The sequence below is a fragment of the Heptranchias perlo genome, chromosome 27 (assembly GCF_035084215.1).
Source record: "Heptranchias perlo isolate sHepPer1 chromosome 27, sHepPer1.hap1, whole genome shotgun sequence".
NCBI lineage: Eukaryota > Metazoa > Chordata > Chondrichthyes > Hexanchiformes > Hexanchidae > Heptranchias > Heptranchias perlo.
Window position 1 is genome coordinate 37,234,108 of NC_090351.1, and position 144,179 is coordinate 37,378,286.

At 43.5% G+C, this 144,179-nt stretch overlaps 1 protein-coding gene across 2 annotated transcripts; it reads right to left on the reverse strand.

The window, feature by feature from the left end:
* Positions 1–11,220: 11,220 nt before the first annotated feature.
* On the reverse strand, positions 11,221–93,137 carry cttnbp2nlb (CTTNBP2 N-terminal like b). Of its 2 annotated transcripts, XR_010968404.1 has the most exons (7): positions 93,052–93,137; positions 80,097–80,202; positions 33,101–33,331; positions 27,547–27,654; positions 20,215–21,959; positions 17,644–18,080; positions 11,221–15,521 (listed from the first exon to the last, which is right to left on the reverse strand). XR_010968404.1 is itself a non-coding variant. In XM_068007676.1 (6 exons), the coding sequence occupies exons 2-5, from the start codon at positions 80,193–80,195 to the stop codon at positions 20,229–20,231; spliced, it is 2,169 nt and encodes a 722-aa protein (XP_067863777.1). In that variant the 5' UTR covers positions 80,196–80,202; positions 93,052–93,137; the 3' UTR covers positions 16,133–18,080; positions 20,215–20,228. The 2 variants fall into 2 exon arrangements, 1 of the variants encoding a protein (XP_067863777.1); XM_068007676.1 differs by lacking the exon at positions 11,221–15,521 and having other exon boundaries at positions 16,133–18,080.
* Between the last annotated feature and the right edge of the window lie 51,042 nt (positions 93,138–144,179).

Below are 144,179 nucleotides of genomic sequence, written 5' to 3' on the forward strand. Positions count from 1 at the left end.
TCTTACCTGTCGCTGTCAAAGTCACCACTGCCCTCAACAACTTCTCCTCTGCATCCTTCCAGGGTGCCACCGGGGACATCGCCGACGTCTCTCAGTCGTCTGCACAAAAGAGCCCTGCAAGGACACCTACTCCCACTCTGCAGTGACACAATGGGTTGCATCAGTTGTGGGTCTTCAATGTGATCCTCAAGAAAGGGCATTATTGCACAAACCAGACAAGATTCGCAAAGACGTGGCAGTAGTGGTGCCAATATAATATGTAATGTGAGTTGCTCAGAAATTAAATATAAGTAAAAACCATGACAATCCCTCAAACACCTTTGTGCATCCCCTTCATGCTCACGACACGTTTGCCTTACGCTGCCTACTGCACATATGTGAAGCATGCCCTGTGGCTGCAGAACAGGTAGTGGCAGGTTGAGTGAGGCTGACTGTGAAAGAGATGCATGAGAGGGTGAGTATGAGATAGAGCCATGAGATTGTATGAGGATTGGGTTGAGTGGTAGTGGCGGGATGAGTACTGGCGAGGTGAGTAAGTGCAGGTAAGATGAGGATGAGGTTTGAGTGGGTGAGAGGGGTGATGTGACAGAGTAGTGTTGGCAGTGCAGAAGGAGATGTGGGGTGGGGGTGGTGATGTGGCAGACGGAGTGTAGGGGAATGAGTAAGTATACTCACTTTGGCTGACCTACTGAGATCATTGGAGCGCCTCCTGCACTGTATGCAAGTGGGCGATATGTTGGTGGTGCTGGTGACCTCCTCTGCCACCTCAAGCCAGGCCTTCTTGGTGGCAGAGACAGGCCGCTTCCTCCCGTCCGCCGTGGGGAAGATCTCTGTCCTCCCCCTCCTCCTCACCCCATCCAATGATACCTGGAGTGAGGCATCATTAAACCTGGGGGCAGCCTTCCCCCGGGCTGCTCCATGCTGTAATTTTTCCTATTTCTAGCAGCATCAGTCAGTGGAGGACTGCCCCTTTAAATAGAGCTCCTCCAGCTGACAGACCTTACTGCGCATGCGCAGCCTGCCCGACGCGCAGCTCAGCAGTGGGGAACCCGGAACAAGAGGTAAGTGGATCCAATCAGCCTGCAATTGCACGCGGAGCAGACTGATTTCACCGGGCGCGTCACCCACGCACCCAATCGACCCCCCGCCGCCATGGTAATATCGGGCCCATAGACTCTGCAACACAAAAACAGGCCATTCGGCCGAACTTGCCTATGCCGGTATTTATGCTCCACACAAGCCTCCTCCCTCCCCTCTTCATCTCACCCTATCGGCATATCCTTCTATTCCTTTCTCCTTCATGTGTTTATCCAGCTTCCCCTTAAATGCATCTACTCTATTTGTCTCAACTACTCCTTGTGGTAGCGAGTTCCACGTTCTTGCTACTCTTTGGGTAAAGAAGTTCCTCCTGAATTCCCTATTGGGGTTCAGGGTTGATGTCAGGAAGCATTTCTTCATGCAAAGGGTAGTGGAAATCTGGAACTCTGTCCTCCAAAAAACTGTTGAGGCTGGGGGTCAATTGAAAATTTCAAAACTGAGATTGATAGATTTTTTTTTAGGCAAGGTTAGGGAACCAATGGAGTTATTATGCAGATCAGCCAGGATCTAATTGAATGGTGGAACAGGCTCGAGGGGCTGAATGGTGGAACAGGCTCGAGGGGCTGAATGGCCTACTCCTGTTCCTATGTATGCATTTCAGCTAAGCCTTTTCCTGTCCCCACTCGAATGTCCATAAATATATCGAGTTTCCACTGGGGTTACTTGGTTGCGACCAGGGGCGAGAACTAATGATTGAATTTTCTTTTCTTTTGGAATTTGGGAAGGATTTAAACTAGAAGGTGAGGGAGAACAATTAAGAGAATCAATGTTTTGAATTTTTTACATGCATATACAAAAATGCAAGGTGACTGAACAAGGTCATGGCAAATGGGAACTATGATGTAATGGTGATTCAGAAACATGGTTAAATCCCAATGAAGGAAGGGAGTTTAACATTCCATAGCTTAGAGAGTGTTCAGGAACAGCAGACTCGATGGGAAAGGAGGGGGAGTAGCTTTTCAGGGACACCATGGAGGTAAAGGAAGAAGACTCACTGGTAAAAAAGGGTGTAAAAGAAATGACAGCCATCCGTGGCTAAGTAAAGAAATTAAGGATAGTATCCGACTAAAAACAAGGACATATAAGGTAGCCAAACTTAGTGGGAGGATAGAAGATTGGGAAGTCTTCAAAAGACAGCAAAAAGTAACTAAAAGTTTGATTAAGAAAGGGAAGATAGATTATGAAAATAAATTAGCAAAAAATATAAAAACAGATAGCAAGAGTTTCTATAGTTATATAAAAAGAAAAGGGGTGGCTAAGGCAAACGTAGGATGAGACTGGGAAATTAATGGTGGGAAACATGGAGATGGCAAAAATGCTGAACAAATATTTTGTTTCAGTCTTTACGGTAGAGGACACTAAGAATATCCCAACACTGGACAAACAGGGGGATCTAGGCGGGGGAGGAGCTAAATACGATTAAAATCACGAAGGAATTGGTACTCAGTAAATTAATGGGACTCAAGGTGGATAAATCCCCTGGACCTGATGGCTTACATCCTAGGGTCTTGAGGGAAGTGGCAATAGGGATTGTGGATGCTTTGGTAATAATTTTCCAAAATTCTCTGGACTCGGCAAAGGTCCCGGCAGATTGGAAAACTGCTAATGTAACACCCTTATTTAAAAAGGGTAGTAGGCAGAAGGCTGGAAATTATAGACCAGTTAGCCAAACATCTGTGGTGGGTAAAATTTTGGAGTCTATTATTAAGGAGACAGTAGCGGAACATTTGGATAAACATAATTTAATAGGACAATGTCAGCATGGCTTTATGAAGGGGAAGTCATATCTGACAAATTTGCTTGAGTTCTTTGAGGACATAACGTACAGGGTGGATAAAGGGGAACCAGTGGACGTAGTGTATTTAGACTTCCAGAAGGCATTCGACAAGGTGCCACATAAAAGATTATTGCTCAAGATAAAGAATCACTGGATTGGAGGTAATGTTCTGGCATGGGTGGAGGATTGGTTATCTAACAGGAAGCAGAGAGTTGGGATAAATGGTTCATTCCCGGACTGGCAGCCAGTAGCCAGTGGTGTTCCGCAGGGGTCGGTGCTGGGTCCCCAACTCTTTACAATCTATATTAACGATTTGGAGGAGGGGACCGAGTGTAACATATCAAAGTTTGCAGATGATACAAAGATGGGAGGGAAAGTAGAGAGTGAGGAGGACATAAAGAACCTACAAGGGGATATAGACAGGCTGGGTGAGTGGGCGGAGATTTGGCAGATGCAATACAATATTGGAAAATGTGAGGTTATGCACTTTGGCAGGATAAATCAGAGAGCAAGTTATTATCTTAATGGCGAGAAACTGGAAAGTACTGCAGTACAAAGGGATCTGGGGTCCTAGTGCAAGAAAATCAAAAAGTTAGTGTGCAGGTGCAGCAGGTGATCAAGAACGCCAACGGAATGTTGGCTTTTATTGCTAGGGGGATAGAATATAAAAACAGGGAGGTATTGCTGCAGTTATATAAGGTATTGGTGAGACCGCACCTGGAATACTGCATACAGTTTTGGTGTCCATACTTAAGAAAAGACATACTTGCTCTCGAGGCGGTACAAAGAAGGTTCACTCGGCTAATCCCGGGGATGAGGGGGTGGACATATGAGGAGAGGTTGAGTAGATTGGGACTCTACTCATTGGAGTTCAGAAGAATGAGAGGTGATCTTATTGAAACATAAGATTGTGAAGGGGCTTGATCAGGTGGATGCGGTAAGGATGTTCCCAAGGATGGGTGAAACTAGAACTAGGGGGCATAATCTTAGAATAAGGGGATGCTCTTTGAAAATTGAGACGAGGAGAAACTTCTTCACTCAGAGGGTGGTAGGTCTGTGGAATTTGCTGCCCCAGGAAGCTGTGGAAGCTACATCATTAAATAAATTTAAAACAGAAATAGACAGTTTCCTAGAAGTAAAGGGAATTAGGGGTTACGGGGAGCGGGCAGGAAATTGGACATGAAGCTGAGTTCGGAGCGGGCCCAGGGGCTGAGTGGTCGGGTCCTGCTCCTACTTCTTGTGTTCTTTAGATTTGAGGTTAGGATCAGATCAGCCATGATCTTATTGAATGGCGGAGCAGGCTCCAGGGGCCGATTGGCCTACTCCTGCTCCTATTTCTTATGTTCTTACAGGATAAACATTCCAATGAGCTAGTTTGGATAGGTGGGTAAGGAATTAGCTGAGAGGAAGCAGCAGATATTAGTTTGGGGAGGAACAGTGATGTCGGGCTGGGGAGATTACCAAGTGAAGTACCACGGACTTGGTTGCTGGGTCTTACTATTTCTAAACCACATGAACAACCTTGATTCAGAATCACAATGCAAATTTGCAGCTGATATTAAACTAGGGGGGAACAGTTGAGCCTGACAAAGCGGTCAAGGAACTACAAAAGGGCCAAGACAAAATTTGAAAGTGGGCACAACTTTCCGATAAAATTCAATACAAATGAGTACAAGTTCTTGCACACTAGAAGAAAAAAATGGGAGACATACTCAATGAATTGTGTCAGGTTAGTTGGGGGAAAATGCTGAAACAGGTCTGGGAGTGCTCATTAGTCCAACACACAGCGCTGTCCAGTCATTTCCAATTGGAAAAAATGCGAACAAAATGCTGAGCTGCATTGCCAAGTAGAATTTAGGTCTGAGGCTATCATGTTCAAGCTGTGTTCGGGTAGGGACGGACCTAGTACACAGTCATCCAGGCACAAGGGAAAATTCCAAGCCCTGAGATGATCCATAATGTCACGAGGACTGAGTTACGAGGGAAGGTTAGAAAGACTCAAGTCTGTGAAACCTTGAAAGTAAAGGTGCATTTGGGGAGAGCAAACAAGGCAAGGGAATGCACAATAAATGGGAGGATACTGAGAGGTGTAGAGGGAGTGAGGGACCTTACAGTGCATGTCCACAGATCCCTGAAGGTAGCAGGACGGGTAGATAAGGTGGTTAAGAAGGCATATGCGATACTTTCCTTTATTAGCCGAGGCATAGAATATAAAAGCAGGGATGTTATGCTGGAACTGTATAAAACACTAGTTCGGCCACAGCTTGAGTACTGCGCACAGTTCTGGTCACCACATTATAGGAAGGATGTAATTGCACTAGAGAGGATGCAGAGGAGATTTACAAGGATGTTGCCAGGGCTGGAGAATTTTAGCTATGATGACAGATTGGATAGGCTGGGGTTGTTTTCCTTGGAACAGAGGAGGCTGAGGGGTGATTTGATTGAGGTGTACAGAATTATGGGGGGGGGCCTAGATAGAGTGCATAGGAAGGACTTATTTCCCTTCGCGGAGAGGTCAATAACCAGGGGGCATTGATTTAAATGTTTGATAGAAGGATTAGAGTAAAAATGAGGAAAAATATTTTCACTCAGAGAGTGGTGGGGGTCTGGAACTCGCTGCCTGAGAGGGTGGTAGAGGCAGAAACCCTCAACTCATTTAAAAAATACCCGGATGTGCACCTGAAGAGCCGTGACCTGCAGGGCTACGGACCAAATGCGGGAAAGTGGGGATTAGGCTGGGTGGCTCGTTTCTCAGTCGGTGCGGACACGATGGGCCGAATGGCCTCCTTCCGTGCTGTAAATTTTCTATGATTCTGTAAGGTGAATTGAGAACTATAGGACTTGTGCATTGGTGTAAACCCATAAATGCAAGATCAGGACTGATGTCAGGAGGCACATCTTCGTGCAAAATGTTATTAATGCCCGGAATGGTCTTGGTCTGGTTGGGTGGCAGAAATTTGAGAATCGTACAAGAATCAATTAGATGCTTTGATAGGCTCGTAGGTTTCTATGGAAGAATGTGGTCGATGGGCCAAATGGTTTCCCTCATCTGTAATCATCATATAATCATTAAGCTCAGAAGGAGGCCATTTGGCCCATCGTGCCTGTGTCGACTCTTTGAAAGAGCTATTTAATTAGTCCCACTCCCCAATTATCTTTGTGACTTGGCTTGCTTTCCCCCCCCCCCCCCCCAAGGGTAAATCCAATTGTAATTAATCATTTGGGGGAAGGGAGGGGCAATAATTACTATGGGTCTTGGGAATTTATCAAATCTGGTCTCCATATAAGTACTCACAAGTACATGCAAGGTACTGTGTGGTGTATGTTTCAAATTGGACTTCCCAGAGCAGAACAGTTCATTGGAAAGATCCAGGGGCTCCCAAGGTCATCAGATTTAGGCATTTGTTGATGTACTACCACAATACCTCTGTTTCTGTATAGTAATAAAAACATTTACTGCAGTGTTTTCTTAGGGTAGCTGACCCACCTTACAGGATCCCTGGAAGCGTATTCATAATTGCAGGAGGCCCCCCACAAAGAAAAGTTTGAAAGGCAATGATGTGCGGACACAATGGCACGTGTTCTACTGGATCTCTCTTTTCCTACTTGGACTCCAGTTTACTAAATCTCAAAAAGTCTGTAGTTTGTTTTATGGCCTTTGCTGCATTACCATTTGGAGTTCCTGTCTATTCAGCAGGGTAAGGGTCATACGCTGTGTATTTTTTTTGAATTGCGTAATGATTACTGTACGAGGTTCCTGTTTATTCAGCCCCCCTTCATAGCATGGGAATGCTCAATTGTGACAGTTGCCGGAAATGTTCCAATCCCATCACCGACATCCCATGAGTTGATGAGTATTACTAGGGGATTGGGGGAGGGTCGGGGGGTGAAATATATTTAAAACGTCCACAACTCCCAACCACATCTTCTCCATTCCATTATTAATGATTTGAGACACTTGTATTTGCCAAAATATACTTTCTTGCAGCCTCAGTTTTCTTGATGTATTTCAAAATGGGAAATGTAATGGGCAGATGTTGCAAGCTGCAAGGCCAGCTCACTGCATCACGGGGTGGGAAGTGAGTAGGAGTGTACAACACCTCCAATCTGGGCTGGCCAGACAACAAATACATTAACCAGAAAAAAATAAAGAATAAATATTGCTTATTCTTGACACCGGGGAGAACTCCCCTGCTCTTCTTCGAAATAGCGGCCATGGGATCTTTTATGTTCACCTGAGAGGGCAGATGCGGCCCGTGGTTTAACGTCTCATCCGAAAGAAGGCACTTGCAACAGCGCAGCGCTCCCTCAGTACTGCACTGGAGTGTCAACCTAGAATTTGTCCTCAAATCTCTGGAGTGGGGCTATAAACCCACAACCTTCTGACTCAGAGGCAAGAGTGCTACCAACTAAGCCATGGCTAACAGCGGAGCAGGCTCGAAGGGCCGATTGGCCTATTCCTGCTCCTATTTCTTACGTTCTAATAACAGGAGGCTAGAAGAATGTCACCTGTCTCTTTGGTTGGGGAGATTTAGTAAAGAGAACATAACAAGCATAAAAGGAGTTGAAAATAATTGTTTATTTTGGGTCGCAACCGCAAAATTTTCGGACTTCGCATTCCCAGTGGGAAACCTGTACTTTTACGCACCAAAGTTAAACCCGGAAATAAAGCCGGGTTGCGGTCGTGACCCAAAAAACAGCTATTTTTAACTCCTCCCCTCCCCCAACCCATCTGTTCTTGGGGTTTAAAATCATCCCCAAAAACTTGCACATTGTTTTAAAAAAAAAACAAGCAATATTTAAAGAGGAAGCATTTTAGTGTTTACTTATAAGCACAGACCTCGCCTTAGGGATCTGAAGTGAGAGTTGCTGATGGCCATTGTTGAAAAACAAGGACAAACATTCTTAAAAGCGTTTTATAAATAGTCAGGAGGAAAAAAATTACAGAAAACGTTTGCAGATAACAGGAGGGAAAATGTAAAATTACTAACACACAGCAAATTCGGAAATTGAATGAATTAAATCTGGTAATTTGTAGGCTGGCACCAGATAAAATAACCATGAAAGCTGCTGGATTGTTGTAAAAACCCAACTAGTTCATTAATGTCTTTCAGGGAAGGGAACCTGCCATCCTTACCCGACCTGGGCCTACACGTGACTCCAGGCCCGTACTACATGGTTGACTCAGGGCATTAAGTAAATGTGCTGTAAAATGTAGCCTTGCCAGCGGCACCCATATTCAGAGAACAAATACTTTTTAAAAATAGGGCACATCAACAAAAACTTGCATTGAAACCTGCAGTCAGAAGCAATAGATCCACAAGCAAAATACTGCAAATCTGAAATAAAAACAGAAAATGCTGGGAATATTCTAACACAAGGTCGTCGACCTGAAACGTTAACTCTGTTTCTCTCTCTCCACAGATGCTGCCTGACCTGCTGAGTGTTTTCCAGCATTTTCTGTTTTTATTGCAATAGATCCACAGATCAGATCTGCAAAAGCAATTTTCGTGGTACTCTATTACCTGAACAAGGGAAATGTTTACTAAAGGCTTCCAGAAACAAGAGATTACAGTTTATGGGTAAAAGTTAATTCAGATTAAATCCCACAGAATTCCAAAGTTAGAAATGTCACCTTCACTTGGAACCAGTTTATACAGGCACCAGTCTTTCTTAATCTCATTTCAAGTAGATTCACTGCTTATACATCTCAATGTCAATTCTTGCACATACAAACCCAGTAAAAGCTGTTAAATCACCCAGCTGGTACCTACAGTAAGCTTGCGTGTGTGCTTCTGTCAAGAGTACGTCACAAAAAATAGCTTTTCATGTTCCTGAAGGTGACAAGAGGTTAGCCTTAGGAACTATTTCTGGCACCCAGTGTGAGCATGAAGCATCCCAGGTCAGATTTAGCATGGTTGGAAGAAGAATAAAGCTCCCTCTACTCTGCACTAAGCCTCCATCTTCAAAGAAGCACCCCTATTACACCGGTGTGGATTTTCCCCAAACCAGCCACCCCATAGTCTTAGTGCTGAATTAGGTTAGTTTTGTGCTTTGTGCTCACACCTACTAGGAAATAGATTGAAGTTGCCCAGACTATTTTCATGCAAGACTCTTCCCAGCAGAAGAGACTTTGATCCTTTTAATCTATTTAAATCCAGGATCCCAAAGGTGAGAGGCTAGTGCCTAAACCACTGCACCACTCGAAAAGTTAGCATTTCTCCCATCTACTATTTTTTTGTGTTACAAATGTCAACCGAATTTAATCTTACCTGTTCAGGTTGCCCATCGCTTCATTATTAAGGAAGTGGTAACAGGGCACTTAGAAAATCATAACATGATTAGGCAGAGTCAGGATGGTTTTATGAAAGGGAAATTGTGCTTGACAAATCTATTAGAGTTTTTTGAGATTGTAACTAGCAGGGTAGATAAAGGGGAACCAGTGGATGTAGTATATTTGGATTTTCAAAAGGCATTCGATAAGATGCCACATAAAAGGTTGTTACAGAAGATAAGGGCTCATGGGGTTGAGGGTAATATATTAGAATGGATAGAGGATTGGTTAACGGACAGAAAACAGGGTAGGGATAAACGGTCATTTTCAGGTTGGCAGGCTGTAACTAGTGGGGTGCCACAAGGATCGGTGCTTGGGCCAAAGCTATTTACAATCTACATTAATGACTTAGATGAAGGGACCGAGTGTAATGTATCCAGGTTTACTGATGATACAAAGCTAAGTGGGAAATTAAGCTGTGAGGAGGACACAGAGTCTGCAAGGGGATATAGACAGATTAAATGAGTGGGCAAGAAGGTGGCAGATGGTGTATAACACGGGGAAATGTGAAGTTGTTCACTGTGGTAGGAAAAATAGAAAAACATTTTTAAAATGGTTCGAAACTATTAAATGTTGGTGTCGAGAGAGATTTGGGTGTCCTCGTATACAAAACATAGGAGCTTTGGCAAGCAATTAGGAGGGCAAATGGTATGTTGGCTTTTATTGCAAGGGGGTTGGAATACAAGTGTAAGGAAGTCTTACTACAATTGTATAGGGTCTTAGTGAGACCACACCTGGAGTACGGTGTAAAGTTTTGGCCTCCTTATCTAAGGAAGGATATACTTGCCTTAGAGGCAGTGCAACAAAGGTTCACTAGATTGATTCCTGGGATGAGAAGGTTGTCCTATGAGGAGAGGTTGAGTAGAATGGGTCTATACTCTCTGGAGTTTAGAAGAATGAGAGGTGATCTCATTGAAACATAAAAGATTCTGAGAGGGCTTGACAGGGTAGATGCTGAGAAGATACTTCCCCTGGCTGGAGAGTCTAGAATTAGGGGGCATTGTCTCAGGGTACGGGGTCGGCCATTTAGGACTGAGAGGAACAGGAATTTCTTCACTCAGGGTTGTGAATCTTTGGAATTCTCTACCCCAGAGGACTGTGGATGCTGAGTCGTTGAGTATATTCAAGGCTGAGATCAATAGATTTTTGGAATCTAAGGAAATAAAGGGATATGGGGATCAGGCAGGAAAGTGGAGTTGAGGACAAAGATCAGCCATGATCTGATTGAATCTGAAGATGTAGGAGGTCGGGTGAAGAGTTGGGGCTGGGGGAGGGCAGGATCGGCTGATCGCGGGGGCCCTGTGGGCTAGGTGAGCTTGTTAGGCCTGGATGAAGCACTCCTGCTCTTCCTGGCCCATGTGCAGTGCAATAAAGACGCTCACCTCATGGATCATGCCCTTTTGGCCTGCTTTCACCTGCTGTGAATCAGAACATAAGAAATGGGAGCAGGGGTAGGCCATATGGCCCCTCGAGTCAGCATGGTTTTATGAAAGGGAAATCATGTTTGACAAATTTATTACAGCTTTAGCTGTGTTGCCCCTGCAGTTGAACAGCCTGCCAACACTCACACTTAGAACACTGGAAGGTGCCCAACATCTGTGGAACTGTACTCCAGCAAAAAGCCAATGCCTCGAGCAGGAGGGGCAAAGGAGAATATTGTCGATAACACGGGGAAGAACACATTTTAACAAAGTATCTGAATTCAAACCATGACCACACTTTCCGCTCCAATCCTATCCTAACTCTTGTCAAAGTGTAGCACACCAGTATTCGCATGCTGGTCCTAGCCAGTTCAGCAACAGCCTTTGTATGTGCTAACTTGAAAGTGTATCAACTGTACTCTGAACGCAGCAGAGAAACAGATACTCGAGCATGAGGTGGTCTGCACTGGTGATGGGAGAGCTGATATGCGTTTGCCAATTATCCCCAGTATGTTCATGAATAACATTCACTTCCCTACTTCTAAACGTCTTATTTATTGACTTGATATTAAAAAAATAAAAACACAAGATTTCTTGATAAGAATTTTGTTTTTTTTTATTGATTAATGGCAATTACCATCATATGCGAATATATGCACTTCCTACAATTTTAAAAATTTACAACATGCAGATTCAAAAGGCACTTAAAAGTTGCATTTTGAATTAGTTGAAGTTTCCCAGCAGTACAAATAAAATCCTATTAGGGACAGCAGCTTTGGATTTAGAAGTTTGTTAATGAAGTACAAAAAGGAATCACTTATTTACATGCATTTTTAGTTGTACATAGAATGTCTGAAAAAATACTGATTCTACTGTATCAAACTAAAACAGTTTTATAGATTATAAATTATTAAAAAATATATTGTCATGTGCGATTTTTTTTTGTTTACAAGAGTATGAATTGGTCCAATCAATTATGCTGCAAAATGGAGGCACTACACAAGACAATGTTGCATTGTGAATTAGTAACACAATAAAATTGGAACTCATGTTAAAACTCACGTTACTTCAAAATGACAATGAGGAAGCACTGATGATTTGTATTAAGTGCAGCCTAATAGACAGACAAGTTTCTCACTTCCATTTTTTCCCCTTCTTCATGCTTTTCTCCCCTCCCTTGCCCTCTTGAAAGTATCAACTTTTAGTTGGTTTATGGTTTTGTGTGCACCCTTTTACAGCTATTTTTCATGCGTGGACTTAGACGTGTTGTTAGACTATTTGACTGTAGGGCCATCACTTTAAGACCCAATCCTGTCTTCACCAGATGCTAGTGCACACATATATATCTATCTCTCAGGGACTGATCAGGAGTGAGAGCCCTGGCTGGTATCCCCTCCCTAAGTGAGGGAAGCTGAGGCGACTGTCGTACCCTGGCTTCAATCAGCTAACTTAGTACACACCAGGGATCAGACCTGGGACCTTCCTGGTCTTTATGCTCAGTCACTCTAGACCAACTGTGCCATCACATGGGGACGTGGTTTCTGAATGATACTTATAGATTATCAGTCCCAGCAATACACCTTTTAAGGTTTTTTGTCCTCAACATAAGGTAGGCCAAAAAGCTTCCTATTTTAGTAATCATTCACTAACAATCATGGAATCAGGAAAGCTGCAGAGTTTTAGAATATCGCTTCCCAAATACAAGAATCACTAAATATCCAGGTCCAAACTGTGGTAGGACAAAGAAACCTTGGTATCAGCACTTTTTGTAAATGGAAAGATCACGGTCAGAATAATCACATGACTCAAAAAACAACAGCCTCAAGATTTATTTTCTAAAAGGGAAAAACAATGCTACTAACGTCTAATTTATTTAGTAAATTAAGACCAGCAAGTAGAATGCACACCCCTCAAAGCACAGGGACAGTTCTGATTTACACTGGCGAAACTTTTCAATCTAGCTTTCCCTAAAACAAATGCTCCAGCAGTTATAGTAGACATCAGACATAAAGCAACTAATAATAAATAAATGCATCTGGTAATCTTTAGATGAGTATCTGGGTTATTGTATTTCTTAGTGCTAATGCCTGTATGTGCTGCATATATCTGTCAGCTGAGTTAGTTGTATTTGAGAGTAGGACGATTTGGGTTGGTGATAGATTGATCTGGTACAGTGGATGGAAAAGCCACAATATAAAACCAGTCTTGGCATCCCAAGAGGATATGGCTGCAGTACAAATGACACAGGACCAGTAAAGTGGCATATACGTTTACTACAAGTGGCACCCACCTGTACATATATCCCAGAGAAGCAATGGGATGGGGAGTGGGGGAATGTAGAGATTAAAAAGTTCCAAAAGCTCATCTGGAACTATTTATTATCCCTTAAGATAGTGTACATCAAACATGCATCTTGTTTATATCAAACAAGCACCTTGTTTGTCAGCCCTTTGTATGTTTATATAAATCTTTCTTCATCTACTGCACAATATCTGCTTATATATATGTAATGTATTTAAAATATATATACTAGTTGTAGGAAAATCCATAATTACAGCTGCACAGTGTGGTTTATCACATTCTGGTATATTAAATTAGCAAATGTCAAGCATTTAATTTTAGTCTGTGTGCACAGCCCACATGTAAAACAAGGAAACATTCTGTTTAAACATTTTAAAAGAGGACTTCTATCGGCTTTCTTTTTAAAAAAAAATCTATTGGGAGAGGCGAAAGAGAGGAGTTTTCTCGGCAAATCTCAGTAACCTTCATCTAAGGAACAACCTCAAACCTTAAAGCTGCTGATTGCCAAGGCAGGGGGAGTAAATTTGAAGCTTTATTTGCTTCAATTTATTTTCTCCAAATCTACACAGACTTTCTTGTAAGACAGTGTTTTTCAGTGGGACACAGTAGATAACATTGGCTACAAAACCTGCAAATAATAGCCCAGGTTTAATCTGCTCTCAGTAGTCTGCCACAACAGATTTCTAATGTAGTGAAATTAACATTAATTTTTAATTCATCAGTCGAGTACAGTCAGTGCACTTCCCAGTCATCAAAAACCAAGAGCTGTAGTTCATGTTTCATATTAAAGTCATGCCTATAAATTAACTTGAAGCAATCTGTAATTGTAAGGTAATGAAAGAATGTAATTAGGTTTACAAGAATCACAAGATCACTGGCTCCACAGATAGCAAAAGCAATTCTAGTTCTGTCTACATTGTTTGGCACTCATTGTTAGATTTAATTAATTGGATGATTGGATTCAATTCAACAGGTTTCCATCAACAATTTACAGTAATTTTGGGAGAGACTGATTGGATCAAATTCATGGGGTCACCTTAACCGTTGCAAAATTTCACAGGCTCTGCAGACCATGAGAAACTTATAGCCTATCCACAGAGCAATCTTTAATTTAAAAATAAGTTTTAGACTGATGCAGTACTTGAGGTCCTTCACTGGATGTCACTAGTACATTCAATAAGCTCTAACATGTATAATACTTGCCATCCACATTAAATATGATGAAGAGCAGCACGTAATGACTGTACCAACTTTGAACACCTGAAAAATGGACACGCGAGTCTCCTAATTTCAGATCCAAACAGCATCGACCAACACTTGTATTGAAACAGATTTCTTTCAATTGAAAAAATTACATTGCATTGTTTGGGTTGCTTCTCAAATTTTATACATTAATTGGTGTGTGCACTGCAAAACTAGCATTTGTGGAATCCCTGGAATTGTTACATTAAAAAAATCTATCAACCACTATAAAGAACTAGATTATTTAGTATAGTATATCTCCTGGTCAAATCTATTGCAGAAAACAAAGAAAACTCCTGTATTATTATAACACGTCACATGATGCCCTATTTCTTCCGATCCTATTTCACATCATTCTTTCACCCACCTCACACCATCTTAATGCACTGCCACAGAATGGTGGCAAAACTGAAAACTTTTTCTTAAAGAAATAAACTATAGATTATATATATGTATATATATCTCTCAAAACGTGAAACATTTGGTGGGATATTTAAGGCAGCAATTAAAACTCACTTCTACCAACCTCCTTAAACTGCTCTGCTTTCACTCCAGCAGCTTGCAACACAGAAGTGTTCAACTGATTTGCTATGCTGTAACTCATTGCCAGCCCATTATAAATATTAACAGACTTAACTGTATTATACTAACCATATTCTCCATATAATCAGCTATTAATATTCCCATAAACTTGAACCTACATCAGAATTGTCAATCCTTCAGTGTGGACATCAGTATCTACAAGTGCAAGTACACTTGCCTCTAGTTCCTCACTCAGAAGCTCAATCCACATGATCATCACTCTGTATGAAGGACTTCCTGAGATTAGTCCTAAATTTGCCCTCCAACCTGAACCTGTGTTCCCTTGTCCAACTGTCACAGTTTAAATTGTAGTGTTCCAGATTTACTGTCGCTATAATATTTACTATCTTATATACTTCAATGAGGCCATGTCTTAGTCACATTCTTTTAAGGCTTCCCTAACTATATCAAATAAATGTTTTTTGGGGCCACTGAGTAACATCCAGCTGGAACAACAGCTCGCTGCATTAAGTGGGACCTAGTGACACTGCACAGCAAATGTGTCTCTCTGATTTCACCCCCTGCTAGTATTAGGTAGCCCCTCTGCTTTGAGGAAATAAGTACCTAATAAAAATCATTAAAAAAAAGTAAGTGCCCTTATTTTCTTTAAATTAACAAAAAATAGATAGCATAAAGCAGAACATGCATCAAGCAATGAACAACACCACAATCTAAATTATCACTCACATTATGGCCATAATGGACCATTTCCCACGTCCCACTGTGAACGATATATGTGTAATTTCAGTGTACATGGTTGAATGACCTGGAATACAGCAATCACAGCAAGTGAAGGCAATATAAAGTCACAAACTTTCTGTGGATTGACCTTGACAGTTTCGTAACGAGTAGTTCACAGGATACAGAGGTACAATGGCAAAGGATGTTTCCTCTCGTTTTAAGTTGGTAATATCTGAATTTGTCAACACATCCCAGAAACTAGCAGCTTAACTGAGAATTCGTATGGCCCAAAATTCCTGGATCTGAGATGGTGCTCTAAAGACAGAAGCTGAGCGGGGGCAGGGAGGGGGTGTGGAATTTGGATTGGGACACGGAGGCAGAGATCTAGCAGAACCGATCATCGCTGAGAAATTCAGACATCAGAAGGAGGCGGGACCATACGAAGCGGCAGAAATCCCACCAGTTCTGCCTCACTTGCACCCCATTCAACTCGTGTGCCAGGATGATCCTGGCGGAAGTGGGGTCCACAATGCTAGTTTCCTGAAGGAAACTGATCACACTGAAGCTGCTGCAGAAGAGATCATTTCAAAAAAATCATTAAAAGCCCAAAAACCTTTTCAGAACAGCCCACTACCCTGGGAAAGGTGCTGCTTTGATATTCCTGCACCCTCTTCACCGCCCCGCCCCCCACCCCGCAAACCAACCGTACACCCAAGCAGTGCCTGAAACAGCACAAGCTCCTGCCCTACTTTATAGAAACGACCCATCCTTGAGATTTGGGATCGGGTCTGGGGGCAGAATGGCAGCTGGACGTCCCGTCTCACCACACCAAGTGGGTGAGTTGAGCCTCCAGGAATGTCAAACCCATGTAATGGCCTTCACTGTGTTGAGCATTAAAAGAAATCTGAAGAAAACGAACAAAAGAAAAATGCTGGACATGCACGGAAGGCTGCTCAGTGATGAAGAGTTTCCACATCAAGTATGAATCTATCATTCCCTTTTAGATGTTGACTGACATGTTGTGCACTTGCATCATTATCTGTTGTTTTATTGGTTGTTATACTTTTCTGTCATAAAATATTCACCAGGAGTAAAGATATTCTGGAATTCATCAATGTTCCATTTTTTTTTTAAAAAAGGAAATATTTTAAATGGACAAAATAAATTCATACACCACCCCCCCCCCCAAATTAAAAAAACTATAGGTACACAAGACAGAACATCAATACTTCATGATTTACTGACTGGATCAGACGAAACTGGTGAAGAAAACAGTATCTTCATTTAAATACAGCCAGACATACAATTTCTAAACAATCAAGGCTTACTGTGGCAACTCTCACCACAAAAAAAATCTGTAAATCTTTGAATATAATACATGCCCATGAATTTTTTGGGGGAGGAAAAGTGCATATTATGCTTGAAAATTTACTTTATTCCTGAAGCATTTTTAAAATCTATTGCAGTTATAAAAAAGGACATTCATTAATTAATAAACAAACTAAATATAGTGACTTGAGGTGCTCACTTGTATGGAATCAATTGCATAAATGAAGTTTACTGCACTGCATGCTGGTAACTGTTGCAAACCACACTTTGCATTACATCTGGTCCAGCAGTTGTGGCTATTTACATGCATCATGACTGGAACTATGTTCTGGGTGGCAGCTAATTGCATGACAGGGAAGGTTGTTGTTCATGCAACATATTAAAGTAATGGGGACACAGAATTATTATGAACATTAAACGTGCGTTTGCGTCACAGTGAGCTGCAAAACAGGATTTAGATTACAATTCACTCGTATTCCACGGCTAATGAATTATCTGGGCCTGCTTCACCTTTGGAAATATATGGTAGCAAAGGGCTGGAAAGATCCATATACAAACTATCTTAGTGGTGACTTACTCTCCAGCTGAAAAAGAATAAATTTGTGACTAACATCAGTATTTATCTCTATCTTTAAACCATTTTCATGCTTTCGCTGTTAGTACATCTGATGGATTTGTAGTCTGTTGCACCTCTTTTGATCCACTGACCAGCTCCTTGTTGATAGAAACTCATTCCTCTTTAGGACCCATTTCCATTGGTTAACAGTCTTTGGTCAGTGAAAGTTTTTTTTAAAACCTGTTTCTAAAAGTTTATTTATGAAGTGACTTTTAAAAGTATTTTTCTAGTCTGATTTGGCCATGTTTTCTTTCTCACTTACCAAACATCACACCTCCAAAAAGGATCCCTTTTAGAGTTTGTATGTGTCAGCTTGATTCAGTTAGTAGCGTTCTTGCCAATAGGTTGCGGGTTTGAGACCCACACCAGGAGTTCAAGCTTCTAATCTGAAATTCCGTGCAGTGCTGAGGGAGTGCTGCATTGTCAGAGGTGCAATCCATCGCGAGGCAGTAAACCAAGGTCCCCAGCTGCCATTTCAGGTGAGTGCTAAAAACCCCGTAGCACTTTTTAAAGAACAGGAAGTTCTCCCAGTGTCCTAGCGAATATTCCTCCCTTACCAAAACAAAATTAACAGAACATTCATCTCATCGCTGTTTGTGGATTCTTGCTGTATACAAAATGGCTGCCATGTTTGCCTTAATAACAAAGTCACTGCACTTCAAGGTAATTCAATTCATCTGAAGACCTTCTGAGACGCATCTGTAAGGCATAATAAGATGCTATATAATTTACAGATCTTTCCATTTTAATAGCTGTACCAGACATTTCGTCCTGAATTGCATAGTGTCCTTCACATGGCTTCCCTGCTCTGAGATTGGCAGGAACTAGGAGCAAAGACTGTGACTCAGATCTAGTACAAAAAACAACTTTTCACTGGAATAACATCTACTGCAATAAGCTTGCTGTAATTTTCTAATTTGTGTTAAAAATGAACGACATCACAGAGGTTTAAACATTTAGATTATGGAAATGAATACCCTCCTTGAAGTGCAGTATTTGTTAAGATGAGATGGTGCAATCTTAAACTCTGAAATTATTTAAATTATTTCTAGTTTACCCATGCCCATCTCAACTGTGGTTGCAAGATTAATCACTTTCCTGCATGGAGGGAAGAAAACAATTTCTCCAACCTTGCAGTTATACAGAAATAATGGTAGATATCTAGGAATAAGTTCTCTGAGCATTTTGACCAGTGGAAAGGTGCATGGCATAGGAAGACCTTAAGAGAACAGGTACGCATGTTTTTGGTGGTGGGCTATTGGAAGGAATTTAAAAAAAAATAGGTGTAGAGAAATACATTTTTATAAATACGATTAAAAAAGACACACATTGCATCTTTTTACCTTGTGTATAATATGCCTTGTGTATACTACTGATTTCAGCACCATTAAGTACTGGCCTTGCTTAGTTTAGTTGGGAGCAGACTATTTTAAACAAGTCATTGGTAGTTTCTATAGAATCAAAGAAATTTACTGCACAGAATCAGTTATTGCTATATACTCTTGCTCAAAGACCTGCCACTGGACATATTCAAATTCAGTTATACTTCTGGCTAACATTTAATGATGCCTTGTCTAGGCGGTGTAAAATAGAACAATGTTATTTTGATCATTGTGTAACCAGCACAACTGTGTTACTAGCAAATCAAAGAGCCATTTGGATCTGCTGCTGTGCCTGAAATATTAACCACACCTTGTATCACAATGCAGCCAGTTGGCAATTAAGAAATCAAATCAGAGGAATACAGCATCTAAAGTCTAACCATAGAGCACAAGATCCTCTAATAGCCTAAGTCCCAGATGTAAAATAAACACTTCACCACTGACCGTTTTCAAGCACTCCCTGGGGTACTTTAGGTAACTACATAGATGATGCAGTTTTTAAAAATATATTTGAATTGAAGCCTCCACTGAACACATTATACTGCACTTAAAGGCCTGGAATGCAGTCAGAAGTCAGGAGTAAAAAAATACATCCCTTAACCACTACCAGGATAATTATTTTGCAAAATCATTACTGCAATGCAATTTTGAGTGGGTGAGCTAACTTACAATCATGTGACAGGGAAAAAAAAAATCCTGTGCTCATTAACCCTTTACATCGGAGAAAAGATATTCCTCAGATCTACCGTTACACCTCCCTTCCCCCCAATTTACCGTTACAACAACCAAAGTGATCTTCAGAAGATTGTCACACAAGCCAATGGTGAACACCACTTTGCGATGGACTTCCCAGCACAGTAAATATCCATTACAGACAAGTTGTAATATGAGTTTTGGGCCATAGAATAAGTCTAGTGGGGTTGCAAATTACATTCTTTCCCCTTCCCAATTTGTGTCAGTTTTACAAAGTATATCAACACAATTGTAACTTTACATGTTATAGGAAGTGAAAACAAACAGAATAGTCATGGTCACTGGTTTATGGTGAATGGACAAATCAAACTTCATTTTTAATACAGGTTTCGGGATTTCTGACTCAGTTTTGGGGAATGAATTTTGTAATTCTGTCCATTTATAATTATGACCGCCAATGGTGACTGAATAAGAAAGTCTCCTTTTATTATTATTATGGGATTCCTGGATTTTTACTAATGTTTTAGGCATCACGTGATTCTGTTCCTCTTTCTCACATAACCCATATTTAACGCACTCATTAGCATGAGCAGAAACACAAGTAGGAATCTAAAATAATTGCAAAAGTTGAGAAAATAATGTACAGCAAGATAGATATTGTACAAATACAAAATGCATTATAAATAAATAATAAACTGTGATGCATTTAAGAAACTCTTCCTATATCTGGAATCAGGAGAAAGAAAAGCATAACTCACATGTGATTTCTACATTAACTACTGGTTGGTAGAAGTATATCAACCTCTTTGCTGGATGGCGTGATCAAACTGCTATTCATGCCACAGGTGTTTGGAAGGTCCACTGCGGTGTTACAAACATCCTTGGAAACTGACGAAAGCTTGGTGGAGGCTGTAGGATTTGGTTCATTAGAGAGTGTCCCCACATGATCTGCACCATCAGTCCCATCCTCCGAGCCCATCATTGCACCATGATCTAAAGAGGATTTCGATGAAACTTCCTCGTGAATTCCTGTGTCACGCGAGTTAAAAAAACGCTGAGCTTGAACAGAGTTAGAAGCACTTGATTCGTTTTTAGCAGTGAGCCCAATTTGGGAAAGTCCACCGTCTGCGGCCGCTCGCCCCAGCGGATATGGCGACGCAGGTGACTGTGCAAGGCCAGGCTTTTTAGGAGGAATCGGTGGAGGATTTCCTCGGTCCACTCTTGATATTGTTGGTGATTTTATACCAGGTGCCAATGGACTTTGTGGACTAGAGACTTTGCTGGAGGTTGGTGAATGATTGGCATCACTGGTTGGCGTTTTTGGTGAACTGCCCAACTGTCGATAGTCAGTACCAAAAGGGGAATTATTTGTAGTTTTGAGAGTGCCTGGCTGGTTTGTGAACCTAGAAAGGACTTGGGTTACAGTGTTACGAGCCAACTGTTTTGCAGTTGAACTGTCAGAAGTAGTGGGTGACAAATCCCTTGGGGGAGGACTCTGCAAGACACCAGTCTGCTGATCTTGCTCTGCCTGAGCTTGGAATTTAAACCGAGCAGCATGAAACCTTTGATTCAGCCCAGCTTGGTAGGATGACTGGAAACCGGTGGTGGGGGATGCTGAACTAGTTAGTCGTTTAGTCAACACAGGGGATGAGCATGGTGAAGACGATACTGAGGAGGCAGCTGAAGAATTTACTGTGTTGCTTGGAGAAAGTGAGGTTCCACCTGTGAAAGGTGGTGCTGCACCAGAGGTCACAGCAGCATTTCCATTTTCAACAATGTTCTCCGGAGATGGAGAAGCTGGTATATTTTCAGCCGAGAAAAGACTATCTGCTCCATTGTCAACAGTTGATTTATCATCGCCATAATTAACCATAAATGCACTGCAATGCCCGTTTAGTTTTGCATGTTGAGGATTAAGTGCAGATGGTTGTGATGATGTGCAGTGTCCCTCCTTTACATCACTTCCATTTGACACTTCCACATGAGAGAAATCTGTTTGGCATGAAGGCGACACCGATTTAATTTTATTAGCCCCAGCCTCTACTGACAGGATCACTGGTGCTTTTGGCTCATTCTCTATTAGTTTAATGGAATTTCCCTTTCCATTTTTAAGCTCTTCAATAACTTGTTTTAAGTGTTCCACTTCCTCATTCAGGGCTCGTGTTCGGGTTTCTTCCCGGTTTAGCTTTGCCCGCAGCTGCTCCTTTACAGTGTCAAACTCCGAGAGCTGCTTCTCCATTTGGGCCTCCCTTTGCAAGGCTCGCCTCCTCTCGGTGGCCAACTCCTCCTCCAGTTTACTGCTTCTGGCTGTCTCCTTCTCCAGCTTTAATTTCAGCTCCGCAGCTTTCTGCACTTCCTCTGCTGCCTTAGTGGTTGCTTTTTTGCATTCTTTCACTAGCACTGTGGTTAACTGTTTGTGTCGTGATCGTTCCTCCTCCAACTGTGCAGACAGCTTCTTCTGTTCCTTGTCCACCTTCTTCACCTGTGTCTTCTCAAATTCCAGCTGAAGGGGTGAATTTTGGGGCAGAAGCAGGAAAAGATAAAATTATTATACTTCAATAATTTATATTCCCGATGAAAAGTAATGCAGCTTTCATATTTAAATTGGCATTGTTAGCAGAAGATCTGCATCACTGCCAAGAATGAAGTTCAAGCAGAGTAGCCTTTCTGCTACTTATCATATGGCTGCTGTTTAAGATTTAGGCAGACTAGCAGACCACAGCTGTATCTTTCTGCTCATCTGCAGCTGACCCCATTTCACAGGCAGCTTGAGACACTGACATAAACACAACTGGAGAAGGGTAGGAACAGCTGGATTAGAGGTTTGGTAGAACAACTCTAATTAAAATGCAGTATACTCTTTAAAATGAAGAAACGTATAGCGTTTTTTAAAAAGTCTCTCTCAAGATGTTTCATATTTTGGTTTTTCATGTTCCTTGCACCATTCATGGCTAAGGCCACTCGACTACCCAAAGACTACAGCCATTGGATCCAGATCACATAAGAATTGTTCTGCTCAACTCAGAGTGAAGCAGTTCAATTCCATTTGCCAATGCTTGTCTTCAGAATCAACTTGCTGCAATGCAGGCGGCCCTGTTGAATAGTCAGGGAAGTACTGAGGCAGGGTAGGACACTGTGGCCTGCTTTGACAATGGACACAACATGCACAAAGATTGATCATCCATGGCTGCAAAAGCTTGTTGGCACTTGAAACCAGAGCTGGACATCTTGATCGTAAATTCAATGTTTACAAGAAAAAAAAAACGAAATGAGATGATGAGAAGTCCTTAACCAAGCTATAAAAAATGAGTAATCAAAGCTGGACGCGGAAATACACCATGCAGACGAGGCATCTTTTACATACAACATGGAAAGAGTCAGGCTCATAGCACACTGGTGGAGCGATGGAAATCGGGGATCCGCAAGAGGCCAGAAACTAAGAACCATTAGGCTAGGTGTCAATCTGGTTGCTCTCCTCTGCACATTCTTCAGAGCTTCAACATCCTTTACCAATACAAGGATTGAAGCTGGGCACAATACTTTGTGCAGATGCACCAATACTCTGTGTAGATGTACAAAAGCCATATGTTGCCTAAATATAGTGCTCCTTATTTTATACTTGATGGTCTTAGCAATTCAACCTAAAACTCTATTTGCTAGCTTGTGCTGCATGTGCACCTTTAAATGAATGATCAAGCTTAGTTTTGGGTTGCAAGAAGAATGTGAGAAGTAAAATGGACAGATTCCAGATTCATAGGAACATAGGAACAGGAGTAGGCCATTCAGCCCCTCGTGCCTGCTCCGCCATTTGATAAGATCATGGCTGATCTGTGATCTAACTCCATATACCTGCCTTTGGCCCATATCCCTTAATACCTTTGGTTGCCAAAAAGCTATCTATCTCAGATTTAAATTTAACAATTGAGCTAGTATCAATTGCCGTTTGCGGAAGAGAGTTCCAAACTTCTACCACCCTTTGTGTGTAGAAATGTTTTCTAATCTCGCTCCTGAAAGGTCTGGCTCTAATTTTTAGACTGTGCCCCCTACTCCTAAAATCCCCAACCAGCGGAAATAGTTTCTCTCTATCCACCCTATCTGTTCCCCTTAATTTCTTATAAACTTCGATCAGATCATCCCTTAACCTTCGAAACTCCAGAGAATACAACCCCAATTTGTGTAATCGCTCCTCGTAACTTAACCCTTGAAGTCCGGGTATCATTCTAGTATGATGAAGTAGAAAGATATGGTTTGATGCCAAGGATATAGAAGGTTAAAAAAAAACATAATACTAGCAGGTCTTTGACTTGAAATTAGATAACAGGATGAGTTAGAAGGGATGAATAGCCTTTTCTTGTTCACACCTCCTTGTATTAACAGATTTGAAGGTATTCTAGAATTTAAACATGGCTAGATCATGTAACCATAAGAAAAATGAAAAAGCTTGAAAAGAAAAATCAAAGATGCAAGACAGCAAGACAAGGAAAAGGATTTATATGCACAAAGGATTCTCCTATGATCATTAACAAGGAAGCACAATGCCCATTCCTCCACTCCTGACTACAGAACTTTAACAGCCTAAACAGGTTCCTCCCATAACCTTTTGTGTCTCCCTGAAACTACGTATGCTTCTGACAAACTGTTACAGTGGCGAAATTCACTCATGCTTAGTAGAGTTAAGATTATGGAATTGTTCTCAAATCTGACCCACGCTGTAAATGGGCTGATTCAGCACTAATGGGAACTGGCAAAATGACTTCATCACTTCCACTGGAAGAGTAAGAGTAAAGGAGCATTGCGCAGATCTTATCCTGATCACACCAGCAGGTGGCTCCATGTCCACCCAACTCACAAAAGGCTCAATGAGGGGGCGTTTCTCTCCTTACTCATGAATAATCAGTTGTCACTGCAGATTGCCAGACTCCTGGAACTGCTGGTTGCATAGCAACTAGCTTGAGATCCAAAACAATTACATCACATAGCTTCGTGGCACAGCAATAAAACATACATCCAGCACATTTAGGCAAAGGATAATTTTGCGGGGGAAAGCTTTTCTTCAGGGATAGATTTCTGGGGAACATTATTGTTAAGCACAAACACCATTAATTCTGGACAATGATGTCTACTCCAAAGTAGCTCCTTTTTAAAAAAAAGTGTTCGGCTTTTTAAAAGATCTCTGGCCTCCCTCTGCTTTTTGCATTAAGCATCATTTCCATATTGGTAAGACAAACAAGCAGGCAAGAAATTTGCTGCTGGGCCCCTGCACACCTACATAACCATCTGCTGAGAGATGAGAGTGTGTGGCCCTGGGGGACTTGCCCATCAATTTTTCTTACTCTCACTTCTCCCTGCAGGGAATGCCTCACTTCCACAAAGCCTGGGATTAATTGTTGATCGTTCATTTAAAGGTGCACATGCAGCACAAGCTAGCTATAGGGAAAGCAAATAGAGTTTTAGGTTAAATTGCTAAGACCATCAAGTATAAAATAAGGGGCACTATATTTAGGCAACATATGGCTTTTGTACATCTACACAGAGTATTGGTGCATCTGCACAAAGTATTGTGCTCAGCTTCAATCCTTGTATTGGTAAAGGATGTTGAGGCTCTGAAGAATATGCAGAGGAGAGCAACCAGATTGACACCTAGCCTAATGGTTCTTAGTTTCTGGCCTCTTGCGGATCCCCGATTTCCTTCGCTCCACCACTGACGGCCATGCCTTCAACTGCCTAGGCCCTAAGCTCAGCAATTCCCTCCATAAACCTCTCCGCCTCTCTATCCTCCTTTAAATTGCTCCTTAAAACCCATCTCTCTGACCAAGTTTTTGGTCACCTGTCCTAATGTCTCATGTGGCTCGGTGTCAAATTTTGTTTGATAACGCTCCTGTGAAGGGCCTCGGTAGGTTTTACTACATTAAAAGGTGCTATAAAAATGCAAACTGTCGTTATGAGGACAGGCTTTAAGAGTTAGGGCTATCTACTTTAGAGAAACACAGGCTTGGGGAGCATTTGACTGAGGTTAAAACAAGATTTAACTCAGACTGACTGGATAGGCTATTTGCGATGGATAGGGATGCAAAAACTAGACAGCAAGACAGCAAAATCAGTGTACAAAAGGTTAAGTTAGATACCAAGAAGTATTTTATCCCCACAGTCATTGCTCTCTAACAGTCTAGTCTAACACGTGGTGGGTATTGATTCACTTTAGTCCTTTAAAGAGAAATTTAATAAGTTTCCAGTTATACAGCGCAAGTTGCTACTTAGCTACAATTATGAGGAATTACGGGCAACTGTGGTCTCATGGAGCTTTGCCTGACTGCCCTAAGAGTCAGAGAAATTTCCCAAACTTCTTCCTGAATTGGCCACAGGTTCTTTTTTTCCCTCTCTGTGCCTCTCCCAGGAAACTGTGGTTAGAGAGTTGTTCAATGGTGTATACGGTTGCATCATGATAAAACGTGGTGGGTGTGATGGGTTTGGTAGCCTTTTTATATGTTTATACGTAATGGGCTAGTCCAGATCATAAGCTTGCCTTATAAGGGAATTTGGTTTCTAAACTTGCAGTAAAGTCAATGTGAAGGTAAGAGCACACGGTGATTATGAAAGCCAAAAATCAAAGCAATTCTAAATGCAGAAGCAAAATTTATGGAACCAAGACATGTCCTTTCATTTGTACCACCACACTGTTCGAAACCACGGCAGCGTATTGAATCCCGAGCTGAGCTTCTGACCCATGCCCTCTCCATCACAAAGACCGCCTGCTTCCACCTATGTAACATTGCCCGCCTCCACCCATCTGCTCTGAAACTCTCATTCATGCCTTTGTAACCTCCAGACCAGACAATTCTAATGCTCTCCTCTGCGGCCTCCCATTCTCCACGCTCTGTAAACTTCATTTCATCCAAAACTCTGCTGTCCGTATCCTATCCGCACCAAGTGCCGCTCACCCATCACTTCTGCCCTGCTGACCAATTCGATCCCGGTCCTCCAAGCCTCCAATGTAAAATGATCATCTTCATGTTTAAATCCCCTCATGACCTCAGCCCTCCCTATAATTTCCTCCAGCTATATACCCTTCCTCCCAGAAGTCTGTTCCTCCGACTCTGGCCTCAGGCATCCCTCTCACTCTTTGCCTCACAACCGCCAGCCGTGCCTTCAGCCACCTGGGACCCATGCTCTGGAATTCTCTCCCTAAATCCCTCTTCACTTCCCTCTCCTCCAATAGGACTCTCCTAAAAATCCCCCACTTTGACCAAACTCCTAACATCTGCTTTGTCTGATTGCCTTTGTGAAGCACGTGGGACACTTTTCTACATTTAAAGCACTGTATAAATGCAAGTTGTGGCATTGCTGTAGTAATGCTACTTGACCCATTTTTGATATTTGTTGAATGGATCAGCAAAATGCCATGCCTAAAGTACCTCTAATTTTCCAGCTATCTTGTGCCATAATCTTGCTCCAGCGCATCAAATCCACAAGGGTAGATTGAATGGAGCTGCCCAGTTATATCCTCAGGCGGATAGTCACAGTTGAAATTTTATTCTTGTGGACCAGAAAGCTGGCAATATGAAGGTTGGACTATGCAAGACCTTTCCTTTAACATAGAATGTACAGCACAGAAACAGGCCATTTGGCCCAACCGGTCCATGCTGGTGTTTATGCTCCACACGAACCTCCTCCCACCCCTCTACATCCAACCCTATCAGCATAACCTTCTATTTCTTTTTCCCTCATATGTTTTATCTAGCTTCCCCTTAAATGCATCTATGCTATTCACCTCAACTACTCCTTGTGATACCGAGGTCCACATTCTAACCATACTCTGGGTAAAGAAGTGTCTCCTGAATTCCTGATTGGATTTATTGGTGACTATCTTTGGTGATGTTGGGTTCCTGATGCTGTTTTTCCCTCTCCATCTTGCTTTAAACCAGTGAGTCCCAACAAACAGGAGCCAACAAATTTGAATGCTTCTTATGTCACTGGGTCACCATAATAAATAATGCGAGAATCTGTTCATTTTCAGAAATACAAGTGGATCAGATAGGTTTGTTTAAATACGATTAACGCAAAGGAGACACATAAGCTAAGATTCTTTATACCTGTTGTGTGAGTCGCTCACGTTCCTTCTCCAGCATGTAGGTCACATCATCCCCTTCAGCTGTGTCCTGGGCATGTCTTCGTCTCTCCTCTTCCAGGTCCAGAATAACCTACAAAAAATATCAACCTCAGGCACCGAAACAACCAAGCTCATGAAAACTTTAAAAACGTATTGTTTTAGCTGTTTGCATTTTCTCAAATATCTCTGTTAACTGTATATCGACAGAACATTTTTGTCTACAATTTTGCATGAACATCTCAAACCCTGTTCCACAATTTGCTCTCTACCATGTTTCATAAAGCTAGCACAAGTGCACACACCCCAAATGCAGAGGGAGAGGGGGAAGGAGAGAAGTACTTTGTATTCATGTAAAAGAAAGACTTGCATTGATGTAGTGCCTTTCACAACCTCAGGATGTCCCAAAGTGCCTTACGGTCAATATTTTTTTTTACTTGTTCATGTGATGTGGGCGTCGTTGGCGAGGCCAGCATTTATTGTCTATCCCTAATTGCCCTTGAGAAGATGGTGGTGAGCCGCCTTCTTGAACCGCTGCAGTCAGTGTGGTGAAGGTTCTCCCACAGTGCTGTTAGGATGGGAGTTCCAGGATTTTGACTCAGCAACGACGAAGGAACGGAGATATATTTCCAAGTTGGGATGGTGTGTGACTTAGAGAGGAACGTGCAGGTGGTGTTGTTCCCATGTGCCTGCTGCCCTTGTCCTTCTAGTTGGTAGAGGTCACGGGTTTGGGAGGTGCTGTCGAAGAAGCCTTGGCGAGTTGCTGCAGTGCATCCTGTGGATGGTACACGCTGCAGCCACTGTGCGCCGGTGGTGAAGGGAGTGAATGTTTAGGGTGGTGGATGGGGTGCCAATCAAGCGGGCTGCTTTGTCCTGGATGGTGTCGAGCTTCTTGAGTGTTGTTGGAGCTGCACTCATCCAGGCAAGTGGAGAGTATTCCATCACACTTCTGACTTGTGCCTTGTAGATGATGGAAAGGCTTTGGGGAGTCAGGAGGTGAGTCACTTGCTGCAGAATATCCAGCCTCTGACCTGCTCTTGTAGCCACAGTATTTATATGGCTGGTCCAGTTAAGTTTCTGGTCAATGGTGACCCCCAGGATGTTGATGGTGGAGGATTCGGCGATGGTAATGCCGTTGAATGTCAAGGGGAGGTGGTCATTGCCTGGCACTTGTCTGGTGCGAATGTTACTTGCCACTTATGAGCCCAAGCCTGGATGTTGTCCAGGTCTTGCTGCATGCGGGCTCGGACTGCTTCATTACTTGAGGGGTTGCGAATGGAACTGAACACTGTGCAATCATCAGCGAACATCCCCATTTCTGACCTTATGATGGAGGGAAGGTCATTGATGAAGTAGCTGAAGATGGTTGGGCCTAGGACACTGCCCTGAGGAACTCCTGCAGCAATGTCCTGGGGCTGAGATGATTGGCCTCCAACAACCACTACCATCTTCCTTTGTGCTAGGTATGACTCCAGCCACTGGAGACTTTTCCCCCTGATTCCCATTGACTTCAATTTTACTAGGGCTCCTTGGTGCCACTCTCGGTCAAATGCTGTCAATGGTCAATGGTGACCCCCATTGATGTCAAGGGCAGTCACTGTCACCTCTTACTTTTGAAGTGTAGTCAATGTTGTAATATAGGACACGTGGCAGCCAATTTGCACACTGCAAGGTCCCACAAACAGCAATGTTTTTGAAACACCTTCCAACCTATCTTATTCTTTATAGTATATAAATGGAGTTCACAGGCCCTGCTTTCATTCCATGTTTAAGGAGTTTGGTTTTGCTGATGGGCAGTGTCATGATGGACAGCAGGCTCCTGCAATCAAATCAGATGATTTGAACAGAAATAGTACACCTGGTGTATATTACAGGGGAATATATATATATATATATACTCTATACATATTAGGGGTATTTTAAACATTGGAGGAAATAACTGCCAGTGGAGAACCTAATCCGCTACCAGCACGTATTCCAAATAGACTGCAGAAATTTACCCCCATAATTCCTTTTAGGTAAGAAAGAAATTGCATTTATGTAGCACCTTTCATAACCTCAGGACGTCCCAAAGCGCTTTACAGCCAATGAAGTACTTTTGAAGCATAGTCACTGTTGTAATGTAGGAATCGCAGCAGCCAATTTGCGCACAGTAAGGACCCACAAACAGCAATGTGATAATGACCAGATAATCTGTTTTAGTGATGTTGGTTGATAATGATTATTAAATAGTAATATTTTTAAAGATGGATAGTTTGGGCTTGAATTAGACATCTACAGGGCCCTTTGATTTTAAGTTTATATGTAAATTTAAAAGACCCACTCAGATCAGTAGGCATGTGTAATTTACCTGTGCTGGTATCAGATCCAGTCACATGCTCAATGTTCAGCAAACAGTTAACATTCCAATAACCAAGTTTTCCTTCTCAACTCCATCCCAGTGCTGAGAAATGGTCAGCATCAAGCACTACAGGTCAGTTTTCCAAGGTTAGATGCAGGGCAAAGCTCACTTTACTCTATCAACCTTTTCTTTTGTTTTTCCTCCTTTGCCTGAAGTATCCCTCAAAAGGATTTGAGTACTGCAACTACTCTTGTTGGTCGCTGCTTGTATTACAATTTTGCAACCAACAAACCATCTAAACATGAAAGTTAAAAAAGACTAACTTCCACTCAACTAGTACTCGTGGTGCCTTATTAGGGCTGCTGTTTTCAGTGCTGGTGGGGCTAGGCAGACTGCAGATGGGTGTTTTTGACCACAAGCTGTTCCACAGCTTTAGGATAGTGATAAATGCAACAGACTTGCTGTTGCTTTTTTCACTCCAGCTGGGTTAGAGATGCACAGAGTAGTCATCACCTCCCCCACCCCCATAAAAATAGGTTTAAAAAAATTACAATCAAAATTTAAGCAAAATACTCCATAACCCAAAATGGCAAATGGTTAAAGGTGTTATAGAATGCATATATGAACTGAACTAATGTTTAAGTATTCGACAGCTATTTGTGCTCAATGTTTATTCTATTGTAAATTCTGACATCACATGAACATTTAAGGCAAATATATAGTTAGATATTCTGCCATATCATTAGTGCCATATTATATCCTTAGACCACACCCAATCAGATGACAATTTATGTCAGATTATGAGGTTGAATTTAAAACAAATACAGTAATTAAGCTTTCTAAAATGCTTCCATAATCCTACTGTAGCAGCTCAACAGCATTGGTCATTAACAATTCTAATATTGTACCATGAAGGGGCAGAATGCAAGGTTCTGCCAAAGATTTGTCACAGTGAGATCACAACCTAAAATACATCAATGGAAGGTCTGAGCAGAAGCTGGAAACTTCACCACAAAGAGAGGAGGAAACCAAGAGTGCAAGAGTCATACCAACCAGCCTCTCTTGTGAACCTACTCAAAGATGACTCAATGGAATGGGCACCAGTCTGGGAGCAGGTTGCCTGCTTTTTGTCTTGGCTGCAGGATAGTTTGTACTTGGGTAGAATCAAGAAGATTGTGAAAATTAATTGGCGCAGGGAAAAATAAGTTGATACCCAGCCATTGTGGAGTTTCTGAGCAAACATTTTTTGCAGGGTGGTGGGATCTTATGCAATAGTAGGTGGATAGACTGCAGAGGATTTGATTTCTTTAGCCCAAGGCTAAACAAATGTCTTGGAAACCCTGACTATGGCCTGCAAATCTTTACAATTATGTTATTTAAAAGAAAATAAAATGTATCTACCATTCTCCCATCATGATGCAAGTCTGCATCACTTCGAATCACAATGGCTGCAGGTATTTAAACTTCAGTGGGAAGTCTGTCTGGAGATATACTCCACCTCATTAGCATTGGTAATAGCTTGATTCACAGATAACAAAATGCCTGATTAAATATGTATGAGTATATATTTAGTTCAGTCCTTTGGGATTAATCCACATCCCACAGTTGAGAGATCTCCACTAAGTCAGCATTTTGCAGTAAATTGTGTGACCTTTTCGGTTATACTATTTATGGTGAATATATGATCCATATCATTTGTGGGAGAACAGCCACAAAAGCTGCAATATATTATTAAAGCAATCAAAGCAGAATTTTCTATTATAACCATTCTACATCATTTCTCCTTCATTTCCCTTGAACTTACAACTACTGTAAATTCATGAACTGTAACTGCAAAGAAGCAATCTACAAAAATCAGTGCAGCACACATCATAGTAGGAGATTGTATAAGTTATATTGATTTAATTAAGTTTGTATAGCCGGGGCAATCAAGATACAGAAAGGTCTCACAGGGTTCATGGATACACATGAAGAGGTATATTAGATAACTCGAACTACACAGCAGATAGGGAAGTTCTCCAGCCAATATTTATCCCTTAATCAACATTATTAGAACTAAAACTAAAATCTCGTTGCTGTTTGCAGAACCTTGCTGTTGGCAAATTGGCTGCTTCCTTTCTCTACATTACAACAATGACTACACTTCAAAAGTACTTCATTGCTGTGAATTGCTTTGGGATGTTCAGAGGTCATGGAAGACACGACATAAACACCAGTTAATTCTTTCTTTTATACAATGGAGAATTCAAACATTAGCTGTATGCTGTGTCCAACATTCCAATGTGGTACCCACCAACCAGATTCTTTAATGAGTCTTTGGGGCAGGGCGGTGGGGCGGGGGGAAGGCACTTTCAAAGGAAGAAGTGGAAAAAATATTCCAACAGACTAATCTTTAGAATTGTCACACTGGCATTCATTCAGTTTGGATCACAAGACAGGAGTGTCCATGTGCCAGCTCTGTGTTTACATTGCTAAAATCAACTCCCTTACCCTTAGAAAAATCGTAGGCCGACAATGCCATGGGTCTACTTTCTGCAGTAGGGATAAGGGAGCCAATTGTAGCAAACATTTGCAGGTTCACAGAGCTAGTAATCGGAATTAAATAAGTGCCAATGTATGTGTCTTGGGGACACTTTTGGAAAAAATGAGCGACCTGTGAAGTCCTTCAGTAGTACTCAAACTAGGCCACTGAATTAAAATCAAACGTACTGAAGGTTGCACAGTGTGAGTGCAGTACCTCAGAAAGCAGTGGATGGCTTTCCACCTCCTTAGTTATCCAAACAATGACATCCTGACAATGAGTGGGTCATCACTCAAAAAGGGAAAAACAGCATGGGGAAATCTCAAAGATGACACATCTGCAGGTAGGTTCCTTCCCATCCCCATATTATTGCTTTCTGGCAAGCCTGTATAGAGTGACACAGGCAGAAGGCTGGGAATTAGTTACCTGCTTGCCTGTCCTTTTGGTTAATGCCAGGAAAATATAAGGAAATAATAGGGCAGGAAGAATTTCAATTCTAAAGCAAAATACTTGAATACTGTTCTGAGTAAATGTCTTTTGTTAACTTGCACCTGCATTTGATCTAATATCAGATTTAATATTTGATTAAATATCAGAAGCAGAATGACAAGATGAGGAGATATAAAATGAGCATAATGTATAATGTGAGGTAGCATGCAATATTACATTTTACAATACCTTTCGGTGTCTGCTCTCTGCAGCAGCCAACTGAGATACCATTCGCTCCTGCATCTTCTTGCACTGTGTCATTACTACTTTGAGCACCGATAGTGGGTTGGTGCACACAGGCTGCTTACCGCCTCGATTCCCATCCCTAATCGACTCACAATCTCTCTGTAGAGCAAGGAATGGGTCACTGATGTCATATTTTCCATAGCGTTCTTGAATGAAACGATCTCTGTGCTGTGCCTGAAACCAAACCCAGAGAAGATTTAGAACTTTTTTTTTTGTAAAATGGTAGTTTGATCCCTACCCTAATGCTATTTCAAATGAACATTTGTTGTCAGGATATTAATTACAAAATTTTTTTTAAAATAACAAATCTACATAGGAAAACATAGGACCAGAAGTGACACTGTAGTCCATCTGGCCGGTGCAAAAAAGAAACCTCTCAATTTCCCATTTCCATCTAACCAGGTCTCCTTAAACTTTTCACACTGCCTCCACTGGTTCCCTGGAAAGTCCATCCTATACATTTACCACCCTCTGCATATATTAGTTAAATCTAAACTGTCTGTACACTTTTCCTCTAAGCTTGAGCATGTGTCTCCTGGTACCAGGGTTTGTGGCAATCTCAAACTTATTATCGGAATTCAATTTATCTAGACCCTTAAAAATCTTGAATAATAGCTTCCCTAAGCTGCTCTTCTCTAGAGTAAACAATCCGTTTCTTCAACTTCTCCTCATAGCCTCAGATGCCTTACGTTATCAGTTTGGTTGCTGTTTTTGTGCTGCATTCAATGCCTAGATATCCTTGCTACAGCATTAAAAAGAACTACAAAGAATGTACAGCACAGAAACAGGCCATTTGGCAGAACAGGTCCATGCCAGTGTTTATGTTCCATGTGCGCCTCCTCCCACCTTCTTCATCTAACCCTATCAACTTATCCTTCTATTCCACTCTCCCTCATGTGTTTATCTTAGCTTCCTCTTAAATGCATCTATGCTAGTCACCTCAACCACTCCTTGTGGTAGCGAGTTCCACATTCTAACCGCTCTCTGGGTGAAGAAGTTTCTCCTGAATTCCCTATTAGATTTATTAGTGGCTATCTTATAGTTATGGCCCCTAGTTCTGGTCTCCCCCACAAATGGAAACATCTTCTCTAGTCCACCCTATCAAACCCTTTCATAATCTTAAAGACCTCAATCAGATCACCCCATGTCTTCTCTTTTCTGTAGAAAAGAGCCCCAAAACTGCCCTTATTCAATCTTTCCTGATGGGTACAATCTCTCATTTATGGAAATGTTAAATTGGTACTCAAGCTTCAGTTGATCCAAGATGTGGCAGCCCGTGTCCTTACCTGCATTAAATCTGGACGTCTCGGCACTATACACCAGTATCCCCCACGATGACGGCATCGCTGCGACAGCATCAATACTCAACACCAACAACAGCCAATCTCCGGAAGCCATCCTACAACTCATCCGCTTCATCCTGGATCACAATGTCTTCACCTTCGATAACCAGTTCTTTACCCAAACACACGGAACAGCCATGGGGACCAAATTCGCACCCCAATACGCCAACATTTTCATGCACAAGTTCGAGCAGGACTTCTTCACTGCACAAGACCTCCAACCAACACTATACACCAGATACATCGACGACATTTTCTTTCTATGGACCCACGGCAAGGAATCACTAAAGAGACTACACGATAACATCAACAAGTTCCATCCCACCATCAAGCTCACCATGGACTACTCCTCAGAATCAGTTTCTTTCTTGGACACACGAATCTCCATCAAAGACGGGCACCTCAGCACCTCACTCTACCGCAAGCCCACGGACAACCTCACGATGCTCCACTTTTCCAGCTTCCACCCTAACCACGTCAAAGAGGCCATCCCCTATGGACAGGCCCTGCGAATACACAGGGTCTGCTCAGACGAGGAGGAACGCGATGGACACCTACAGACGCTGAAAGACGCCCTAGTAAGAACGGGATATGACGCTCGACTCATCGATCGACAGTTCCGACGGGCCACAGCAAAAAATCGCATAGACCTCCTCAGGAGACTAACACGGGACGCAACCAACAGAGTACCCTTTGTCGTCCAGTACTTCCCCGGAGCGGAGAAACTACGCCATGTTCTCCGCAGCCTTCAACATGTCATCAATGAGGACAAACACCTCGCTATGGCCATCCCCACACCTCCACTACTCGCCTTTAAACAGCCACCCAACCTCAAACAGACCATCGTTCGCAGCAAACTACCCAGCTTTCAAGAGAACAGCGTCCACGACGCCACACAACCCTGCCACGGTAACCTCTGCAAGACATGCCAGATCATCGACACAGATACCACCATCACACGAGATGACATCACCCACCAGGTGCATGGTTCATACTCCTGTGACTCGGCCAACGTTGTCTACCTCATACGTTGCAGGAAAGGATGCCCCAGAGCATGGTACATTGGCGAGACCATGCAGACGCTGCGACAACGGATGAACGGACACCGCGCAACAATCGCCAAACAGGAGGGTTCCCTCCCAGTCGGGGAACACTTCAGCAGTCATGGACATTCATCCACCGACCTTCGGGTAAGCGTACTCCAAGGCGGCCTTCGAGACACACGACAACGCAAAATCGTCGAGCAGAAATTGATAGCCAAGTTCCGCACCCATGAGGACGGCCTCAACCGGGATCTTGGGTTCATGTCACGCTACACGTTACCCCACCAGCGAACAAATGTTATCTGTTTTTAATATAATGGGTCATTTGCTGGCTCTCTCTGCCTTCCGGATGTTTCTGCCTCTCTCTGTGTTTTTTTTTTCTCTGTTTTTTTTCCCTGTTTGTTTTTTTGTTGAATGTGTATTCGGGGGTTCTGCAGATGACACCTCTCTGTCTGAACACGGTGATTGCCTTGGCAACGGGCAGTTGCAGGGGCAGTCTGTAAACACCATGTATTATTCAATATGTATAAATGCGTAGGCTTCAAGGAGATCTTGAAACATTTACCTGAGGAAGGAGAAAATCTCCGAAAGCTTGTGAATTTAAAATAAAATTGCTGGACTATAACTTGGTGTTGTAAAATTGTTTACAATCATGCATTAAATCTCACATTCCTTTAATCCTATCCTCCTGGAACTCTACTGGCCCCAGTGTGCGATTTCAAAATTCTTGTCCTTGCTTTCAAATGTTGGCCGCTATCTTAATGAGAGGCAATATAAACTAAATGGTACAATTCTAAAGGGGGTGCAGGAACAGAGAGACCTGGGGGTATATGTGCACAAATCTTTGAAGGTGGCAGGACAGGTTGAGAAAGTGGCTAAAAAAGCATATGGGATCCTGGGCTTTATAAATTCAGGCATAGAGTACAAAAGCAAAAGCTATGTTGAACCTTTATAAAAACACTGGTTCGACCACAACCAGAATATTGTGTCCAATTCTGGGCACTGCACTTTAATAAGGACGTGAAGGCCTTAGAGAGGGTGCAGAAAAGATTTACTAGAATGGTTCCAGGGATGAGGGACTTCAGTATGTAGAAGGATAGACTGGAGAGGCTGAGGTTGTTCTCCTTAGAGCAGAGAATGTTAAAAGGAGATTTAATAGAAGTGTTCAAAATCATGAAGGGTTTAGATAAAGTAGATAAAGGAAAACTGTTCCCATTGGTGGAAAGGTCGAGAACCAGAGGACACAGATTTAAAGGTGATTGGTTCTTTTGCCAAAGGTGACTTGAGGAAATTTTTTTTTTAAACGCAGCGAGTAGTTATGATCTGGAATGCGCTGCCTGAAAGGGTGATGGAAGCAGATTCAATCCTGGCTTTCAAAAAGGAGTTGGATAAATACTAGAAGGGCTATGGGGAAAGAGCAGGGGAATGGGACTAACTGGATTGCTCTTACAAAGAGCCGGCACAGGCTTGATGGGCCGAATGACCACCTTCTGTGAACCATTCTATGATATACTTCTGCCTTATATTGCTGCATGTACCCTCTGCTCTTCTAATCTTGTACTTTCCATTGCCACTTGCTCCCTCTGCTCATCATTGGTGATTGCTTGTTCAGGCACTACACTTTTGCCCTGTGGAATTCTCTACCTAGTTGCCATCTGCCTTGCAACTTCTCGCCCTACTTACAAAAGCATCCTTAAAATCTTCCTCTTTGACCACGTCTTCAATTTCCCATCATAGCCTTTCGATTTGCTTCCTCTTTCCCCACGCTCAGGGTCTACTATATCTTTTCCCACATATTGTAAAGTATTCTCAGCATTTTCCTGCATGAGGAGCAGTATGTGAATGCAAATGGTTGTTGTGCTGTAGAATTTCCTATGAGGATCTGTTGGCATTTTAACTTCATAACATAATGACAGCAGCAATGAGATACAAACTGTCCTGATTATGCCTGCCATTTAAATGGCAATGCTGCATTAAATGAAATACAGACCTGTTGGCACACCACCACTCTGTGTTAAGTGTACTAGCAAGAGCAAAAACTATCGAAGTTGGTGACTTTGTGGTGAATTTGGAAGAAGAATGTGACACAATGCATTGTTAGTCATATTATGCTTGAGTGCACCATTTATACTTGCTATCTACAAGGTATGGAAGATAGAAAGTGTGTGTTTTTTTTTGAAGGGAGCATTCAAGCCTTTCCTGCTTTAGGTAGATTTGACCATTATATAACCAGCTTGTTGGGGTTTTCAATAGAGCACCATTAAATAGCAATATTTCCTAGCATCCTTTTACAATTTCCTATCACTATCTAGATTTCCAATAGATAATTTAACTGGGTCAGTTAGAAATACCAACAGGTAGGAACATTTCCAAGTAAAATGCATCCCATTACCATCAAAGTAAACCTTCATGCTTTACCTCAGTTTATTTACAATGATCAGTGCAGGCAGTAGGTTGAAATGAGAAAGAACATTGTAGCTGAAGATGGGAAGTCAAAGTTTCAGTCAGAGGAACATAGCATTAGATTATAGTGAAGTGGAGCTAATACTTTTACTGTGATGAACTCTTACAGTACATCAAGACTTGCTCAGCACATGTTCCTTCCAAGGATAAGCTGATAAAAAGAGCTAACAGAAGCAAACAAATCAATGTGGATAAAATGACAATCCTTTAAACAGCACTGACTTTATTTTTGTTAGATAACTTCAAGATATCTCTGCAGTACAGAAAGCAAAACATGTTGGAGACAGCTCTACAGTATAAACGACCCAATGCCAGTGTGTTAGAGGTAGTGAAATTGTCATACGAGCAAAGGACTTCATTCCCTGCCTTTGACTGAAGGTGCTGCTGGTGGCAAAACTATACAGCTTCCGACTGTGGCATTTGCTATCAGGTCTGCCAATTTGTGCCTGGCCACTTTTAGCATAGGAACAGCAATATTACTACCACTATTCCAACTAGCATTTCATACAAGGCCTCTAAACGTAGAAAATGTTCCCAAGGTGCTACACAGAGGCATATGAAAAAAATGAATGGCAAGCCAAAAAAGGAGATATCAGGAGGGGTGACCAAAAGCCTTGTCATAGAGATGGGTTTTAAGCAGGGTTTTTAAAAGGAGGATAGGCAGAGGGGTTTAGTGAGGGGAATTGCAGAGTGCGATGCCTAGGTGGCTGAAGGCATGGTTACCAACAGTGGGAATGGGGAGGGGGGTGGATGGTGATGCATAAGTATCTGAAGTCAGATCAGAGAGTTTGGGTGGGGGGGGGGGGGGGGGGGAGGAGGAGTATAGGGCTGGAGGAGGTATGGAGGGGTGAGTCCATAGAGGGATTTAAACACAAGGAGCAGAATTATAAATTTGAGACGTTGGGGACCGGGAGCCAACGTAGGTCAACAAGGATAGGATGATGGGCGAGCGAGACTTGGAGTGGAATACTATATGGGCAGCAGAGTTTTGGATGAACTGAAGTTTATGGAGGGTGGAGGAATGGGAGGCTGGCCAGGAGAGTACTTATATAGATGACTCTGAGATGACAGTCAAGGATGAAGATTTTGGCTTCAAATGGAATGAGGTAGAGTGGAGACAGGCAATGTTGTGGAGGAGGAAGTAGGTCATCTTGGTGATGGAGAGGATTTGGGGTTGGAAGTTGAGCTTAGGGTTGGATAAGACACTGAGGTGGCGAACAGCTGGTTCAGCCTGAGACAGTGGTTGGGGAAGGTGATGTTCATAACATCTAAGGATTGTGGGAGAGGAGGAGAATTCTGGGAAGTTTGAAAACTAATAGTTCTTATAAGGTAAATTACAGCCAACAGTATCCAGAAGAGGTGGCACAATATAACACAAACCATAAAAGTGCTACCGAAACCCTTAAAGGGTTTTTCATTGCACTGCCAGCTTGGTAGGTTGGGCATGAAGTGAATAGCTTCAAATGCAATATTTTAGGCAATAAATTCTCATTTTAAAAAGACGTAGGAGTCATTCATAATTGCCATTATTTTGACAAGAGTGCCCTAGGGGCTGTGTATAAAATAACTTTCAACAATTTTGCAGGGCATTTTGAAAGAGGGAAAGAAAGGAGAGTATTGTGTGTCCTGTTAGAAAAAGAATGACAATTGTGCACACATTCTCTCACCTCCTATTATTCTCAATGGAGTTGAATCAGAGCTGAATGGGTCCAGACTTGTACCAAGCTCCAGTTTCATTTTGCTGCTATGTTTGCTTCTTCCCAATTACTTCCCCCCACCCCCCAAAAATCACGTACAGTTTGAATTTCTGAATGAGCATGTATTCTCATTATCTGAAATTTTCTCAGCTGCGCCTCCTCACTGATCCCTCCCCATTACTTGCTGGGATTAGAATCACTATTGGAACATTGAAAGCACCTGTACCATTTATTCCAACCCTCCCTTCCAAAAAAAAATGAAAATACTGTTCAATAGCATGCTAATAGTAGCAGTTTCTATCTTCGCAGGTTTCTGCCATAACCATTTATATGTTTATATTACACAACTGGTATTCTGCATTGCCAGCTGAAGTTCCAGGTGCCACGGAGTTTGCACCCTTTACATTATAGAGTGGATTCCATATCAGCACAACACAGGAACAAATGTACACAGACAAGTTTGTTTTCTAGTCACTATTTATGACTGTATCTGGTCGCTGTACCTTCTCCCAATGGCTGCAAATTTTGAGGTTGATAATCCACTGCTTTGCTACCGATAGCAGCTCCACTATCAGTGGCAAATTTAACAAGTTTTCCCATTGGCGGCAGCCTTGAAAAGAAGTGGTTTTAGTTCATAAACAAAAAGCAAAACACTAGATGCTAGAAATCCGAAACAAAATAGAGAATGCTGGAAACACTCAGCAGGTCAAGCAGCACCTGTGGAAGAGGAGAAGTTTTGGGTGGAAACCTTTGTCGAAACTGGTTTTGGATCATTCCCTCTGACAACCGTGTCACTCCACAGGGCAATGTGAATGCTTACCATTAGAAGCAGCCAACTTATTTGGCCAAGGTGGGCTGAGTGCTCAAGCGCTCACACTTACTCCATACAGGGGAAACAAATGCACAGGCACAGTTGCTTAAGTTCCTGGTGCTATAGCAACTGCCCTACAATATAAATGGAGCAATTTTCAAAGCACTGAGAGCTGCAACTCTACAGTTTAAATTCACTATTAGACGTTAAACTGATAAAGTAATGAACGGCAGTTTAGTCGCTACACAATGCCTTTATGCAAATAGCTCCAAAATGCCCAGATTTATACACAAGTAGTAAAGGTTTGTGCTATTGATTCAGCACGATGCATTCCTGCTAAGTAATTGGTAGATGAAAACAAAGTGGAAAAATTCCTAAAACTTTAGGCAATGGTTTTTAAAATAAAATAGCAGGGAACTGGATTTGATGATGGAAAATAATTCAGGGCCTTGGCTATATTTATCAGATTATGGCTTTTTAAAAAGGTATTCTTGCATTAGGCAAAAACTAAAAGCATAGCAATACTCCAGGAAAAATAAAATCCATATAAATTCCAATGGGCACAATTATAGGACTGTAAATTACGAAGGAAAGTTAGTGAGCCAGAAACTTGCACTTCACAGTGAATTTCAGGCAGCGACAAACACTTTTACTCTAGCTCATAACCACCTGGAATACTGATCCCTGTGGGGCAATAAATCTTGGGATTACAATCACTGTGGTCATCTACAAGCCAATTTAGTGTTCCTGCTGCATGCATCACCTTTGAGGCAATTTGCAACTTTTCCAAAACCCTTATTCCAAATGATGGCTTTTAACGATAAAAGCAATATACTCTTTTCAAGAGCAAGTTAGAAATACACTATAAAAATATGGTCGTTTCCTTTATCAGATAATGAAAGCAGTTCAGATTTCACTTCAGAGCTAATGAACACAGTCATGAGCTCAATGTGGGTGGCCTCTACAACATCTTTGATGGCAAAAAAGTAAACTAAATATGGAGAAAGGTAAAATTTCTTAGCATTCACAAGACAGCAGCACAAGCCTGTAACCTCTTCTAGCCCTACAACCCTCTGAAATCTCAGCGCTGCTCCAATTCTGGCCTCTTGCTCATCCCTGATTTTAATCGCTCCATCATTGGCGGCAATGCCTTCAGCTGACTAGGCCCTAAGCTCTGGAATTCACCCCCTAAACCTCTTCGTCTCTCTACCTCTCGCTCCTCTTTTAAGACGCTCCTTAAAACCTACCTCTGTCACTGGTCCTAATATCTTCTTTTGTGGCTCGGTGTCAAATGTTGTTTGATAACGCTCCTGTGAAGCACCTAGGGATATTTTACTACATTAATGACACTATATAAATACAAGTTGTTGATGTAACATGCCACAGAATTATGATTTCGGTAAGTTACTGAAGCTTTGCTTTCATATGTCACTACCACCTCAAACTCTCAATAGGTTACTACCGTCTATTCAGATCTCTCACGTTTCTGGACCAGTTACTTCTAGCCTTTAAAATCTTTCCATCGCAACCCCTCATGTCTCTCTAGTTTAATTCTGACTCTGACCTTTCCTCTCATTTCTCTTCAGCTCCAAACACTGCATCCTTTCCCCTGTATCTTTACTGTATTGAAACCAAAATACAGCAAATGGTCACCTAATTCAGGATCTCAAGGCAATGAAACATAACATAAGAAATAGGAGCATGAGTAGGCAAAACGGCCCCTCGAGCCTGCTCCGCCATCCATTTAGATCATGGCTGATCTTCGACCTCAACTCCACTTTCCTGACGGATCCCCATATCCCTTGATTCCTTAGAGTCCAGAAATCTGCCTATCTCAGCCTTGAATATATTCAAAGACTCAGCATCCACAGCCCTCTGGGGTAGAGAATTCCAAAGATTCACAACCCTCTGAGTGAAGAAATTCCTCATCTCGACCCCCTATCCTGCTATACCCCTAGTTCTAGACTCTCTAGCCATGGGAAACAACCTCTCAGTATCTAACCTGTCAAGCTCCCTCAATGTTTCAATTAGATCAACTCTCATTCTTCTGAACTCAAGTATAGGCCCATTCTACTCAACCTCTCCTCATAGGACAACCCTCCCATCCCAGGAATTAATCTAGTGAATCTTCGCTGCACCGCCTCTAAAGCAAGTATATCCTTCCTTAGATAAGGAGATTAAAACTGTACACAGTACTCCAGATGAGGTCTCTCCAAAGCCCTGTACAATTGTAGTAAGACATCCTTACTTTTTTACTCCAACCCCTTTGCAGTAAAGGCCAACATTCCATTTGCTTTCCTAATTGCTTGCTGTACTTGCATGCTAACTTTTTGTGTTTCTTGTACGAGGACACCCAAGTCTCTCTGAACACCAACATTTAATAGTTTCTCACCATTTAAAAAATATTCTGTTTTTCTATTCTTTCTACTAAAGTGAATAAGCTCACATTTCCCCACATTATATTTCATCTGCCACCTTCTTGTCCACTCACTTAACCTATCTATATTCCTTTGCAGACTGTGTCCTCCTCATAGCTTACTTTCCCATCTAGTTTTGTATTGTCAGCAAACTTGGATACATTGCACTGGGTCCCTTCATCTAAGTCATTAATGTAGATTATAAATAGCTGGGACCCAAGCACCGATCTTTGCGGCACCCCACTAGTTATAGCCTGCCAGTCTGAAAATGACCCGTTTATCCCCACTCTCTGTTTTCTGTCCGTTAATCAATCCTCTATCCATGTTAATATGTTACCCCCAACCCCATGAGCTCTTACCTTGAATAACAACCTTTTATGTGGTACCTTATCGAATGCCTTTTGAAAATCCAAATAAACTACATCCACTGGTTCCCCTTTATCTACCCTGCTAGTTATATCCTCAAAAAACTCTAATAAATTTGTCAAACACTATTTCCCTTTCATAAAACCATGTTGACTCTTCCTAATCATATTATGATTTCCTAAGTGCCCTGTTACCACTTCCTTAATAATGGATTCCAGCATTTTCCCGATGACTGATGTCAGGATAACTGGCCTATAGTTCCCTGTTTTCTCTCTCCCTCCTTTCTTGAATAGCGGGGTTACATTTACTATCTTCCAATCCGCTGGGACGGTTCTAGAATCTAGGGAATTTTGGAAGATCACAACCAATGCATCCACTATCTCTGCAGCCACCTCTTTAGAACACTCGGATGTAGGCAATCAGGTCCAGGGGGTTTATCAGCTTTTAGTCCCATTAGTTTCTCAAGTACTTTTTCTCTACTGATAATAATTACTTTAAATTCCTCACTCTCATTAGACCCTTGGTTCCCTACTATTTCTGGTATGTTTTTTGTGTCTTCTACTGTGAAGAGAAATACAAACTATTTGTTTAATGCATCTGCCATTTCCTGATTCCCTATTATAATTTCTCCTGTTTCATCCTCTAAGGGACCAATGTTTACTTTTGCTGCTACTCTTCCTTTTTGCATACTTGTAGAAGCTCTTACAATCCGTTTTTATATTTCTTGCAAGTTTACTCTCATATTCTATTTTCCCTCATCATCAATTTTTTGGACATCCTTTGCTGCTTTCTAAAACTCTGCCAATCCTCAGGCTTACTACTCTTCTTGGCAACATTATAGGACTCTTCTTTTAATCTAATGCTATCCTTAACTTCTTTAGTTAGCCACGGATAGATCACTTTTCCTGTGGAGTTTTTATTTCTCAATGGAATGTATATTTGTCGAGAATATTGAAATATTTATTTTAATGTTTGTCATTGCTTTTCAACTGTCATACCCTTCAATTTGGTTTTCCAATCGACCTTAGCCAACTCGCACCTCATACCTATGTAATTGGCTTTATTTAAGTTTAAGACTCTAGTTTCTGACTTAAGTACATCACTCTCAAACTCAATGTGAAATTCTATCATATTATGATCACTCTTCCTCAGAGGATCTCTTACTGTGAGATTACTAATTAACCCAATCTCATTACATAATACAAAATCTAAAATAGCCTGTTCCCTGGTTGGTTCCATGACTTATTACTCCAGGAAACCATCTCGAAAGCATTCCATGAACTCATCCTCCAAACTAACTTCTCCGATTTGATTTGCCCTGTCTATATGCAGATTAAAGTCCCCCATGATTACTGCACTACCTTTGTTACAAGCTCCTATCATTTTATGATTAATACTCTGTCCAATGGTATTGCTACTATTAGGGGCCTATAAACTACTCCCACCAGTGTTTTCTTATTTCCACCCATACTGATTCTACTTCCTGATCTTGTGAGCTGAGATCCTTTCTCTCCACTGTCCTATGTCATCCTTTCTTATTAGGGCTGCACCCCCTCCCTTTCCATTTTACCTGTCTTTTCTAAACATCATGTACCCTGGAATATTTAGTTCCCAACCTTGATCACTCTGCAACCATGTCTCTGTAATGGCTATTCGATCAGACCCATTTATCTCTACTTGTGTAACTTGGGATGAAACTCCTCATCTGTATCAGTCATTCCTTTCTCTGACAAGTCACATGCTTTTAAAATGCAGGCTTGGGATCACCTATCATTACTTTATTTACCTTCACCATATTATTTAACAGGAATCAGCTACAGCTTATTATTTGATAAACTTGCAATTACAGCTCACATCACAAATCCTCCAGTACATATGTATTATGTATCAAATGACACCAAACAAGATTCTGGATTCAGGGTTGGGAGGAAAACACAACATGCACACAAAAATCAAACCACTCCACAGATATAAATATACATATATTTATGTTCATCAGCATTCTTGACTCACTTTGGTCGGGCTGCAGAGCTTTGATCTGTTGTAATGGGACCATTTAGCTATGTCTAGAGCCTGCTGCTTTTGGTGTTTAATGTGTAGGTAGCCATGTGTTGGAGTCTCCTTCTAAGGTATGCCCGGTGTTGCTCCTAGAATGCACTTCTACACACAATCAGAGTTGGTTTCCCAACTTGATAGTGACAGAGGAGCAAGAGGTGTGACAGAGCATGACGTTAACTTGTAGTGACATACAATTCTGCTGTTGCTTATGATATTCTTCCCTCCTTCCTCCAAGTGGTGTTCGACATCGAGGAGTACCAATTTGTTAATTGAGGGGGAAGTGGTAGGTGGTAATCAGTGGGAGGTTTCTTTGGCCTGAAGCCATGAGACTTTGTGGGATCCAGAGTCCATGTTGAGAATTCCCAAGCCCAAGCTTACCCCAGTGTATACGACCGTGCCCCCACTTCTGGTAGGTCTATCCTGCCAGTAGGATAGGATACACCCGAAATGGTGATGGAGGAGTCTCGGATGTTAGCTGACAGATATGATTCGGAGTACAGCTGCGTCAGGCTGTTACCTGACTAGCCTGTGGAACAGGTCTCCCAACTTGCACACCAGTCCCCAGATGTTAGTGAGGACGACGCTGCAGAGTCAACTAGGCTGGAAGTACCTGAGTTTTGATCTGATCCAATCATATTTTTCTTATGATTCTGATCTGTAGCAACTGTCTTACAGCTCAGTGGCCTGCCTGAGGGCATTAAGACTAAATCACATTGTGGCACTAGTCACATGCAGACCAGACTGCTGAGTAGGAAGGGCTGAGTCCTCTTCCTGAAGGACATTAGTGAACCCAGTATTTACAACATTCTGGCAGCTTTTATGGCAATTTTTCCTGGTGGTGGCCCATGAATTCAATTTCACAACTTGCCATGGTGGGATTTGAACTCATGATCACTGGGTTGCTAGTCTAGTACCATAACAACTATGCTACAGTAACCACTTTTCAATGAGATTCTGCTGCTGTTTTGGTCTTCTGTCTCCTTTATCTGGTCTTTTACAGCTTTGTAAAAAAAAGGATCATTGTTCTTGTCTTCTGGGCTTACAATGTGGTAGATAACCTGCTGACATACTGAAGGCTGGACAAACAAAATCATGTTGGTTACCATATCTCATGACAGTATCTTGAACTAGGTCAGATTGTCGAGTTTGTCTGAATACTGATACAACACAATATACTCGCAAACAAATATTTTGAAACAATTCACCGAATCCAGGTTGGATTAAATATTTTGAATCTAATGTCATGGTTATGTGAAATGTCTGCGTTATAATCCAGGCTCAAATATGCAGGCAGATTAAGAGGAGTTATCCCAATTATACAACTAGCTTCACAGTTGTAATTTATTTTTTGGTGCACATGGGCAATCTTTTCCCAAACTATAATAGGGTGAGATGAAGTAAGGTGGGAGGAGACTCATGTGGAGCATAAACACCAGCATAGACCTGTTGGGCCAAATGGCCTGTTTCTGTGCAGTAAATACTATGTAATAGTATGACATATTTGTTAACCACAATTAACAGAAGGAGTAGGTGGTAATATAGAGGAGTGTGTACAGAATATCAAGATTTGATTAAGTTGATGGTGATACTTTTGTGCATTTGAATCAACATTGGGCATAAATCAATTGTTAAGAGTGCCAATTCGGCAAGGATAAAATAGCCACGATATAATGTCTTCCAGGAGACAGATTTTGGGCCTGATCTTTGTGATGCAGTGCAGCCATGCTGTAAAAGAGGCTGGCTCTCAGTAGTCTGGGTTAAGGTATAGACAATGCCACTTTTGAGTTTTTCTAGGAGCCATACAGAAACCCCTGTTGTAGCTGTTTGTAAGCAAAAGGTACCTAATGCTCTGGAAATTTTCTACTGACAAAGTTTGTTTTTTAAAAAAAAGTTTGTAGGGCTATCAGCATTTGTTCTCAAGTATTTTCCTGATGTTTGAGATTTTTTTTACTGCTATTTCAGAGACATACACCCATTGTTTACTAGTACTCAAGCCTTCTGTATATTGTTTTATATTTACAAAGAAGATTCATGCAAATATGAACTCGACTGTTGCTGATCTCATCCTGTCCAATTAACAGCACTTCAAGGGACATGAGAAGATAATAAAATGGGAAAGACTGTAAACCACTAATTCCATTTGATAATTTTTGATGTTCTGCAGTCAGCAATCTTGCACAGGCAACTGGAAGATTTCTGGGTTAGATGAGGAATGAGTTCTCCACAATAGATTTTCAGGTCATTCCAACTGTTTGGAATTCCAAAGCATTAAATCCCTTCTCATTCTCTTCAACTACATTCAGTTTTTCATCAAAGTGATGCACTTATATACAAACTGCTAATCTGAGCATAAAATATTTCTCAGTTATCTGGCTTTTAATACTAAGCGCAAAGAATGCAGCCTATCTGATGCCAAATATCTTCTAGAGACAGCACTGCATTTTCACTTTGATGTACAATATAGGTTTTTGTTTAGATTGCATTACTGAATAAATGATTCAATAGGCTGTGGTACAAAGATCAACAAATTGGTACCATTTATCTGTACTTTATAGAAACTCAGATCCACGCAAAGTATTTCTTGTCAAACAAGCTTTGTATTTATGATGACTTATGTGCAGCAGCCACTGTGCAAAAGCACAGGTATGAATCATTCCTTGCTGAGAACATTTGTATGGTGTTGAACTAAAGTCAGTTTGTCACTTCCTTCTCAGTGGTGTCTGTGCGGAAACGCTTCAATGACAACAAAAATGTGGCCTATTCACAAATCTATCCTGTTTGCATTGAAATTAATCATTTCCTATTTACATTGATGCTTCTGGAGTTGCTACACCCATCATAGACCATTTTTTTTGTTTCTTTCAGTTTAAAAAATATATAAACTATCGAATCTCCCTATGCACTGCTCACAGCAAGTTGGAGAATGCATTATTTTATAAGGCCAGGAATATTACATCGTGTAAAACACAATGTATTATTTTTCTGCTAAAGTGCAGTTCTATGTCCCTTTAAGGATAGAAAATCTAATTGATGTTACGTAAACACTGGGTTAGTTCACACATAAGCCAATTAATAAGCTTCAGACATTGTTACTGGAGTCTTTTCCATTGCTGGTAAACATAGGAAGATAGGAATAGGAGTAGGCCATTCAGCCCTTCGAGCCTGTTCCGGCATTCAATTAGATCATGGCTGTTCACTACCTCAACTCCATTTTCCTGCATTTGATCCATAACCCTTAATACCCTTGCCTAACAGAAATCTATCAGTCTTGCAAACAGAAACAGAGAAAATTTACAGCACAGCAGGAGGCCATTTGGCCCATTATGTCTGTGCCGGTCGAAATAGAGCTACTCAGCCAATCCCACTTTCCGGCGCTTGGTCCGTAGCCTTGTAGGTTATGGCACTTCAAGTGCACATCCAAGTACCTTTTAAATGCGATGAGGGTTTCTGCCTCTACCACCCTTTCAGGCAGTGAGTTCCAGACCCCCACCACCCTTTGGGTGAAAATATTTTTCCTCAGCTCCCCTCTAATCCTCTTGCCAATCACTAAGTCTATGCCCCCTGGTTATTGACCTCTCTGCTAAGGAAAATAGGTCCTTCCTATCCACTCTTTCGAGGCCCCTCATAATTTTGTACACCTCAATTAAACCACCCCTCAGCCTCCTCTGTTCCAAAGAGAACAACCCCAGCCTATCCAATCTTTCCTCATAGCTAAAATTCTCCAGTCCTGGCAACATTCTCGTAAATCTCCTCTGTACCTTCCATAGTGCAATTACATCCTTCCTGTAATGTGGTGACCAGAATTGCACGCAGTACTCTAGTTGTGGCCTAACTAGTGTTTTATACAGTTCTAGCATAACCGCCCTGATTTTATATTCTATGCCTCGACTAATAAAAGAAAGTATCCCATATGCCTTCTTAACCACCTTACCTACCTGTCCTGCTACCTTCAGGGATCTGTGGACATGCACTCCAAGGTCCCTCTCTTCCTCTACAACTCCCCAAATGCATTACCTCACACTTCTGCGGATTGAATTCCATTTGCCATTTTTCTGCCCACCTGACCAGTCCATTGATATCTTACTGCAATCTACAGCTTTCCTCCTCACTATTAACCACACAACCAATTTTTGTATCATCTGCAAACTTCTTAATCATGCCCCCTACATTTAAATCTAAATCACTGATATGTAAGTAAGACAATTATTTATAAATTGGGCAATGACACCAGGTCAATAAAGTAGCTGATATTTTTGCTGGTCTACCAGTAGACCTGAATTGTAGCACAACATCTACAATGGTTAGCCTTATACTTTAATGACATTCACACTGTTGGAACAGCTGATTAGTTCCAAAAACAGCCATTGCACAGAATCACTCAACCATCCACTAAACAGCACTCAATAATAATTTGGGTCTCACATACATACATCATAGGTTTTTTATTTTGACAGGAAGGTGATTTATTTTGACAGGAATATTAGAACAAAATAGAGCTGGGCATGTAATGCCACTTTCCAATTTACTGATCAACACAATTCAATGTCAATGATTTATGTGCCATCTATATCACGCCTTCCTTCCCCCCCCCCCCCCCCGCCAACAATTAAAAATCAAATTATCATAAAGTAGCCTCTGTTGTCTTTAAACTGAAACTGACTTTCCTAAAAAAAGTATTTGGCAAACTTTTGCCTTCGTTGAGAGAAAAGCTCTTTATGACTCAATGCATAAATAACGTAAGGTACTTTAACATTATTTATGTCATTGGGTTCTATATGTTTTTGTCTAAAAAGAGTTTGTCAAACTCCTCTTCGTGCCGCTGATGTGTGATTTCATGCACCTGTACACCCCATTAGTGCAGCAGCTACATCATGAGAATGGATGGCGCCAGAACTTTTGAAGAGCAGCATTTCAGAATAAGGACAAGTTTTTAACATATAAAATACTATCAAAGAAATGTCATGTATTCTGTATAATTCTGAAATTCTTTAGGAATATTCAGCTGCAGAGAACTATAGGATTAATTCAGCAATTGTTGAAAAATCTTTCGATTAAATTGCAATCTGGTGCCTGCTCTTTAAAAAGCTATCAATGACAATGCATCCAATAACTATACACACACACACACACACACACACACACACACACACCCCTCCCCACCAACCCCAAAATTCAAAACAAGCTCTCTATAAGCAGTAGCAAATTTATCAGCGATTCTCTAATGCTCATCAAGTGAGGTGGAGCGACTCTGCTGGTAAGCTATGACTGCCCAATAGCGACCCTCACACTTAAGCGCAAGACCCCTTATCTTAAGCAAAGTTCTGTTCAGTGAGTCCCTGCCTGGAACCTGGCTTGCAGCACAGGTCCTGGGTCACTCTTCTGTATGCACGCAAGAGACCTGGCAGTGACAGCAAGCGATCGCTTCATTGACTCACAATCGCCACGTCCCCCGGCCCCAGGGCCTTCTCGTTCTCACATCGTGTTCATACAATTTGGAGAGGTGCACTTGCTGAGTTTGTTAAATATCATAATGTCTTTAATCACAGTGACTCAACGGGTCTGATTCTGAAACACCGACTGACAGCAAAATCTTTCTATGTTAAAGGCACTACATAAATTAAGTTGTTGTTGATGAATAGTAAAGAAAATTGTGTTCCCAAAGCAGTGAGCCACAGGGAACCCTGCCTGGAATGTTCCTGGGGCGGGAGTGAGGTGTAGAGGTTGAACTAGGAGTAGGGAACACCGATCAGAGGCAAGACATCTTCTCGAGGGAAAGAGAGAAGATAAATAGCTGAGGGCGAGTCACTGTGTCACTATTGCATGCCGCTTTATGCCTAATTGTAGTTCAGGGAATAGATTGCATGTCCAGTTAAGGAATTAAATTGGTGATGAGAATCTAAAATGAGAAAGAAAAGACTGTATGGAGAGCAACAATTCACTTTGAAAGTATCGATCAACAAATCTGTCCAGGGAGTTATCCAGGGTGTTCATGGAGCGTCTCAGTTTTACCTTCGTGCTTCCATTCTCACCAAGATAATGTTGATTTAGGTCTGGTGGGGATTGAAACTTAAGTACCAAACTTGGTGCTATAAACCAACTCAAGCTGTGCCCAAACTTAGCCTGCATTCCAGTCTTAAACCACACTCTTTAAAGGGAGATTTCATACTTTCTTGGTATGTATTCTCTGGTGCTGCAGTATAAATCCATCAGGATCCCAAGCTGGTTTACACACAATTTCAGCCCCATCCTTATTGGGGACAGGAAAACTTGAGTTTTTTTTTTAAAGTTTCCAAACTTCGTAGAACCAGACCTTTGGATGTGTTTGATCCAGTGGCCCAACTTACAGCTGATGTTTTCAGAAATAGGGACAGGAAGTGTGGAATTTTTTACTGATTGGTAATGTGCTATGACCTCTGACCCTTTTAAAGTATCCAAACCCATACATGTTCAAAACCTTTTCTAGATCTGATCCAGATGCACATGTACTCTCATTCCCACTAAGTTTCTCCTGGCTCCTTTCATCTTGAACTTTCACTTTCTGACTACTTAATTCCCAATCTACACAAATACTAGTTTTTTAAAAAAAACTTAAAACATTACTAACTTCAGAAAACTGCTGTAAATTGAAATGGCCTGTAGGTCTCAGACTGGGGAGAACTTCATCTAAACATGATGAAAAGAAGATGAAAGGATTTGGGTGAGAACAAGACCAGGCTCAGTTGTGAGGCTGACTAGGGAAGGTTGTAGAGGGATACTGCGCTCTTCTACAAAAGGGATAAAAAACAAAGAACTTTTTGGGAGAGGAGTGGGTGAAAGATTCCTCTGTAAATCTAGTGCATCAATCTTCTATTTGTACCCAGTCTGCTACTCTCCTTGGAAAATTAAACGCACCAAATTCAGATTAATGATTTCTTTTTTTAACATGCTATTACAGCTTAACATTGTTGTTTGGCACTTCCTGAAAAATTGTTCACATGTGCAGGTAAACAAAACAAAGACAGCTCAGTCCAGGGTTTCCTCCTATTCATTATGCAGTCTACACAACAGCAAGATATTCAGCTTCTCCCATTTTTGTGGCTCCATTGTCACTGACCTTTGTAAGTGTAACTGAACTACTGAAGAGATTTTCCTATTGATTAGGTGTGTTCATGGGAAGGGGAAGGGACAGGAACAGTAACAGTAAGAGGAGAGAGAAACAAATATTCCTACCCAGTAACATTTCCAAGAGTATTATTATTCACGCAGATCCTGACTCTTCCAAACAAGTTCTCTGCTATATACTATCTTTAATATCAGGTAATCCCATGGGAGGACATCAATAGGGATGTACACACAAAGAGAGGACAAATATGTGCTAAACCTTATAAGGCACATTTGTTCTGTAATGTTTCTCTGTATAGAATCATAGAAAGGTTACAGCACAGGAGGCCGCCGTTCGGCCCATCGAGTCTGTTACGGCTGTATGCAAGAGCAATCCAGCTAGTCCAACTCTCTGCCCTTTCACCGTAACCCTGCAAACTTTTTCCTTTCAATTACTTATCCAGATCCCTTTTGAAAGCCACGACTGAATCTGCCTTCATCATTCCCGCCAGCAGCGCATTCCAGATCCTAACCACTTGCTGCGTAAAAAAGTTGTTCCTCATGTCACCTTTGGTTCTTTTGCCAATCACCTTAAATCTACGTCCTCTGGTTCTTGACCCTTCCGCCAAAGGGAACAGTTTCTCTCTATCTATTCAGTCTAGACCCCTCATGATATTAAATACCTCCATCAAATCTCCTCTCAACCTCCTCTGTTTCAAGGAGAACAATCCCAGCTTCTCCAGTCTATCCACGTAATTAAAGTTCCTCATCAATGTAAATCTGTTCTGCACCCTCTCTAAGGCTTTCACATCTTTCCTAAAGTATGGTGCCCAGAACTGGACACAATACTACAGCTGAGGTCGAACCAGTGTTTTATAAAGGTTCATCATGACTTCCTTGCTTTTGTACTCTATGGGCTCGAATTTAGCAGGCCTGCGGGTGGTCCTCCGGGAGCGTGGTAAATACGCTCGGCGAAATTAGTGGGTTGCCCACGCGATCGTAGCAGGCAACCCACTAATAGGAATCAATTACCTGCTCCTCCGGGGTCCACGGCGCTGGCCTGCGCGTCGGTCGGGCTGCGCATGCGCAGTACGATCTGTCAGCTGGAGGCTCTCTAGTTAAAGGGGCAGTCCTCCACTGACAGATGCTGCAACCAATGGGACAAATTGCAGCATGGAGCAGCCCAGGGGGAAGGCTGCTCCCAGTTTAATGATGCCTCACCCCAGGTATCATCAGATGGGGTGAGGAGGAGGGGGAGGACACAGATCTTCCCCCCGGCGGGCGGGAGGAAGCGGTCTGCCTCTGCCACCAAGAAGGCCTGGCTCGAGGTGGCAGAGGGTGTCACCTGCGCCACCAACATATCGCCAACCTGCATACAGTGCAGGAGGCGCTGCAATGACCGCAGTAGGTCAGCCGCAGTGAGAACACGAAGTCTTTCCCCTACACTCCGTCTGCCACAACACTGCCCCCACCCCACATCTCCTTCGGCACCGCCAACACTATTCTGTCACATCACCCTTCATACCCACTCACACCCCATCCTCATCTTACCTCCACCTACTCACCTCGCCAGTACTCACCCTGCCACTAACACGCAACCCAATCCTCATTCAATCTCATTGCTCCATCCCATACTCACCCTCTCGTGCATCTCCCTCACGGCCAGCCTCACTCAACCTGCCACCACCTGTGCTGCAGCCACAGGGCATGCATCACATATGTGCAGTAGGCAGCGTAAGGCAAACGTCTCGTCAGCATGAAGGGGGTGCACAAGGGTGTCTGAGGGTTTGTCATGGGTGTTACCCATATTGAATTTCAGAGCAACAAACAGCACACATTATATTGACACCACCACTGCCATGTCTCCGCGAATCCTGTCCGTTGTGTCCAATAATGCCCGCTCCTGGGTATCACTGTGAGGACCCACCACTGATGCCACCCATCGTGTTACTGCAGAGTAGGTGCAGGTGTATTTGCAGGGCTCTTCCGCGCAGACGACTGAGAGACATCGGCGGTGTAGCCAGCTGCACTCTGGAAGGATGTGGAGGAGAAGGTGTGGAGGGCAGTGGTGACTTTGCCAGCGACAGGTAAGCAGTTGGTGCTGGGGCCAGCCAGGAGCAGCTCGGCATGAAAGAGGCTGCAGATCTCCACGACTACATGTCGAGCGAATCTGCGCCTCCCTGTGCACTGCTGCTTGGAGAGGTCCGCGGAGCTGCGCCTCGGTCTGTGGACCCTGTGGCGAGGGTAGTGCCCTCTGCGACGCGTCTCTCTCTGCGGTAGCCCTCCCTCCTGCTGTGCAGGTGGGCGTGCAACAACACCGTGTTGGGGGGATCCACGTCTCTGCGGCGAACGGCGTGGACTGCGAGGCTGCTGGGGCTGGTCATGCTCTTCGTCCTCCGAGGGTCTCCACACACCACCCAACTGGCAGGTGTTGGTCTGAGGGGTTGTGCAGGGTAGGTGTGTGGTTCCTCGGACTGGGGCTGCGGTTTTGTGTCGGTCTGTCCTCTGGCTTGGCGGGGGGTGGTGGAGGGCAGTGGTTGCCCTATGTGACGCGGTGGCCTCCTGCGTGGGTGAGGGCTCTCCCCCGTGGAGCGCACCTTGGAACCTGCCACAGGCTGCTGGCTGCAACATGCCTGGTTGGAGGGAGACTGTTTCCCCCAGTGTGGGAAACTCACTGCCTTGAACCTAAAATCCCACACTTCCTCTTTTGACAGCTGCTTCAGCTCATTAACTGACCACAACGAGCAAGGTAAGTACTCTCAAGTGGAACCCCGCTGGCTTTAATTGCCTGCGGGATTCCCACCAGCGGGGCTTGCGCGCGCAGCCCCGCACGTCAGCGTGGTACCCGGAAGTGGCCGGGATTTCGTCGCGATCCGGTCACGGGACCGGATATCGGGATTTTCGGGGCCACCCCGCTGGGAACCCGCCGGAAACACGATCCTAAAATCGAGCCCTATGCCTCTATTTATAAAGCCCGGGATCCCATATGCTTTTTTAACTGCTTTCTCAACCTGCCCTGCCACTTTCAATGATTTGTGCACATATATCCCCAGATCTCTCTGTTCCTGTACCACTTTTAGAATTGTGCCCTCGTTTATATTGTTTCTCCTTGATCTTCCTACCAATTTCATTGGTAGGAAGATCATTAAATTTCATCTTCCACGTGTCCGCCCATCTCACCAGCCTGTCTATATCCTCTTGAAGTCTATCACTATCCTACTCACTGTTCACTACACTTCTAAGTTTTGTGTCATCTGCAAATTTGGAAATTGTGCCAAGTCCAAGTCATTAATATATATCAAGAAAAGCAATGGTCCTCGCACTGATCCATGGGAAACACCACTGTACACCTACTTCCAGTCCGAAAAACAACCATTCACCACTACTCTCTGCTTCCTGTCACTTAGCCAATTTTGTATCCATGCTGTAACTGCCCTCTCTATTTCATGGGCTACAATCTTGATGACAAGCCTATTATGCGGCACTTTATCAAACGCCTTTGGAAAGTTCATATATACCACATCAACCGCATTGTCCTCATCGACCCTCTCTGTTACCTCATCAAAAAACTCAATCAAGTTAGTTAAACACGATTTGCCTTTAACAAATCTGTGCTGGATTTCCCTAATCAATCGACACTTGTCCAAGTGACTGCTAATTCTGTCCCGGGTTATCGTTTCTAAAAGCTTCCCCACCACCAAGGTTAAACTGACTGGCCCGTAGTTGCTCGGTTTATCCTTACACCCTTTTTTGAACAAGGGTGTAACATTTGCAATTCTCCAGTCCTCTGGCACCACCCCCGTATCGAAGGATGATTGGAAGGTTATAGCCAGCACTGCCGCAATTTCCACCCTTACTTCCCTCAGCAACCTAGGATGCATCCCATTCGGACCAGGTGATTTATCTACTTTACGTACCTCCTCTTTTTCAATTTTTAGCTCATCCAGTATCTCAACTACATCTTTTACTGAGACTCTGGCAGCATCTTCTTCCTTGGTAAAAGCAGATGCAAAGTACTTATTTAGTACCTGGGCCATGCCCTCTGCCTCCATGAGTAGATCTCCTTTTTGGTGCCTGATCACCCCACCCCTCCTCTTACTACCAGTTTACTGTTTACATGCCTAAAGACGACTTTTGGATTCCCTTTTATGTTAGTTGCCTGTCTATTCTCATACTCTCTCTTTGCCCCTCTTATTTCCTTTTTCACTTCCCCTCCAAACTTTCTGTACTCAGCCTGGTTCTCACTTGTGTTATCAACCTGACATCTGTCATATGCCCTTTTTTTCCTGCTTCATCTTACTCTCTATCTCTTTCATCATCCAGGGAGCTCTGGCTTTAATTGCCCTACTTTTCTCCCTCGTGGGAATATACCTAAACTGTACTTGAAACATCTCTTCCTTAAAGGCCGCCCATTGTTCAATTACAGTTTTGCCTGCCAATCTTTGATTCCAATTTACCCAGGCCAGATCTGTTCTCATCCCACTGAAATTGGCCCTCCTCCAATTGAGTCTGTCCTTGACCCCTCCAGGACATCCTCTCTCTCCAGCACAGCAACATTCTCCTTAATCAATACTGCCCCCCCTTCCATTCCTGAATACCTTGTATCCAGGAATATTTAGTACCCAATCCTGCCCTTTTTTAAGCTAGGTCTCTTATCGCCACAACATCATATTCCCATGTGGCTAATTGTGCCTGCAGCTCTCCAGCCTTGTTTAATACGCTTCGTGCATTTACACACATGCACTGTAAACCTATCTTAGACTTTTTTGTACTCTCTGTCTGGTCCCAACTACTACCGTATTATTTCTTGGTCTAGTGCTACCTTTCGCTCCCAATCTTTTGTGCACCTTGTTTCTCCTGTCCAATGCTACATCCTGGTACCCATCCTCCTGCCAAATTAGTTTAATTCCCCTCGCGCCCCCCCCACCCCAGTCCCACAGCACCAGCGAACCTCCCCACGAGAACACTGGTCTCAGCTAGGTTGAGTTGCAACCCACCCGGCCTGTACAGGTCCCACCTCCCCCAGAACTGGTCCCAATGCCCTAGGAATCTAAAGCCCTCCCTCCTGCACCATTTCTCCAGCCACATATTCATTTGCTCTATCCTCCTATTTCTATGCTCGCTAGCATGTGGCACCGGGAGTAATCCAGAGATTACTACCTTTGAGGTACTGCTTCTTAATCTCTTTCCTAACTCCTTAAAATCTGCGTGCAGGACCTCTTCCCTCTTTCTACCTATGTCATTGGTACCAATATGGATCATGACCTCTGGCTGTTCACCCTCCCCCTCCAGAGTGTCCTGCAAACCGCTCAGTGACATCCTTGACCCAGGCACCAGCAGGCAACATACGATCCTGGAATCATGTCTGCGGTCGCAGAAACGCCTGTCTGCTCCCCTAACTATAGAATCCCCCATCACTATCGCTCTCTTGGCCTTTCTCCTCCCCCCCGTACAGCTGAGTCACCCATGGTGCTATGGTTTTGGCTCTGGCTGCACTCCCCAGGGGAACCCTTTCCCTCACCAATATTCAGAACTGAATACCGGTTAGAGAGCAAGATGCCCTCAGGGAACTCCAGCACTGCCTGCACGGTCCTCTTTGTCCATCTGGTGGTTACCCAGTCCCTCTTTGCCTGCACATTCTTAAATTGTGGGGTGACCACCTCCTGAAACGTGTTAGCCACGCATGGCCGTATTTTTTTTAAAATCTCAGTATCAGTGTCGTATATAAAAAGTTGGTCTGTAACAAGTGTACATAATAACAGAAAAAAGCCACATATATAATTTTCACTAGACCAATCCTCAAATGAGAGAGTAGAGAAAATAATGGAATCTGGAGGATAACTTTGAAGAATGTACAATACTTCTTTTCATCTTCCCTTTCCTTCTCTGTACAACACCGATTACTGTCCCATACTAGTACTTGTTTGTGAGGAGTGGGGTAAAGAGGAGGACCGGCTCTAAATCAGAGACCAACATAATCCAGCAAAAACAGTGTACAGCCATACCCAAACACTAATGCGGAAAATGAGTTGATGTGGTCGTTAACCAAAACTCATTGAATGGAACTGGAGTGTGAGAAACTAGGTCCTGTAGTGAATACCATTCTTCTAGGGAGGCCATTAACATTTAGTGGGGGATGGACAGAAACAGAAAATCTCTCCTTACCTCCCATTGATGGTAGCAAAGAAGCAGCTTCCAAATCAATGAATTGCCTGTCTGTTGGCTATGGCACTGTCTACTTCCCCAACCATCAGATATATGTACAACGGAAATTCAACGACACAAGAAGTTTATGACAATCATCATTTGATCACATCAGCCCTACACATGCCCTCAACGCTAATTAGTTACACTGCGCCTATTGCAGGTTACTTAAACTGGACCCTTTAAAAAGATTTAGGGAACGCATGCCTTCCCTAAGTTTTTGAAGTAGACTAAAGCAGTCACCAGGCTACCTTGATTTACTACAGTTTAAATAAGGTTGTCTGCCAAACTTAAGATGTCATTTTCAATCTTTAGCTGAATGCCTAAGGGTTTTGCAAGGATAGGCAGCAGGTATTTCAAATTTTTAAAGCCTCTGTCATCAGACTGTATTACACATTTAATTTATTATCTACTAATGTTCCTGGAACCCATCTTTAGAAATGTATCAACTGAGATTTAGTGTAATCAATGTCCTGAATCTATTTTACTACACAATAGACTTGGGCAAAAATATATACAGGTGCTGGTGTTTGGCACCAATCCAAAAGTGAGCCAACAGTGCGAGACATTTTTGTGGACAATGGGATTTCTGAAGTTATAGCTGGTTATGCTACAATTATAGTAAAAATGCTTTATAAAAAGTAATACAAGGTGGTCCCTTTACAGTACATAGATTAGATTCTGCATTCCACACTCCTTCATTCTAACCTAGTCTTCAGGAATCAAGCTTCTTGCACATGATAAGCAGGTGTGCACCTTTATACAGTCCTACAACAGTAAGTATCATGCAAACATGAAAATGATGGCCAAGAAAAGGCCTGCTGGTCTATCAAGCCTAACCAACACTATGATGTAATTTATGCACACCATGACCACCAACTGCACCCCACCACCTCCCACCCCCCAAAAAAAAACAGCCAGCCATGCAATCCCCTGGGAGAGGCAGAAAGAGAAAAAACCCTAGGCCAATTTAGGGGGGGGAAAAAATTTTGGGGAAATTCTTCTCCAACCCTGATCAATCAAGTTGCAGCAAACCACCTACCATTTATTAGCAGTGGTGTCAGCCAAAATTAGGAACTCATCCTTTTAAACGTGTGCAGTGAATCCATGCTCACTGAATGAGCTGCCAACCTGGTCCATGAGTCAATAAGTCTGTGAAAAGAAATACTTGCAGACATCTAACCTCGTCCTATGCTTGCCTACCTCACACTCATGTTTCTGGTCTTCCCTAACCTATCTAATTCTAATAGCCTATACATATGGACAAAATCTAATCCTTTCTTTGTGTCATCGTGTGGGATTGGTGGGCAGATTTTAAGCTCAATAGCAAAATGGTTCCATTCTCAAACGCATAGGGGAGTAATTCGTAGAAGGAGCTTTGCATGGGGTTCATTCACTAGTGGTTACCTGCAGGGATCCATGTTGGGACAGTTGTTCTTTATCATCTTTATCAACAATTTGGATGAAGGCATTAAGGCAACAATTCTCATTTGCTGATGACACAAGAGTTAGGATTGTAGATGAAATAAGTATTGTTCTGAAGCTGGTAGGTACAGGAGCTTTGAAACTGCAGCAGAGGGGAACTTTCCTTCCCTTTTGCAGGGGGGGGGGGGGTGGTGGTTATCAGTGGCTTCTGCTTGGTATCACCTCACAAATGAGGCTACAGAGTAGTAGCAGGCAGATCTTGGGCAAAGCCAGTGGTGGGGTGAGAGTGAGAGAAAAAATGGGAGAGAGGAAAAAACTAGTTGAACCACAAACAAGGATTACAATGCAGCTGTCTTTATTATACCGTGATGTACTTCAAAAACAGTCTAGAAAATTCAACACGCAAGTGATCTTTGTGCTGTAGTCACTAGTGTAATCTCTTTTGTGCAATCTGTCTAGACAGCTCAATAGACGTGTGGGTATTATCACATCATGATCATTCACTAAATACAGACTAAAAGGCATGACATATAATGGCAAGTGGGTGGTGAGACACAGAAGAGGCGGATCTGACCATATAGCTACAGCACGTCAATACACTCATTCCTGATTATAACACTGTTTTGCATTGTGCAATAAATGGGAAGATAAGGTTTCTACATGTTTAAAGGCACTTGATTCAATGGAGAACAGGTACTGAGCATTTACAAAATTCCACTAAATTTCAGTTATTAAGAATGCCCAGAGGCTTGTTAGAAAGAAGGCTTTAGCCTAATTTTCACAGACAGAACCCTGAATATTATAACTAGTTTGCAAGGGCATTTTTACGTTTTGATCAGATATTTGTAAATACAAATGATTCTCCCATGGTGCTGCTCACAGGAGGTTGGAGGAAACATTGTTTTATAAGGACAGAAGCATTATACCATGTAATGCACAATGTATTATTCTGCTGCCAGTGTGAAAGAAGCCACCATTTACAGACTGAGCATTAGTCTGGTTGTTATGGATTTCAAATACAATGGTAAAAAACGGAGGAGATAATGGAATTTTCGTGACGTTACATTTTAAATATCAAATGAAGAAAGCACAGAGTTTGGCTACATTTTAAACTGGAGATGTCTGGGAGCCTCTGCATGAGAATGTAACTAATAAAGTCTAGTCTGTGAGTTTTAAAAACATTACTAAGATTGGCTGATAATGAAATTAAACACGATCACAAAATCAAAAGGATCTGCAGCAGCAGCCACCACAGGCCAGTGTTTCAAACCACACCCTAACTGGTAGGAATTGCACTCACCTTTGACTAATGGAATTGTACAGATAAACACAACTGGGATCATGTGAGGGAACATCTTGTGCATGGTGACACTGGGAAGAGTATGACATGGCACAGCTTATGGTATATTGGTCAGAATGCTGCATTGCATCACTGACACCCTAAGTAAGGCCACTGGGTGAACATTCAGCAACCAAAGCCTGATGGAAGGATGTTAGGTTTTAAAAATATTAAATATTTGTGTTTTGTATAAAATAAAATAAGAAGCTACTATCATGGCATTTCTCAGTGCTGATGATTAACCTTCTATATCAAAAGGGATATAGAATGCAGGGATCAGCCAATGTAGCTGCCCTGGAAATACTCAGAAAAGAATGAACTAACTTATATAATGTCCATTATGTTCTCGGAACATCCCAAACTGCTTCAAAGACATTTTAATCACTTTTTAAAAATAAAAGTGCAGTCACTGTTATGTAGGCAAACAGCAGCTAATTTGTGCACAGTACAAAGTGATGACCAGTCAATCTCTTAGTGGTGTTAGTTGAAGGAGGACTGTTGGCCAGGACACAGAGAACACCCTGCTCTTCTTTGAAAAGTACCATGGAATCTTTTGCATTCACCTGGGCAGGGACATTGGTTAAATGTCTTATCCAAAATATAGTACTTCCTACAATGCAGCACTCCTCAGCACTGCACTGAAATGTCAGCCTAGATTACATGCTCAAGTCCTGAAGAGGGGCCTCAACCCAAAACCTTCTGACTCAAAAGTGAATGTGCTATCAGTGAACCAAACTAACAAAAACAAAATTACTGAAAGAAAAATAAGGAACTTTTCAGATATGTATTTCTAGACACTGCAAGATAGTTTATGTGCAATTAAGCATTAATGAGCTGCTGAATTTGTCTCCTTTTCACTTCTACTTTACACTTCAGAAAATATTGTGGGATTCATCATTTAGAATTCCAACAAACCATACCACTTTCTGTTTGCTCCAAAAACAGAATTCCTCATCCAAAGATAATTAGGTTCCAAAGTTTTTTCTTGTATATAAACACTTAGACTATAAAAGGACAGCCAATGTTACCAAACAGCACCATCTTTTAGAAGCCAAGTCTAGTTTATGTGAAATGTAGATTTTCAATTGAATGGTTTCATGTTTTTTTCAAGTTGCTGATTGAATAATTCAACAGGGTCAATGTATCACCAACAGGATACTTATAGCTGAAGTTCATGCAAATTTTCATCCCAAATATATTGGTAAACTAGTTACAGGCTTATGAGGACTCTAAATATGTGAACTGTATAGCACAAAAGCAACAACTTCATTCAGATCTTTAAAAAAAAACTGGATTGGAAAGGAGAAATAGATAGACATATCTGGGGTTCAGTGTCACAGAACAGCTTTGCAGTGTCCCCCCTGTATGATTGCATTAACACACATTAAGGACATTTTAATAGACAGTCTGATGTTATTTAAAAAGAGAGAGAGAGAGAGGTTTCTTTTTCCCCATTATATCATGATATGCTCGCTTGTTAGAACTGTTGGCTTAGAATGAAGAATGTGGAGGAGTCCTTTTTGATGGCTTGCAATCATTCAGGAGAACTTCGGTGAAATTGCAATTAATAATTATTCCATAGCTTTCTTTCACAGCATACAGCAACGATTAAATATTTGGGTGATATTACAGCAGGTGAAAGGCAGAAAGCTTCATTATTAACAGCAGATATAATAGGTATCCTGGTCAGTGTGGAAGAGAGGAATAAAAATACCAATGAAATCAAACTGTAATATCCCTGAAAAAAAACTAAAAAGGAACCCTTGTCCTACAAAAATGCTGCTTAAACAAAAGCCTTTGTAATGAAGAATCTTAACTTTGGTATTTTACTGATATGGCAAAAAGATAACTAAGCACAGCCACCTCCACTCACGCCATTTTCCTATATTGGTAGTACAATAATTTTGCAACCATTTCCTGGGCTTTGCGGCTCTTCTTGTCAACAACTGAAATCTTGGGGGAAAAGGCAGAAAATTAAGTTTCAAAAACTTTGCAAAATACTAACTGATGTGCAAAATGTTGCATGGTAGTTTTAAAACCAGCTCTCATTTGCCAACAATGGGTACACCACCACATATTCTATTTATGCAACATTAATGCCAAAGTAAAGCTACTATGGACTCAAATCTGCACCAAACACCAAAACATTCAATTGGTTTAGCAAGGTGGTTCATTATTGGATTAGAATTATGCTTCAATCTGGATTGAGATACTTTTACAGTGTGTTTTGAGTAAGTGATCAGAAAACACTTAACAAAAAGTAAATATTACACAAAATGTAACAAGACTTAAACTAAAGCAAGCTACTGTTTCAAGTTGAATTTTGGCAGTGGATTGTCTATATTTAATGTGTTTAGCATTAAGAAACAGATGGGAAACATTTTATGCTGGGATCAGGAATTCCACACAACAAGAATTAATATGAAAGGCTTTGGTGCATCAATATTGTTTAAAAGGGTCAGCTGTTTTAGAATTCTGTACTTTAGCTAAATGTATCCTTGGATCATGTATCTTGTTTACCTGGAGATAATTCTATTGTAAACTACTGAAAGCAGAACAAACACAGTCAACTCAGGGCTCGGTGTTAACAGAGACATATGGCAAGTAGTTGGGCTTGCCAAATCCCACCTTCCTTGGATGGATATTGAGAGCCAATGAATAAATTGCTGTCTTTATTAATATTCAGCATTAAAACCAGATTTCAACCATTAATGGAAGTTAAAATCTAAAATATTAAATTAATGTGCATGGTGTCGGATTTTTTTTTAAAAAGAAACTACTGTTAAGCTTGCATTCTATACTAAATGAAAGCAAAAAATAGGTGCAGTATTACAAAGTGATCCATAGTATTTTTAGGCAAGGCAGTCACAGCTTTAATCAGCATTTTACTCCTGGCCTGTCAGATCTCCTTTAATATGTGCATAACTTACAACCCCAACTCTCTCCTAATTCATAGAATCATACAGTCGGAGGCCATTCAGCCCATTGAGCCTGTGCCGGCTTTTTGAAAGAGCTATCCAATTAGTCCCACTCCCCTGCTCCTTCCCCATAGCCCTACAAATGTTTCCTTTTCAAGTATATATCCAACTCTCTTTTGAAAGTTACTATTGAATCTGCTTTCACCACCGTTTCAGGCAGTGCATTCCAATCATAAAAACTCTCTGCGTAAAGAAAATTCTTCTCATCTGCCCTCTGGCTCTTTTGCCAATAAACATTCTGGTAAATTTCCTCTGCAATCTCTCCAAGGCCTTGACATCCTTCCTAAAGTGTGGTGCCCAGAATTGGACACAATATACCAGCTGATCAGTGATTTATAAAGGTTTAGCAATTCTCAATGATACCAAAGCTTCTCAAAGGGTTCAAGAATTCTTTTCATGTGATTTAACAAAAGGTGCGAACTTTCAGTATGTACGGGATGCATTTAGATGGGGTCTGGTCTCCCTGTTAAATGACTGTAGTTCTTATCCATGCTCCTTAGCATTACAAAGCAGTTTCACCTATTTGGACCTGTGTACCAATATAGATTTTATCAAAATCTTATCTTTAATAACTCAGATACTGACAGACCTGAAGATGGATGCTATTTTAATTGGACTGTTTGCTCAGCACTGGCAAATTACATACTTGAAAAGCTACCCAGGTCATATAGAAATATAGTGAGCTCACGGCAGAACCGATGTAAGCAAGCTTGATTCTTTCACTTGACTAACAGGGAACAGAGTATGCTCCTTATCAGAAGGCACGGTAAGGCACCACACCCCTGTGTTACTAAATACATTTGAAAAACATCAGGTTGTAGGGGCTATGAATCAGTTTCTCAGAATACTTCACAGTACAGTAGTTAACAAATCAAAATGCCATATGAAAATAATTTGGTATGTTAGAAAAGACAATAGTAGGATCTCAACTGTAAGAGATAAGTTTTTTAATCTCGATTAAGCAAGATCCTAACACCAGTCAACTTCTCAAACTTATACTTCTCTCTTTTTAGATTTAACTTGAACAGTCTGTGAAACAGGCCAGTTCTCTAATTATAATCCCCATGTTTTATCTCCTTTTGTATCACCAAGTATGCCCCAACTAAGTGGTCAGGCAAAGGACCAGATAGCAAGTCCTGGCCAGCAACACTCACAAACCAGCCTTGGGGAAGTGTGCAAGCACAGCTCAGCATGACTCTCCGAATTTCCCTCGCTATAGGGAAGTGCCCGGTTCTGCTGCACTTCTACTTCCACCAATGACATCAGGTGTACAATTGTCGCAATTCAAGCAGTACACTGCCATTTCTGGGAGATAGTACAGTCTACTCCTGTTAATTCAAAGATGCTTAATTTAAATTACCTGATAATTAGAATTTTTAAAAAACTGAGCACTAAATTCCCATGTTGCTGTGTTATTTATATTGCTTTGTTCAAAATATTGGATAATTTGATATTTTTGGTGCAAAAAATGACTTTTAAATTATCAGGTTTGAAATGTATTGCTCACATCTGAACAGTGCACTTTTGAAGAAACCAGAATGTGCACATAGTGCTATTTGAAATCAACATACTGAGAGCACTACGCAGATGGATACAGGTCACAAACCAGTTACCATTTTGCTTTAGTTTTGTTTGAAGTCTGCCCATACTATGCACTATAGCCATCTGAAGAGTAAGCAGGCAGCCAAAACTGCTCCCAGGCTTTTTGGAATGGCACTCAACATGGCCATGAGTATGTACATTTCTGCTATGGAAAGAACTGTCCTCTTGTCTGGAATGGATCACATCTAGAGGCTGAGATAGGAGAAATTATAATGGGGAAGTCAGGAAATGGCAGATGTGTTAAACAAATATTTTGTATCTGTCTTCACAGTAGAAGACACAAAAAGCATACAAGAAATAGTGGGGAACCAAGAGGAACTTAAAGTAATTATCAGGAGAGAAAGAGTACTTGAGAAACTAATGGGACTAAAAGCTGATAAATCCCCTGGGCCTGATGGCCTACATGCGAGGGTTCTAAAAGAGGTGGCTGCAGAGATTGGGGAGGGGGGGGGGGGGGGAGGGGGGGGACATTGGAGTAGGGTGGAAATGTAGGTTTATTTTGTTTTCCCCTCTCCGCGCCCCCCTCCGATCGTCCCCTCTCCGCGCCCCCCCGATCGTCCACTCTCCGCGCCCCCCTCGATCGTCCCCTCTCCGCGCCCCCCCCTCGATCGTCCCCTCTCCGCACGCCCCCCCCCGATCGTCCCCTCTCCGCACGCCCCCGCCGATCGTCCCCTCTCCGCACGCCCCCGCCGATCGTCCCCTCTCCGCACGCCCCCCCCCCGCGATCGTCCCCTCTCCGCGCACGCCCCCCCCCCCCCCCGATCGTCCCCTATCCGCCCCCCGCCCCCACCGATCTGTCTGACTAACTTGATTGAATTTTTTGAGGACCTAACAAAGAGGGTCAATGAGGGAAGTGCATATGATGTAGTCTACATGGATTTTAGCAAGGCTCTTGACAAGGTCCCACATGGCAGACTGGTCAAAAAAGTACAAGCCCATGGGATCCAAGGGAAAGTGGCAAATTGGATCCAAAATTGGCTCAGTGGTAGGAAGCAAAGGGTAATGGTTGACAGGTGTTTTTATGACTGGAAGGCTGTTTCCAGGGGGGTTCCGCAGGGCTCAGTACTAGGTCCCTTGCTTTTTGCAATATATATTAATAATTTGGACTTAAATGTAGGGGGCATAATTAAGAAGTTTGCAGATGATACAAAAATTGGCCGTATGGTTGATAGTGACGGGGAAAGCTGTAGACTGCAGGAAGATATCAATGGACTGGTCAGGTGGGCAGAAAGGTGGCAAATGGAATTCAATCCAGAGAAGCGTGAGGAAATGCCTTTGCGGAGGGCAAACAAGGTAAGGGAATACACAATAAATGGGAGGATACTGAAAAGTGTAGAGGAAGTGAGGACTTGAGTACATGTCCACAGATCCCTGAAGGTAGCAGGATAGCTAGATAAGGTGGTTAAGAAGGTATATGCAATACCCTCCTTTATTAGCTGAAGCATAGCATATAAGAGCAGGGAGGTTATGCTGGAACTGTATAAAACACTGGTTAGGCCATAGCTTGAGTACTGCGTGCAATTCTGGTCACCACATTACAAGAAGGATATAATTGCGCTGGAGAGGGTACAGAAGAGATTTACCAGGATGTTGCCAGGACTGGAGAATTTTAGCTATGAGGGAAGATTGGATAGGCTGGGGTTGTTCTCTTTGGAACAGAGGAGGCTGATGGGTGATTTAATTGAGGTGTACAAAATTGTGAGGGGCCTAGATAGAGTGGATAGGAAGGCCTTATTTTCCTTAGCAGAGAGGTCAATAGCCAGGGGACATAGACTTAAAGTGATTGGTGGGAGGATTAGAGGGGAGCTGAGGAAAATATTTTTCACCCAGAGGGTGGTGGGGGTCTGGAACTCACTGCCTGAAAGGGTGGTAGAGGGAGAAACCCTCAACTCATTTAAAAAGTACCTGGATGTGCACCTGAAGTGCCGTGACTTACAAGGCTACGGACCAAGTGCTGGAAATTGGGATTAGGCTAGCTGGCTCATTTTTGGCCAGCGCGGACACAATGGGCCGAATGGTCTCCTGTGCTGTAAATTTTCTATGATTCTATGAAAGGGGTTAAGAAAGCAAACGGGATCCTGGGCTTGCCTTGGCAACGGTGATTGCCTTGGCAACGGGCAGTTGCAGGGGCAGTCTGTAAACACCATGTATTGTTCTATATGTATAAATGCGTAGGCTTCGAGGAGCTCCTGAACATTTACCTGACGAAGGAGGAAGCCTCCGAAAGCTTGTAGATTTCAAATAAAAATTGTTGGACTATAACTTGGTGTTGTAAAATTGTTTATAATTGTCAACCCCAGTCCATCACCGGCATCTCCACATCATGACTACCATCGACACCACAAACTGCCGGCTCACAGTGGAAAGGATATCCAAGAAGATCGCGCATATAGACACAGACATCAAGTTTTTACAGAGCTGCAAGAAAGCAGACAAGATCCCGAAAGGACTCCAGATCACGAACCCACTCAGGTCCACATACAACTCGGATTACGCTGAGAGACTCTGCCGTCGTACCTCTCGCACACTCCGCAACCATCTCGTACACCAACTCTACAGCAGACGCCGCAACCTCGAAACTAAGATAGAGTCCATACTCTCAACCTGTACTCAGGACACAGCAGACCAGCTACGAGATACCGCCAAACAGACGAGGCAACGGAACTACGCTGCCTGCATGAAAACCAAGAGCAGGAAGCTTGAAAAACTCGGCATCACCACCAACATCGACGAAGCTTCCCCTGGTACCACGGTTGCAACCACAGGGAAGTCTATCGTCAATTTGTCCGACCACACCCTTCAACCAGACGAAATCGAAGTTCTCAGCCGAGGGCTCAATTTCTGCCCCACTACCAGAATGGACCCCATTAGTCTTGCGGCGGACACAGAGGAATTAATCAGGAGAATGAGGCTCCGGGAATTCTACCACAAACCCCAAGATTTCAACAGCGAACCCAATGAGACAATCAATGATCCGGAACAGCAGACAGAGGGGTCCGCGGTACAGCAACCGAAGAGGAAAGAGTCAAACTGGACTCCTCCGGAGGGTCGCTGCCCTCAGCTTGACATGTATGCCCAAGCTGTCAGGAAATGCGTCAATGCCAGATTCATCAGGCGCACTCAGAAGACAGTCCAGAATGTCACCCGAGCACAACGCAACGCCATCAACGCTCTCAAGACCAACCGCAACATCATCATCAAACCAGCAGACAAAGGAGGAGCCATCGTCATACAGAACAGAACGGACTATTGCAAAGAAGCATACCGACAACTGGACAACCAGGAACACTACAGACGGTTACCCGCAGATCCGACCAAAGAACACACCCACCAGCTCAACAAACTGATCAAGACCTTCGATCCAGACCTTCAAAGCATCCTACGCACTCTCATCCCACGTACTCCCCGCGTGGGAGACTTCTACTGCCTCCCAAAGATACACAAAGCCAACACACCCGGACGTCCTATCGTATCAGGCAATGGAACCCTGTGTGAGAACCTCTCTGGATACATCGAGGGCATCCTGAAACCCATCGTACAGGGAACCCCCAGCTTCTGTCGCGACACTACAGACTTCCTACAAAAACTCAGTACCCACGGACCAGTTGAACCAGGAACACTTCTCACCACGATGGACGTCTCGGCACTCTACACCAGTATACCCCACGATGACGGCATCGCTGCGACAGCATCAATACTCAACACCAACAACAGCCAATCTCCAGACGCCATCCTACAACTCATCCGCTTCATCCTGGATCACAATGTCTTCACCTTCGATAACCAGTTCTTTACCCAAACACACGGAACAGCCATGGGGACCAAATTTGCACCCCAATACGCCAACATTTTCATGCACAAGTTCGAGCAGGACTTCTTCACTGCACAGGACCTCCAACCAACACTATACACCAGATACATCGACAACATTTTCTTTCTATGGACCCACGGCGAAGAATCACTAAAGAGACTACACGATAACATCAACAAGTTCCATCCCACCATCAAGCTCACCATGGACTACTCCTCAGAATCAGTTTCTTTCTTGGACACACGAATCTCCATCAAAGACGGGCACCTCAGCACCTCACTCTACCGCAAGCCCACAGACAATCTCACCATGCTCCACTTTTCCAGCTTCCACCCTAACCACGTCAAAGAGGCCATCCCCTATGGACAGGCCCTGCGAATACACAGGGTCTGCTCAGACGAGGAGGAACGCGATGGACACCTACAGACTCTGAAAGACGCCCTGGTAAGAACGGGATATGACGCTCGACTCATCGATCAACAGTTCCGACGGGCCACAACGAAAAATCGCATAGACCTCCTCAGAAGACTAACACGGGACGCAACCAACAGAGTACCCTTCGTCGTCCAGTACTTCCCCGGAGCGGAGAAACTACGCCATGTTCTCCGCAGCCTTCAACATGTCATCAATGACGACGAACACCTCGCTATGGCCTTCCCCACACCTCCACTACTCGCCTTTAAACAGCCACCCAACCTCAAACAGACTATCGTTCGCAGCAAATTACCCAGCTTTCAGGAGAACAGCGTCCACGACACCACACAACCCTGCCACGGTAACCGCTGCAAGACATGCCAGATCATTGACACAGATACCACCATCACACGAGAGGACACCATCCACCAGGTGCATGGTTCATACTCCTGTGACTCGGCCAACGTTGTCTACCTCATACGTTGCAGGAAAGGATGCCCCGGAGCATGGTACATTGGCGAGACCATGCAGACACTGCGACAACGGATGAACGGACACCGCGCAACAATCGCCAGACAGGAGGGTTCCCTCCCAGTCGGGGAACACTTCAGCAGTCAGGGACATTCAGTCATCGATCTTCGGGTAAGCGTTCTCCAAGGCGGCCTTCGAGACACACGACAACGCAAAATCGTCGAGCAGAAATTGATAGCCAAGTTCCGCACCCATGAAGACGGCCTCAACCGGGATCTTGGGTTCATGTCACGCTACACGTTACCCCACCAGCGAACAAAAGCTATCTGTTTTTAATATAATGGATCATTTGCTGGCTTTCTCTGCCTTCCGGATGTTTCTGCCTCTCTCTGTTTTTTTTTCCTGTTTGTTTTTTTCTTGAATGTGTATTCGGGGGTTCTGTAGGTGACACCTCTCTGTCTGAACACGGTGATTGCCTTGGCAACGGGCAGTTGCAGGGGCAGTCTGTAAACACCATGTATTGTTCTATATGTATAAATGCGCAGGCTTCGAGGAGCTCCTGAACATTTACCTGACGAAGGAGGAAGCCTCCGAAAGCTTGTAGATTTCAAATAAAAATTGTTGGACTATAACTTGGTGTTGTAAAATTGTTTACAATTTATAAATAGAGGCATAGAGTACAAAAGCAAGGAAGTCATGATGAACCATTATAAAACACTGGTTCGACCACAACTGGAATATTGTGTCTAGTTCTGGGCACTGCACTTTAGGAAAGATGTGAAGGCCTTAGAGAGGGAGCAGAAAAGATTTACTGAATGATTCCAGGGATGGGGGACTTTAGTTACGTGGATAGACTGGAGAAGCTGAGGTTGTTCTCCTTGGAACAGAGAAGATTGAGAGGAGATTTGATAGAGATATTTAAAATTATGAAGGGTCTAGACAGAATAAGGAGAGAGAAATTGTTCCCATTAGCGGAAGGGTCAAGAACCAGAGGACATAAATGTAAGGCGATTGGCAAAAGAACCAAAGGTGACACGAGGAAAGACTTTTTTGTTTAAACACAGCGAGTGGTCAGGATCTGGAATGCACTGTCTGAGGGGGTGGTGGAGGCAGATTCAATCATGGCTTTCAAAATGGAACTGGATGAGTACTTGAAAGGAAATAATTTGCAGGGCTACGGGGAAAAGGCGGGTGAGTGGGACTAGCTGGATTGCTCTTGAACAGAGCCTGCACGGACTCAATGGGCCGAATGGCCTCCTTCCATGCTGTAACCTTTCTATGATTCTAATGGTGAGAAACTATTAAATGTTGGTGACCAGAGACTTGGGTGTCCTGGTACAAGAAACACAAAAGTTAGCATGCAGGTACAGCAAGCAATTAGGAAGGCAAATAGCATGTTGACCTTTACTGCAAGGGGCTTATGGGGTTGGAGTACAAGAGTAAGGAAGTCTTACTACAATTGTACAGGGCTTTGGTGAGACCTCACCTGGAGTACTGTGTACGGTTTTGGTCTACTTACCTAAGCAAGGATATACTTGCCTTAGAGGCCGTGCAACGAAGGCTCACTAGATTAATTCCTGGGATGCGAGGGTTATCCTATAAGGAGAGGTTGAACAGAATGGGCCTATACTCTTTGGAGTTCAGAAGAATGAGAGGGGATCTCATTGAAACATAAGATTCTGAGGGGGCTTGACAGAGTAGAGGCTGAGAGGTTGTTTCCCATCACTGGAGAGTCTAGAACTAGAGGGCATAGTCGCAGGATAAGGGGTCAGCCATTTAAGACTGAGATGAGGAGGCATTTCTTCACTCAGGGGGTTGAGAATCTTTGGAATTGTCTACCCCAGAGAGCTGTGGATGCTGAGTCGTCGAGTATGTTCAAGGCTGAGATAGATAAATTTTTGGACTCTAGGGGAACCAATGGATATGGGGATTGAGCAGGAAAGTGGAGTTGAGGTTGAAAATCAGCCATGATCTGATTGAACGGCGGAGCAGGCTCGAGGGGCCGTATAGCCTACTCCTGCTCCTATTTCTTATGTTTTTATGTCGTCAACACCAGAAATTCGCTATAGAATAATCTTAAATCCAAACCCGTAACAGCGCATTGTGTCACCTTTAGTGTTTTCACCCCACAAAGTGTAAAGGTCATCAAGAAACCAATACTGGAGAACTGCAGACCCAGGCCCCTCTTGCACACCTTCTAGGAGCTAATTGGAAACATAGCATTAATGCCTGTTTGAGAATAGGTCAGCTACCTGCCCTATGGTTCACTACAGCAGAGTGGATAGTGCAGGAGGAGAGCGAAGCAATAGAAGACTGTAAGAACTCTAATATTTCAGCAACAATAAAATGAATGAGCAATGTTGGTAATAGGTTAAAACTGAAGGTTGCATTTTTCCTACACCTGTATGTTAATTAGCCTACATCCAGAAAAGAAGCATTTGCATGATTCATTAAACTTAGCTTTAGCAAGAAACCTGCTCTTCTGAAGCAGAAAATTGGACGCTGCCTAAAGGTTAGTTTCTAATGCTACATATAATCTGAGTGGAACCGAGGATAAATGAATTTAAAATGAATAGCTTGGTACTTTCCTCAAATGCTAGTAAGTAAAATTGGACGCTGCAAAAAGGTTAACTTCTAATGCTTCATAAACTCTGTAGACCACTGAGGGTAAATGAATTTAAAATGAATAGCTTAGTATTTACCTCAAATGCCAGTAAGTCTGTAAGCATTTGCTGTTAAAGGAATACAAGTTATTTTATCACAGCTGTTGCAAGATGATGCGTTAACATAAACAGTTATATTATTTGCAAGTGGAGGACATCAGCATATCAAGAAGCATTTACATAACACCTGTAAAAAAAATTACCTTAGGTGTTTCACAGAAGTGTAATTAGAAATAAATGGACAATAAATGAAATAAATAAAGGAGGGCTGACCAAAAACTTGGTCAGCGAGGTAGATTTTAAAAGGAGGACCTTACAAAAGAAGAGGGAGACAAAGAGGTGGAGGAGCTTAGGCAGGGAATTTCAGAGAGTGGTGCCTAGGCAGTTAAAGGTACAGCCACCCATGGTGGGATATGGGGTGGTAATGCACAAAAGACCAGAAACAGAGGAACGGAGAGCTGCAGGGCTGGAAGAGGTTATAGAGATAGGGATGGGTGAGGCCATAAAGGGGAATTACACACGTTGAGACTTTTTAAATTGGAGGTGCTGGGGAATCAGTAGCCAACGTAGGTCAGCCAGGACAGGGGCGATGGGTAAGCAGGACTTGATGTCAAAAAGGATACGGGCAGCAGAGTTTTGGATGAATTGAAGTTTATGGAGGGTGGATGAAAGGTCAGCCAAAAGAGCACCTGGAATAGTTCTATCTGGAGAGAACAAGGGCATGGATGAAGGTTTCATCAGCAGATGGACTAATATAGGGGCAGAGGCAAGTGATGTTATGGAGGTGGACAGAGAGGATACTGGGTCAGGAGCTCAGCTCGGAATAGGACACCAAAGATACGGATAGCCTGGTTCAGCCTGAGGCAATGGCCAGGAAGGAAGATGGAAACGATGGCTAGGGTATAGAGTTTGTGGCAGGGGCTGAAGATGATGGCGGCTTTGATCTTCTCAAAGGAAATTGCGGATCATCCAAGATCCGATGTGGACCTCAGAGAATGCATGCTCACACCCCTAACGCCTTTTCCTCAGAGATGTGGAGTTTAAGAGGAATGCATATCTTGTCCTAACTCATATGGGAGCAAACATAAGACACAAAGCGGAAACAGAAATTCAGTTGGCTATAAGAGATAGAGAGTGGTGGTTGCCAGACTTCCTGCACAGGAAACCTCTCCCAGGGACCAATCTATATTTGCTGGTGGTATTATTTAATGCGTGCTCTCGGGACATTTCTGAACTTACATGTCAGGAAAGGTCAGTGAATTTTGTATATTGATTTCTCACCTCATTCTCTTTGAAAGGGGGATTATCTTCATTTTGGGGAGAGTGAGAACTTGAAGAGCCTCATGTCCTATGTAAATGATGCAATCTTTCATCACATTTTAGTAAACAAAGGGAAAAAGCTTTAAAGCTTTGATAACTTTGAAGCAGACCCTATCATCAAATCAGAAAAGTCTACTTTGAAATGTTATATTTGCAATAAAAATGCAGTTTATTAAAAAAGCTTTATATTTTAGTTAATTTTAATAAAACAGGTATTAATCTGTCAGAGAAAATGTTATAATAATTAGAGACCAGTTAAAAAAATTAAAGTACTTTTAGTAAACATTACGAGCTGGTCTCATCTGTCTTATAGATATACTGCCAGTTTACATTTGAACAGGCCAAACTATTTGGGGTGTTACTACAGGTGGTCCAGACACTACCCTCTCCCATAATAGCTCATGTTTAAAGAGAATTATAATAACCTACACCAGGAATCTCACTTTGACCCAACTCTACAAACAATGGTGAGTTAACCATCACTTTTAATTAAACATATGTACAGTCATGAATGTTTGGAACAACACACAAAAAGTGGACCCATTTTGGCTCTTAACAGAGACTACTATGTACCAAAAACCATGAAACATACAATATGACTGCACAGCAAGATGAATTACAGCAAATTTAAAAAGCAAAGATCTATGCTTATTTCACTTTGGACCTACATGCAGGAACATCCTGTGCCACCCTTTGCCTTAAGTCTACACCACTGCATATGCAATATATTAAGTTAAGAAAAAAGTAGTTTTCATTAAAGACAATTAACTTCTGTTAGCTACTGTCTGCCATCCATTCGCAGTTTTAAAACCATCACCATGGAGATGACTGTGCGGTGGTCACTCCTACCAATACTGTCATGGACAGATGCATTTGCGACAGGTAGATTGGTGAGGACGAGGTCAAGTAAGTTTTTCCCTCGTGTTGGTTCGCTCACCACCTCCTGACTCCCCAAAGCCTTTCCACCATCTACAAGGCACAAGTCAGGAGTGTGATGGAATACTCTCCACTTGCCTGGATGAGTGCAGCTCCAACAACACTCAAGAAGCTCGACACCATCCAAGAAAAAGCAGCCCGCTTGATTGGCACCCCATCCACCACCCTGAACATTCACTCCCTTCACCACCGGCGCACCATGGCTGCAGTGTGTACCATCCACAGGATGCACTGCAGCAACTCGCCAAGGCTTCTTCGACAGCACCTCCCAAACCCGCGACCTCTACCACCTAGAAGGACAAGAGCAGCAGGCACATGGGAACAACACCACCTGCACGTTCCCCTCCAAGTCACACACCATCCTGACTCGGAAATATATCGCCGTTCCTTCACTGTCGCTGGGTCAAAATCCTGGAACTCCCTTCCTAACAGCACTGTGGGAGAACCGTCACCACACGGACTGCAGCGGTTCAAGAAGGCGGCTCACCACCACCTTCTCAAGGGCAATTAGAGATGGGCAATAAATGCCGGCCTCGCCAGCGACGCCCACATCCCATGAACGAATAAAAAAAAAGAATAGGCATTTTAATGTGTGTACAGGGAAGACAGCCACAGTACAGATTACAGAAAATTCAGCACAGGAGTAGTCAATTTGGCCCACTGTGCCTCTTGTTGTACTTGGACCAAGCAGGAGCTTTCTATACACATTCCATTTTCTGGAGTCAAGTTGCAGCAATGAACAAATGGCAGTATAACTACACTCTAAATGTTTTGACAATTTCTACAGTCCAACTGGTTAGGTTCTAAACTGGGCAATGTGTTATAACTTGATCTAATAAATATTACATGTGGATCTGTATTGCTATGAACTGTACAGTAAATTAGCCAATTAAAACATATTCTGGACCACAGGTCCAAGCAATTGAGTAACCACCTTCAAAAGAAGAAATGTGGGGATTTAAAAAGTAATTTAATGGTGCTCTGGATTTCTACATCTTTGTTAGTGAGTCCCTGACCCAAGAAAGGTTGACTCAAAACTGTGCCAATTTCTTACAGGAATAGTATTTGAAGTCAACAATCTCTACTAGATCGACACCAGCATGAGTGAAAGCAAGACTGCAACTGATTCGGATAGGTGAAAACATTTCAATACACGCTCGCTGCACCCTGCTGCCTCACATAGGAAGCTTCTCACACTGGCTTTTCAAAAACTGCCTTCAATAAAATCCTGACTGCATATAGAATACAGTCACTAAGTTTCTGTTTCTTTAGCAGAGCAACGTCTTTTCCCAGGTCCTAGTCCTGCAGTCCAGTGGTTTTCAGCTTTAGTTTGGAAGAGAATATACAGTGCAAAAGATGGAACCCAGGTGTGAACAATAAACCAATGTTTTAATTATCCATACGGCCTACTTTACCTCCTTTGTCACCTTGAGCATCTACATAACCACAATCCCGGTACAATGTACAAGAAAAGAAACTGTAAAAACATCACACAAAAGCAGGCCTCAAAATTAGCACTCATCTTCCAGGTCAGCAGAATTTAGCAAAAAAATGTCAGGACAGGAGTGTAACTAGTCGGAAGAACCAATAGGTATGAAATTCCAATGCATGCTCATTGCACTGTGCTCCATACATAGGAAGAATATTTAATTGTTGTCAGCTGCTGGTCTTGCTCCCTGAGGTAGTTCTGCAACCTTAACTCCAAGTCTTAACTGGACAATTCTCCTGAGAGTATATCAGGTCACCTGTAATTAGTTCAGACACCCAGTAATGAAGCAGTACAGTCAGGAAGTTTACCTGCAACACTTGCGATCAAGCAGCCACAGATTGGAAGGTTTGTAAGGTATACATGTCCTGCGGAAGGCATCTACTTTATAACACAGCAGCTTTTGGTGCCAGCAATCATCAAAACCCTGAAGGTTTCTTTCCAATGACAACTGGCTGGGTTAGTTACAAAACATTCTGCATAACTAAATTGCTATAAAACAAATAGTATGCCACACCTAGCTAGTAGATCTCTGTATCACTGGAAATATAAGGATTTTCAGCAACAACTTAGCCTCTGTAGCAGCAAGTCTCATTACAGAAATATGTATATAATTTAATGAGGCCAAAATTCCTCTGGATTGCCACATAATAAATATTATGAATGGAATTTCCTATTTGCCTACTTATGTACCTCAGTACTTATTTCTGCATTAAACAAAGAAAACTGCTGGGAACAGAATTTTTGTAGATAATGTATTTATAAATACATAAGAGCGAGAGGATAACTAAAGAAAGAGTAGGGCCTATTAAAGACCAAAAAGGTAACCTATGTGTGGAGTAGAAGATGTTGGTATGGTTCTTAATGAATACTTTGCACTTGTCTTCACAAAAGAGAGGGACAATGCAGGCATTATGGTTAAGGAGGAGTGTGAAATATTGGATGGGATAAACTTAATGAGAGAGGAAGTATTAAGAGGATTAGCATCTTTGAAAGTAGATAAATCACCAGGGCCGGATGAAATGTATCTCAGGCTGTTAAAAGAAGGAAGGGAGGAAATAGCGGAGACTGTGACCATCATTTTCCAATCCTCACTGGATACAGGCATGGTGCCGGAGGATTGGAGGACTGCTAACGTTGTACCATTGTTTAAAAAAGGAGTAAGGGATAGACCGAGTAATTACAGGCCAGTCTAACGTTGGTGGTGGGCAAATTATTGGAATCAATTCTGAGGGACAGGATAAACCGTCATTTAGAAAGGCACAGAGTAATCAAGGACAGTCAGCATGGATTTGTTAAGGGAAGGTCAAGCCTGACTAACTTGATTGAATTTTTTAAGGAGGTAACAAGGAGGGTCAAAGAGGGTAGTGCATTTGATGTAGTCTACATGGATTTTATCAAGGCTTTTGACAAAGTCCCACATTGCAGACTGGTCAAAAAAGTACAAGCCCATGGGGTTCAAGGGAGAGTGGCAAATTGGATCCAAAATTGGCTCAGTGGCAGGAAGCAAAGGGTGATGGTCAACAGGTGTTTTTATGATTTGAAGGCTGTTTCCAGTGGGGTTCCATAGGGCTCTGTACTGGGTCCCTTGCTTTTTGTGATATATATTAATGATTTGGACTTAAATGTAGGGGGCATAATTAAGAAGTTTGCAGATGATACAAAAATTGGCTGTATGGTTGATAGTGAGGAGGAAGTTATAGACTGCAGGAAGATATCAATGGACTGGTCAGGTGGGCAGAAAAGTGGCAAATGGAATTCAATCCAGAGAAGTTTGAGGTAATGCATTTGGGGAGGGCAAACAAGGCAAGGGAATACACAATAAATGGAAGGATACTGAAAAGTTTAGAGAAAGTGACGGACCTTGGAGTGCATTTCCACAGAGCCCTGAAGGTAGCAGGACAGGTAGATAAGGTGGTTGAGAAGGCATATGCGATACTTTCCTTTATTAGCCGAGGCATAGAATATAACAGCAGGGAGGTTATGCTGGAACTGTATAAAACACTGGTTAGGCCACAGCTTGAGTACTGTGTACAATTCTGGTCATCACATTACAGGAAGGATGTAATTGCACTAGAGTGGGTACAGAGGAGATTTATGAGGATGTTGCCAGGATTGGAGAATTTTAGCTATGAGGAAAGATTGAATAGGTTGGGGTTGTTCTCCTTGGAACAGAGGACGCTGAGGGGTGATTTAAATCGAGGTGTACAAAATTATGAGGGGCCTAGATAGAGTGGATAGGAAGGACCTATTTCACATGGCGGAGAACTCAATAAATCAGGGGACATAGATTTAAAGTGATTGGTAGAAGGATTAGAGGGGAACTGAGGAAAAATGTTTTCACCCATACCCAGAGGGTGGTCGGGGTCTGGAACTCACTGCCTGAAGGGGTGGTAGAGGCAGAAACCATCAACTCATTTAAAAAGTACCTGGATGTGCACCTGAAGTGCCGTGACCTACAAGGTTGTGGACCAAGTCCTCGAAAGTGAGATTAGGCTGGGTCACTCATTTTCAGCACAAGCGGACACGATGGGCCGAATGGCCTCCTTCTATGCCATAAATTTTCTATGATTCTAACACTTCCTTGCCAAGTCAGCCTGAAAGAGGATAACGGGAAACAGAGTCTTTTCATGGCCTCGTATTAGATACTTGTGGATAATCAACTCCTCACCTGTAGTTCAGAGCAGACTTGAGCTCCATCTAGGCTGTCAGCTATGGGATATTGGGATAGGGAAATAACAAATGCAGAATTTTTTTTAAAATTAAGGTGCTTTATGGTAGGTTTGTGGCCCTTGACAAAAAGTTAAATGATTAACACCTCACAGAATCACCCCAAGCACAGCTCTACATAACAATTTCTCACATTTAGGATTTAATGGCAATTAGGATGAATATATTTGCCTTCCAACAAACTGCAAATCTCTTAACATTATGGTTTTGAGAGAAGTAAAACAAAATCTGTGACACCTACTTATGTGGGAAAATGTAAAAAGTAAAATTTGTTACACTTACTTGCAATGCTTCAATCACTACATCTCTTGCTTCAAGTTCTCCCTCAAGCACACTGAAGAACATCAACAATTCCGGCTTGCTGAGATTTTCCAGATTCATGTTGGCTCTGAAAAACAGAAATTTCAGCAACTGGTTATGGTTATTAGTCTAATATTCTCCCCCCTTCAATTTCACCTGATGCATGGTTTAACAAACATACTGTACTACGCATAATATCCCAGGTAGGATGACCCAGTGAAGATGGCTCCAATATTTTGATGGATCCTTCACGTTCAAAACACTGTCTTCCTCAATCTCTGAAACTATATCCACATCTTTAATCACCTCATGGATTTTTCCAACACTCTCCATTGTCGTCTCCCCAGTTACATCCTACATAGAAATTACAAGTCATCCAGATGCCATGATTTTTGTTCCCATCCCACTTCTCCACCTGTTCTGTTGTCGCCATGCTGCACTGGCTCCTGTGCCTCAGAAATCTACACTAAGACACTAGTCTTCAACTTCAAATCTCTCCACAGACTCAACATTCCCTACTTCTGCAATCTCCTCCAGCAATTATGTCCCTGTACGCATCCTCTGCTCCTATGACATCAGCCTAGTTTTCATTCCTTGCTCAACCACGATGGCAGGTCCTTTAGCCACCATGCTCCCTCCATCTGCATTTCGTTTGTCACAGCCCTTCCTACTTATAAAAGTCTGCTGAAGACCCTGTTCATTGACTATGGTGTCATCATCCCAACCATTCTTTTCTCCCTGCTACTCGGTAACCATTTATTGTCCTCCACCCTGCAGTGCGCCAAGATGTCTCTGTACATGAGGAGCTCTATAGAAATGCAAGTTGTTTCCAGTTGGGGTCACTGGATAGTAATCAAGAGCAGAAATCCTAGCTGATTGCTCCTCTGAAAATGCTGGCAAAGAAATTTACATTCTAGCCACCTTCTGTGTAAAGCATTTTTTCTCCCCTTTTATTATTTTAAATTTGTACCTTCTTGTTATAGGCTCACTGACCAGCAGAAACCCATCACTATTTAGCTTACTATAACCATTCACATCTTGAAGACCTCCATCAGATCATCCCTTAACCCGTTCTAGCGAAAATAGCCCAAACTTCTCAAGTCTCTCCATGACCCATCCCTGATAACATCCTAGTGAATCTATGCTACACCCTTTCCCTTGTTTTTATATCCGTCTTATAATAGAGTACCCAAATCTAGACACAATGTTCCACTGCAGCCTAACTAAGGTCTTGTACAAGTTCAATATTGTCATCTTGTTTTTTTAATTCCATGCCTCTGGAAACAAAACTGGATTGTTACAGTTTGCTTTTTTTGTGCCTTTAACGATCTGTGGCCTGCTCCTTAACTCCATTTTAAAATCATACCACTTAAGGTGCATTTACTTTCCTTATTCTTAGTTCCAAAATGTATCAGGATACATTTTTCTATATTGAACTATACCTGCCCCCAAGGCTATTTCCTAGTCTTTCACAACTCATCACAATTTACCACAACCCTAATTTGGAGTCACCAGCAAATTTTGATATTGTTCCTTCAATTCTTAAATCCAGGTCATTTGTTTGAAGGAATGCCCTGTGACAAAATTGGAATATTCTGTCCATGGTTTATTTTTCCTTTCTTCTCTTCACAATATTTGAGGTTAACATTGTTTTTTTTTAAAAAAGAACCCCAGTCTGGAAGCTGCACATTCTTTAAACCAGCATATTTATTCCTAGAATCAAACTGACTACAGTCAGATCCATGAACATAAGTTCATAAAGACTTTAATTTGAGCCGTGATAATTCTATTTTTTACTTCTGAAATTTACCAGTTCCGAAATGTTTGTCTTGTAATAGATTCAATTAAGTAACGCTCTGTAATCGAGTGAAATCGGTTGTGTTCACCTTTTGGTATCATTTAGTTTATTACTAAATAATCAATTCACAGGCTATAGTTCAAGGCACATAATCTGAGACTGATTTTTCTTCCACTGTCCAAAGAACAGAAGAACACGATAGCACTTATGACATTTCCAGTAAGCAAATTACAGTAACAAGGGTGCTCTGTTCAACTCTGTGCAATGCTACATTGCCAAATACTGCATGTATAAGGTTACATTTGGCCCATAGAGAATGAGGGCTCACTTACAGGACTGGTCCTTTGTGTTGAGCAGAAGAGTAAGATCTGATGCAGCCCAAAAATTGTAACAATCCAGTTTTAATATCTATAGAACAGCCTCTAGAAAACCACTCAGTCATGCTTCCTGGAAGACAGCCACTGATGTAAGCAGTGGACCTTGCAGGCACTCAATGCCAATTCTGTCTCTCCAACAACCTTCAAAAGCTCAGTAGCAGTCAGGGTGTGATTTCTGTGATAAATTTGGATAACCTAATTTTGTTCTGAAGGCAAAAATTTAATTGCTTAAAAAGGAGCACATCCAGCATTATACCTTGTTTGCTACAAGATGCTTGAGGGTAACACCCCACCATCTCAGTGTTTGATTTTACTACCATTCTAAATGTGACACTACCTTTTTTTTCCCCACAATCATTAGCCTATAGTTTTAAGACCGGTTAACTAATATTTTTATTAATGTAAAATAACCAATGTAATCTAGTCTAAAAATCTGGTAGTTAAGCCGTTTGTGTTTTTAAAAAAAACTTTATCTCTCCTAAAAGTGTCAACTCATGCAGACACCGCTCTGTGGACGCCAGAATCTTTGGGCACTTTGCTCAAGCGATTATCCTTTTTGTACAAGCTTAGGCAGTGAGTGTTGGGAGACTATTTGACCCTTGGGTCACCCGATCTTTTTTTCACCCAATGTCTAAACCCAAGCACTTTCCAACAGAAGCAGTGGATGATGATCAGAAGGAATCTTTGATAATACTTCTGTATGTTTGGCTGAAAAGTATAGCTGCTGATAAATCAGATTTCCTTTAAAACCAGCTACCTTATTGCCATCGAAAATATCTTTGTCCAGGAGGTGAAAAGTATGAAGTCCATTTATCACCAGACTTTATAATAAGAAAATCACATCCAAACCCAATTCACTATCAAGCAGACAACGTCCCTTCTCTACATATTTAGCTCAATTAAAAACTTGAAAAAACAAGTTTATCCTTGTGCATGATCGTTGAATCTTTAGAGAACTCTTTAGCAAAGAGTGTGGAATTGAATCAAGATGGGGCATTTGTGGCTAAATGTACTCCTATGGTAGCTGTAGTTTTCTAAATTATATATTCACCCCACTTGTGCCTGTTTACTGAACATTTTTTTTAAAAAACAGATTGGGTACTTTCCTCAATTCACTGTTTGAAGAACGCTGCTCAAATTCGTAAATCAAACAAAACCAGTAGGGTATCATAAAGTCGACAGAACATACATAAGCTTTCCTGGACTGCCTTTGTGCAGTCCATCATTCTAAAAATTTGATTCACAGAAGGGTGTCTGTTAACCTTCTCCCCACTTTTAGTTAAAACATCAAAAATCCCAAGAGCTTCTGCCCAGCATAGTCTGCCATGTACGAATACCACTTATTAAAATGTTAGCCTTGCACCACTACATCCTTTCATTCATTGGAAAGTTATTCAAGCTCAGCAGCAGAGTTAAATTTCAAGAACATGTACCTGCATTGCTGATTTCCACTTTTAGTCCTAGAGTTTCGGTTCTGCGATTAGCAGGAATCCTGCTGGTGAAGTGCAGAACTCAGTAGTGCAAACAAAGTGTGGTGAAATTGGCCTTTGCAGAAACTTATTTTTATCTTTTCTATTATTATAACTAAAATGCACTAACTGCTAGGCTTCTAAGGTAATGCGGTGGCATAGTGCCCTAAAATAATAGAACATGGGTTTACAACCTTGATCCTCCACAATGATGTTCCAAATCTTAGCCATGAGACAACAAAGGAACAGGAATAGGCCATTCAGCATCTTGAGACTATTTGGCCATTCAATTTGATTGTGGGGGGGGGGAAAGAGGAGAAGAGTTCCTGATTTCCACTACCCTTTGTGCAAAGAAGTGCTTCCTGACATCATCCCTGAACAGCCTAGCTCCTAATTTTAAGGTTATGCCCCCTTGTTCTAGACTCTCCCACCAAAGGAAATAGTTTCTCTCTATCTACCTTATCAATTTCTTTAATCATCTTAAAGAGCTCAATTGGATGGTGCATGAGACTCCTTTTCAAAAAAGCAAGTGGGAGAAACATAAAGCACTTTTACACTTAAAAAATTGCTCCCATCTTTGGAGAACAACTTCAATTGCATTGCTCTCTGTTCTAAATATTTTCATCAGGTGCCAGTCACTGTGGTGCTGCTGGGCTACAGTATATAATGTGGAGATATAATTGTTTAATAAACCACAAATACAAGGGACCAGCTGTCCATGTTTATTTTGCAAAAAGAAAAGCTGCCTTAACAGCAGATTCATTGACTCCTATTTTTCAGGCCTTTGACATTATCAGTTTCCTGAACATCAGGCTGTTTACACTAAGGTGTCCAGTTGGCAGGAGGGAAATTGCACATCTGCACTCCTGTAATGGAAAGTGCATTTAGTGTGTTCATTATTGATAAGTTTTCAAATTATAGCGAAAGCGATCGTTAAGAATGCTTCCCAGACAAACTGTAAGTAAGTTCAATGCACAAGGAATGTATAGTCCCCCTTAAGATGTTTATTACCTTATTACTCCAAATAATGTTGCCCATGTGGGCTGAATTAGAATTAGAAGTATATTAAAAAAGGGTGGAAAATGCAACTCATTAACTAGCCAGCACACAAATTACTCTCCAGCGTTGGTGAGCTGAAAACAGCTCAGCTTGCAAACAACAACATGCTTAATCCCTTCATTTCAGATCATTGTTCCTTTCTCTGCTTTCCTGCCACATCTGATCTTTTGTGACCCTGATGCAGCTGTTCCCTACTGAACAGACCAGTTCGTTGTCTAGTATATAGTAGTTTATCTCTTTCCAGATTTAACTTCTTCTGCTTCAAGTAAATTTTCATGAAAGTGACAAGTTAATTAAGGCATATTCAATCAAAATCCTAATTGCCTAATATTGCAAAATTTGTTTAAAATAAGAACTTTTCTGCACAAGATTTGAATTTAAACAAGTTTTTTCATATCAGTACTTAGATTGTTATAACACCATATAAAACTAATCATTCTGGTAGTTCTAGTACCTAGAAGAATTCAGACTTGTAATTTTGAAACAAGATCACTAAAATGTATAAATGAACTGTTAAACAGCCACTCACCAATCGCTGGCTCTTAAATTTATATTAAGAAAAATAATCTACCGGGTTGTAAAGTCACATAGCAATACTCCCCTTTAAATAGCACTAACCAGTAAACTTCAGATACACTAATATAAATTTCCTCACTAGCTAATTTCAAGACTTGCAATGAAGAGGGTGTTTTAAAAACCAGTTTTGTTCCCAGTGAAAAGATTTTTTAGCAAATGAAGGAATGAGGAAATCGAACTGTGGAAAATCTCCAAACCCTTAGGCATGACAATGTGCTTGCATTTCTAAATGCTGGAATGTATGAGACTATGTATCGTAGAGTAATGGACAGAGAAATATGTGTTGTACATTACGTACAAGCACACTCAGAGAGAAGCTACTGAACACACAATTTGTCCCTTGACTGAGAGGGACTAAGTAACTCACAAAACTGAGTGAGTTACATGGATTTCATACATTCATAAATTCTGTACTCAGTAACCTGTTAGTGAGTGTTAAGCTTAAATCTAGTTTTAAAATACATTAGTTTGAACCATCAAACTGGGGAGTGCCTTAATATTTCTTGTGTCTTTATGCAAAGTGGAATTCCTCTCCACAGATTTTAACTTTCATCTTGAAAAGTCAGTCAGCAGGAACTAAATTTAGAAATCATGAAATAAATCATGGGTAGATGGAGCCTCAATCATTGTGCTTTAATAATTTGCCATAGATCTGCATTATATTTTTAGCTACCTAACTTTTTGGTACTACAAACTTACTGCTGATCAATAATAGGGACCCACACTCCCTTTCAGTAGATTTAATTTCTTTTTCCATTCATTTTTAGGATTGATGCTGAAAATGTAAATAGGAGTTAGACTGTGACATTGTTAAATATACTATTTTTAAGAATTAATTGAGTCAGTTCAAGAGTCCAACAGGTAGGGTGAACTTAGCTCAACAAGCAGCTGATAAGCTGCACAGGTAACTGGTTCAAATCCAGCAATACTTCCATGAGCATTGGGAGGCCAACATGCACCTTAGGGAAGTCCCTAGAGAGAGAAAGTGTCACTCCATATCAGGAAAACAAAGGCTCTATCCATTTACATTTTTTGAGCAGCTTGGTTTGGATACTCAAGTAAAGTGACTGGTAGATTTCCCAGCTAACCAAATAAAAACCATACACGAGATATATATATATATATATCATTGCTGTGCCCCACCAGATTTGGATGTTGAAAAATCATTTATTACTGGGCAATAATGAACAGGGTTTTTAAAAATCAGGCCAGTGATCATTTTGGCTTTCAGCTTGGTAGCATGGTAAAACAAATCACTGATATAATAGCCCAGAATGTGCTGGTGTGGGGCACCTCGCAGGTTTTTTATGCATTAATATGGGGTGGCGCCACAAACTTGCTGTTATTTTACCTGCAAATTATGGGACAATAAATCCATGATATACCCACAATCTTTCATTCATTATTGTTTATTCTTGAGTAACCCATGAAGAGGAAAACAATGGGCAAATCAGGAAATGGCAGATGCATTAAACAAATATTTTGTATCTGTTTTCACAGTAGAAGGCACAAAAAGCATACCAGAAATAGTGGGGAACCAAGGGGCTGATGAGAGTGAGGAACTTAAAGTAAATATCAATAGAGAAAAAGTATTTGAGAAACTAATGGGGCTAAAAGCCGATAAATCCCCTGGACCTTATGACCTACATCTGAGGGTTCCAAAAGAGGTGGCTACAGAAATAGTGGATGCATTGGTTATGATCTTCCAAAATTCCCTAGATTCTAGAACCGTCCCAGCGGATTGGAAGATGGCAAATGTAACCCCACTATTCAAGAAAGGAAGGAAAGAGAAAACAGGGAACTACAGGCCGGTTAGCCTGACATCAGTCATCGGGAAAATGCTGCAATCCATTATTAAGGAAGTGAAAGAACATTATAATATGATCAGGCAGAGTCAACATGGTTTTATGAAAGGGAAATAATGTTTGACAAATCTATTAGAGTTTTTTGAGGATGTAACTAGCAGGGTAGAAAAAGGGGAACCAGTGGATGTAGTATATTTGGATTTTCAAAAGGCATTCGATAAGATGCCACTTAAAAGGTTGTTATGCAAGATAAGAGCTCATGGGGTTGGAGGTAACATATTAGCATGGATAGAGGATTGGTTAAAGGACAGAAAACAGAGGGATAAACGGATCATTTTGAGGTCGGCAGACTGTAACTAGTGGGGTACCGCAAGGGTCGGTGCTTGGGCCTCAGCTACTTATAATCTATATTAATGACTTGGATGAAGGGACCGAGCGTAACGAATCCAAGTTTGCTGACGATACAAAGCTAGGTGGGAAAGTAAGCAGTAAGGAGGACACAGAGTCTGCAAAGGGATATAGACAGGTTAAGTGAGTGGGCAAGAAGGTGACAGATGGAGTATAATGTACGGAATTGTGAAGTTATTCACTTTGGTAGGAAGAATAGAAAAACAGATTATTTTTTAAATGGCGAGAAACTATTAATTGTTGGTGTCCAGAGAGACTTGAGTGTCCTGGTACAAGAAACACACAAAGTTAGCATGCAGATACAGCAAGCAATTAGGAAAGCAAATGGCATGTTGGCCTTTATTATAAGGGGGTTGGAGTACAAGAGTAAAGAAGTCTTATTACAATTGTACAGGGCTTTGGTGAGACCTCACCTGGAGTACTGCGTACAGTTTTGGTCTCTTTATTTAAAGGAAGGATAGACTTGCCTTAGAGATGGTGCAACGGAGGTTTACTAGATTAATTCCTGGGATGAGAGGGTTGTCTGTCCTATGAGGAGTGGTTGAGTAGAATGGGCCTATACTTTCTCAAGTTTAGAAGAATGAGAGGTGATCTCATTGAAACACAAGATCCTGAGGGGGCTTGACAGGGTAGATGCTGAGAGGTTGTTTCCCCCGGCTGGAGAGTCTAGAACTAGAGGGCATAGTCGCAGGATAAGGGGTCAGCCATTTAAGACTGAGATGAGGAGGAATTTCTTCACTCAGAGGGTTGTGAATCTTTGGAATTCTCTACCCCAGAGGGCTGTGGATGCTGAATTGTTGAGTATATTCAAGGCAGAGATGGATAGATTTTTGGACAATAAGGGAATCAAGGGGTATGGGGGTCGGGCAGAAACGTGGAGTTGAGGTTGAAAATCAGCCATGATCTATGTGAATAGCAGAGCAGACTCGAGGGGCCGTATGGCCTACTCCTTCTCCTTTTTCTTATGACTTTTTTTGGGTTTAATTATACCACTATACAAAATTTAATGATTTGGAAATGGTAGCACCCACAATCTTTAAATGTGCCAAGGTAAAATTCTAAATTCAAGGTTTTGCAACGTTATGTGAACAATTCACAGCACCAATATTAGATTACGTGGTGATCAAAGAAAAACACATCAAGGACATTGGCAGTGAAAATGTATGTTACAGGCTAAATGAAATGTCAACTTCTACAAACAGACATACCCCTTTCAAAAAAAAATGAAAGGCAAGTCTCAGCTTCACAACAACTTGCCATTTATAGAATGCCTTTAACCTAGTAAAACGTCCCAAGCACTTCGAAGGAGCGTTATCAAACAAAATTTGACACCGAGCCACGTAAGGAAGTATTAGGACAGGTGACCAAAAGCTTGGTCAAAAAGGTAGGTTTTAAGAAGCTTCTTAAAAGGAGGAGAGAGGGGGAAGGGGGGTGGAGTGGTTTAGGGAAGGAAGTCCAGAGCTCAGGGCCTAGGCAGCTGAAGGCTTCAATGGCGGGGTGATCTAAATCAGGGATGCGCAAGAGGCCAGAACTGGAGGAGCACAGAGATCTTGGAGGGTTGTAGGACTGGAGGAGGTTACAGGGATAGGGAGGGGCGAGGCCATGAAGAGATTTGAAAACAAGGATGAACATTTTTAAAATCGAGGCATTGCCGGATCGGGAGCCAATGTAGGTCAGCGACCATAGGGTGATGGGAGATCCGGATTTGGCGTGAGTTAGGATCCGGGGAGCATTTTAAAATAAAGATCAAACAACAGCAAAGAATTACAATCAACTGTTTTGTTTTGTTCCATCGAAGAGGTTCGATAGGGTAGATGTAGAGAAGATGTTTCCACTTGTGGATGAGACCAAAACTAGGGGCCATAAATATACGATACTCACTAATAAATCCAATAAGGAATTCCATAGAAACTTCTTTACTCAGGGAGCTCCCACAGCTACCTTGATTACACTTCCTCCCACCCCGCTTCCTGTAAGGACTCTATTCCCTTCTCCCAGTTTCTTTGTCTCATCTGTTTTGACGATGCCACCTTCCACACCAGTGCTTCCAATATGTCTTCCTTTTTCCTCAACTGAGGATTCCACTCCACTGTAGTTGACAGGGTCCTCGACCGTGTCTGTCCCATTTCCCATATATCTGCCCTCGTCTCTTCCCCTCCCTCCCAGAACCATGATAGGGTCCCCTTGTCCTCACCGTCCATCCTACCAGCCTCCACATTCAACGTATCATCCTCCGCCATTTCAGCCACCTCCAGCGCAAACCCACCACCAAACACATCTTCCCCTCCCTTCCTCTTTCAATTTAGTATACCGTATTCGTTGCTCACGATGCGGTCTCTTCTACATTGGAGACACCAAACGCAGATTGGGTAATCGCTTTGCTCAACACCTCCGCTCAGTCCGCAAGGATGACCCTGACCTTCCGGTCACTTTCCATTTTAATTCTCCATCCCACTCTGACCTCGGCCTCCTACACTGTTCCAATGAAGCTCAATGGAAGCTCGAGGAACAACTCCTCATCTTTCGTTTAGTCACTTTACAACCTTCTGGACTCAACATTGATTTCAATAACTTCAGATCATAACCACTGCTCACCTTTTATCCAGACAGTAGGTGCTGGTAATGGTCCTGCTGTTGCCATTTACAGCTCCTCCAGACCCATCTTTTGTTTCTTTACTTGTCCCATTACCATCCTCCGTGCCTTGCACCATCATCCCTTTCGTTCTTTCTTCCCCTCCCCTCTTTGCCTGGCTCTGCACTTGCTTAAAAACTGTTCAATCTATAACTTCTGATGAAAGGTTATCAACCTGAAACGTTAACTCTGTTTCTTTCTCCACAGATGCTGCCTGGCTTGCTGAGTATTTCCAGCATTTTCTGCTTTTACTCAGAGAGTGGTTAGACTGTGGAACTTACTGCCACATGGACTGGTTGAGGCAAATAGCATGGATGCATAAAGGGAAGCTAGATAAAAACATGAGGGAGAAAGGAACAGAAGAATATGTTGATAGGGTGAGATGAAGTAAGGTGGGAGGAGGCTCGTGTGCAGCATAAATACTGGCGTAGACTTGGGCCGAATGGCCTGTTTCTATGCTGGAAAATTCTATGTAATTTGTTGCTTTAATGGGTTTTTTTTTAAAAACAAAAGCGAAATGAACATTAAGAATATTAGCTGAAAGAGGTACTGAAACTAGCTATTGGAGTGCTGAAGTGTTTAGAGAGGCAGTCATTAACACAGGATGACTGACAGTATAGGTTAATTCAAAACCCTCACACTCTCTGGCTTAGTCACCATCTCATTTAACAGTACTGAACGTTATAATTAGTACCCACTGATTAAACAAAAGTATTACGACAAAAAATGCTTCAAATATAACAAAAAGGATGTTAATCATAATTCTCTGATTTCAAAATTGCTACAGCTGGTTAGAATCTCAAAAATGGATCTTACTTCAAATGTATATTCATGAGCTTGTTATAGCATCAGTGTGATCTACAGCCAACTATTGTACAGTACAATGACAGCAAAGCAGAACTTGGAATAAATCAATAAATAACTGCTATATAATAATTCACATGCAATCAGACCTTCAGGATTAAGGATTTATATAGGACAATGAAAAATTAATTAAAAAATGATAGTCAGAGTAATTCAGATTATTAGCCAATCTCCAATTAAATTATAAATCAGAAAAACAAATTAAGATTTTTTTTTAAATAAAAGATTTGGTGAACAAAATGCCTCAACGAGAGAATACCCTTTTTCTTTCTGAAATTAATGGTCCTCTTAAGAATTTGCAACACATGGCACTAAAACATGTTATTTCACCAAATTGCAATTGTTATTTACTTCAATTTTCATCAAAATAGGAATTTTGCCCCGAAACAGCAACACACGAGCAAAATGAAACTGTTCTGAAATTCCTCTTTTTTAAAAAAAAGTATTATTTCCTCTTTATTAAAACAAAAATATGGAACTTTGAGCTTTGCTAGACGAAGAATACCATTTGTATTTCCGCTCTCAAAACAGAAAGAACTCAAAATTACATTGCCCTTTTTCATGCCTTCAGGGTGTCCCAAAGCACTTTACATCCAATTAAGTACTTTTGAAAGTGTAAGAACTTACATTAATTTCGCATCTATCACGACTTCAGGGTGTCTTAAAGCACGTTACAGCTAATTAAGTGCTTTCTTATCGTGTAGTCACTGCTGTAATGTGGGAAACGCAGCAGCCAATTTGCACACAGCAAGATCCTACAAACAGCGATGAGATGATGACTAGATCATCTGTTTTTTTTTCCCCAGTTATGTTGTTTGAGGGATGAATATTGGCCAGGACTCCAGGGGAAACTCCCCTGCTCTTCTTCAAAAATAGTGCTGTGGGATCTTTTACGTCCACCTGAGAGGACTGACGGGGCCTCGGTTTAACGAAAGACGGCAACTCCGACAGTGCAGCGCTCCCTCGGTACTGGGAGCGTCAGCCTGGATTATGTGCTCAAGTCTCCAAATCACGCAGGTAAACGCGGCAGCCAATTTGTGCAGGGCAAGGTCCCACAAAGGGCAAGCAAGACCAATGATCAGTTTGTTCATTTGTCTTAATGGTGATGGATGAACATTGGCCAGGACACCGGGAGAACTTCTATGGTCTTCCTCAAATTTAATGCTTTGGGCTTTTTTTTTTGGTTAGGCTATGCATTATTTCCTGTTAAGTAATGTGCAAGCACTAGATTTACCAAATAACCACTGGACTTTTCTTTTTACTCCAGCTGCAGTTTGCTCTGTGTTTGGCTCCTTAAGACAGTCGCAAAATCAGTGCAGATTCACTCACCCTCCCTCACTTGGTGCAATGCCTCACTTACATAAATTCTCTTCACAAAAGGGGGGGGGGGGGGAATCAAGTTCGGGGAGAGATTTAAGCAGAAATGGTCAGTCTTTTTTTTTCCTCAAAAGAACACACTCAGTCCTCATAATTATTTTAACTTGGGAACCTTTTTTTTGTTGCTCAAAATAAGGCTTGAATCCTTTCCAAGTGTGGAAGTTGAACCAAAATCACAGATGGATTTTTTTTAAAAAAAGAGGATGAGCTGCAGATTTAAAAGAGGAAACTTGTAGATTGATAGAAAAGAGGGGGGGGGGCTAACGATTTTTAATTTAAATGTATAATTAATATTTTTTTCTTTTAAAAAGAGTCCCCTGAAGCGGCGCCACATCAAATGTCCCTCATTTCAGCTTCTTTTGCCGACACAAACTTTTGACTGGAGAAGAACAAAATAAATGCTGAGGAATTTTTTTTTAAAATAAAATTATAAAGTACTGAGGGAGGGGGTGGGAAAGGACAGAAAAAAAAACCCATCAGAAATCACCTCAGAATTTACACTAACATAAATCAACACAAAACATCAATAATAATGAAGAAGAAAATATTTTATTTAAGGAATTAGAACTTACATTTAGTGTTTTGTTCTTCCCTCCTCGCCGAAGCCGGGTTAAAAAGATCCGACTCAATCTCAGCTTCTTTTTCGCTCTCTCACTTTTTTTTTTCCGCCCGCCTCTTCGCTCCAGAAACGTCATCGACCCGCCCCCCCGCCCCTCTCACTCGTTGACTGACAGCTACTTCGTCCAATCGAATGCCGAGGTTCGTGCGGACCCGACCAATCGTATGGTTCGGAGGGGGTGGAAGATATTTTCGTCCCGCCTCCTACCGCGACCTGTCGATCACGCAGTGCGCAGGCGCGGAGGGTAGGGGGGCGGGGCCGCCGATCCCCTTTGTTTATCGCTCGCTTCGCAGGCCAGCGGCGGTTGGCTTGTCACTTCCGGTGGGCGGGGTCTTTCTTTGATACAATCTTTGGACCCAACTTGCATCCAACTCTCAAGGTAGTTCCTTTATTTGTTTATATGGTTATATTATAACTTTAGATCATTTGCAATTTTAATTAAGTGTCAACGATTTGCATTAAGGGGAAAAAGTTGAAAACTGTGAACTTGTTAAGTACAACATGGTGTTCCAGCAACAGCTTGCATTTATATAGCGCCTTTAACGTAATAAAGGCAAGAAGAATAACTTTGTTTTTAGAGAGAGCATTCGGCATGTAAAAGAACCTCTCAGCATGCTTCACAAAGTAGAGAGGTGCACACTGAGCTGGAAGTGAAGAAATTTAGATGGAAAGACTAGGGGTATGAATTTAAAATTGGTTTTTAGGAGTCTTTTGAAGATAGGATGGTGGAGTAGTTTTGGAACTGTGTGTGTGTGTGTGTGTAAAATGGCTCACATTGGCCACTGGTGTTGGATCAGAGAATGAACAGTAATCCAATTGTAGAGGAATGGAGGATGTGTTTAATTGGGTGCATTTGGATAGTTTCAAATGGTTGTACTTCAAAGGAGAGGTGTGATGGTATAAAGTAATGGTGGCCAAGCTTTTGAAACTCTCAAGTCCGCCTACCAACATAGAGAGCGAGGGGTGGGGGGAGGAAGAGGGAGGCTGAGCTCTGGGGGAGGGGTGGGGGAAGAGGTGAGCTCTGGGAGAGGTGGGGCGTGGGGGAAGGCTGAGTTCTGCTAATGCGGGGAGGGGGGGAGAAATTGAGCATAGGGAGTGGCGGGTGGAAGAAGTCTGAGCTTTTAGAATGGGGTGGGGAGAAGAGGCTGGACAGGTGCTAAACAAAGAGTCACACTTCAACTGTAGGAGAGCACCTTGCAGTCGATGGAATGCAGCTTAGCAACCCTGGATTATGGTTTTATGCAGAAGTTGGTTTTGGTGGGGTCAGCAATCCAATTAAAAGAATTACATTATTCACATTGAATTGTAACAGTGCAGGTTTTCTAAAAAAAATTTTGGAGTGTGGTGCAACTGAGGAAAGAGCATTTTTGAATAAATAAATAGCTCAATGCACCTTTCGGTTCTGCCTATCACTCCAGAGCAGCTATGGCAGACGTGATAAGTCATACGATTGCCGTACGAGGCCTTGGAGAGGGTGCAGAGGAGATGTACCAAAATGGTACTAGGGATGAGTGAATTCAATTAAGTGGAGAAGCTGGAAATGTTCTCCTCGGAGCAAAGAAGGTTAAAGGGAGATTTAATACAGGTGCTCAAAATTATGAGGGGTTTTGATAGAGTAGATAGGGAGAAACAATTTTTACTGGCAACAAGGTCAGTAACCACAGTGAAGATGATTGGCAAAAAAGCCAGGTGGGGCGATGTGGACACATTTATTAACGCAGCGAGTTATGATCTGGAATGCGCTGCCTGAAAGAGCAGAGGAAGCAGATTCAAGAGTAACTTTCAAAAGGGAAGGGGATATATACTTAAAAAGGAAAAAATTGCGGGGCTATAGGAGAAGAAGAGGGGGAGTGGGACTAATTGGATAGCTCCTTCAAAGAGCTGGCAGAGGCACGATGGGCTGAATGGCCTCCTGTGCTGTACGGTTCTGATTTGTTTTTGAAGAGGATTGTCCAGAAATTTAAGAGGTGAATTGGACACCAAAAGCCCATTTTCTCGCTTGCTACACTGTCTCATGATCTAGAAGGGATTGGTTAGGAAGCTTTATTTGTTTGTGCTCCTGTGCGTGAGGGCGGTCTTTTAGTTATTGGGTCACCGTTGCTCCTAAGAGCATGCAAATAGGATTTCACGACTTCCCCATGAAGGTTTGCTTATTCAAAACACAAGGCAGTGAAGCTCATGTGTGGACCTTGGGTGCTGTGCTGCCTTCCATAGTTGAATAGCCTGCAGATATTTGGTGTTGAGCTCATACGTTGAAGTATGGCCAGTTGGGTGAGGAATCAGAGGTCTGCTGGTGCCTTTAGGAGTGGGGGAGATAATTGTTGGAAAAGGGGTAGGGCCTGCCTTTACCTTGACCACCCCAAACCACGACAGAACACTTACAAACGAGGCGATATGTCAGGCAACACTTCTTCACAAAAACGTTCCTCGATATCTTCTGGGTAGGGTAATTTTTAACATTTAATTCTCAGAATGTGGGCATCAGTGGAATGGGCAGCATTTATTGCCCATCTCTAGTTGCCCTGAAACAACAGAGTGGCCTACTTCCGAGGGCAGTTGAGAGTCAACTATGTTGGCGTAGGACTGGAGTCACCTATAGGCCCAGACCGGGTAAGGATGGCAGGTTTCCTTCCCTCGAGGACGTTAGTAATGGAAGCACAACTTCTTGGAGCCGTGTATACCTTTGTGTGTGAGTGAGTGACTGTTTTTAAAACTGGTACTTGGGTTTGGGAAGAGGTGTTTGACAGCAAGGTGGAAATTCAGCTTCAAATATAAAATTGTAAACAATTTTACAACACCAAGTTATAGTCCAGCAATTTTATTTTAAATTCACAAGCTTACTATTGAAATTGCTGGACTATAACTTGGTGTTGTAAAATTGTTTACAATTGTCAACCCCAGTCCATCACCGGCATCTCCACATCAAATATAAAAGTGAAGAGTAGGGAGGCAGTGCCCTCTCCTGGAGGAACCCAGCACAATGCCATGTGTACTGAAACCATAGAGCTGCAGTAACTACAAACAGTATACAGGAATGGACATGAATGAGGCTGGAAATATGTGGAAAAGCAGTCTGCATCCTAAAGGAGAAAGAACTTGCATTATCATATCTCGTGTTGAATTAATTCAATATCAGTGTCCAACCTTGGCCCTTATTCGTTCCCCTTCCCCTTTAGTGACTGAGCCATTAGCTACCTGGCTGCTACTGATTGGGGTTCCCTCCCTAAAACCCCTTATTTCATTTTTAAAAACTGCATTAAAACCTGCCTCTTCGGCCCATGCTGCATAAATGCAGCTGGTTGTTGTAATGTGGGAGGGCGTACAATGCAGGGACGGTGTCGCTTTGAAGGGCATGAGATAGAGTTGCAATTGAATGCTGCTAAAGTTCTAATCCATTACTTCAGAAAGCAGCCAATGTGTTAACTCCCTCAACAGAACAGGTTTCAGACTGGTTTCCCCTTGTCCACTTTATCCACATTGGTGGACTCTGGGTGTTGAGGGGGTGGAGGGGTGGGGAGTTGAAGGAACTGGCTCTTATTCTGATTGGGAGCCATTTAAAGACCAGATGTTTACAGTTTAACTAGTTTGCCCATCTTTGGTAACATTTTTAGAATCACTGCATTGTTAACCCTCTAAAGCCCCTCCTTCTGACGTATTTCTGAAATGTCGTTTTTATCAGCTGTGTGTGATTTCTATTTTTTTTCTGTAAGGAGTCTTGCAACACCAGGTTATAGTCCAACAGCTTTATTTAAAATCGCAAGTTTTCGGAGGCTTCCTCCTTCGTCAGGTGAGTGTGGGATTCCACGAAAGGTACCGCGTATATATGACTATATATGGAATCCCACACTCACCTGACGACGGAGGAAGCCTCCGAAAGCTTGTGATTTTAAATAAAGCTGTTGGACTATAACCTGGTGTTGCAAGACTCCTGACATTTGTCCACCCCAGTCCATCACCGGCATCTCCACATCATGTCTATTTTTTTCTGTTTAGAATATCGCCAAGATGAAAACAGCATCTGTTCAAGTTGAAACTGTCAACAAAAGTAAGCTGTTGTCTCTGACTGATCCCAGGTAGGTACAGTGTGCACTCCAAGCGGAACAGGCTCAAGGGGCTGAATGGCCTACTCCTGTTAGTAACTTCATTATTTATTTTATTGACTTAAAAAATGTCTGGGATAAGGTCGACATCTGGGCACCTCTGCATTGGCCTCAGTCCACATTCTGTGCAAAAATAGGCTGGGGAGAAAGAGATCACCTGATGGGAAACTTTCTTCCCCCCCACTCCCCCCACTTCTCTCCTCCTCCCCCCCCCTCCCCGCCCACACTTCTCCTCCTCCCTCCCCCCCCACTTTTCCTCTCTTCCCCTCCCCCCCCCGCTTTTCCTCTCTTCCCCTCCCCCCCGCTTTTCCTCTCTTCCCCTCCCCCCCGCTTTTCCTCTCTTCCCCTCCCCCCCGCTTTTCCTCTCTTCCCCTCCCCCCCGCTTTTCCTCTCTTCCCCTCCCCCCGCTTTTCCTCTCTTCCCCTCCCCCCCGCTTTTCCTCTCTTCCCCTCCCCCCCGCTTTTCCTCTCTTCCCCTCCCCCCGCTCCTTTTCCTCTCTTTCCCCTCCCCTCCCGCTTTTCCTCTCTTCCCCTCCCCCCCGCTTTTCCTCTCTTCCCCTCCCCCCCGCTTTTCCTCTCTTCCCCTCCCCCCCGCTTTCCTCTCTTCCTCCCTCCCCCCCGCTTTTCCTCTCTTCCCCCTCCCCCCGCTTTTCCTCTCTCCCCTCCCCCCCGCTTTTCCTCTCTTCCCCTCCCCCCCGCTTTTCCTCTCTTCCCCTCCCCCCCGCTTTCTCTCCTCTCTTCCCTCCCCCACCCGCTTTTCCTCTCTTCCCCTCCCCCCGCTTTTCCTCTCTTCCCTCCCCCCGCTTTTCCTCTCTTCCCTCCCTCCCCCCCGCTTTTCCTCTCTTCCCCTCCCCCCCGCTTTTCCTCTCTTCCCCTCCCCCCCGCTTTTCCTCTCTTCCCTCCCCCCCCGCTTTTCCTCTCTTCCCCCTCCCCCCCCCCGCTTTTCCTCTCTTCCCCCTCCCCCCCGCTTTTCCTCTTCTTCCCCTCCCCCCCCGCTTTTCCTCTCTTCCCCTCCCCCCCCGCTTTTCCTCTCTTCCCCTCCCCCCCCCCGCTTTTCCTCTCTTCCCCTCCCCCCCCCCGCTTTTCCTCTCTTCCCCTCCACCCCCCCCCCGCTTTTCCTCTCTTCCCCTCCCCCCCCCGCTTTTCCTCTCTTCCCCCTCCCACCCCCCCCCCGCTTTTCCTCTCTTCCCCTCCCCCCCCCCGCTTTTCCTCTCTTCCCCTCCCCCCCCCCCGCTTTTCCTCTCTTCCCCTCCCCCCCCCCCGCTTTTCCTCTCTTCCCCTCCCCCCCCCCCCGCTTTTCCTCTCTTCCCCTCCCCCCCCGCTTTTCCTCTCTTCCCCTCCCCCCCCCGCTTTTCCTCTCTTCCCCTCCCCCCCCCCGCTTTTCCTCTCTTCCCCTCCCCCCCCCCCCGCTTTTCCTCTCTTCCCCTCCCCCCCCGCTTTTCCTCTCTTCCCCTCCCCCCCCGCTTTTCCTCTCTTCCCCTCCCCCCCCCGCTTTTCCTCTCTTCCCCTCCCCCCCCCGCTTTTCCTCTCTTCCCCTCCCCCCCCGCTTTTCCTCTCTTCCCCTCCCCCCCCGCTTTTCCTCTCTTCCCCTCCCCCCCCGCTTTTCCTCTCTTCCCCTCCCCCCCCGCTTTTCCTCTCTTCCCTCCCCCCCCCGCTTTTCCTCTCTTCCCTCCCCCCCCCCGCTTTTCCTCTCTTCCCCTCCCCCCCCGCTTTTCCTCTCTTCCCCTCCCCCCCCGCTTTTCCTCTCTTCCCCTCCCCCCCGCTTTTCCTCTCTTCCCCTCCCCCCCGCTTTTCCTCTCTTCCCCTCCCCCCCCGCTTTTCCTCTCTTCCCCTCCCCCCCGCTTTTCCTCTCTTCCCCTCCCCCCCCCGCTTTTCCTCTCTTCCCCTCCCCCCCCCCCCGCTTTTCCTCTCTTCCCCTCCCCCCCCGCTTTTCCTCTCTTCCCCTCCCCCCCCGCTTTTCCTCTCTTCCCCTCCCCCCCCGCTTTTCCTCTCTTCCCCTCCCCCCCCGCTTTTCCTCTCTTCCCCTCCCCCCCCGCTTTTCCTCTCTTCCCCTCCCCTCCCCCCCGCTTTTCCTCTCTCCCCCTCCCCTCCCCCCGCTTTTCCTCTCTTCCCCTCCCCCCCCCCCGCTTTTCCTCTCTTCCCCTCCCCCCCCGCTTTTCCTCTCTTCCCCTCCCCCCCCGCTTTTCCTCTCTTCCCCTCCCCCCCCGCTTTTCCTCTCTTCCCCTCCCCCCTGCTTTTCCTCTCTTCCCTCCCCCCCCGCTTTTCCTCTCTTCCCCTCCCCCCCCGCTTTTCCTCTCTTCCCCTCCCCCCCCCGCTTTTCCTCTCTTCCCTCCCCTCCCCCCGCTTTTCCTCTCTTCCCCCCCCCCCGCTTTTCCTCTCTTCCCCTCCCCCCGCTTTTCCTCTCTTCCCCTCCCCCCCCGCTTTTCCTCTCTTCCCCTCCCCCCCCGCTTTTCCTCTCTTCCCCTCCCCCCCCGCTTTTCCTCTCTTCCCCTCCCCCCCGCTTTTCCTCTCTTCCCCTCCCCCCCCGCTTTTCCTCTCTTCCCCTCCCCCCCCCGCTTTTCCTCTCTTCCCCTCCCCCCCCGCTTTCCTCTCTTCCCCTCCCCTCCCCCCGCTTTTCCTCTTCCCCTCCCTCCCCCCCGCTTTTCCTCTCTTCCCCTCCCCCCCCGCTTTTCCTCTCTTCCCCTCCCCCCCCGCTTTTCCTCTCTTCCCCTCCCCCCCCCCGCTTTTCCTCTCTTCCCCTCCCCCCCCCGCTTTTCCTCCCTTCCCTCCCCCCCCGCTTTTCCTCCTTCCCCTCCCCCCCCCGCTTTTCCTCCCTTCCCCTCCCCCCCCCCCGCTTTTCCTCCCTTCCCCTCCCCCCCCCCCCCCCCGCTTTTCCTCCCTTCCCCTCCCCCCCCCCGCTTTTCCTCCCTTCCCCTCCCCCCCCGTCCCCACTGTGCTGAGGCCAGTTATAGGCCCCGTGTGCCGTGCCCGGTTAGTTAAGCCACCACTCTCTCAGCTCCACACTGCCTTTACCAACTGTCACACTGTGACGCCTTGAAAGTTAATTTACAAATTGTGAATTTTTTTTTAAAAAACGCTTGTTTCCACTAAATGCTTTTAATTTCTCAGGGTTTTCCTCGATGGTAGTTCCACAGCCAGGAAACCAGACGCACTGCTCCCAGACGCTGTCGGGGTGAGCATGTACACCACTGACCCAGGGGAGATTGTGTGCACGGGAGTCCTGAGCTACCAGGTGGGATCCTGCACTTTTGGGGTGATGTTCGAAAACCCAGTGGTGGTGGGAGAGCTGTGCCGATGCTTGGCTTGTACGTGACCCAGGACGCCGGGGAGAGGGACACCTTCTATGCCATAATGAAAAGCCGGGATCCATCCACTGTTCTCCAGCGCCTGGCGCTTTTCCAATCAAACCAGGGCCAGAGCATCACAGTCAGCCTGGTCGATGTCGAGGTTTCTGCTACCATGACTTACGGCACCGACTGCCATGTTACAGTTATCGTCAAGGATCCAACTGCTTAACCTAACTGCGTGACCTTTGATTGTTTGTTTTTCACTAGCTCTTGTATGAAAAGTTGCACTTAAGCCAACCTGTATGCCACATGATTGTAAACTCTGCAGCTGCATTTATACTCGTGCCAACGGCATTCGCAATCCATGAGGCCAGTAGAGACCCTACCGGCTTCATTTTTGGTTCCTCCCACCTAATCACAACAGCACAGAATGGGGCCATTCAGCCCATCATGCCTGTGCCGGCTCTTCTGAAAGAGCTATCAAATTAGTCCCACTCTCCCTTTTTCTTTCCCCGTAGCCCTGCAATTGTTTTTCTCCAAGTATGTATCCGATTTCCTTTTTGAAAGTTACTATTGAATCTGCTTCCACCGCCCTTTCAGGCAGCTCATTCTAGATCATAACAACTCGCTATGTTTATATATTAAAAAAAATTCTCCTCCTCTCCCCCCTGGTTCTTTTGCCACCACCAGTATTGTGCAGCTAAATAACACACTCCCCAGACACAACCCAAGGTATGAAAGGACAAAGTCTATGTGAGTACTTTTCTTTTTACACTGAATATAGCACCAAAATGTCACACCCGCAATTAAGGTTTACTGGAATCCCAGTGAAAATTTCACACCCTCATCGTTGAACTTTATTGAAATGCTAGTGACTATTCTGCACTTGTGGGCGACCTGTGCTCCTTATGTTGCTGGCAGGACGTCCAGGGGTGGAAGGTCAGAGGTTAAATGGCGCAAGTCCACAAACGCAGGTTGAACAGAAAACTGGAATAACTTTGATGCTAAAGGCTTGATTTTATATTGTGGAATAGGGAGCCGTGGAAGCAGTTTAATTGGGGATCGTTCTAGGGTACTGGAGCATTAGCTTAAGCACATTTAATTCTTCATACAGTACAGGTTGCTTTATTTGCTCATTGGGAGCAATATGAATCAGCAAAACATCTCATTTGCCTGTGGGATATTCTCAGTGCTACAGTATTAAATATCTAAGGTAAATTGCAGTCCTTGTTACTGGCTGTATAAAGTTGCACTTATTGTCAAAAAATCTACTTGCTCAGTTACAAAATTCAATGATTGAAGCATTTCATATTTACTGATTTTTGAATTTTATATTCACTTTTTTTTTACTCCTCCTTCCCTCTCTCCTGATTTACGCTGAGGTGTATATCCATTCAGTCCTCCTCTGCTGTCTATCCTCCGGTTCACCTCTGTGCACTGCCCCACTCTTGGTTGCACTCTTGACCCAACAAAGCCAGCACATTCTCCTTGAATGGCTTCTCCTCCCTCCCCCTGCACAGTCACCATGGGTGTGTCCCAGGGCTGTATCCTTGGCCCTCTTTTCCTTCTCTACACCGTCCCCTTCATTTACCTCACTCTGTAGACATTGGATCAACCTTCACCCATACGTTGATGGCAGCCAACTCTACCTTTCTGCACCACCCCCGACTCCTCAGCCAGCACTGTGGTTTCTGGATACTTGGGCAGATGAGCAAGAATTTCCTCAAACTAAACATCGGCAATACTGACTCCATCCTGTTTGGCTGCCACCAAAAACTCCAGCGGGTTAGCCCCCGCTCCTTGGCAGCTCATTGTTGGATTGTCGCTAAAAGTCCAACTGGTTCACTAATGTCCTTTCGGGAAGGAAACCTGCCGTCCTTACCCGGTCTGGGCTTATATGTGACTCCAGTCTCCACACCAATGTGGTTGACTCTTGAGTGCCCTCTGAAGCGGCCTAGCAGTTGTATGGCCACTTTCTCGGCAACTAGGGATGGGCAGTAAATGCTAACCTTGCCAGCGACGCCCACATTAGGCTGAGCCCAGGGTGGGTGCAGCGTGGCAGCCTGTATGACCCTGAGCTGAACGCCAAACTCTACATCCTCTGCCTATTACCAGCACTGCCTTATCGCCCACCTCTGCCCTTGCCTAACTCCTACTGCCACTGAAATGTTTATCCATGCCCTTGTTGCTTTCAGACTGTTTTTGCCATGCTTCTGTGTTCTACCTCTCACGTTGCAGCATGTCCAAAATTCTGCTGCCTGTATCCTAAACCACAATTGCTCCCCCTCCCCTCTTGCCAGTGTCCTTGCCAATCTAAATGGCTCCCTATGCTCCAATGCTTTGATTTCAATTGATTTTGACCTCCTGGGGGAAATCCAGTTCAAGGGGGCATAATCTTAAAATTAGAGCCAGGCCATTCAGAAATGAAATCAGGAAGCACTTCTTCACACACAGGGTGGTGTAAATCTGGAACTCTCTTTCCCCAAAAGGCTGTAGATGCTGGGGGTCAATTGAAACTTTCAAGACTGAGATTGATAGATTTTTGTTGGGTAAGGGTATCGAGGGATTATGGAGCAAAGGCAGGTAAATGGGGTTGAGGTACAGATCGACCATGATCTGATTGAATGGCGGAACATTCGAGGGGCTGAATGGCCTCCTCCTGTACCTGTGTTCCCAAGTTCAAAATCCTTATCCTCATCTACAAATCACTCCCATGACCTTACTCCTCCTACACCTGCAATCCCTTTCAGCCCTTTTTCCTGCAAGTATCCTCTGCGTTTCTAACTCCAACCACCTTTGCATTCCTCCCTTCCGTCTTTGATGCCTTTGCCACATACTCTGCAATGTTCTTTCTAAACCCCTCCATCCTACTGTGAGTTCCCTTCCTTCAGAAACCTCCTCAAACTCACCTTCTCGATTTCCCCTAATCCTTTTTTTCCACCACTGCTTGGTGTTTGATTACTTTTGCCTTTTGGGGCACATTATCACGGTAAAGGCATTGAGGTTGATTGTAGGATTAACACCAGCCAGCTCAGCATGGACTGTGGGTCAAACCTGGGACCTTGAGGGTCCACCCTCTCCCAGTACCACGTTGGGTGATGCGTTTACCCATTTATCATTCTCCGATCCCATCAGTTACAATGTTCTCCATGACTTGACCAGGAATAAACTCCAGTGTCCAGTCTTACTCTGAGGGCTTGTAGAGTTTTTGCCAGTAAAGTGAACTTATAACAGATAAAAACTCAGCACTGCACGTGTACTGCATCTGTCTCTCTTAATTCTTATTTAGATATGATAATGGGATCACAGTAAATTATTTCACATGGAAAAAAGATGGGAATTGTGTTGTAATCACCTGGAAATTAAGCAAGTAAGTTCAGAGTGTTAATGTAGATCATTCCTTCCTGAGTAGAACGTTCTGCTGTATTACACCTCCCTAGAACTTCCAGTTTTGTACATAAAAATAGAAGTACTTGCTGTTGTACCCAGGGAACTGCAGCGTTCGTTCAGTGACTGCTTTATTCTACAGAGGGCATGTTGCCCTGTTGGCTTAATGGGAGCAATTTGAATAACAGAAACATTTCAATTGCTTGTAGTATATTCCCAGTAGTACTGTGTTGAATATTGAAGCTAAATTGCACTCCTTGTTTGCTACGCAAAGATGACACTTTTCTTGGTCAAGCAATCCAGTACACTTTTTGATAATTGATCAATTACCCATGGCATTGCACATGAATTGAGACCAAGTGAAATAGGCTCATCATTTTATAGTCATTCATTTAGTTCTTATTTTTCTATTTGTGGTGTTATTTCCTATGTTCAAATTTATAACAGAAACTGCCCATGTAAACTTTTTGCACTGTAATTACTGTGAGCCCTGTCTCCAACCCCACGCTCCCTTTGATTGTGACTTCCCACCTGGGAGCATGGAATTAACCCTATTGTCTAATGATCATGTGATATTGCATTGCTTATATATCTTACAAATAAAATGTTTTGCATATGAATGTAGTGTTCTTGCTTTTGATGATAGCATCTTTGGCATGCTTAACGGGGACTAGTCAGATACCAGGACCATTTTGGGGGGGAGGGGGAAAGTGTAGGATAGATGAATACTAAATCCCCCATGATGAGTAAGTAATATTGTTGGAAATGCCAATATTGGAACCTGTTATTAGGAAGCATTGGACAAGTCTTTTCCTTCCCTTTCCCAATATGTACATGTTGGAAGATTTGAATGAGACCTAATATTCATGTCTAAAGGTTTCTAAGATGCCTAAATTAGCTCACCTGTGGACTGCCCCGCACACTCCTACTATAGATTATATCGATTGTTAACCAAGCTGAATCAATAATAGCAAGGCCGCAGTATAAGTGTAAATAGTTCCTACTTGCCAGAACTTACAACAGGACTCACAGTAAACAAAGTCTATTTAAACAGCGCGGTACAGCAAACAGTCCACAGAGTCTATTTAAAGGGAGTCTCTAGAACTACAGCAATCAGAACTCGTGACCGAAACTGCAGCAACATCTCTTGATGAAAGCAGGGTGGCTTCTCCAGCAAATTGCAGTGAATGGAGGATAGTTACATAAAATTATGGGCATAAAATCAATCCCAGTCACTTACAGCAATTATTGATGGGGGAATTCCCCCATCATCTTCATTCTGGTCAGGAATAGTGTTGTCACTATATGCAGCCCCCTCCCAGAATTGATCATAATTCACATAGTCTCCTCTTGGACTTGTATCACGACAATAAATTGTCTTTTAAAAGCTACTTAAAATGTTTAGGCTTTTTTTTAAATTCACAAACCTAGACGAAGGTTCAAGCAGCAAAAAAAATTTACTAGGATGATACCAGAAGTGAGAGGTTATACCTATCAGGGAAGATTGAACAGGCTGGGGCTCTTTTCTGCAAGGCCCAGCAAATGGAATCGAAGAACTTCAGGATGTGGTACCAGCAGAGGGCAGTGCAAGCAGAGGTTTCAATCACCACCATCAGCAACATGAAAGATAGTCCAGCTCCATGTTACAGCCCTAAGCAAGATTAAACCAGAGATACAACAACAGTAAGTGATGTGTTGTGCGTAGAGCAGTGATTTCCACTTAATGATTTCTGTAGCAGGGATGCTACTGCAATCAGGTTTCCACGGTTACAAGGCTATCTGAGATGGCCTGAAATAAATTACACGTTTAATTTCCTTTTTAGCTGAGTTTAAAGTTTCTTTTGATTTCTCTTCACATCTTCTGGCCTCAATGGGCGACCTGCCCAATCCTCCGAGGGCCTCCCTCCGAGCCTCGAACTCTGCCGTTAGAAGGTGCCAACTATCTGGTTTAGGCCAGGAGATTGTGATTTTTTTTTTTGAGAGTTGTCCAGGATTTTCTAAGATATACAGCAGAGTGTGAAATTAAGAAGAAACTCTCAGCATTTCTCAATGATTTATTTTGAAGGGATACAGAACAAAGGCAGGTAAATGGAGTTGAAGTAGCAATCTGCCGTGAACAAATTGAATGGCGGAGCAGACTCATAAGAACATAAGAAATAGGAGCAGGAGTAGGCCAATCGGCCCCTCGAGCCTGCTCCGCCATTCAATAAGATCATGGCTGATCTGATCCTAACCTCAAATCTAAATTCATGTCCAATTTCCTGCCTGCTCCCCGTAACCCCTAATTCCCTTCACTTCTAGGAAACTGTCTATTTCTGTTTTAAATTTATTTAATGATGTAGCTTCCACAGCTTCCTGGGGCAGCAAATTCCACAGACCTACTACCCTCTGAGTGAAGAAGTTTCTCCTCATCTCAGTTTTCAAAGAGCAGCCCCTTATTCTAAGATTATGCCACCTAGTTCTAGTTTCACCCATCCTTGGGAACATCCTTACCGCATCCACCCGATCAAGCCCCTTCACAATCTTATATGTTTCATGACTCGAGGGGCTTAATGTTCCTCTATTTCCTATGACTGCCACCCTTCCCCCGACTGACCCTTTTCTGTCTTTGGCCCGCTGGGGAGGTTATGGTCATTTGGTCTGGCCCTCAAAATGGACCTACCTCCCTGTCTGCCCTCAAAATGGACAAGGCTTCCGGTCAGTGCCATCAGGCGCTGCCAGTCAAGACCTGTGTAGGATTGGAGAGGCCGTGGAGCAGAGAGTTGGAGATGTCAATCCTTGACGTGATGAGGCACGGAGAACAGGTTTCAGTGGCTGAGGGCGTAGAGTAGGAGGTTGTAGGCCAGTGACTTTCCAGAGGATGACGTATCCTTGGCGATGGGCCAGGTGTGGGATTTGAAAGTCGACTCGGGGCTGAACAAGATACAAAGTTGTGCAACTATGCAGCTTGGTCTGAGTGAGCAGCTGGCAGGGGATTTGGAGAATTTCTGGTAGGGCTTGAACCCATGACCGTAGGACTCTGAGGTAAGAGTGCGACCACTAAAGCCAAGCTGACGTTTGGGAGCTAGCAAGCAGTCAGATAACATGGTGGTGGAGCAGAGACAAAGACCATACCTTCAGGAGAAGAGGACGGCAGACAACTGGCAAATAGATAAATCCAGAAGCTATTCTCAGACCTGCACTGTAAAGAATAAAAGAATTAAGGTTTGAACAGAAGTAATAACACTTGAAAACATTTTTGGTGGTTACAATGAAATTGATGGTTTATCGAGTTGGGCCTTGTGTAAGGCAACTAATGAGTTCTTCAGTTTATTAACTTTTATTGGACAAAAATAAATGAAATGTGTGAAACATACGAAATATTTGGTGGGGTCTGATGTAATTATTTTTATTGGATTGTAAGCTCTTGTGTCGAAAGATGCTTTAGTGCCTCTTAATGGTTCGTTTCACCTCCTGATCCCTCGAGGACATCCATCCACCTCATACAGAACCTATTCACTAGGAACTGAAGCATTTCCCACGTAACCATGAAGGATCAGCAAATGGAACCAAGCCAAATGAAGAGAAAGACAAAAGAGAAGGCAAGAACAAGCTGCTAGAAGGTGTCAGCTGTGGCTCAGTGGGTAGTGTTCTTGCCTCTGAGTCAGTAGGGCGTGGGTTCGAGTCCCACTCCAGAGGCTTTAGTACATAACCTAGGCTGACACTCCAGAGGAGTACTGAGGGAGTGCTATACAGTCAGTGGTGCTGTCTTTCAGATGAACCGAGGCCCCGTCTGCCCTCTCAGGTAGATGTAAAAGATCCCACGGCACTATTTCAAAAAAGAGCAAGAGTTCTCCTCAGTGTCCTGGGCCAATATTTATCCCCCAACCAACATCACTAAAACAGATTATCTAGTCATTATCACATTTCTGTTTGTTGTGGGACCTTGCTGTGTGCAAATTGGCTGCCGTGTTTACTACATTACAACAGTGACCGCACTTTAAGAGTACTTAATTGGCTGATAAAAACAGAAAATGCTGGAAATACTCAGCAAGTCAGGCAACATCTGTGGAGAAAGAAACAGAGTTAACGTTTCAGGTCGAAGACCATTCGTCAGAACTGGAAAAGGTTGAAGACGAAACAGTTTTTAAGCAAGTACAGAGCCAGGGAAACGGGGCAGTGGGGAGGAAAGAACAAAGGCGAAGGTCTTAGATAGGGTGGAGGGTAGGAGTGATCTAATGACAAAAGGGATGATGGTGCAAGGCAAAGAGGGTGGTAATGGGACAAGTAAAGAAACAAAAGGTGGGTCTAGAGGAGCTGTAAATGGCAACAGCAGGACCATTAGCAGCAGTTACTTAATGAAAAAAAAAGGGGGAGCAGTGGTTATGATCTGAAGTTATTGAAATCAGTGTTGAGTCCAGAAGGTTGTAAGGTGACTAAACAAAAGATGAGGTGCTGTTCCTCGAGCTTCCATTGAGCTTCATTGGAACAGTGAAAGAGGCCGAGGACAGAGAGGGAGTGGGAATTAAAATGGCAGGCGACCAGCAGGTCATGGTCACACTTGTGGACAGAGCGGAGGTGTTCAGCAAAGCGATCACCCAATCTGCGTTTGGTCACCGCAATGCGAGCAGCGGATACAGTATATTGAAAGAAGTACAAGTAAATCGCTGTTTGAGTGTTTGGGGCCCTGGACGTTGGGAAGGGAGGAGGTGAAAGGGCCGGTGTTACATCTCCTGCGCTCGCACGGGAAGGTGCCGTGGGGAGGAGACCGGGTGTTGGAGTTGATGGAAGAGTGGACCACGGTGTCGCGGAGGGAGTGGTCCCTTCGGAATGCTGAAAGGGGAAGGGAGGGAAAGATGTGTTTGGTGGTGGAATCATGCTGGAGGTAACGGAAATGGTGGAGGATGATACGTTGAACGTGGAGGCTGGTGGGGTGGAAGGTGAAGACAAGGGCGACCCTATCATGGTTCTGGGAGGGAGGGGAAGGGGTGAGGGCAGAAGTGCGGGAAATGGGACGGCCACGGTCGAGGGCCCTGTCAACTACAGTGCAGGGGAATCCTTGGTTGAGGAGAAAGGAAGACATATCGGAAGCACTGATGTGGAAGGTGGCATCGTCAGAACAGATGTGACGGAGTTAGAGAAATAACGCAAAACACTTCGCAGGGAGTGATGGGATACTCTCCACCTACCTGGACGGGTGCAGCTGCGACAACACTCAAGAAACTCAACACCATCCGGGACAAAGCAGTCCGCTCGATCAGCAGTCCGTCCACCACCTTAAACATTCACCCCCTTCACCACCGGCGCACCGTGGCTGCAGTGTGTACCATCTACAGGATGGACTGCAGCAACTCGCCAAGGCTTCGGCAACAGCACCTCCCAAACCCGCGACCTCCACCACCTCGAAGGACAAGGGCAGCGGGTTCACGGGAACGCCATCACCTCCAAGTTCCCCTCCCAAATCACACACCATCCCGACTTGGACATATATCGGCCGTTCCTTCATCGTCGCTGGATCAAAATCCTGGAGCTCCCTACCTAACAGCACTGTGGGAGAACCTTCACCACACGGACTGCAGCGGTTCAAGAAGAAGGCCCACCACCACCTTCTCAAGGGGGCAACTAGGGATGGGCAATAAATGCCGGCTTTGCCAGCGACGCCCACAACCCCAGAATTAATTTAAAAAAACAATAGAGAGAGAATGAAAATTGCGTGAACCTAAATGATAAAACGCTGAGCAAAGTCCAAAGAAGAAGTGACGCGAAACTCAGATCTAGAGGCCGCAAACCGATTTCTTTCGGAGCTCGCCGATCCAGGAGGGTGGGTCGCTATTCAGTCCGATGGGGAGTATTCAAGGCCTGGAAAGAAGCAAGGTCCAGATCGGACACCCACCAATAATGGGCGGGGTGGGGGGGTTGCTGCTGGGGGAAACAACCATGAGTTGTTAAGTTGAAACTTAAGTTGGAGTCAGCATGTGATGCTGGGGGACCATCAGTACCTGCAGTGGACACAACAGGAGAGTGAAATGGAGCCACCAGTCTGCTTTGCGTGGCACTTGCCAAAGCTGTACATCGAAAACTCTTAAACCCCGCCAAGATTTAGTGGTTTAATCTAAACAATTCAAAGCCCGCAGTGCTAAATGTTATAATTTTGTCCTGCAAAGTAATCATTCTGACACTTCCTAATTCCTTTAAAACAATTTTATGCTAAAACCTAGACAAGTCCAATAGCTGTTTGACTCCCATTTACAAATTGCCCAGAGGAATAGATTTTTTCCCCTCTGTTTTTTCCTCTCTGCAGCTTGCCTGAGATTAAACCGACTTTTTGCAATTTAAATAAGGTTTTTTTTGTCAGTGCATCAAGGGCCATTGTGGCTCTCTGTAATTATTTAAAACTTTGGCACTTTAATTAGTTTGGAGGCTACTTTCTGATAGCAATCATTTAAATTAGTAATGTGGCCTTTTCCACTTATTTTCTTCTTCAGGAATTTTAGCGTTTTAGCCACATTAAGGAAAGTTTCCCTCAATGGTTTATCCCCAGGGATTGGTGGAGCCAAACACAACAACAACCTGCATTTATATAGCACCTTTAACGTAGTAAAAATGTCCCAAGGCACTTCATAGGTGCATTATCTGACAACATTTAACACCGGGCCACATAAAGAGATATTAGGACAGGTGACCAAAGGCTTGGTCAAAGAGGTGGGTTTTAAGGAGCATCTTAAAGGAGATGAGAGAGGTTTAGGGCGGGAATTCCAGAGCTTGGGGCCTAGACAGCTGAAGGCACAGCACCCGCTGCCCTTGTCCTTCGAGGTGGTGGAGGTCGCGGGTTTGGGAGGCGCTGTTGAAGAAGCCTTGGCGAGTTGCTGCAGTCCATTCTGTAGATGGTACACACTGCAGCCACGGTGCGCCGGTGGTGAAGGGAGTGAATGTTTAAGGTGGTGGATGGACTGCTGATCGAGCAGGCTTCTTTGTCCTGGATGGTGTTGAGTTTCTTGAGTGTTGTCGCAGCTGCACCCATCCAGGTAGGTGGAGAGTATCCCATCACTCCTTGAGAAGTATGTTGCGTTGTTTGAGAGTGGGGTGAGTGGTGTCAGGGAGGGAGCTAAAGTCGAAGGTTGGAGGGTAGGGTGGATAGAAGTCCAGATTTGGCCGACTTGGCACAGCACAGGCGCAATAATGTCCCCCAATCCCACACTGACGTTGGCGTCAGACCCAAAACAGCAACGAGCTCATGACTGGAAATTAAAAGTTACATAGAAATTACAAAGAATTTACAGCACAGAAACAGGCCATTCGGCCCGACTGGTCTATGCCCGCGTTTATGCTCCATACGAACCTCCTCCCACCAAGTTAAGCGAGTAAATTATTTGCAGCCAGTCATGACATTCTGTTTGTACCCCACTAGGTCTACCAGGTAGTGTTAGTGATTACCATTGGTTGATGCTGTGTAGGCTGTTGGAAGTTACAGACAGAGAATAGGGATCTCAAACATAAATAAATAAATAGGGCATTTAGGTCCCAAAACTCAATGGGGCAACACAATACTGGAAACATTCAACAGGTCAGGCAGCATCTGTGGAGAGAACAGAGGAGTTAACCTTCTGGGTGTGAACTCTGAACTAAACGGATCCATTTTTGCTTTGTTTGTGTTAAGATATATCTTTCCAGCTGCTTTGGTTTCCACCCACTGTCACCCGATTCTTCATTTTATTACCATCGTGATTGTGATCAGGGCAATCGCCTTTTCTCAGCGAGACTCTTCATCAAGCGGTAGGGCTGTGCTTTTGCTACGGTTTTCAGTTTCAGTCAAAGCACAACACTATTCATTTTCCAGGGTTTACCTTCCGTGTCACTGTGCGAAATAAGGTGTCGCATTGTCCCAGTGTTTGTAATCTGTCCCGCTGTAATAAGACCAACACTATTCATTTTGATGGGCTTGCAAACTGTCTCATTATGTAAAATAAACAACTCCATTATTTCAATGGGTTTGTAATCTCTCTCATTATAATGAATGCTGTTCGTTTTGATGGGCTAGCAATCAGTCTCACTGTATGAAATGAACGGCGCTACACAATACGTGTTTGGGATTGGACCGGCAGATTGTACTCGAGTGATTTATACCTCTTCTGTTTTACTCCTTTTTTTAATAAGTAAGCTGTAAGGAACATTCAACTAGTTCAGTCACTGAGTCCTGGGCCTGGGGGACCTGGGTTTGAATCCTAGGTCAAGCAAACCTTACTGTCATCCTTCTGCAGTTGATAAAATGAGCATCACATCTTGGAAAGGAATTGGATGGAGGCTGTAGGGGCTCCTACACGATGCTTAACTCACTGTCACAAACATGGGTCAGACACTCCCGGCTGTTGGCAATGGAGGTAGATATGGGCATCACTTAACTTGGCGCCACCTCATCCCAATGAAAAGTCTCTCTCTCTCTCTCTGACCGTTAGTAAAAGGTGGCTTAATTTTTTTTTCACAAACTGTTCCTTTTTTCATTCTTGGGATGTGGGCATCGCTGGCGAGGCCAGCATTTATTGCCCATCCCTAATTGCCCTTGAGAAGATGGTGGTGAGCCGCCTTCTTGAACCGCGGTAGTCCGTGTGGTGAAGGTTCTCCCACAGTGCTGTTAGGAAGGGAGTTCCAGGATTTTGACCCAGCGACGATGAAGGAACGGTGATATATTTCCAAGTCGGGATGGTGTGTGACTTGGAAGGGAACGTGCAGGTGGTGTTGTTCCCATGTGCCTGCTGCTCTTGTCCTTCTAAGTGGTAGTCATCGCAGGTTTGGGAGGTGCTGTCAAAAAAGCCTTGGCGAGTTGCTGCAGTGCATCCTGTGGATGGTGCACTCTGCAGCCACAGTGCGCCGGTGGTGAAGGGAGTGAATGTTTAGGGTGGTGGATGGGGTGCCAATCAAGCGGCTGCTTTGTCCTGGATGGTGTCGAGCTCCTTGAGTGTTGTTGTAGCTGCACTCATCCAGGCAAGTGGAGAGTATTCCATCACACTCCTGACTTGTGCCTTATAGATGGTGGAAAGGCTTTGGGGAGTCAGGAGGTGAGTCACTCGCCGCAGAATACCCAGCCTCTGACCTGCTGTTGTGGCCATAATATTTATATGACTGGTCCAGTTAAGTTTCTGGTCAATTGTGACCCCCAGGATGTCGATGGTGAGGGATTTGGTGACGGTAATGCCGTTGAATGTCAAGGGGAGGTAGTTAGACTCTCTCTTGTTGGAGATGGTCATTGCCTGGCACTAGTCTGGCGCGAATGTTACTTGCCACTTATGAGCCCAAGCCTGGATGTTGCCCAGGTCTTGCTGCATGCGGGCTCGGACTGCTTCATTACTTGAGGGGTTGCGAATGGAACTGAACACTGTGCAATCATCAGTGAACATCGCCATTTCTCACCTTATGATGGAGGGAAGGTCATTGATCAAGCAGCTGAAGATGGTTGGGCCTAGGACACTGCCCTGAGGAACTCCTGCAGCAATGTCCTGGGGCTGAAATGATTGGCCTCCAACAACCACTACTATCTTCCTTTGTGCTAGGTATGACTGCAGCCACTGGAGAGTTTTCCCCCTGATTCCCATTGACTTCAATGTTACTAGGGCTCCTTGGTGCCACACTCTGTCAAATGCTGCCTTAATGTCAAGGGCAGTCACTCTCACCTCACCTCTGGAATTCAGCTCTTTTGTCCATGTTTGGATCAAGGCTGTAATGAGGTCTGGAGCTGAGTGGTCCTGGCGGAACCCAAACTGAGCATCGGTGAGCAGGTTATTGGTGAGTAAGTGCCGCTTGATAACACTGTCGACAACACCCTCCATCACTTTGCTGATGATTGAGAGCAGACTGATAGGGCGGTAATTGGCCGGATTGGATTTGTCCTGCTTTTTGTGGACAGGACATACCTGGGCAATTTTCCACATTGTCAGGTAGATTCCAGTGTTGTAGCTGTACTGGAACAGCTTGGCTAGAGGCGCAGCTAGTTCTGGAGCACAAGTCTTCAGCACTACAGCCGGGATGTTGTCGGGGTCCATAGCCTTTGCTGTATCCAGTGCACTCATCCGTTTCTTGATAGCACATGGAGTGAATCGAATTGGCTGAAGACTGGCTTCTGTGATGGTGAGGATATCGGGAGGAGGCCGAGATGGATCATCCACTCAGCCCTTCTGGCTGAAGGTGGTTGCAAACGCTTCAGCCTTGTCTTTTGCACTCACGTGCTGGACTCCGCCATCATTGGGGATGGGGATGTTTGCAGGGCCTCCTCCTCCCGTTAGTTGTTTAATTGTCCACCACCATTCACGACTGGATGTGGCAGGACTGCAGAGCTTTGATCTGATCCGTTGGTTGTGAAATTGCTTAGCTCTGTCTATAGCATGCTGCTTCCGCTGTTTAGCATGCATGTAGTCCTGAGTTGTAGCTTCACCAGGTTGGCACCTCATTTTTCGGTACACCTGGTGCTGCTCCTGGCATGCCCTTCTACACTCCTCATTGAACCAAGGTTGATCCCCTGGCTTGTTGGTAATGGTAGAGTGAGGAATATGCCGGGCCATGAAGTTACAGATTGTGCTGGAATACAATTCTGCTGCTGATGGCCCACATCGCCTCATGGATGCCCAGTTTTAGAGCTGCTAGATCTGTTCTGAATCTATCCCATTTAGCACGGTGGTAGTGCCACACAACACGTTAGATGGTGTCCTCAATGCAAAGTCAGGACTTCGTCTCCACGAGGACTGTGTGGTGGTCACTCCTACCAATACTCCCAGGGCCACTCCCTCCTGATTGTATATCACCGTACCACCACCTCTGGTGGGTCTATCCCGCCGGTGGGACAGGACATACCCAGGGATGGTGATGGAAGAGTCTGGGTCATTGGCTGAAAGGTATGATTCTGAGAGTATGGCTGTGTCAGGCTGTTGCTTGACTAGTCTGTGGGACAGCTCTCCCAATTTTGGCACAAGGCCCCAGATGTTAGTGAGGAGGACTTTGGCAGGGTCGACTGGGCTTGGTTTGCCTTTGTCGTGTCTGGTGCCGGGTGGTCCGTCCGGTTTTATTCTTATTATGACTTTTATTAAGCGAGATTTTACAACTGAGTGGCTTGCTCGGCCATTTCAGGAAGGCAATTAAGAATCAACCACATTGCTGTGGGTCTGGAGTCACATGTAGGCCAGGCCTGGTAAGGACGGCAGGTTTCCTTCTTCTAAAGGACATTAGTGAACCAGATGGGTTTTTACAACAATCCGGTAGTTTCGTGGCCAACCATTACTGATACTAGTATTTTAATTCCAGATTTTTAAATTTAATTAATTGAATTTAAATTCCCCAGCTGCTATGGTGGGATTTGAACTCATAACTCCAGAATTATTAGTCCAGGCCTCTGGATTATTAGTCCAGTAATATAACCACTATGCTACCGTACTCTTTATCACTTTATGGAGTTGCGTTCTTTAGTTGGTTAAACAGACATTGCTGGGGAATGGAACATAGTCTAACTTTTGGCGCCTCGGGGTAAATTTTACCAGTTAACACTCCTGACAAAGAGCTTTGCGCAATTAGAGTGTACAATTGGGCCACAGATATAGGAATCACTAATGGAAAAAATTCCAATGTCCATCCAGTTCACCTTCTACCATCCTGGTAGTCACATGATACAATGATACTAGAGGTGTCAGCTGTGGCTCAGTAATATCACTCTTACCTCTGAGTCAGAAGGTTGTGCGTTCAAGCCCCACCCCAGAGCCTTGAGCACAAAATCTATGTTGACACTCCCAGTGCAGTACTGAGGGAGTGCTGTACTGTCAGAGGTGCTGTCTTTTGGATGAGATGATAAACGAAGGCACCATCTGCCCTTCCAAGTGGAGGTAAAAGATTCCATAGCACTATTCAAAGAAGAGCAGGAGAGTTCACCCCTGTGTCCTGGCCGATAGTCATCCCTCAGCCAACATCACTAAAACAGATAATCTGGTCATTATTTCATTGCTATTTGTGGGATCTTGCTGTGCACAAATTGGCTGCTACATGTCCTACAGTGCCCAGTGAGCACTTCGGGATGGCCTGAGGTCATGAAAGTTGCTATATAAATGCAAGTCTTTCTTTCTTTCTTGACCAATCATAGCAATCAATTAGCCCACAACAGACCCAGACATGAGGCGAGGAAAACCCCCAGTGGTGGAGAGACATTGGTGTGGCTGATCTGTGGCTCACATGATTTTCTGGTTACTAAAATTAATGGATGGGAAATCATGTGGGCTGCACATTGGGTGTTTTGATGTGTGCTCCCATCACATGAAGCTCCTTAGTGGGAGCACTAACTCAAACGTTATCTCCTTGATGTCAGCATCAAGCATGACCAGATCAGGTATAGCTATCTGAACTCTGCTCAACAATGGGTCTCAACACCCGCCCCCCAACAACTCAGAGAAAAAAAAAGTAAAAGATTGGAACTGATACAAAGCGTGTTAACCCTTTGTGTGACACAGGGTTGCCGACCTTCCAGGATTGTCCTGGAGTCTCCAGGAATTAACATCACTGCGAGTGAACTGGGAGAAAAATCATTGGCGCATTAAAAAAAAATCATACACTGACTCACAAAAGAAACACTCAGGAAAAATGACTAAGGAATTAAAGGGAGAAGCAGTGCGATAAACAGCCTGACTCTGATCTGTGAACAGTATGAAGGAGCACTGAGCAAATGGGAACATGAAGGGCTTTTTCATTCTCTCACAAGATTCATTTCTGGTGAACGTGTCTTTTCATTTGCATGCCTCGTATTAAAATAAACAAAACCCTTCAGTGTATTTTGATGCAGAGTGGATATTTCCAAGGTGGAATCTGAATGGTTGCAACGAACGTCCAATTAATGAAAGCTCCAGTATTCAAGGATATCAAAGCTAGTGCTGGCTTTCATCTTCCTCCCCTTGGTACTTGAGCTTGTTCGTTCTGATGTTCATCTATTATGTGCCTAGTTTTTCAGCAGAATCAGTAAATACACTGTTTACTGCTCCTTCTTCCCAAGGAAAAACTGGATGTGCCATTTAGAAATGAACATGAATTAGAGAGAAAAAAAAACAAGATCCTTTTTGATTAGAAACACCCGATTAAACCAACATCTGTTACAGAGAAGGAGAGGGTCCCACTAGGCACCAGTATGACACCTCATTCAAAAGGATGGAACTGACCGCTTAACATACAAACAATGTTCATTTGTGCAAATGTATGTGTGTTGTGGTGTGTTGTTTACTTCAGCCATGGGGTCATAACCATAAAAATAGTTTAACTCATTGATTTATTTTACTTCTTTGGCCTTATTGCAACACCATCTCTGCAAATTCCTTCAGCACAAGTCTCTGCCTTTAATTTTTGATGTGGAGATGCCGGCAACAGGCAGTTGGAAAGACTATCTGTAATCACCAGGTATTGTTCTGTGATTTATAAATGCGATAGGTTCGAGGATTTCATTTCCACATTCACCTGAGGAAGGAGGAAGCCTCCGAAAGCTTGTGATTTTCAAATAAAATAGTTGGACTATAACTTGGTGTTGTAAAATTGTTTACAATTTACTTTTTGACTCTGGCCTCCATTGTAATCTCATCCCCTCCCGTCCCCCAACTTCATCTATGGCCGTAGAGCCTTGTGTAATTCCTCTGCCTTGCTACTACTGTCCCTCCTTCAAAACCTGCTCAAAACTTACCTATTTGATCTTGTCTTCGGTCACCACCCCTAACCCTAGGGTAGATAAAGAGAAACTATTTCCTTGGTGGGGAGAGTCCAGAACAAGAGGGAGTGTCAGCCTCGATTTTGTGCCCAAGTCTCTTGTTTTGTCTCCTACTCCTCTCCGATTTTGGTGATGTTCTGTACTATGCATTTTGCCTTAAAATTTACCTTAAAATTAGAGCTAGGCCATTCAGGGCTGATGTCAGGAAGCACTTCTTCACACAAAGGGTAATGGAAATCTGGAACTTTCTCCCCCAAAAAGCTGTTGAGGCTGGGGGTTCAATTGAAAATTTCAAAACTGAGATTGATAGATTTTTGTTAGGCGAGGGTATTAAGGGTTACGGAACCAAGGCGGATAAATGGAGTTAAGATACAGATCAGCCATGATCTAATTGAATGGCGGAACAGGCTCGAGGGGTTGAATGGCCTACTACTGTTCCTTTGTTCCTCCCACTGCTCCTTGTGCCTGGTCATTTTTACCCGTGAAGTGCTTTATGATGTGTTACTGCATTAAGGCGCTCTATAAGTGCAAGTTGTTGTTACCCTGAGCGTTGCGACTTTACCCAGTGTGAATGTGTTTACAGCACACAGTGCAACGTGATCCTGTTAGATTTTGATACCCGCCACGGGACGTCATTATCCCATGTGAGTGTAGTTATCTCACATACAATGAAACATTATTCAACATGCTTATGCAAGTTGCAACATTAGACCATATGAGTTAATTACCCCACATAGGGTATCATTTTCTCAAATGAGTGTAGTTATTCCACATGACGGAATGTTATCCATGTGAGTCCAATTATCCCACAGGAGACATTGTTATCCCACAGGTTGGCCTAGTGGGGAAGTCACAATGGCTTCCCCACGCGGGCCTCAGGTTAAAATAGCAGTTGGGCCCCGGTGACATTGGCTTCAGCCCAGCGTCCTTCTCGCCTGTTCAGAAGTGCAGGTTTCAGATCGCAACCCACAGGATCGGTGCAGGTACGTCCCACGGGCCGCTTTAACTGGTTTGCTTCGGGCGGGCGGAGTTAAAATCGGCCCCTATCTCTTACTCTAACGTAATCGTTTCTCAAATGTGGAACTCCTCACCCTGCTCAGCCTTTCTTTCCTACTATAGTCGACAAGCTTTCAAAACCGAGCTTGGTATCATCCAACAGGCTTCTTGTTTTATCTAAAAAAGAATATAATAATTTGCATTTGTATAGTGCCTTTCATGACCTCAGGATGTCCCAAAATGCTTTTTAGCCAATGAAGTACTTTTTGAAGTAATGTAGGAAACACAGCAGCCAATTTGCGCACAGCAAGGTCCCACAAACAGCGACGTGATAATGACCAAATAATTTGTTTTCATGACATTAGTTGAGTGATAAATATCAGCCAGGACACCGAGGAGAACCTCTCTGCTCTTCTTCAAAATAACGTCATGGGATCTTTTACGTCCACCTGACAGGGCAGACGGGGCCCAGGTTTAACCTTTCATCTGAAAGACGGCACCTCTGACAGTGCAGCACTCCCTCAATACTGCACTGGGAGTTTCAGCCTGGATTTTGTGCCCAAATCTCTTGCCTTGTCTCCTGCTCCTCTCCAATCTTGGTGGTGTCCTGTACTATGCATTTTGCCCTTCACCTAGGTTTCACAATGCGTGTACTAACAAAAGACAGATTGGTTGCAATACGTAATTAATTGAGCACTGCTAGGATTGATTGCTTCATTACCCACAACTTCTGTTTGTCCCCTTCATCAAGTTATTTAAACTCCTGTTTCCCAACAATTTACACATTGAATGTATAAATTTCAGACCTCCCTTCCATTAACTGTATAAGAGAAAGAGAGAACTTGCATTTATATAGCGCCTTTCACGTCCTCAGGATGTTCCAAATCACTTCACGGCCAATGAAGTACTTTTGAAGTGTAGTCACTGTTGTAATGTAAGAAACGCAATGGTCAATTTGTGCACAGCAAGGTCCCACAAACAGCAATGAGATGATAAGCAGATAAATTGTTTTATTGATGTTGGTTGAGGGATAAATATTGGCCAGGACACCGAGGAGAACTCCCTTGCTCTTCTTCGAAACAGTGTCATGGGATCTTTTACATCCTCCGGAGAGCGCAGACGGGTCCTTGGTTTTACATCTCATCTGAACATTAGCATCTCCGACAGTGCAGCACTCCCTCAGTACTGTGCTGAAATGTCAGCTTGGATTTTGTGCTCTGTAGTGAGACTCAAACCTACAATCTTCTGACTCAGAGCTGAGCACTACCCACTGAGCCATGGCTGACACCTTAAAAAAAAGGGGCATTATGCTTCTGCCTCTCCCCTGAAGTCCTTATACCTTATTTTATACATTCGCTCCACTGGTACTATTTTGTCTACTCTTCCATTACTCTAGTTAGACTGGTACTGCTGGAGATCATCATTATCAATGACTTGTTTGTAATAATCTTTAACTACTTTTAAGTGATTGCCTGCAGTTAATTCAGTCAGTGTATTGATTAGGTTTGAATGGTGTTAACAAGACTGGGAGAGACACAATACTCTCCAGTCAACCCCTAATGACTAGTTAGTGGCTCCGATTAACATTTGGTTGAATGGAGGTGGGAACTGCTTTATTCCCCTCTATGTACTTTCAGTGGTTTAGTTAATAATTCTGACTCATCTTAATCAGCAGGAAGAGAGAAAACATTATTCCCACCAGAAAGTGCAGTTGAAACAAATTAGTGCCTCAGACTCATTAGAAACTAAGTAGGAGGGAGAGCAGATTGCCACCACTTACTGCAGTTAGTGTCCCTGGCAGTCCCAATGAATATTAAAGGAGTATTGACATCTGCTAAAGGTCTTCCACAACTGTTTGTAGGTTTTAAGTAAGTTGTGTGTGTGATGAGGTGATTGCCTTGCGACGTGCAGCTCCAACAACACTCAAGAAGCTCAACACCATCCAAGACAAAGCAGCCCGCTTGATTGGCACCCCATCCACCACCCTAAACATTCATTCCCTTCACCACCGGCGCACCGTGGCTGCAGTGTGTACCATCCACAGGATGCACTGCAGCAACTCGCCAAGGCATCTTCGACAGCACCTCCCAAACACGCGACCTCTACCACCTAGAAGGACAAGAGCAGCAGGCACAAGGGAACACCACCACCTGCACGTTCCCCTCCAAGTCACACACCATCCCGACTTGGAAATATATCGCCGTTCCTTCATCGTTGCTGGGTCAAAATCCTGGAACTCCCTTCCTAACAGCACTGTGGGAGAACCTTCACCACACGGACTGCAGTGGTTCAAGAAGGCGGCTCACCACCACCTTCTCAAGGGCAATTAGGGATAGGCAATAAATGCCAGCCTCGCCAGCGACGCCCACATCCCATGAACGAATAAAAAAAATGTCACAAAGACATACTTGCCCCAGACATTAGACATTGCAGAACATTCTCCTTCCTGGGCACTTCTTGTCATTTAGTAACATACCTTGGCCAAAAAAACCTCCAGTGTGTGAAAAATGCTCTTTTAAACGGTTCTGCTTTTGTATAAGATAGCAATTGTTTCTTAAGTATGGTTTATCTGAGTCAGAAGGTCGTGGGTTCAAGTCCCACTCCAGAGGCTTGAGCCCATATTCTAGGCTGACATTCCAGTGCAGTACTGAGGGAGTGCTACACTGTTGGATGTGCCCTCTTTTGGATGAGATGTTAAACTGAGGCCCTGTCTGCCCTCTCAAGTGGACATAAAAGATCCAATGGCATTATTTGAAGAAGAGCGGGGAAGTTCTCCCTGGTGTCCTGGCCAATATTTAATTCTCAACCAACATCACTAAAACAGGTTATTTGGTCATTATAGCATTGCTGTTTGTGGGATCTTGCTGTGCACAAATTTACTGCTGCGTTCCCTACATTGCAACAGCGGCTACACTTCAAAAGTACTTCATTGGTTCTCAGGCGCTTTGGGACGTTCTGAGGTCGTGAAAGGCAATATATAAATCATAGAATCATAGAAAGGTTACAGCACGGAAGGAGACCATTCGGCCCATCGAGTCCGTGCCGGCTCTCTGCGAGAGCAATCCAGCTAATCCCACTCCCCTGCCCTATCCCTGTAGCCCTGCAATTTTTTCCTTTCAAGTACTTATCCAATTCCCTTTGAATGCAAGTCTTTCTTTTCTTTATTTATTTTGATTGAAAAGTCTGCCTGGTATTCATTTGTGTCTTACACACTTACTTGTGTCTGTAGGAATAAAGGAAAGAAGGAGTGAATGAAGGAATGAAAGAAAGAAAAAAAGAAAGAACTTGCATTTATATAGCGCCTTTTATGCCCTCAAGACATTCCAAAGTGCTTTATGGCCAATTAAGTAATTTTGAAGTGTAATCAATGTTTTGATGTTGGCAAACATGGCAGCCAATTTGCGCACAGCAAGGTCCCACAAACAGCAATGAAACAAATGACCAGATCATCTGTTTTAGTGATGTTGGTTGAGGCATAAATATTGGCCAGGACACCAGGAGAAATTTCCTCCTGCTCTTCTTCGAATAGTGTCTTGGGGTCTTTTACATCCATGTGAGAGGGCAAATGGGGCCTCGGTTTGATGTCTCACTTGAAAGACGGCACCTTCGACAGTGCAGCACTCCCTCAGTACTGTGTGGCCTAGTCCTTCGGGTAAACACAGAAATTGGGATACTGACCAACAGTATGGGTGCTGAGTTTATCTCTCCCTCTATGGACCTTAGCCATCTTGTGGTGCACTATCAGGAGGTGCTGTAATCTTGAACCAATCTGTCCCTAGCCCATATAAGGTTAAAATCTTTAGAGGCCATTTTCCGGAGAGGCTCTTTGCAGGGCCCAGTCCTAATTTGATGAGATGTAATTCCCCCACTGCTGGGGAAACTCTGCCCTTCAATTGGGCTTCACCATGGCTTTTCCAATTAGTGCTTCTTTCTTTGAAGTTGGTATTCCCTCTCTTTCCCACTTTCCCCATCACACTTGGTTAATAACACCCCTATTATTAGAAAACTGTGTACCCTCTGATTTACTGTGAGCAATGCCAGGGGTGATCTGCTGGTAGAAATAAAAGTACTGCTTTTGGCACGTCTGTCGCACCTCAAAATGACACAGTTGAAAGGGTCACACTTTGTCTCAGCCATGGGAACTCCTGTGCTTCAGGAAACCTCCTGCCCCTGACCTCAGCCTCAGGAACGCCTCATCCCTGCGTATGCCTTCACTCCCTGTGTTTACCCCAGAACTAGCTCCACTCCCTGTTTCAGCCGCAGGAATACCTCTGCTCCTGTCCTAAGACCCAGGAATGTTTCCTCTGCCCCTTGCTTCAACTCGGGACTCGCGTCCTGTTCTATTTGAGATGTTAAACCGAGGCCCCGTCTGCCCTCTCAGGTGGACGTAAAAGATTCCATGGCACAGTTCGAAGAATTCTCCTGCAGGAGTGTTCTGGCCAATGTTCATCCTTCAACGAAAACCTAAATAGGATGATCTCATCATTTATTTTATTACAGTTTGTGGGACCTTGCTGTGCGCAAATTGGCTGCTGCATTTCTTACATTACAGCAGTGACCATGTTTCAAAAAGTATTTCATTGGTTGTGAAACTTTTTGGGACATCCTAAGGATGTGAAAGGCGCTATATAAATGCAAGTTTTTCATTCCTTTCCCATTCATAGAACCATAGAAAGTTGCGGCACAGAAGGTCATTCGGCCCAACGTGTCTGTGCCCGCCAAAAAAGAGCTATCCAGTTTAATCCCACTTTCCAGCACTTGGTCCGTAGCCCTGTACATTACAGCACTTCAGGTGCACATGAGTTGAGGGTTTCTGCCTCTAAATGAGTTGAGGGTTTCTCCCTCTCCCACCCTTTCAGGCAGTGAGTTCCAGACCCCCACCACCCTCTGGGTGAAAAAAAAATTCTCCTCAGCTCCCCTCTACTCCTTCTACCAATTACTTTAAATCTATGCCCCCTGGTCACTGACCCCTCTGCTAAGGAAAATAGGTCCTTCCTATCCACTCTATCTTAGGCCCCTCATAATTTTGTACACCTCAATTAAACCACCCCTCAGCCTCCTCTGTTCCAAAGGAAACAACCCCAACCTATCCAATCTTTCCTCATAGCTAAAATTCTCCAGTCCTGGTAATATCCTCATCAGTCTCCTTTGTACCCACTCTAGTGAAATCATATCTTTCCTGTAATGTGGTGACCAGAACTGTACACAGTACTCAAGCTGTGGCCTAACTAGTGTTTTATACATAACCTTTTTTTTTTATTTATGGGATGTGGGCATTGCTGGCATTTATTGCCCATCCCTAATTGCCCTTGAGAAGGTGGTGGTGAGCCACCTTCTTGAACCACTGCAGTCCATGTGGTGAAGGTTCTCCCACAGTGCTGTTAGTGGTCCAATGCCAGGTGGTCCGTCAAGTTTTATTCTTATTATGACTTTTTGTAGTGAGATTGTACAACTGAGTGGCTTGCTAGGCCATTTCAGAATCAAGCACATTGCTGTGGGTCTGGAGTCACATACAGGCCAGACTGGGTAAGGACAGCAGGTTTCCTTCCTCTAAAGGACATTAGTGAACCAGATGGGTTTTTACAACAATCTGGTAGTTTCATGGCCACCATTACTGATACTAGTATTTTAATTCCAGATTTTTATTTAATTAATTGAATTGAATTTAAATTCACCAGCTCATGACTCTGGATTTTAGTCCAGGCCTGCTGGATTACTAGTCCAGTAACATAACCACTGTGCTACCGTACCCGTACCCATACCTCCCTGCTCTTATATTCTATGCCTTGGCTAATAAAGTATCCCGTATGCCTTTTTAACCACCTTATCCACCTGTCCTGCTACCTTCAGGGATCTGTGGACATGCACTCCAAGGTCCCTCTGTTTCCCTACATCTCTCAGTATCCTTCCATTTATTGTGTATTCCCTTGCCTTGTTTGCCCTCCCCAAATGCATTATCTCACACTTCTCCGGATTGAATTCCATTTGCCACTTTTCTGCCCACCTGATCAGTCCATTGATATCTTCCTGCAGTCTACAGCTTTCTTCCTCACTATCAACCACACGGCCAATTTTTGTATCATCTGCAAACTTCTTAATCATGTCCCTTACATTTAGGTCTAAATCATTAATATATACCACAAAACCCCACTGGATACAGCCTTCCAGTCATAAAAACACCCGTCCACCATTACACTTTGCTTCCTGCCACTGAGCCAATTTTGGATCCAACTTGCCATTTTCCCTTGGATCCCATGGGAACAACTGATCTTGTTGGGCTTGCTACGTACTGGCTAAAAAAGATTTCCTGAATGCATTTTAAGAATTCTGCACCCTCTATACCTTTTACACTGATTCTATCCCAGTTAATTTTAGGGTAATTGATATCCCCTACTATTACTGTCCTATTGTTTTGGCACTTCTCAGAAATTTGCCTACATATTTTCTCTTCTATCTCTATCTCCCTCTGACTGCTTGGGGGTCTATAATACACTCCCAGCAGTGTGATTGCCTTTTTTTTGTTCTTTAGGTCAACCCATATGGCTTCATTTGGTGATCCTTTTAACATATCATCCCTCCTCACAGCTGTAATTGTTTTCTTTACCAATATTGCTACCCCCCTCCTTTTTTATCCCCCTCCCTATCTCATCTGAACACCCTGTAACCAGGAATGTTGAGCTGCCATTCTTGCCCCAGTTTAAGCCATGTTTCAGTAATAGCTATGATATCGTACTTCCACGTGTCTATGTGTGCCCTCAGCTCATCTGCCTTTTTCACTAGACTCCTTGCATTGAAATACATACCATTAAGCACTGCCAAACTCCTTTGTTGTCTATTTTCCAACTTTTGTTTCCTCTGCTTTCCAAACTCGCTTACTAATTTTCTGCCTTCCATTTCCAGCTCTGCTTCTCTCCCTTCTGAATCTACGCTCAAGTTCCCATCCCCCTGCCAAGCTAGTTTAAACCCTGCCCAACAGCACTAGCCAAACAGAACATTCCAGCTCCCATTTTCCCCAACTGTTCCATTCTTCCCCCACCTGCTTTGTACCCCTCCCGAAGCTTCATTCCCCACCTATCCCCTTTACCCCCCAGCCTGTGTCCAGACTGTGAGCAGCCCCACAAGAGGTCTATTAGCATTACTATAAAAGACCAGATACCAGGGAGAGAGCTGACTTGCAAAGCAGAATAACTAAAGTAATAACTCCAATGCTGATAATAACATGTGACATTCACATTTAGAAAATAATAAAATCGCAGCTTCCTTTAAAAATAAAACATTGACCATTTACGGATCCCTCTTAGATGTCGGTCAGATCAAGGAGTTTGGCTTTTACGTAGTTTGAAGAATTGCCACTTTGAGATTCAGCCCAGCTTCTATTCGCCCTTGGGGTTTGACCCCATTCCCATGGCAACATGTTCTACAGAGACAGATGTGGACAGGTTCCTTCCTATGGGAGGTGACCTTTGGGAAGGGCTGGAATCACCAGGACTGGTAAGACTGGTTTAATTGAGGACACATTAATGTCAGCCAAAATGTAATTACATTAACTCCTGGGGAGTTAAATATAATTAAATATAATTTTATATTAAAACAATGTTTGACATAAAATTTATGGCATACTAATCTGGTAGCCAGAACAGTATGACTTGAAGTGTTTAAGATGATTAAATGATTTGATAGGGTAGATAGAGAGAAACTATTTCCTCTGGTGGGGGGAGTCGAGAACAATAATATTAGAGCTAGGCCATTCAAGAGGTGACGTCAGGAAGCACTTCTTCACACAAAGGATAGTGGAAATGGTAATTGAGCAATGGACGGTCTTTAAAGAGGAGATGGTTCGGGTACCGTCAAGGTACATTCCCACGAGGGGGAAAGGTAGGGCAACCAAAGCCAGAGCTCCCAGAATGACGAAAGAGATAGAGAGCAAGATGAAGCAGAAAAATGGGGCGTTTGGCAGATGTCAGGTTGATAATACAAGTGAGAACCAGGATAAATATAGAAAGTTCAGAGGGGAAGTGAAAAAGGAAATAAGAGGGGCAAAGAGAGAGTATAAGAATAGACAGGCAACTAACATAAAAAGGAATCCAGAAGTCTTCCACAGGCATATAAATAGTAAACGGGTAGTAAGACGAGGGATGGGGCTAATTAGGGACCAAATAGGAGATCTATTCAAGGAAGATGTGCTGCCGAACTCACAGTAAAAGAGGAGGTAGCTGAGATACTGGATGGGCTAAAAATTGATAAAGAGGTGGGACTAGAAAGGCTGGCTGTACTTAAAGTAGATAAATCACCACGTCCGGATGGGAAGCATCCTAGGTTGTAAGGGTGGAAATTGGGGAGGTACTGGCCATAATCTTCCAATCATCCTTAGATACGGGGGTGGTGCCAGAGGACTGGAGAATTGCAAATGTTACATCCTTGTTCGAAAAAGGGTATAAGGATAAACCTGGCAACCACAGACCAGTCAGTTTAACCTCGGCAGTAGGGAAACTTTTAGAAATGATCATTCGGGACAGAATTAACAGTTACTTGGACAAGTGTGGATTAATTAAGGAAAGCCAGCATGGATTTGTTAAAGGCAGATCATATTTAACTAACTTGATTGAGTTTTTTGATAAGGTAACAGAGATGGTTGATGAGGACAATGTGGATGATGTGGTTTATGTGGACTTTCAAAAGGCATTTGATAAAGTGCCACATAATAGGCTTGTCATCAAAGTTGAAGCCCATGGAATAAAAGAGGCAGCATGGATACAAAATTGGGTAAGTGACAGGACTGTGGTGAACCATTGTTTTTCGGACTGGAGGAAGGTATACAGTAGTATTCCCCAGGGGTCGGTACTAGGACCACTGCTTTTCTTGATATATATTAATGACTTGGACTTGGGTGTACAGGGCACAATTTCAAAATTTGCAGATGACACAAAACTTGGAAGTGTACTGAACAGTGAGGAGGATAGTGATAGACTTCAAGAGGACATAGACAGGCTGGTGGAATGGGCGGACACATGGTAGGTGAAATTTAACGCAGAAAAGTACGAAGTGATACATTTTGGTAGGAAGAACGAGGAGAGGCAATATAAACTAAAGGGTACAATTCTAAAGGGGGTGCAGGAACAGAGAGACCTAGGGGTATATGTGTACAGGTCGTTGAAGGTGACAGGGCAGGTTGAGAAAGCGGTTAAAAAAGCATATGGGATCCTGGGCTTTATAAATAGAGGCATAGAGTACAAAAGCAAGGAGGTTCTGATGAACCTTTATAAAACACTGGTTTGGCCACAACTGGCGTATTGTGTCCAATTCTGGGCACCGCACTTTAGGAAGGATCTGAAGGCCTTAGAGAGGGTGCAGAAAAGGTTTACTAGAGTGGTTCCAGGGATGAGGGACTTCAGGTACGTGGGTAGATTAGAAAAGCTGGGATTGTTCTCCTTAGAGCAGAGCAGGTTGAGAGGAGATTTGATGGAGGTGTTCACAATCATGATGGGTCTAGACAGAGTAGATAGAGAGAAACTATTCCCATTGGCGGAACAGTTTCTCATGTGTCAATTGACATTTGGTTCCATCAGGCCATGAAGCAATCATTAAAAGTACTCTCTGCTCACAGTGGTGGCCATTTTAGGTCAAAAATTTATGGTTGATATAACTTAGAAGTATTAGTTGATCATGAGTTTAATCATTTAAAAAAAATATTCTGTGCTCAGGAGCAGTGAGTGGTGCAGTCAGTTTCCTTTATTCTCTGGGGACCTGGGTTCAAATCCAGCTCCAGGAGGATGGGAGGAAAGTTTTCTTTGTCTGTTGGTTGTAAAGGTCCAACAAGAAATTAACTTGGATGAAGCCAACCATGTTCTTTTTGAGGGGTGGGGTCAAAAATGCCACAAATTGACACTAAATTGGCAATTTCATTCAAAGAGGCAATAAGGAAGATTGTTATGGAAAATGGAAGTAGAAATGTAAGGGTCACTCTTCTGCATCTGATGTTAAGCCATATTGTTGGGTGAGACTAGAGAGAGCTTTACTCTATATCTAACTGTAAGTAATTCGTTTACGGTTTGGTCTTTAATCGTAAAGGCTAGGATTATGTCCTGATCCAAAGTGTAATAGCTTTATTAAGAAGTTACAATAAGTAGTAAAGATGTTAAAATATGTGAATACAATTATAACACACTAAACAAGAAGTCGGGATACAACCTGGCAAATGTTAACATCGACAAGGTTCTGGGGTTGATCAGTCCCTTAAGGTCCTTATGATGAGATATCGAACGGCCCAGTCTTTGTTCCAAGAATATTCTAACTAGTATGCTTTAAATCTTGATTTATGTACGTTATAACCACCCATTAGTTCTTATAGGACCTTGAGCCCCCCTCCTCCCTTTTTGGATCCGCATGTCAATTATTCCTTCTGTTTCCCAAGCCAAAGACCATCTGCTGACTCTTGTACATTCCACAACAAAGGTAGTAATGCTTCCCATGCCATCATGCTTAGAAACATTGATAATAAATAGAGACGTGGCATTTCACGACGTGATCAACCAAGTCAACAAGGTTGAGACAATCTCGAGTACGTGAACAACAATATTCAAAGAGGGCCTGTGTGAATTGTTGTTTCTTACATTAACCTAAACTGCCCTAGGAGTGTTTGATGGGACAGAGTAGAAGGAGTTTTACTCTGTGTCTAACCCATACTGTACCTGCCCTGGGAGTGTTTGATGGGACAATGTAGAGGGAGCTTTACCCTGTATCTAACCCGTGCTATACCTGCCCTGGGAGTGCTTGATGGGTCAGTGTAGAGAGAGCTTTACTCTGTATCTAACCTGTGCTATACCTGCCCTGGGAGTGCTTGATGGGACAGTGTAGAGGGAGCTTTACCCTGTAGCTAGCCCGTACTGTAGGGGGGGAGGTGGGAGAGGGAAGATGTGTTTAGTCAGGATGCTCCGCCCATCATGGTGTGGGACAGGCTTGATGGACCAGTTGGCCTTTTCCTGCCTGCCAATTTCGTATGCTTGCATGTTCAAATTTCGCCTTTCCAATTTCTTCTTCTCCCTCTTGATTTTTCCTATCCCATGCTCATCATCATTCTTTGCATCCCTTGCAAAGCACCCAGGGACCACCTTCGACATGAGAGGCGCTATTCGAATGCCATGTCTCGTCTAGATTCTCAGCACAGGAAATGATGTGCAGAGTCAGTTTAGCAGGAAGACAGCACAAAGAAAAAAAATTGCCTTGATAAAGTTCACGTTAATGAATTACTATTATGGGTCTGTATGATTTCTTTTTCCAATATGAGCATAGTAATCCTGGTCTAGACATTAAACCCCAGTGCATTAAGCAATCGCTTATCTGGCACTGGATCTGTTGGACTGGTTTGAGCTATCGCCAGTCGTTTTATTATTGTATTTTATGCCAACTACTGCAATTGCTAAATAATAGAAGATACTTCAGGGTATTAAAGCCAACGGCTGCTTGATACAAGGAGGGAATTTGATAAATATGCATGGTTTCAGAGAGGGAAAGAGAGAATCACAAAGGCTGAGACTCTGAAACAAAAATAGAGCATGCTAGAAAAGTACAGATAGTTTATCAACATCTGTAAGATCACAGATTAATACTTTGGGCAGAGATCCTTTGTTGTAGGTGCGTAGTTTGTACCGAGGAGCGAGACGAAGATATCGCACATGATGAGTTTCTGCTTTTCTTTACACTTGGAAAAGGGGCTCTTGTTTCTATTAACTGTCTCTAACAGGAAAGGGCCAGGGCCTCCCCATGGCAAGAGATACGATGTTTGTGGGAGTGAACCTGGTAATAGAAACATACAGCAGATAAGCAGGCTATTTGGCCCATCACGCCTGTGCTGGCTCTTTGAGAGCTATCCAATTAGTCCCATGACCCTGCTCTTTCCCCATAGCCCTGCAAATGTTTCCTTTTCAAGTATTTATCCAATTCCCTTTTGATGGTTACTATTGAATCTGCTTCCACCGCCCTTTCAGGCAGTGCATTCCAGATCATAACAACTCGCTGTGTAAAAAAGTGTCTTGTCATCTCCCCCCTGGTTCTTCTGCCAATTATTTTAATTCTGTGTCCTATGGTTACCAACATTCCTGCCAATGGAAATGGTTTCTTCCTATTTATCCTTTCAAAACTCTTCATAACTTTGAACACCTCTATTAAATCTCCCCTTAACCTTCTCTGCTCTAAGGAGAACAATCCCAGATTTGATCGTCTCACCACATAACTGAAGTCTCTCATCCCTGGTACCATTCTCGTAAATCTCCTCTGCACCCTCTCCAAGGCCTTGACATCCTCTCTAAAGTGTGGTGCCCAGAATTGAACACAATACTCCAGCTGAGGCCTATCCAGTGATTTATAAAGGTTCACTCAGATATACTGTACCTGCACCACTAAGTGTTCAACTCCTCCTTCTACAGGCAGGGGACAGGCTGGAATCTCATCAAGTTATTTCAATGTTTTATAAATACAACAATTGGACTGGCATCTAATTCAGGGGTTTATCTATTAAATATTAAAAGCAATGAGTGGTCTCAAGATTCCAAAGGTACTTCACCAGTAGGTGAAGTGGAGCTGTAAGCGTAACATTACGTGACAGATTGAAAACAAAGGTGTGCCACCTGACACCCTAAATGTCCCCTTTATAGGATATCGAGATGAGCATCAAAAACACTGGTTGAGTATGTGGGCAGTAGCAAACCATGGCCATCAGGTGTTAGCATGGAGCAACCTAGGTGCTGCTATTAGAATCATAGAATGATTACAGCACAGAAGGAGGCCATTCGGCCCATCAAGCCTTTGCTGGCTCTTTGTAAGAGCTATCCAATTAGTCCCATTCCCCCGCTCTTTCCTTATAGCCCTGCATATTTTTTCCCTTCAAGTATTTATCTAATTCCTTTTTGAAAACCACGATTGAATCTGTCTCCAACACCCTCTCAGGCAGCACATTCCAGATCATAACTACTCGCTGTGGAAAAAAGTTTTTCCTCGTGTCACCTTTGGTTCTTATGCCAATCACCTTAAATCTGTGCCCTTGGCATTAGTCTCGGCATCGTGTCAGTCTTGGCTCAGTGGTAGCATGCTCACCTCTGAGTCAGAAAGATGTGGAGGCTTCAGCGCAAAATCTAGGTTGACACCCCCAGTACAGCAGTGAGGGAGTGCTGCACTGTTGGAAGTGCCGTCTTTTGGATGAGACATTAAGCCAAGGCCCAGTCTTCCCTCTCAGGTGGAAATAAAAGATCCCATAACACTATTTCGAAGAAGATCAGGGGAGTTCTCCCCGGTGTCCTGGGCCAATATTTATCCCTCAACCAACATCACTAAAACAGATTATCTGATCATTATCACATTGCTGTTTGTGGGACCTTGCTGTGCGCAAATTGGCTGCCGCATTTCCTACATTGCAACAGTGACTACACTTCAAAAGTACATAATTGTAAAATGCTTTAGGACATCCTGAGGTCATGTAAGGTGCGATGCAAATGCAAGTTCTTTCTTTTTATTTGTAGGTCTTCTGATCGCAATTCAGTGACCCCTGGAAAATGTGAGGACAAGATTGGACTAAGCTGTTATACCCGCCATAGTTCAATAGACAAGCCATGTCCAAACTTAGGCGTGTACCATGTGGCCAGGTATAAAGTTTAAACCCCTGCTCCCATTAATCATGCAGATATGTGCAGGTTGCTGATCTAGGATTTATCCACCAACGAGGACGACAGCGTTAAGAGGAGCCCTTTGCAAACCGTCAGGGGCCCACAACATTCAGGACAGGGTAAACCAGCAGGTAAGCAGTCGGAGCAGAAAAACAGGGCGCCGTTTCCTGGGCTCTGAGAGCTGGGGACGGGAGGCCAGAAAAAGACACTCACCACCCACAGTCAGACATGGAGAACGGACACTTGGCCCAGTTACCAGAGAGTGCCCTGCACCCACGGAGCTGTTCCCCATGGAGAGTAGGAAGCTGTGGGCAAACTTACGAAACCAGCTCAATTCGGCAGCTGGGCTGGTTACTTTAATTTTTAGAAAATCTTATAACCCGCAAAATAATTATCGATCATCATGGCACGATTAAGCAGCAGTAACAAGTCATGACCGGAAACCGCAATCAGAGAAAACCGCAACAAATAAATCATTTCTCCCTGTTCCAAGGGGTTTGAATTTTCTATCCAGATTGAGTTTTAGTTGAGGCGAGAAAAGAATAAAGTTATTGATTGACAGAAGCCCTCATTCGTGAATACAGAGAAGCCCCCTAACAGCTTTTTCATTGTCTTACAGATTCCTCCCACACAATTTGTTTCAATCAATAAACCACCACGACAGCTTATTTACTATTGTTTCTGCAACCAGGAGTAAATTAAAACCATCTGCGGCATGCTGCCTGGACAAGGCCAATAATATAGCAGGCACACACGCAAAACAAATTATTAAAATTGAAGTTTACAAATCTATCCTAGGGCTGTAAATAATTTTCCCATCAAAGGACCTTTTGAGGCACTGTCTTCTGTCTTCCAGTGAACTTAAGTCCATTATGGGTCTTACTGTTTTCATACTGATGTAGCGGCTGTAGTTATTGGGGTTGTTGATTTGATAATGGATGTTCAGTTGATCAATAATGGATCTTGTTGACAACTGGTACTGCTGAGATTGGGGTGTGCTGGGACCTAGATATATGAGCCTGGATGATGCTCCTGTCACTGATCTAGTTTGTTTGTCATCCAAAGAGACAGTCCAGTCATGATTTGTTACTGTTGCTTAATCGTGCCATGAATATTTTAGCATTGAAGTTGGGTTTCTTTTAGAAACAAACCTGAAGTTTTATCTGCAGTGGGTTGATGGTACAACTGGCCTCAGCTTATTGGGTCAGAGAGAGGTGAAAAACCAGGTGGGGTGCCTGCTCCTCAGGTTCAGTGGGCAGCCCTCTCGCCTCTGGGTTAGAAGGTTGTGGGTTCAAGCCCCACTCCGAGGACTTGAGCGCATAATCCAGGCTGACACTCCCAGTGCAGTACTGAGGGAGTGCTGCACTGCCGGAGGTGCCGTCTTTCAGATGAGAGGTTAAACCAAGGCCCCGTCTGCCCTCTCAGGTGGACGCGAAAGATCCCACACGGCTACTTGAAGAAGAGCAGGGGAGTTCTCCCCAGTGCTCTGGCCAATACTTATCCCTCAACCAAGATCTAAAACAGATTATCTGGTCATTTATATAATCACTGTTTGTGGGAGCTTGCTGTGCACAAATTGGCTACCGTGTTTCCTACATTATAACAATGACTACACTTCAAAAAGTACTTCATTCGCTATAAAGCGTTTTGGGACGTCCTGAGGTCATGAAAGGTGCTATATAAATGCAAGTTCTTTCTTTTCCTCATCACTGTTCAGTGACCACCACTGGACAGGACAAGTGTGGACATTGGATGAAGATAGCATCAGACTCGATCACGATGGCCCCCATATTGGAGCACGTTGCTGACTCTCACAGTCTGGGACTCCGCACTTGAGGATGTCCATTTGGTTGAGGTGCCGAAGGGTTTGGTGGCAGCTTTGCAACCGACCCCAGCATCACTTCGCATCTTTGTGAGCAGAGGGGAGGGTAAACTGAGCCAGATAAGTTTTGCTTCATTCAGACATCTTTCTCCCCGTCTCTCCACATTACCTGCCGTGGTGTCTAAAGCTACGATAAAGCTCTAATTTTGGGGTTTCCGCCAAAGTTACGACGACGGAGCGAGGGAGAAACTCCGAGGAAATTCCTGGTGAATATAAAGTAACAAGAAGCAAGGGGGTGGAACTTGACTTTGTGCAAGAGTGTAAAACGGACGATAGTGACTCAGCTATTTCCCTTGACTTCAATCGGGAGAGGTGTAAAATGGACCTGCTGACTCGCTATGATCTGTTTTGCATTATTGCACAAAGTCAAAATCTACCCCAAGGAGAGTGCGACAGTAAATTTCAGTTCCAGGTTCAGCTGAGTACATCAGAAGTCAATGCCACTAACATGGGTCTACGTACAACATTACAGCAGCTTTAGTCTATCTTACGCAAGTCTCAGTTATGGAGTAAAGCCCCTGATGCAATCAAAGGCGTTTAGAATCATACAGCACAGAAGAAGGCCATTCGGCTCATCGGGCCTCTGCCAGCTCTCTGAAAGCGCTATCCAATTAGTCCCACTCCCCCTGCTCTTTCTCCATAGCCCTGCAAATTTTTCCCTTTCAAGTATTTATCCAATTCCCTTTTGAAAGTTATTATTGAATCTACTTCCACCGTCCTTTCAGGCAGCGCATTCCAGACCATAACAACTCGCTGCGTAAAAAAAATTCTCCTCATCTTCCCCCGGGCTTTTTTGATAATTATCTTAAATCTGTGTCCTCTGGTTACCGACCCTTCTGCCAGTGGAAACACTTTCTCCCTATGTCAAAACCCCTCATAAGTTTGAACACCTCTATTAAATCTCCCCTTAACCTTCTTTGCTTTAAGGAGAACAATCCCATCTGAATTCTCTCATCCCTGGTACCATTCTGGTAAATCTCCTCTGCAATCTTTCCAAGGCCTTGACATCTTTTCCAAAGTGTGGTGCCCAGAATTGGACACCATACGCTAGTTGTGGTCTAACCAGCGAGGGTTTATCATAACTTCCTAGCTTTTTGTACTCAATGCCTCAGTTTATAAAGCCAAGGATCCCTTATGCTTTTTTTTAACAGTCGTATCAACTTGTCCTGCAACTTTCATTGACTCGGGTGCGGCGTGTTTCTGCCAAGGCTCAGGTTCCAGTATGTCCTGTGTTTGAAGAGGTGCCACGTCATGGAAAGAAGAGACATGTAATGAAAGATGACTGACAATCAGGGTGGAGTAGAATTACACAAGCTTGCTTTACCACTCCAACATTCTCCCTTCTTCTCCTGGAAGTGCTGACCCTTAGTGGGGGTTAGGCTCCGTAGGTGCCGGTCACCCTCCTGACGCCTCACTTGAGTGGCCAATGAGTTGTCCGCCAGCCATTTGACCGTGGAATGCATCGCGGCTGAGCCCGACCTTGCCTTCAGTCGAGCTGCCGCACGCGCGCAGTTTCCAGGGAGGATCAGCACAGGGAACTTTCCTCCTGTCATTCTCATGGGAGACCCACCCCGTCACATGGCTTCAGAGAGGAGAACAGCAAATAAAACAAAAGCAGAAACACTGCATTCTGAAACAAGAAGAGAAAATGCTGGAAAGTACTCAGCAGGTCAGGCAGCATCTGCGGAGAGAGGAGCAGAGTTAGAGATGAACAGCTTTTAAGCAGGTAAAGAGCCAGGGAAAGAAAGGTGTGCAGTGCAGATTCTCCAGAATTTTACCAGGGCTCCAAGGATTCAATTATGAGGAGAGATTCCCTGGAATAAAGGAGGTTAAGGGGTGATTTGATTGAGGTTTTTAGGATTTTAAAAGGAATTGATGGGGTAGATAGAGAGAAACTTTTTCCGCTGGTGGGGGAGTCCAGGACAAGGGGACATAACCTTAAAATCAGAGCCAGGCCGTTCAGGAGAGAAGTTAGGAAACGTTTCATCACACAAAGGGTGATAGAAGTGTGGAAACTCTCTCCCACAAAAAGCAGTAGATGCTAGCTCAATTAATAATTTTAAATCTGAGATCGATAGATTTTTGCCAGCCAAGGGTATTAAGGGATATGGGACCAAGGCAGGTGGCAGGTGGATGGAGTTAAGATACAGCTCAGACATGTTCTCAGTGAATGGTGGAACGGGTTCCAGGGGTTGAATGGCCTCCTCCTGTTCCAATGTTCCTAAGGGAGCAGGGAAAGAACAATAAGGAAGGTGTGTGATAGGGTGGAGGGGCAGGAGTGATTAAATGACAAAAGGGATGATGGTGCAAGGCAAAAGGGGGTGATAATGGGACAAGTAAAGAAACAAAAGGTGGGTCCAGAGGAGGTGTAAATGGTTATAGCAGAGAGGAAGGGAAGCCTGGACAGTCTGGCAAAGAGGAGAAGGCTCCCATAGCCGAGGAATGTGGCGGAGAAAGGCAGGGGTGCTCTGGTCCCACCATCCTCCACTACCAGCGCCTTCTGTCCCAGAGAAAATGGTGGATAAGATCTAAATTTGTTATACTCAACGTTTAACAAATAATAAAATGCAAATAATCTATTTGTTCTTTAAGAAAATCGAGAGCCCTGGAATCAGCTTTATAACATTTTTTTTAACACTTATTTTTGCTGTGAATTTTGTGCTCATTGAAGTGAGGTTCATCTGTGGTGAGAAATGGAATGTCATCATCCTACCAACAGCATCAAGCACTCTGGCAGCATGAATACGAGGGGTTAGATGCAGGGTAAAAGCTTTCCTTACACTGCTCCATCATGCACTCCCAGCTCAGGAATATCACGGTTTAAATAGTAGGACCTTAAAATACACAGTGCAAATATTAGCATGTAATGATTAATGAGCTTGTCTTATACTCCTTTGTCCACAATTTTAACAGCAGCATTAACTCATTAACTGGCCATTGTATCCCAGCTTATAACTCACTGCCAGGTTTCTTTTGTTCTATAGGTAAACCATTTGAATTTCTCGATTAGATTCCAGCGTGTAACTCACTCCCAGGTATCCACATTCTATTTATTGAAAATATTTAATCGAGATAAATATCTGGGCGGTTCTAAGTCTATTTTCATTGGGTTGCTGGGAGATGTTAAAGAAACATGCGACAATTCACCTTGTGTGTACAACACTCTCACAAAGAGGATTAATGTACAGGGATGTTGTACAATAGACAGCATTGATTTAGGGATCATGCAGCTGAGGTAATCGAATGAGTAAGCTGTTAAATGTTACAGTCCAGGTTCTGAGAAAGCAAATATATTTTATCGTACATTTAAAGCTGAATGCAGTAGGCATTTTCCTTCTAATTTTCCTTTCCTTTGCTAATGGAAGCTAAGATTAGGGAATGTAGGTTGATCTGAACCTTTATGCCTATCATGGCTATGTCAATCAAGGTGTTATTGCCATGTGCCATGTTGGTGCTTGTTACAAGTTTAGGGTCTTGCCTTAGGTATTCTTTTCGGTACAGCAGTGTTGGTCTCTTCTGTAAGCAGTATGAGAGTCTTATGTTAAGGCTACTACACAATCATTAATATAGAATTACATAGAATTTACAGTACAGAAACAGGCCATTCAGCCCAACTGGTCTTCCCACCCCTCTTCATCTCACCCTATCACCATAACCTTTTATTCCTTTCTCCCTCATGTGCTTATCCAGCTTCCCCTTAATTGCATCTATGCTATTCGCCTCAACCACTCCTTGTGGTAGTGATTTCCACATTCTAATCATTCTCCGGGTAAATAAGTTTCTCCTGAACTCCTTATTGAATTTATTAGTGACTATCTTAAATTTATGTCCCCTAGTTTGGACTCCCCCACAGATGGAAACATCTTCTCTCTATCAAACCCCTTCATAATTTTAAAAACTTTTATCAGGTCACCTCTCAGCCTTTCACTTTTCTGGAGAAAAGAGCCCCCACCTGTTCAGTCTTTCATGATAGTTATAACCTCTCAGTTCTGGTATCAGCCTTGTAAATCTTTTTTGTACCTTCCTCAGTGCCTCTGTATCCTTTTTGCAATATGAAGACCAGAACTGTGCACAGTACTCTAAGTGTGGTCTACCCAAGGTAGCATAACCAAGGTAGTGTAACAATGATACCTTCCTTGTGATCTGAACTGGATATTTGTGTCTTTCTAATGTGCGTCCACGTGCTTGTACCCACCTTCTCAGAGGCAGACCGAGAAAATGGTTGATAAGACAAAGTGAGATATAATTTGTTAAGCTGCTTTGTTTCCCAACAAGTGAACATTCAAGTCAACAATTATGATCAGGCTCACTTAATTCAATCATTACAACTTGCCTTTGTGTAATAATACAAAAATAATGAACGCTCAATGCTTCCCCACATCATTGGGTCGTCTTGTTGACTTAAACAACATAGCTTCCAATTTACAGACCTGACTGACTTCATGTCTGTGTCTCTCCCTCTCTGTTTTTATCACCCTCTGTTCACAGCCTGAAGGAAAAGCCTGCCAGACCACTCCTGCTGAAAACCCAAGACCAGAGACTTCCCAACACAATGGGTGTGAGGTGTTTACCAATTGCCAAGATAGGCGAATGAATTGTTTATTATTTACAGTCCTTGAGGAAGCAACATCAAAGCTTAACTTATTAGCATTTTTACTACTTTTCATTTCAGAGACTTTCTTCTTTTGTGAATACACTTTGCTTTGAAAATCCAACAGTTGCATTGAGTAGTGGGAAGATGTAGTTCCAAATTTTTTTTTGCCCTGTTGTAAGATTCTGATGTTGACTAGTTGTCGAGGGGGCGCTAAGCAGAGATTAGATGCTTTTTCATACGGAGAGAAGGAGAACAGGACGAGCGATCCCCAGGATCACTCTCTGGGCCACATTTTCATACGCCCTTGCTATGCATGGGTTCAATGTGCTTTTGGGGGGTGCAAGTGAGCAGGGGGTAAAATCTAAATTTAATTTAGAAAAAAAACAGAGCTCTGCATGTGTCCCTTTACAAGAGAGAAATAAATGATAGTGTACACCCCTGGTGTGGCTTTCTGCAGGCCTTTAATAAACTTTAGAAAATGTATTAAGCAAGGAGAGAGAGAAAGACAGGGCAAGTACAAGAGAGGAGGGGGGTATTTCCGTGGGGAGTTCTCCCGCTCGTTTGCTGTAACTGTAGCGTTTACGCATTTTTGGGGATTTTCGCGACTCTTCCGCCAAGGCAGTGAAACGGGAGAATCCCTTTGGAAATTCACCTGCAGGGCCTTCACGTTAATGCTGCTTCAATTTTGAAAAAAATTACAGTTGAATTTTGAAGCCATCTAATCATCTTGTCTATGTCTTATTGACAGGTCAATACTAATCATTGCTGACATGTATTTGTGAGAGAGAGAGAGCGAGAGAGAGACACACGCACTGGGGGGTCAGAGTGAGAGAGAGGGGGTAAATAGAACGGGTGCAGAGGCTTCATTAAGTGCTGGCAAGTATCAGTCAAACCCAGAATATCAATGCAATTGTCCACAATACTGCTTGGATAGCAAGGGCCTCATTCGTGGGTGAAGGGGTGTTTTGGAAGGAACTGCAGAGAGGGGCGGAGATTGTCGATTTGGCAGATTCAGATGGGGCGGTGGTGGGTGGGGTGAATGCCATGGGAAGGATTTAGCTACGTGTAATGCCAGGTTAGATCGATTAGTACATCTTTCATTCTCTGCAGATACACTAATGCGATCCATAAATGGTTAACCTCCTAAATAAGACACGCAATCCTATCCCTGCGATTTCAGTAAGTGCTGCCCTCATCTGTGTTTGCTTCCATCGCTTAATGGAGAGGTGACATCTTTTGCATTAGAATTACATACTTCACACAGCTGTTAGGAGTCGTGACAGACAACTGTTCTCACTGAATCTCATTGTGCTCAACAAGAAAACAGGAACTGAGGAAAATAAAACAAATTAATTTACTATTTACACCCACTCCAGTGACATGTTTGATATATATATATACACACACATATATATATACACCGACATGAACACACACACTAGCCGATTTCCCATGGCGTTGCTCATGGTGAGTCAGAAGATACACTGAACTGTGACATCGGGAATGTGGCGGCTAAAGTGTGACAGGAAGTAAGTGTGACATTTACAGGAAATGCACACTGTACGCAAGACTTTCAATGGATGGCTAATTGATCTTCTGTGGTGAATTAAGACTAAGATCACATCATTTTAATTATGTAACTATCCTCCACTCACTGCATTTTGCTGGAGAAATAATCCTGCTTTTATCGGGAGACGTTGGTGTAATTTCGTCCTGAGTTCTGTTTGCTGTCGTTCGCAGAGACTCTGTTTAAATAGACTCTGTTTGCTGTTTGCTGTAAGTCCTGCCATAAGTCCCGGCCCTGCCTCCAACTCATTAGCTGACACAGTGGCATCTATACTCCGTATTCCGAAATTGCTTGGCTCCCCTTGGGCATCAGAAACTGAGCGACTAGGGGAGCCAGAGTTCAGTCTATCAATGCATTAGAAAGGAGCAGATCCCAGCCAGATTAGATGTGGGTTTCTGTGAAGCGCTCAATGCTATTGATATGTGATCTGTATCACAACTCTGAGCAAACAATAGCACTTAAAAGTTGCTAATAACTTAATGGTTTATTTGTTACTGAACAAGAATGTCACTCAAAATGAACTTCTCTTTTCTATAAAACTAATCTCCCTCACTAGCCGGCACACCTCAGCACTGAACAAATATTTAAAAACTCTTTCTTTAAACAGGCAGTAACTTGAACAGAAGAGCAGCAGATCTCTGTGGTAGGAGGGATAAGAGAAAAGGGAGAAAACTGAATGGATGGAGAGAGAATGAGATTGAGATAGAGGCAGAGAGAGCATTGCTGGAACAGAAAGAGGCAGGCACAGATTCAGAACAAGAGAGGTAGAGACACGGAGATAAAGGTAGAGGCTGATGTCGTGAGACAGAGAAAGAGGGAGGTAGAGGCACAGATAAAAAGAGAGACAGAAACAAGGAGCAAGATAGAGAGACATAGGCAGAGACAGACAGAGAGTGAGGCAGATACAAATAGAGGGTGAATTAGAGGCAAATAGCGAACTAGAGACAGAGTGAGAGAGGTGGAGAGAGTAAACAGAAGTAGTCACAGAGAGAGTGAGATAGAGATAGCGAGAGAGAGTAAACAAAAGCAGAGATGGTGAAAATGAGATAAAGATAGAGAGAATAAACTGAAGCAGAGATAGCGAGAGTAAGATAGAGAGTAAATAAGCAGAGACAGAGAGAGTAAACAGAATCAGAGACAAAGAGAGCGAGAGACTGCCATACTCTTAATCAGAATTATTATTTTAAACTGTAATGATAGAATTAGAAAGATCACATGACAATAGAAGTTTTTTTTATGTGGGCATTGCTGGCAAGGGTGGTATTTATTGCCCATCCCTAGTTGTTGGTTTTGATATAACTCAATGGTTTGCTAGGCCAGTTCAGAGTCAACCATGTTGGTGTGGGATATATAGGCCGGAACCGGGTAAGGACAGCAGATTTTCATTCCTAAAGGGCATTAGTGAACCAGTTGGGTTTTATGACCGTAGACTGTAATCCCAGTGACTAGTTAACACCGAGTGTTGGCCAATGGTTAAGTAACCGGCCCACCTCCAGAAAGGGCCAATGGCTTCAGTGGGGGGTGGGAGTGGGGGGAGGGGGGTGAGCACCTGGAGGAGAGGAGTTGGACCCTTGATGGAGGAAACGCCATCAAAAGGCGGATCAGCTAATCCTTGAATTAGCCAATGGCCTCTGCATTCTGCAAGTGATGTCGTCGTTATTTGCTGGGGATCGTAAGATATAAGAAATAGGAGTAGGAGTAGGCCATACACCCCCACGAGCCTGCTCCACCATTCAATCAGATCATGGCTGATCTTCGACCTTAAATCCGCTTTCCCGCCCGATCCCCATATCCCTTGATTCCCCTAGAGTCCAAATATCCATCGATCTCAGTCTTGAATATACTCAACGACTGAGCATCCACAGCCCTCTGGGGTAGAGAATTCCAAAGACTCATGAGCCTCTGCGTGAATAAATTTTTCCTCATCTCGGTCCTAAATAGCCGACCCCTTATCCTGAGACTGTGCCCCCTAGTTCTAGACTCTCCAGCCAGGGGAAACAGCCTCACAGCATCTACCCTGTCAAGCCCTCGAAGAATTTTATACAGTTCAATGAGATCGCCTCTCATTCTTCTAAACTCCAGAGAGTATAGGCCCATTCTACTCGATCTCTCCTCATAGGACAACCCTCTCATCCCAGGAATCAATCGAGCGAACCTTTGTTGCACCCCCTCTAAGGCAAGTCTATCTTTCCTTAGGTAAGGAGACCAAAATTGTACACAGTACTCCAGGTGTGGTCTCAACAGAGCCCTATATAATTGCAGCAAGACTTCCTTACTCTTATACTCCAACCCCCTTGCAATAAAGGCTAACATACCATTTGCCTTCCTAATTGCTTGCTGATTCACTCCCGAATCTTCTCACCTTTGGAGTGACCGCTGCATTTGGCGGAGGGGGTACTGGCATTAGCTCACGAGAGCATTGGGGGGAGGCTGTGGGGAAGGGAGGACCACAAGGGTGACACCTGTATGTATAACTGGAGTATAACCGAGCCCACATGCAGCAAGACCTGGACAACATCCAGGCTTGGGCTCATAAGTGGCAAGTAACATTCGCGCCAGACAAGTGCCAGGCAATGACCATCTCCAACAAGAGAGTGTCTAACCACCTCCCCTTGACATTCAACGGCATTACCATCGCTGAATCCCCTGTCATCAACATCCTGGGGGTCACCATTGACTAGAAACTTAACTGGACCAGCCATATAAATACTGTGGCTACAAGAGCAGGTCAGAGGCTGTGGAGTGAGCGAGTGAGCAGCTGAGGCCCTCGGGTTACGTTGCAAGGTCCTTAAAACTGTGCTTTTAATGTCAATGTAGTTGGTTAAGAAGCGCGAACATTTCTGTTCAGTTCATAAAGAGGAGTGATAGATATTACCAGCTAACCAGACGAAACTTTGCCAACTCTTGGTGAAGCTGTACAGTGCCCTGATCAGGCCCCACCTGGGAGGTTCACTAGATTGATTCCTGGGATGAGAGGGTTGTCCTATGAGGAAGGATTGAGTGGAATGGGACTACACTCTCTGGAGTTTAGAAGAATGAGAGGTGATCTCATTCAAAGATATAAGATTCTAAGAGGGGTTGACCGGGTAGATGCTGAGAGGATGTTTCCCCCGGCTGGAGAGTCTAGTACTAGAGGGCATAGTCGCAGGATAAGGGGTCGGACATTTAGGACTGAGATGAGGAGGAATTTCTTCACTCAAAGCGTCATGAATATTTGGAATTCTCTACCCCAGAGGGCTGTGGATGCTCGGTCTTGAGTATATTCAAGACTGAGATTGATGGATTTTTGAACTATAAGGGAATCGAGGGACATTGAGATCGGGCGGAAAAGTGGAGTTGAGGTAGAAGATCAGCCATGATCTTATTGAATGGCGGAGCAGGCTCGAGGGGCCGTATGGCCTACTCCTATTTCTTATGTTCTTATCTTCTTATGCTCCTAGTACTGCTTACAGGTTTGGTCACTCTGACATAAGGAGGTTATCCAGGCCCCAAAAGCAGGACAGAGGAAAGCAACCCTGGTGTCAAAGGCAGTATCGATGAGGAAAAGGTCAACCAGTTAGGTCTCTTCAACCTCAATAGGAGACATCTCGGAGGCGATCTTGTAGCAGTACATGATACTTAATGGTACAGAGAAAGTTAACCTATAATACTTTTAGATAGACCAGGGTGCAGGCTCAGATTTGTGAAGGCAAATTGAGGGTGGCCATCAGGGATTGTTGCCCAGAGGTCAATCGATGTCCAAGAACACATGGCATTCATTTAAGAAACAGCCACATGTTGTAATGGGAAAGTGGTAACGGTTGATACTCTAGTAGGATGAGATCAGATGGACTCAAGGGACTTCTTCCTCAGTGGTTCTGTAGCTACAAGATCACAAAAATAGTTTAGCATTGCTGCAGGAGTTCCTCAGGGCAGTGTTCTAGG

Coding starts and splice junctions, on each gene's coding strand:
- cttnbp2nlb (XM_068007676.1), bottom strand. CDS start 80,195: ATGAATCTGGAAAATCTCAGCAAGCCGGAATTGTTGATGTTCTTCAGT. Junction 33,332..80,096: donor TAGTGATTGAAGCATTGCAA/GTAAGTGTAACA, acceptor GTTTGGTTTCAG/GCACAGCACAGAGATCGTTT. Junction 27,655..33,100: donor CAGAGAGCAGACACCGAAAG/GTATTGTAAAAT, acceptor TATTTTTTGTAG/GTTATTCTGGACCTGGAAGA.